This window comes from Myzus persicae, unplaced genomic scaffold (assembly GCF_001856785.1).
Source record: "Myzus persicae strain clone G006 unplaced genomic scaffold, MPER_G0061.0, whole genome shotgun sequence".
In the NCBI taxonomy this organism is placed as follows: Eukaryota; Metazoa; Arthropoda; class Insecta; order Hemiptera; family Aphididae; genus Myzus; species Myzus persicae.
The window spans coordinates 1,152-145,330 of record NW_019100548.1 but is presented as its reverse complement, the minus strand read 5'-3'; the positions used below and the strand labels follow the sequence as shown (position 1 = coordinate 145,330).

Genomic DNA, 144,179 nt, shown 5'->3' with positions numbered 1-144,179 from the left:
TTTACTGGTCGAAACACATACTATGTAATTTAATATATTTTTGTCCAGCTTCCTAACGCACTAATTGGAGAAAGTGCAATACTACCACCATTGCCAAATCCTAAGGAAATTTATTCGATAGTAGACGGACAACACTGTGAACCAATTTTACCGATCCCAAAAGATATTAGACCAACGTTAGCAAAATATAGGTAAGAATAGTATTTAATTACAATAAATTATTTATTTTTAATTTCCTTCTACGATTTACATTTAATATTACTTGTGGTACGGTCGCAATGCCGCATGCTCGACTACAATGTACATTAAATATAAGTACATAAGCGGTTAACTAGATTCTAGGGTGATCACTAAGCGTTCACTCACCTTGGCTATTCCATTAATAATTTATTTATTACAATTTGTATTTTTGAACATATTTTCAAATAATTTTAAGAGTTTTTGGAATTACAAAAGAAAAACAACGAAGACAGTTAAATTTTAATGAACTTGTGTCATATAATTGTTTTTTTAGAATTGAAGTATTATTTTGGGGCCTAAGAGACCTGAAGCGTGTCCATTTGATGACTGTAGACAAACCTCGTGTAGATATTGAGTGCGCCGGCCATATTCTCTATTCGTCTATTATTCAAAATGCACGAAAGAATCCTAATTTCAGTACTCCAGTCAAATTTTTAGAGCTGGTAAGAGTCGTAAATTATTGGAAAGTAACTATAACTGTAATTTCACATTTGCTAGGTTGGTTAAATTGCAATATTATTATTGATGTATTTTATAGGAACTTCCCGAACAAGAGCTTTATCGCCCACCTCTCACAATACGCGCGGTCGATTGTAGGAGTTTTGGCAGGTTTACCTTAGTAGGTACACATCTTATTAACTCAATCCATAGATATATGTATGTACCTACCACAAGGAAGGAAAGAGAAGCACTCGAACGAAATAGATCGTTACAACAACTACAGCGTAAGAATGCGTTATCTTTTTTTACTTTGATTTATACCATATTTTATTATGTTTCATCAATGATAACTGTTCATCGGACGTATGGTGACGATGCTTATTATGAGCAATATCAATAGGGATTATTATTGGAATCCTTGCCGTGCTTACTGTGAGAAAATCAGATGCAATTAAACATAATATGTTTTAATAGTATTATTTCTGAGATCTGCCACCTGCAATAATTTAGTCCCCAAAAAAAGTTATGGAGCAGGTGTGAAAATGTAGGTTTGTTTACTAAACTCGTTTTCTTTCCAAGGCAGTTTCTTGACTCTGTCACATGAATGCACATTGAAATTGTTGATTCCGCCGGGTAAAATTATTATGCATTTGAAATTACCCGACTTACTTACATCTCCAATATATTTATTCTTATTTTCATATACATATAATATATTATTTTACACCGTGTCCATACTTTATACTGTTATAAATATCACATGGTTTAAATTTTCTCCCAATTTTTAAATGTTTAGTTTTATTATTAAACTATCATATTTTGCAATTGTACACAGATATTTATATGCATATAGGTACATGTTTTATAAGTTAGCTACTTAGGTATAATATCATACCATTTTATGGTAATGACTGAAAATATTTATTAGATTTTAAGTATTCTTCACAGCTAAAGCAAATATCTAATTGAGTTTAAACGATTATATCCCAATGTTATATAATATTATACATTTATAGAAATTAATCCAAAAAAAAATCAAACGAACACAAGTCGATTTTCCAAAAGTGAGCAAAATACTAATAATAATAATAATACACAGCCTAATGGAAAGAACAGTACTTCAGACAATAAAGATTCTGTAATCAACATTAGTTACGTAAGTTGTGACTCACGTAACTTAACATGATTTACAACTGTTTATTTTATTAAAGGGTTCTAGTCATTTGACTCAAAAAGATATAAAAACACAAATAAATAGATTAAATCGGAAACAAAGTGTCGAGGAAATAATAGAGCTGAAAAATGACGACAGCCGTGATTGGTGGACAAAATATTTTGCTTCTGTCGAAAGCGCTATTATTGAAGTTTGTACACAGTAAATAGAAAATAAAGTTCATTGTCAATTTAAACAATTCATATTTATCTCAGGAAAACAGAAAAATTGCATATGGAGACACTAACGGGTTATTACCGATACAAATGGAACCTACCCAAATTGAAGTGAAACCGCCTAAAAAAAGTTCAAAAGCCTCACGTTTTGTAGCAAAACTAAGTCCAAAAAAATTTCAAAGAAAACGGGAAGTTACTAAAATTGCTACTATGAAGGTAAACTATATACTTGTACTTAATAGATTCAATCTATGCAATCGTATTAAATTAATATATAACGGGTTACTATTCAAATTAAATAGATATATTCAAACGAACTTGAGGCACAGCCCGAATTCAATGGTTTTCGAGAATGGTTATTACCATTTGATTTGTACCGGGGTAAAAAGACAGGTGATGATGTTGAAGATGAGGCTCGAATAGTGGGAACATTTAAAGTAATATGCATAAAATAATTTGGTTACAACATTGTCATCAACATCGATTTTAATGAATTTCAGGGTTCAATAAAAGTATACAAATGGCCTTTACCGAAAGACATCGAAGATCACACTATAATGGGCTTTGATCCACAGTATGGATTTTTTCAAGGCTTACCTTCAAATGATCCAATCCATGTGTTAGTTAGAGTGTACATTGTAAAAGCTAATGATCTCCATCCTATGGACATCAATGGAAAAGCTGATCCATATGTTGTATTGCAATTAGGCTCAAAAAAAATTAGTGACAAAGATAATTACATTTCAAAACAGCTCAATCCGGTTTTTGGAAAGTATGTTTTACTTAAATATAAAAAATATTAAAAGACGTTAAATATACATAAAATATATTGTATATTTCTATTTATTAAATTGTATTAGATGTTTTGAAATCGAAGCGACATTCCCACAAGACTCCATGTTAACTGTCCAAATACTAGATTGGGATCTATTGGGATCAGATGATTTAATAGGGGAGACTAGAATAGACTTAGAAAATCGATTTTATAGTAGACATAGAGCGACCTGTGGTATTCCTAAAACATATGAATTGTAAGTAGGGTGAAATTATTTTTGTCTGAACTTAAGTATAAATATTTGTTTATATATTTTGTTCAATCATTTAGATCGGGGTACAATCGGTGGAGAGATTCAATGAAACCCACACAAATATTAGCAAAATTATGCAAAGAGGCTAAATTAGACCCACCAGTTTATTTAAACGGAACGGTTAAAATTGGTACTAAAACATTTTGTCTTCAAAATAATATTGATGATACAATCGAATGGTATTGTGCTAAAGGCAAGTGAAATATCTACCATATTGAATAAAATACAATTTATTACAAAGGTTTAATAAGTGTTGTTTTAGGTACGGAAGAACACATGGCGTTAGCCGTCTTGCATAACTGGCACGAAATACCTCGAAGAGGTTGCCATCTTGTACCCGAGCATATTGAGACTAGGCCCCTGTTTATTGCAGACAAAGCGGGAATCGAAAGAGTAAATAGAAATAAAAATTTTCCGATGAAAGAAAAACCTGTACGGTGAACTGTAACAATAATTACAATGGTTGTGTATTAGGGCAAACTAGAAATGTGGGTGGACATGTTCCCGATGGATATGCCACTGCCAGGTCCAGCGTTAGACATATCTCCAAGGAAACCAAAATCATACCAATTGCGAGTGATCATTTGGAACACGGACGACGTAGTGTTAGAAGACGACGCATTTTTCACGGGCGAAAAAATGAGTGACATCTACGTAAAAGGGTGATTGCGATTGTCATAGACAATATAGTGATGATAGTTGATAAATAATTGGTATAAATAAATAACAATTATGATATATATTAACAACTACTGTACGCAGGTGGTTGAAGGGCCCGGACGACTGTCAGAGTACAGACATACATTACAGGTCATTGACAGGAGAGGGAAACTTTAATTGGAGATTTCTATTTCCGTTCGACTATTTAGTGGCAGAAGAAAAAATCGTCATATCGAAAAAAGAATCGCTGTTCTCGTGGGATGAAACGGAGAGTAAAATACCAGCTAGGCTCGAGCTTCAAGTGTGGGATGCAGATCATTTTTCAGCTGACGATTTTTTGGGTAAATGTGATACCTGATAGTTTTGGTATGATTGCAGACAATTAATGCATTTCAGGGCTCAGAAATACTGACATTAAAATATTTAATTATGATTGTTTTAAATGACTTTAAAACATTAAAGTAGGTAAGCATTATAATAAAAGGCACCAACAATAATTAGTCAAAAGTGTAAAACTTTTTATGTTGACACTAGGCATTTATTAACTGTAAAACTAAATATTAGAATGCTGGCTAAAGTGTACTATACCGCGCTCCTTACGAATTTCAAAACATTTAAAAAAACGTCTTTTTCAACGTTAATTTGGAGACTGTTTGAACTTTTTTGCAAAAACCATTATCAGAGAAGTTATGAGAAAAATGGCGATGGTGTGTTTGTGAAACAGGATTCAATACCCAATATCATATTTTTTGTGGTATTTTTCAAAGTAATTTTTCGAGATTCACTCGATGTAGTTTTTCATAACACATCGAGTTATATTTTTAGCTTGCGGAACGTAGTGTGCAAATGCCAAACACACGGTCTTTTTACTGTAAAATGTACTTTACTTCAAACCCAAATTTGTTGAAGTTTTTTATGATAACTTCATTAATAATGGTTTCAGCAAAAAATGGTATCAAATAGTTTAAAAATCAATGTTGAAAAAAAAAACAATTTAAGATTCGTGATGGGCTTGGTGAAGTTTATTTGTTCTCATTGTTTGTTATAAAAATACATCTATTATACTTACAAACTAAAAGTTATAAATTACGTAAAACAGTACGAGAAATTCTACATTAAAAAAATTGCATTAATAACCTCAGTTTACTTCATGGAAGTTAGAAACAAGTATGACCTACTCAAACTATTCTAAACAAAGACAAAAATAATGTGCAAGTTTTACAAGTTCCAGTATTTTATCCGTGACAAATGGAAAAATGTTCCTCCATTCAAACCAGTTCAATTTTTAGGAGCCTTAACGTTGGACTTGAACAATTTTCCACGAGGTGCCAAATCTTCAAAGTTGTGCACGTTGGAAATGCTCAAGTCGGATGGATCAGTTCCGATGGTTAATATATTCAAGCAAAAACGCGTTAAAGGCTGGTGGCCGTTTTATGTGAAAAAAGAAAACGAGGAAATGGAATTGACGGTTTGTAAACCATTGTCGTATAGCAATGTAATATTATTGTATTTTTCGGGACACTCGATTTTACAGGGTAAGGTTGAGGCTGAGTTACACTTGCTTACCACCGACGAAGCGGAAAAGATTCCTGCGGGTATTGGACGCAATGAACCAGATCCATTAGATAAACCCAAGTAAAATATAAATTTTGATTGAAATTCTTAAAATTTACATCATGTACGGTTTAGTATTAAATGGTAATTATTTTATTTTTGCAGCCGACCAGACGCTTCATTTATGTGGTTCCTAAATCCATTTAAATCTATACGTTACATAATTTGGCACAATTATAAATGGAAAATTTTGAAGGGGATCATCTTACTGGCTATATTCCTCATGATAATACTGTTTTTCTATTCCATTCCCGGTTATTCAGTTAAAAAAATGTTAGGAGCCTAATCGTGTTTTGTTTTTTTTTTTAAACTAAGCCAATTATTTGAGTATAATATACGTATACTTTTAATTTTCCATCGTAATTTTTATTTTATATATCAGTTCCATAACTATTTAATATTCTGAAAATAGATGCGATTAGATTATCAGTAGGTATTATAAAGGAAATCTATCAGGATAACCATTTTTCTCATCATTTGTTTATACATTATCATTCTCGAAGTAATCATCCAAGTCCTTCCAAAAGTCTGTGTTCACAAAAATAGCATCCTAAAATCACAATATGTTCAATCATAACATTATACAAGACGTAATCGTGTAATTTCAATTTCCTGTTTATTTTTGATACGACTCACGTCATATAGGAATTGATCGAAATATAGTTAATACCATAATTGTATAAATAAAAAGGCTAAAATGATAAATTTAATCACATTTCTACGAATGCCTCATTATTTTTAATAAAACATACAATAATTATTATCACCAATGGAAATAATAACTGTAAGTTGTATTTTAATATTAAGATAAGACAACAGCAATAATATATCATAATTGATTATATATTTTATTTTATTAAATAGTATACAATTTAAAATAATAAACATTGTGATCATTGGTTCTTCTTGCAGAATGTTCGTTACAAATAATTGAATAAGCAAAATAGCTTAAATATTATTGTTGAATATTTTTTTGGTTTTATAAATGTTTATATTTTATGGAATATTATACAGAAATGAAATCTGAAACATTTTTTGAACGGTCATTTATCTAAAAAACATTAAAAATACAGATAAATAAAATTAAAATAATAAATATATTATGATATTAGAGAAACTTAAAATAGTAGACAATTAGGTACCTGAATAAATAAAACAATTATATGAATTGTACATACAACTAGAAAAATATAATATCACACTACACAAATCCAACAAAATAATTTTACTATTATTTATTTTAAAATTCTATCCTTTAATTAATAGTTTTATTGATTCTGATGGAAGAAAATTATTTAAGAAATCAATTTATTGTAAAATATTAAGTATGACAATAATATTTGTATGTAAAACATTTTTTAGAATATCTTATTTATCTTAATATTATTAGTAATCAATACTGTTTGTGGTTATTTATTTATTTTTATTTATACACCTACTCTATAGTTAATAGATAATAAAATTGTTTTAATATAATACAGAGTATAATTATTACCATAACTTATGTAGTCCATGGTAAGTCGTTTCTTAGGATATATAATATTTATGATTAAAATGTTACTATAGATTGATTAAGTAGGTGCCTAGGGACAGCTACATTTTTGACACATACTAATTGTTTTTTTATAATTTTTGTTTCGGTTTTAAATACTTTAAATGATTTTAACTTTTGTAGGCGTATAAGCTTTAGTAAATCAATAATTTAAAACCTTGTAGGTTTAAATTTTAAAAAAAAAGTTGTTTAGTTCTTTATAAAGACAACATCACACAATATATTGTTACAAGAAATCGTCCGTGTTTGTTTAAAAAACAAAGGCTTTTAAATTATGTTTCTATATACCTACCTATTATGTTATTAATATTAATTGTAACTTCTACTATTACGTTGTTATTCAATAAGAATATTATCGAATCAAAATCAAGAGCATCGAACATTTTATTTTTAAATGTAAATAATTTATACAATATATTGTATTTAGTAAAAGCAAAAAAATAACTTGTAAAACTTGTAAACGGAATTAGTAGATTGTAAAATATAAAACTATTCATAATTATTATTGGAGCTCAATGGTGTTTAATAATATCCTACATCTGAATATCACTAGGAAATAGTAATGCACTTTTAATAGGTATGATTAGTGATATTGTATATTATATAATGCCTAAATGGTACATAATATATTATGTTCACAATTATTTCACATGTTCCAGATGTCCATTGTAGACATGGAACTTTTTACCATTGTGTAGGTAGTACCTACTTGTGTCATAATTATTATCTTCTATACACAATGAAATATAGGTAATAATAACCAGTAACTATTAATCACCTATACACTCATCGTACATTAATAATAACAAAAAAAAAACCACTTGTTAAATTTAAAAAAATGTTTAAATAAAATGGTAAATACATTGTTTTTGGTACTTCAGCGATTTACAGATTACTGACTCGTCATTTATGTGGCATTCGGTGAATTGGCTTAGGTTAACAGAACACAGGACGGACACATAATAGATATTGCAGTTATAGCCAGCAGTCGTGTTCAAATCGAAAATTAGCGACCATTACCCACTCGTTATTACTGAGTTCAATTTTTATTATTTAAATACTTACCAAAAACTCTTAAAGTTTTCAAAATTCAGATTTCTTCATTCCAATTACCGTAATTACTTGATACAAAATCAAAAAAATAATTATATACAATATTATGTTTGAAAAACCACATTTATCGTATAAAAATATTTACTGGTATCGTAAGTGTTATGAAAGTTTATTTTGTTTTCTTTAATAATTGTCACTCAGGTATATTTATGTTTGAGTTCGTATTTATTTTGTTAGTAGCCCGTAGGTATAGATTCTTATTAAATTGAGCTAAAGCAAAATATAATCTTAGAATATAATTATGGTATTCTAACTAAAACTAAAATATTGAATAAGCTTTTGGTACCAATTCAATCAAAAATAGAATGATCATAATACTATATACTCTTCTACGTGTTTTGTTAACATCATTATTGACTGGACAGTATACGCAGTGCACTATATTTATATAATGTCGTAAGCGTAAAACAAACATGCCGAAAATTACAATCGAAATATTATATTATTTTATATTTATGATGTTTTAATGGTAAATAATATTATACATCAATACATTCATACGGCTCTTGGCTGAAATTAACAACGGCTGGTAACTATGAGCAATAGTTCGTCTGACGTTGTTATTCAAATAAAAAAACAATATTGTTATACACTCATATTGCTTTTAGGCAATTGATGCCATACCAGTATATAATTTTATTTTAACGATTTTGAGATCGTTTGAGGAACGGTGAAAAATTCTCGAAATATTATCATGACAGACTACGCTCAAGAATTTACCGAAATGACAGAGGTCGCTAAAACTATGATACCTCTGATGCGGGACATGGATGGTAATATTTTATAATATTCTATAGTTGTGGCTCGGCTCTTATGTTATATTAACACTTCTTAAATTATTACTATAATTAGTAATTACTATAGAACGCATTTAAATATAGATTAAAATATCATTATGCTCATTGTTGTTTTTCCCGAACTGATTCCGATACTGTTTTCGCGTTTCAAACGTATAACGCCACGTCGGACTTAACCAACTTGTAACCATTTCGTTTTCACTCTGCAGACAGGGCCATCACCGAAAAGTGGATCGCTAGAGCAAAGTCTCTACAGAGCAGAGACGTGAACGTGTTGAAACACCGGAACAATTTCATGAAATATTTCATGGGGGTCGTCAGGAAGACGATCGCCGAGACCGGTCAGTCTCCGACGTGCTGTAACTGGGGAGTAAGTGCCAGAAACACCGTAGACAAGAGGGTGATGAGGGGACGAGTGGATGAGTGATGGATTTATCATAGATAGCGATATTATTACCTGTGAAATATTTTGAGAGCAATAATGTTACTATTACTTCGCTTTTGAAAAAATACGCTGCAGGGTTTTGGTAGATCAAACAAAAAATAATAAAGACTTTCTCGTAACCTTTTTTTTTTTATACTTTATTCCCATAGAAAGTAGGTATCTACAAAATAGTATGAACGATTACCTATATTTAATCTAAAATCATTTTCTTTTTTATAAGGCGCATTATAAAACCAATCAATTATACCTTTCGTGGTATAGATATTTTCTCCATAATATTATAAGTATCTTAGATACTTTAAGTGAAAACTCACAGTTATGTAAAACATTCAGTTTAAGTAAAATAATTAAATTTTACATAATTAAATGAACCGTTTTGAAACTATTTATGCCAATTCACCTATAATATTATATATTAACGATCGTAAGTACATACCTCTTTGTTTATCTAATATACAAATTTTATTTAGAAACCTGAGCCCGGACCTTTCGATAAGCCAATGCCTCCACCAAAACCTCTCCCATATCAATGCCATTGGACACCAGACAAACGGACCTACGTGGCCATTCAACCGCTACCAAACCGAGGTGCTATGGTGTACATGGCCGTGGCCGAAAAACCGGAGCTAGGATGGGATTTCCCCAAAAAAGAAACATAATAGTTATATTAAGTGTCTGTAACATAAAACTAATATAACATACAAAATGCACTATAGCTGGTATCTAATACACTTTGTGCGGAATAATATTATTAATATTATACCCAAACAAATTAAAGTAAAATATGTTTCTATTTATTTTTCTTATATGAGATGCTTGGAATTTTTAAGTTTACAAGCAATTAATGAAAAGATAACAACGATTTCTACTCATTCACAATTACGTGCATGCATTAAAAATTTGGAAATTGCTATTCACAACAATCTCTCGAAAAGAGATACCAATAACTTATGATGGACACATTTTCTTGTAACAAAATGTACACATTTAAGTATAAAAAAAGGTGAATATTTACCGAAATTGGTCTGATAGTCTTGATACGTCATTGGAAAAATGACTGATTAGGTGATACCCATAAAAACTGAATCAATTGTTTTCACTATATCTATCTTAACAAATAAATACATAATATGTATTATGTTTAGCAAAAAAAAAAAAATCGGTACTCTGTTCCCTATCCAAAACTAAATTTCTTCTAATAGCCTAGTTTATCGATTAATTTTAAATAAAAAATCATATATTTTGTAGAATGTGCACTAATTAATTGCATTTGTCATGAAGTAAATATAAACTAACATCGGTTTTTAAAAAACAAATTGGACAAATAAAATATGTAATAATATCGTAACATTGACAAGTGCTTGCTAGAGCATAAGAGCTTCAGAGTAAATCAATTATAATGTTCAAGCACACTAATTGCACTCATTTATTTTTCGTTTAACAAAAATGAATAGATACAATTTTTACAGAAAAATAGTACAATAAGCAATTATGATAACATGATTAAAGTGACGAAAATAACTGATTTGAAAAATAATTCAGCATTTCCTCCTGACTTATTGCCGTTATCCGTTAGCTTGAAATATAAATTAATAACGTTAATTAACTTTTCACGTCATGTTAAATTATAAGATACATAATAAGTTGCCTATACAATGCTCCTTAGAAATTGACTGACTGAAGTCTGAAACCGGCACGCTCACAAGGCATATTATATTAAAAGTAAAAACTCAAAATAAATCATAAACATTTGAAAATGATATCGAACAGGGCAACTGTATAGATTTTTACTTCAACGCTAAGTCAGCCGAATGTATAACGACTGCTGAAGTAAATTTTTTTAACAAATCACATGTATGACAAATAATGATTTAAATGCTATCTAAATAATTGTGGTAATAATAACGTACCCTTAAATTACCATTGGTATGATCATAATATCTTGAAGTACTATTTACTTCAAATCTATAACTAAAATAGATTGACGTATGCGATGAAAGAGTTAATAATTTCATATCTGTATGGGACTCACGAGTCTCCTAAAATATTCATTGACCACAAACTCACTGTCGTTTAGCACTATTCAATATTTGTTTTATTTCGATTTTTATGCTACATCCAACAATGGTGTGAGTAAATATTATAACCATGTTATCGACGTAGAGCCAAACTCTTGAAGGAAAATACTTATAACTAAGATTTTCAAGTACATATAATTTAAAATATATATGATTATAAATTATGATATGTTCTTATTCTATTTCCAATGATACATTTTGCAAATGAATAAATAAATAAACAAATAAATCTGGAATATCTGTCTACTGTTGATAGTCATAATATATAAGAGAGTTTTTAAAATGCTAAACTCAAATTTTCTTTTAAAGAATCATAATTTTTGGAAATATTTATTTTTACATAACATAAAGACATGACAAAACCATATTTTTTATCGTATACATTTTTAAATGACATAATACCATATATTATTATTTTGTATGGTTTGTTAATTATAACTACTTATAACTAATTTTTATTTAAAATTTACATGAACTGAGTAATAGACCAACATTTCACGAAGTATTCAAATACCACTCCCACTATCTGATCCACCTAAACTTCAAACAATTATAGCTACTTAACCACTCGTTTTAAATTCTCAAAAAAATATTTACTTAGAAGTATGATATTCAGAAAATACTATAATGATTTCCATTGGAAATAGTAAAATACTTTAAAAAAACATACCTGGCCTGCAAAACCATATAAATAATAATTGATTTCTTTTTCTAATTGTCTTCAAATAGTTTTTTTTAAATGTCCAAAAACATTAATTCTATATTCTCTAAAAATCACCAAGTTATATTATATAATACAAAATGGTTATTTTATAGGTATTAATATCATGTTGATAGTTCATCTCAACTAGTAACTTCTAAACTAATACGAAGGTATTTAGATTGTTATATTGTTATTACAACAATGTTTCGTAATATAGGTACTAATTGCATGTATAAATTATATAAACCGTTGTTTATGCAAAAAAAAAAATTATATTTATTGTTAAACAGTTTGTTTATTGGATATTATAATATGAGTTTCATTTATGTGTTTAACAGAAACGAGTAGGTAGTACCTTTAATCACAATATTGAAATGTCTATATAGTCCACACTGGCCACTCTAGGACATGTGCTCTTTTAAAGTGATACAATATAATACCTAAAAAGGCTCATTGTTCAGTATTTATAATTAAGAACGTATACAGCTATATAATTATTATAACACTTGTCTTTATTTTTGTTTGAAAACAAAGTATATAAGTACTATTTTTAATTAGCTTATAAAGCAAAAATGACTAGATATTTTACTTATTGTTACAATAAAAACATTAATTTAAAAAAAAAAAAATGAAAAATAGCGATTACATAAATCACTGGAAGATCATACTCGTAAATATCGTTATTTGCACTTATAAAGTGTAAATATTTGATTTGTGTTTAACTGTGCTTATTATAAGCACATGATAAAAAAAAAAAAATAATAATAAAAACCAATTTTCAAACCAAAAGCGGCAGACTTGAACATGTATACATATTATAAAAGTGTAGTTGTGTCGGCCGGGCTGCTGCTGAGAGACGGATGGTGGTGGTGTAGTTTACTTAATATTATAATATATAATAATATTACATACTTATAGATAGGTATTATCGTTGCACAGGTTTCGGATTTCAATCACGACGACTAATAAGAACACGGTTGAAGTCGTACATAGCACACAATCATAATAACAATAAAATGTGTTCCGTATCAGCTATAATCGCCGAACTCGGCAACATCAAAATAAAAACAATTATGCTGAACACCTAAAGTATTATTATAAAATATCAGTTACATTTCGTACCACATGATATGAACATAAAACTGTATGAGCGTAAATTGCAACAAATCGTCGATTACTCTCAGTCCGTGGTCGAAACTAGCTGCGTTAGTTCGAAACGATAATACCTATACACGCATGTATTACAATAGATTGCGGTCCCACACAGACACGTGTTGTATATTATTATTATTATCGTAATTTCAAAAAAAAACAAAAAACAAAAAACCATAATACTACTGTGGATATAATATTATAATAATATATTGACCGGTTTCCCTTCACAGTATAATCGCTTCGCAAAAATATAATATCGTCAGTGGACGATATTATGGTATAGTTATAGTGGTCTGCGGTTGAGATTTTCAACGTTAGTGACTCTATATTGGTACTAACTCGAACTTTATATTGAAGTACCTTCCGTCGTAGTAGGTATTATAACAATAGTATATGCAAACAGGTGGTGATAAAAATCCGGACTATAATATTAGTCGACGCGAAAATTCAGCCGTTTTCGCGCAACATCGCCGGTGACTGATGCAATGCCATGCGACTTAACGAGGCCTTCAATATTCGCACGTTATAATATTATTAAACACAGCCGCATACTTATTTTGTATTTTCTAAAAAGTGATAAAATCCGTGGACCGTCGAGTGGAGGAGAGCCGGCGTGACGTCGCGATATAATATAATCGTATGATATCATTGATCGTACGATCGCCGTCCGACATGTCTTGTGATTTTTATTTCCTCGACGAGTCGTCGAGTCCCAGGACAACAATAATAATAGATGTGTGGACCGCAGCAGCAATCTACCGACACAATGTCATCTGCGATTTGGTTTGGAATCGAATTCACACTGTTGAGTGGTTATTACGATTCGTAAAATATAATATATTGCGTTCGCGTGTTGTTCGTGAGTTTCATCGGATTCGTGACACAATTTGACGACGAGGTCGGGAGTAGGTGATGAGATTATCTTCGACCAATCCATTTTTGTAGCTATCAAAATGCACTGAAAAGTAAAAACAAAATCAAATACCGTACTTTACAGCGCTGCATCTTAAAATGTGGTTACACATTTTTGAATACTTTTAACAACAATTGAAACAAATATGTATACATAGGTATTTTACGAATGAAGGTCACTCGGAGGGAAATATTCCCATAGGAATATAATAAACATTTTAAACATTTGACACGCGCAATAAGGGTACCGTCTATAATCAAAGACTAATTGTATCGTTACAATACTACTTCTATCGAAATTCTACATTAAATGTCTGTACATATTGCTCATAGTTTCTATGACTCACCACTCTAAATTTAACCGTGAATTTGTTCCACAGGTAGGTTCATCAAAAACATAGATCAAATGATTTAATGTGAAGCATATAGAAACTACGAGCAGTGTCCTACAATTAACTTTTTTTTCATATACTTTTAGGAGTATCGTATACAAACTTCTTTTTTCCAAACAAGTGAATAGTTCCTGACATATTATTAAACTTGATGTATCTATGCCCTATAGATACTACGGATAATATAGGTAGTAGTATGTTGTGTATGCTAAAAATTAATAGGTTTAAGGTATATAAATACCTTGGTCTGTAATTGGGTATTTATAAATTATAACTATAAAATACATCAACACTTTTTAATTTGCGAACATTTTCAGAGTACGTATTATATAATAAATAATTATGTAGTTACAACTGACTACACATCACAACTAGTTTCTATTTTATATAAAACCGTTATTAAAGAACTTTATCCTCAGTACGTATAGACTTAAATGACTGAGACAATAAGAGAATTTTAATTTGAGCGCATCAAAACTTTGTACACAAAGCATGTGCTGTAATATTTACAAGTAACAGAAGAATTTTTCATTCGCGATTTGGTACAGAAGATCGTATCGGCCACAGGGCACTCCTTTAACTGTTTAAAGACGGTACCAACTTGGAAATAATTTTGAATAATGTTCTAGTATATAATACCCACCTACCTAGACTTCAAAATTCCCAAAAAACCTGAACAAAAATAAATATATAAAACGAGACGAAGTGAACATCTATGTTATATGCGTATACATATTCACTTGTGTATGTGACTCAAACTTACTTCAACCTTCGTAGTGATTATACAGTTTTGAGTTTTTTCACACACGTCTACGTCACCTTACAGTTACAGAATAATAGAAAAATAACGTATGGTACAGTGTACTCACGTGTTATTCCGGGTAAAATTTGCGGAACGGGTTCATCTATGGCTAGTCTTTCTTCTCTGGTCACAGTCTCCGGTGCACAGCACACCACTGGCATTTTTCCTTTAAAACTGCAAATGGTCGGATACTTGACGTTGTCCCTAATGTCCTGAATGGCCGTCTTACAGTCGTCCAATACTTTGCACACGTGAGTTTTTCCCGAAATTAAACTTTTCTTGCAGACTTCCTCTACCAGAAACAAAAAAATGTTTTCGATAAAAATATATTATATTAATAACGTATACATATATTTTAACAAGTGTTGTCAAAATTATTATTAAAACTGCGATTTTCCAATATAACTTTCTTCGGCGACACTCGAATAACTCTGACAAAATAGAATATAACATAATATAATATTACAATGATTGTGCATTTCCTGTCCGCATTTAATAACACCATTAGAGTGGTATTCAAAGTATTTGAACTGAGAAGATGAGCACCTACATACTTCTCAATACTAGTAATAATAAATTCAACTGCGCACACAAACCTTTGATAATTTTCAACGTAGTTTGTCTAAGATGATGGACGGATTTTAATTTTGAGTTCAAGCCTTCATTTTTTACCACATTTTTACGGTTGGTACAACTTACGCAATATATAATAATACGGATTAAACTATTTCATGTTGTAACCAGTTTTAAATCGGTACTTATTTAGGATTTTGTGTTTTGTTGAGCTGCATTTAAGTGCCGAGTGCAATCGCAGTGCATCCATACATAATATTTTATTATGAACCACTGAGATATTTTGTGGTTTTTTTTTAGTATAACGCGCAGACAAAAAAAAAGTAACAACAACTAGAACACAAAGAGGAAATCGTTATTCCACACACGTGTTTTTTTTTTTTTGTTAGTTAAAAACAACAATATTCAATGCCACCGTGTATAATAAACTCCAGTTGTTTGAGAAATATAAAAATAATTGTCGATAATTATACAAAAAACCAAATATATTATTATATCGCTTCCACGATATCACTCAAGTTTCATTACTTACACACTTTTTGTATAGTATTTATAGTAAGATAAATGCCTACGGGATTGTTATTATTGACTTTTTTTTATTATTGAACGACTTTTTTTGTTGACATTTGACCGTAGTTTGTACCGGACAAATGCATCGACGCCAACGACATGTGTTGTATTCACGTCAACGGCATAGCATATAGTTACAGAATTTTATTATTTTAGAGTGCGAATTGCAGAATGATTCATTTTGCGATGAAAATGTGGTCATATATTTATATTATTATTACGTGACATTGTAGTCATTCCACAACACTGTAAGTTTTTTTTTTTTTTTTGTTTATAATATAATTACGACAAAATAATTATTGTAGTTGAGAAGTGGTTACAAAACGAGTTTCCTCGTGACTATACACAGTATTATATAGTGACATAGCTCAGCCACACATTCAATTTTATGCGTACCTATCCACACGTTAATCTGTTTTCTTATAAACTACACACTTCCAGTTTTTTTCCATTTTTCATTGAACTTGATAGTTGAACGTTGTACAACGACCTTGAATATTAAATTACACTTATTTTATTGAGTAGTCTACATACGAAGCGTATATTTATATATACTAGAAATACATAAATTAAAATCGTTGTACACCGATTCGTGTGGTAAGGATTTTCACATAAATTATTATAGTCTTAGAAATTATAATGGTTAGATAATAATCACTGAATTTGTTTTAAATAAATTTGAATTTGTTTCAAGCTCGACTAGGACAATTATTAAAGCTCTATATTATTACACACTCGGATTGAGTATTGCAAATATCATTATAAGTGTGTGAACAAGGTAATAAATGATTGTAATTATATCAAAATCACTCAAATTGTAATAATTACAATGTATATACAAACAAAAGTCATAACTCGCTTAAGTATATTTATTGTATTACAGTATTTATTGACATTGAATGATTATAAATTGTATGTAGACACAAATAATTGAATCTGACAATGAGTTTCTTTCTTGTTATAAAGTAAATTCTATTTATTATGTGTTTGTTTCAGTTTTCGTTTTTAATATCCCCATGCAATATAATAATAATCAGATTTGCTTTGAAAATAACGAATATATTATAATGGTTATTAGTGTGCAATTACTATAATTAGTATGCATATTCTAATGAAAATAACACACTCGAACCATATGTACCGAACGTGTATATAATAATATTATTATCTCACAAAAGATCTAGGTACAACAAGTTTTCGGTGAGCAATATTTTATGCAAAATGATGTGGTTATAATGAAATTATACCTACAATTTGATCAAAATCGTTATTTCTGTCGAACACACTCGAGGATAATAAAAAATAATGTTCAAGTGTGTAATTAAAATTATTTTCGTTCACACGAGAATTCATTAATCATGAATTCAAAATACATAAAAATAGCTTTTTCGAATAAGCAAACAAAACATAATTTTTTCATTAGATATTAATCATTTTAATAATAAGTAATTCACTGAAAATTCTCATAATTAAGGTTAATATTACCAAAAAAAAAATCTATTTTTAATTTTGATTATAATTTATAATATATTATAATAATAATTATAAATTGTATTATTTACTCGTAGTAAAATTTCAATTCAATGAATCTTGTTTTTACAATAATGATTTATTAGTTAAAATGCAAAATAAACACTTAAACCCAATTCAATATGCAAAATCAAGAAAAAATTTTAAGGTTAATACTAATTAAAAATATTTATATTTATTTTAAAATTAATAATAATTCAGACTTCTGATATAACTTATTTAATATGGAATGATTATTCATACTTCTATAATTTATAGATTGATTACAAAAAAGTGTAATGAAATTGCATTATTTTATGGTGTCTTCAAATTGTTTTAATTTTATCAACGAACTAGTATTTTAGATTCTGATCAGAGCGATGAATGTATTAATTTTCCAATGATGTGTGTTTTTTAGCTTTTAATTTTTTTGTATCTGTCATCAGGTTTTGAGATAGTAAAAGTGATTCGATTTTCTTCAACAGTATCTTTTTTAGTTGGAAATTGAATCTAGGTGGGGGGTCAAAAATAAAAAAATCTCGATAGTTTTCAAAAGAGGCAACAAAAACAAATAAAAAATTAAGGAAAAACGACGGTTTTTGATAAAATCGATTTTGGTTTTTTTATGTAACTCTAAAAAAATATTGTAGTTATATGAAATTTTCACTTTATGTTTAAAGTCAAGTTTTCTATACTCCATAAGATTTTCAAAATATTTTAACTAGTATTAAACTCTTTACAGGCATTTGAAAATTTGATAATTATTTGTATTTTTTTTTTAACTTATGTAGATAAAAAATGTTTAGGTCTGTTAAAAACCTTGAAAATTGAATACAAGTCATATATTTACAATATCAGTTGAAAAATATTAAAAATACATAGGCATAATTTTATAAATGAAATTTTTTTTAATTTTCAACTTATATAGTTGAGGGTTGAAAATGTAAGAAAAGTTCCACTCAAGTTGGTTATTCTGTTACCAGAAAATCTAAAAAATATAAGCACAGGAGGTTTTTTATGTTCAAATGTGGACGAAATTACTTATTAAATAACCAAGAATAAAGATGTATATTATATTGTTGTAAATTAAAAATATTATTCGTGGGTACTTTTAAAGTATATTACTATATATTATACAATCAATGACTTTTCAAATGTATTTTATTTTTGGCAAACATGAATTTAATCTACTACGTTGTACTAATGGGTACTAGTAAAATAAATTACTTTAATCACAATAATATCATCGAATATACTAAATAATTAAGTAATATTAAAGACTGGCAGACCGTCTTCTCTCAGAATCGTTTTTGGTACACAATATAATATCATTGAATTCAAATTTAACATCATCCATTACTGTGACCCACTTGTAACCTACTTTACAGCAGAGGGACATCCACTTACCAGTTTTTTTACTGATAAATATGAAATATAATTATTGAGTAATTAGTTATTCTATAAAATGTTTTTCATTTTGCTTCAATTCAATAAAACCCAAATTCAATTTGTTTATGTTTTGTCGATTAAAAAAATAATAACCCGTATGGTATAACTGTCTACCCAGCTATAAATGACAGGAAAATAGATTATCTGTGATACATGAAGTTTCATGGTGATTATTTTATAAACATCTAGTAATAATTATATATAATATTATAATATACCTAGCTTTTAATGATATATTCTGATTTCTGAAATCCGGTTTAATTTTATCCGTTCGATGACCCATTTCTATATTCTAACAAATTTAATTTCTATTAAAAGATTTAAATATATTTTATTTCCGGTGCATTTTGACTACTATAGTGTTGTCTTGTGAATTGTGATAGGTCAAATCAAAAAACCAACCCAATAAATCTGGACGATCCGAATATTTCAGTGAATCCAGTTAAGAATTTGATTAAAATCCGGGTATTTGTGATAATTCGAATATTTAGATTTCATGCCCACCGCTTATAACTTATTGGATATATTTACGGTGTATTATCAGCATGATCGTTATTTTTTTAATAATTAAAACAAAAATATACTTCTTTTAAGTTACATAATAAAGCAATACGTAGTTAAGTGCTCACAATAAGTCAATACAAGCAATTTCGCATTTTCAAAGTAATTTATTTCGACTACTCTCGATAGCGGACAATGCAATGTTGCGTACACGTGTGCATATTATGTTCAACGACTAAAATTATAATTACCTATAATAGTAATAATATGACGGGTTTTACTTACTTTCGTCCAACCACAATATGTCGGGTGGAGTGAACGTCGACGAAGAGGCCAATGCAACGAGAAGAGCATAGCAGAAAATGTATGAGACGTACATACCTAACAATTACTATATTGCAGCTCCGCGTTGGACGACACTAAATGAACGAATGAGAACCAACGTTACCAGGTATATTGTAAGCACCGCGAGATCGGGAAAACTCCGGAGAAACAAAAACCGGTTCCGACATAATTTTATGCGCGGCGCACACGATTTAGAGTTTCCGATTGGGTTTTCGTGCACCTAAATCGCGTTTACTACTCGTTTACTGCTGTGATAATGAAACACACCTAATGTAATAGTTCAACAGGTAGGTAGGTAATTACTCGATTAATTACGATGTCCAGGAGCGAGGAATGTATCATTTTTATTTTGGTTTCTGTGCGGAACGATTTGATATTACGATAATTTGTGTGTTTGTGTTCACTACACCATTTTGTAGCAGTTAAAATGTTTAGGTTTTCAACTTAGTCACTGATTTCCGGTAGAAAATTGAGACTTTAGGTATGATGAAAAGAAAAAATTAAAAATAAACAGGTAGGCAGTAGAAGAAAAAATCAATTTTGTTTTTTTGTTGTAATTCAAGAGCGCATTAGTGAATAACAGACTTGAATTGTCCACTTAATATTTATATGACCATTTTTTAGGCATGGTATAAATTTCAAAATATTTTAGCACTTATGCATGGTATTTTTGAACTTTGACATGTTAAATTTTTAGTTTTTTTTTGTGCTTTAGTACCTTATGACAAAACTATTTTAATGTTTAAATTGTTACGAAATTCTTGAACCTAACAGTTCTAATTAGGGTTTAAATTATACAGCTATATTTTAGTAATAGTTTATTATATAAATAATAATATTATTTAAATTTTAAATAATTACAATGTAATACACGCTATTGATTTTTGGTAAAACATTTTTCAACTTCGTATTATTATATTGGTAATTGAAAAATAAATTACTAATAGTAATTTAAAATTATCTTTAGAAATATATAGGCTTAAAGATCCGATCGTAATCATATTTCGTAAACATTGGATAATGATGTATTATTGAAATCAAATTTAACACACCAATTACAGTCAATGTAAAAAAAGTACGAGTACGCTCGAAAATCGACAAAAATTTTGATATGAGATGCCATAGATGGTCAACAAAAAATATTGAAGCCATGATCGTAGTATAATATAGTGAGTATATGGTGACAATACAAATGAAAAATCGAAAATTACAACTTTTTTTTAATATCGCACCTATCCAACCTATCCACGTGCCTCCAATTGTTATCACCTCCCGTGACTTTATACGTTCAAGGCCATGTAGGCGTCTATAGGATAATTTTACTTTACGATGTACGAGTGCTTAATACAATTATTACAAAGAAATTCTATTATACATGTACCTACATAAATGAAAAAATTGTACGGTTTTAAATTCGGTATCTTTGTAGTTATTGCACACGGATCAATCAAAAACTCGATACCTATAACCGAATCTTTGGCACTCCGATGCGTATATACGTCCCAATTCTTAATTAATTTTCACAACACAATAAATTGTCTTTCGAATGTTTGTTAAAATAGAACAACGCGTGCCTACCTACATATTGTATAAATATTATATTTTATGTGTAAAGAAAAATAATCAATTAATCAATTCGTTTTTAATTTCGTCGTGGTACAATGGACAAAGATCTAAAGAATGTATAGGTAGTAAGAGAATCAACGATGGTTATGGGTACTTCAATTTTGTATGGCTCTGATACAGCCATCAACGACATGATTATTATAGCTTATAGGTGATAACTATCTAATTTTATCCATTAACTAATTTCTAAAGTCACTTAACATTGTTTAGAATAAGAAATTCACTCTAGTGATATGATTTAAACAGTTATTATTGATTACATTTCACTTTCATATTTTTAGACATTTTATATTTTTACCAAACTGTAATTTGTTTTGAGTTTCAACAGTACTTCTAATTCTTCAATATTTTTCTATAATATATATTTTTTTAAATATTTAATGAGGATATATATTTATATTTATAATTATTGTTGGAAAATCAAGACATTTTGTGTTTTGTGGCAATTTTATTGTTTAATTTTAATTTAGAAAATATATAATATAAAATATGTTCTTAAATGAGTAGAGGCACGCATAATATTACGAAAGAAATATAAGCATAACAATTTTTAAACAGCTGTGATGACACACGATACAATGATATACATTTTATTTAATGTTTACTATACAAATATTTTTTTGAACAACTGTTATATGTGTTTAAGTAAAATGTTTATTGATAAACAATTGGTGTTCAGTTAAAATTAAATGTTCAATACAGAAACATGCATGCATTATTATTAATTTATTATGGTGTTTCTTTATATTTCATCATTAAATAGCTTATGCTTAATTACAAAAATATGTTGCGATTTACAATTATTTATGGTTATAAAGTTTAACCGGGTTCACAGTAATAGGCTATATGTTAAAAGCAATAATTTAATTCAACATTTCAGATAATACATCTTATTAGTTAATACCTACACATAACTATAAATATTTTTAAAATGATACAAATAATATTCACTATTCAACAAAATTATGTTATTTACCATAGTTTTTAAGATTATTTTGATAAACCTAACATTTGGATTTTAAATCCAGCGTTGTAAATATATAAACTACCAGGCAAATGCGTGGTTATTTATTGTTAAAATAACTATTGTGATAAAGAATGAAGCAAATAGAAATAGTGAATAGGTACATTTCAAAAGTGAAATCATCCCTTAAAAAACCAATTTTGATCAGCTTGTAGAGGTTAGATCTACATTTTTTTGATGGTGGCTTAAAATTGTTTAGGGAAAGTTATTTATAATTTATTGCTTTCTCATTAGAAAGTGACAAAAATTATAATTTTAAAGCACCAATACTTTCGATAAAATTGCTATTCATTCCTTTTATTTCTTTCACCATAAATATAAATCATGACCACACAAGTATAGGTACAATTTTAATTCATCATGCGAGTATAATATGTACTCGATAAACTCATAATCAATAACTTATTCATAAAAATAATTAATTTAAATGTACTTTAAACTTTAAATGCTTGATAAGTAGAGTAAGACATAAAGGATTTCAACATTGTTTTAAATTGATTGAGCATGCATCAATATCTTTATAATACCAATATTAAAATTGTATAAAATATAGTTATTGGAAATTCTGTAAGCCGCATAAAAAAGTAAATTAAAATAGTCAAAATTATTACTGTTTTCTAAATTCACAAATAGATTATACAGGCTATGAAGTCTGCCTTAAGTCAAGTACACATCTTAATTATCATAAGCTCCCCCCCCTCCACCCCATTCCCCCCTGACGCACTCTGCTCTACCTATATGGAAATAAATTGACAATACAAACCTAAAAAAGGATAAATGTAAAAACCAATTAATTTTAAAATTTGACATTTAATAGCAAATGCCCATACTCAGTGGCTAGTGGCTACTAATAAGCAAATAAATTCAGAGTGAATGAGTCAAGTGCGTAGGTAGATTTAGTCAATTTATAGATATCATGCAATACTCATAAGTTATGACAGATTAACAGTTATGAGTTATGGCATTTTATGTTCAAGTATTATTGAATAAAAGCATGGATATTATGGCAAACGTCTCAAATGTGTTTTTAACTATTTTATTTATGTATTCAATAAGATTGCGTTATTAAATATTGCTAAATGCATGACGTATTGTGTCTTTCTTAGACATATTGGGTTGTTATTAAAGTTAATTTACAGTCATTAATAAAGCGAATTATTATAGAATATTATAGAACTTGTAAAATAGAATTTAAACTGTGCTCGAAATTAAGAGTTTCAAAAATATTTTTCATTTTAAAACAAGCGTTATTATATTAGTTTGAAAAAATGAATTATTATAGTGAAACTCACAATATTAAAATATAAATATAAGAAAACTATTCGTTTGGACACCTAACTAATGATATTATTCTCTAATAAATAAATAAACTGTAATCTGTTGTAATTATCTAGTAAGTTGTAGATTTTTGCTTATTTTACAAGTGTGTTTTACAGAGAACACAATATGCGTGTATGTCGAGGTAATAAAGCCAAAATAAAATAAAATAAAAATAATGTACAATACAATTATTGAAAATGTATGATTTTTTTTTCTCTCAAAAATATGAATTAAGTATGATAAACATAGGCTTTAATAATATTCTAAGGCTAAGGTGTTTTATATTTTTAATTATTTAATTAAGTTTATCGTTTTTAGTAAAATCCGTGTGGGTAGGCATACGTGAAATGGTGTGGCCTACATTACTTCGCCTTGCCAATGGATTTAAGAATTTATTATACATACTATTTTAATTAGTAACCTCGATTTGATTTTCCATGTTTTGAAAATATTTGGCTATACAGTGTACACATTACACTTAGACATAAAGTGCATAGAAATAAAACACATTGCGCAACATTAAGTAAGTACTACCTACTTATACATGCTTATAATAGGTACTTTTCAGTTATGCAAATTAACATAAAATTCTTCTTCGTGAGATTGTGTAATTTAAATCTAGGGGAGCTTCATTTACGAAGAGTATACAGCTTTGTTTGAATAAAACTATCTAAGGGGAAACATTTAAAAAATATTTTATTCTGATGTTATATTTTACTTCACAACACGACTTTCCACATAATATAGAGACTTACCATCCAAAATAAAACTGGTTTTCGGAATACGATTGCTAATAATTACGAGCGATATGTTTGGGCATTAGCCAATTCATTTGGTCTATTATGGGATATTCTAACCTTCCACCTGGTCAACAGATAATTGTATGTAAGGCATTTGCCTTTTTGGGTACATATGTGCCCGATGCAAGCACGACCGTCAGATTTTTAGCGACGATATAATAACACTTTAATCGTCTGAAACATTCGTCATTCACGTATCATTGAATTACGATAAAAGCATACTATTTCGTTTAATCACTAAATGTTTCTGTATACTATACAATTGTTCCTTAGATTTGTGCCTTAAATCATCTCTTCAAAAAATAGCACGTTTTAAAATTTAAAGACAATCTATTTAAGGTATTACGCTAATACCAGTATTTTGTATGTATTATATATGTTACCATACAAAACTATATATATATCATAATTAGATATCTAGGTGTTAAACACAATATTTCATAAATCATGTTAAGTGTATAAATATTAATTTTTTTAATGGATTTAATGGTTGTCTTTATATAATTATTATTATTAGGTAGTATAAGAACATTTAATAGGTTTCTAGGTTTATTCGAAAAAAATAACATGTTAATAACCAAAAATGTATGGGAATTGAGAAACCATTTAAGTACTTATGGGTATTTAAACATTCACCGATAGGTGATAATAAGTGGTTACAATATGACGTGGGCTTTTAAATGGTGTCCCCAAATAGATGTCATACGTACTTATATGTATAATATTTATTATTTTAGTTTATAAATTACATTTACTACGACTATGAATAAGATGGTTCTTCTTCCACGACCTTGATAGGTGGACAGAATTTTGGAATTGCAAAAATAATAAATAAAATACTTGTGAAAACTTACTTATAATTAATGATCGACAAGTGTCATTTATATGTACTTAAGGGAGGTACCTATTTTGAAAATATTAACCATCATAATTTTATAAATAAACTATCAAAATTATTTCTGTGAGGAATTAAGAAGAAAATGTGTTTATACCTAATAGATGTATGAACAAATATGGAAACATGATGAATAATTCAATGAATTATATTTTTCAAAGTGTATTCGTCAAATTAATGTACTTGGCCATTGTTTACAGTCATTAAGTTTGATTTGTGTGTACACACACTGCAGGTATATTAATTTTATATTATTGTAAGACCCAAAACATTTTCTTATTGCTGTTGTGTATGGGTACCAACAGTTTCTCGTCTACTCCAATGTCTCATTGCGCCGTCTGTATTGTATCATTGGTTTGTTAAAATAATTTCCATAATAAAAAAGATAAAAGTTCTCTATTTCTGTACTACACGAAGTTACTTAAATTATCTAAAAATTTGACATTACTTTAGTTTATTCGATGATACTTGGTCACACAGTTTGTTTTTTCCCAATGTTATATCCAGCGAGTAGTAGGGAGGAATATGATAGTATAATTTTCAGCAAAAATATAAATTTTAATCAAACAATAGTTTAAAACAAAAATACACATCCCGATCATTATTTATGTAGGGTATCCAAGTACCTATAATATTTTAGTAATTTTTTTTATTATATTACTTTTAAATTTAAAGCGTATAGTTCATAATTTAATTTTAATTATTGTAGGTACATGAAAAAAGTCCGGGTTAAGTGAGGAATACTGATGTAACTGCAGATCAAGGTCATCTTTTATTTCGTTCTTATTGTACTTAATGTAAGTACACGTTTTTTGTTTCGTTTTTTGAGCAGCATGTTAGAGAGATTTTTCATTCTAGGAGATAAGAAAGAGGTGGTAATAATAGGCTGACGTAGCCATTAAGTGAGTATATTTAAGGCTTGGTATGGTAGAAACCAGAAAACATGATTTCGATCGGTTTTTCCTTATGAGTTTGGATAACTTTTTATAATAAATTATAATTTTGTTAAACTAACGTTAAGCATATTCTTTTTTATTCTTGCATGAAAAATAGATTATTCATCAATATTCAATACATATTAATAATTAAGAAGATTCAACCTTGGTCGTGTAAAATGTCCTATGAAATTTTACCAATTATCTTAGTAATCGGGTAAAACTTTTAAAAACATATTTGAATTCTTAATGAAGTTTACTATGGAAAAAGAGTTAATTTTCACTTTTTCTTGGAATTAAACTTTTAAATCCTTAAAAATTATATTTTTAAGTTGTAGGTAATAATATTGAATTAAACAATATGAGATCATTGAAAAATGTAATCAAGTCGATTTCTAGTAAACTTCGTGTCGAATTCATAAACTGTATCGGAAGACTAGTCTATAGTTGATACGATATTTGCAAACGATTGAGACTTTTAGACGAAAACAAAATATTTTTGTAAATAGCACTTTATTATTGACACTTTATTGTGCACGTCCGAGAGCACTGTGGTATTCTTTAACACGACACAGTCACAGAATACTTACTACGCAAACATTAATATTAAACTACACGCGCTCACATGCCCAGAAAATTGCCGATATCGAACTCTTTAAAAACGATCGGAATCGAGTAAAATAAAAAATAAATTACCAGGAAAATATGAACGCACAGAAATAATTATAATACTTTGAGATTGAGAGATGACTAATACAGAAATCTTGCTTGTGACGGATCACGGGTCACGGGCGAGCATGGCTCGTGGACTTCCCCCCCCCTCCACCTCGATAAATCGCCGCTGCTTTTAAGTACGTGAAGACCACGCCGCCGCCGCCGGTCGATTCTAAGCAACGCGAGTTGTTTGAATGTATTTTTTTTATACGTTTTATCGCGGTTTAAGTATGAATATTATTTTGCAGAAACGTTTATATTTCTGCGTGACACTTTGATCGTCTTGGAAATTATACATAGGTACGACCACCATGATATCGATTAACATTTTTTTCGTAATCCGAAGAATTTTTTATTTCGAGTCCGTTGATTAATGGTTAGTTCGTTTTACTCCGCAAAGAGATCACGGCTAAGAAAATGTCGAACCATTTGGGACGAATAAAATTTCTGGTTATTCCAACATCCAGCTGCAGTAAAATGTATAGATCATACTTTCATTGGTACTTAGCCCTGTGTGGCTGCCGCAGTGTCACGACCCAAAGATGTAAACGGGTTTTACTTTGTTACGAAAAAATAATAAAGAATTTAGTGAAACAAGTACTTACGCATAAAATATATGGATAAAAAGAAAATATTATAAAAAAGCAGGCATGATCGCAAGTCAAATTTCATTCAGTATTATGCCAAAACCATAAAAAGATAATATTCAAATTATAACCACCGTAATACCTACTGTGTAGTAAACATGATTAATAATAAACATTAGTGTCACCCGCGACTATGCAATAATTATTATTTTTACTTTATAGTCTTCTTTCTCGCTCCGTTTTTTTTATACAATTATCTTTAGTGGTTTTTTGTTGATATTTTACTTTTTATTTTAAGTTCATATGTGACGAAATCCAAAAGTACAAAAACAAAAATAAATTTCACAATAAATTTGATGACATACTGTAATTAACAATGACAGGTATTTTATAAGACACATTCCACTTAAACTACGCACTTGTTCTGCCCTGGTTTAAGTGGATATTGAGCTTACAATCACTGAGCTTCTGTTAACTGTGAGCGTAAGTATAGTCATACAGGAGCCAAAGAGGTTCAGGGCCGATGGACTGTGCCAAGTCGACTTTTACGACGCTATTCCACTGTAAGATGATAGCTCACCAGACAAAGTACTGGCAAAACCACACGGATAAGGTCGGCTGGTTTACAATTTATCTGTACATTTACTGATACAGATTAAGAAAGCACCTTTCCAACGAGGCCTACCTCACGTACTCCCAACTGAATTTATTCGTTTTGATCGTCAAAATGCAGCTCATATCGAAAATGTACTTCCAATATTGTGCTTATAACTAATATTGTAATATTGTCTCTAAACATTGTGTAAGTGTTTTGCTGTATAGGGTGGCAGTATAATAAATTTGTGATAAACATTTCCCGCCCATTCGTGGCTTTTGAGCGGGGAAAAAAAGAAGAAAAAAAATGTGTTTTCTTGAGTTTTTATGATTGCGTTACGTTTGAGAGACTTAACTACAAATAAATCCTATTAACGTAATATGATTTAACGTACCTACATCGCACACCTACCGTTTCGTATTCGAAATAATAATTAATGGTTATAATAAGAAACATCATTGTGTTTCTTATTTTAAGTGTAGAAACACTAAAAGTCATTTTAATGATTTATGTCGAATTAAACATTTTCATAAAATATGCGCAATAATATTTAGACAGGATTTAATTTAAGTTTTATGGAAAATAAATAAATTTATTTTAAGTACGTTTTGAAACAACACAATGACGTTTTGGTAATATGGTTGAAATTGTACGATACGTAGGTACTTCATTATTTAAAAAAACTACACATGGATATTTTAATGCGAGTATAAAGTAAGTACGTGTTTTTATTTAAGCTTGTTAAAAATGCTGGTTATATTATTAGCGTAAATTAATACGAATTTGCATTACTTTAAATGCAGAGCGAAGTGATACATATTATAATATTATATTTCTTATATTTATTTTTAATTATGTGTCCGTAGTAATCCATAACCTTTTTGTCTAGTGAAAATGCTTCAATTTTTAATTCTAAAGGTGGCTAAAAATGCCTTACACTTTTATTGTGTGTCTTGGCTACTGTAGCCTTGTGTAGCCAAATTCCGATGCTTAGCTTATTGTTTTTTACATTATATTGTCGTCCCCAAGACCTTTATCGATTATAGTATTGAATTATTACAAATACTTTTTTTCGTAATATATTTGGGACATGATCTGTCCATCGCACATGATTTCAACAGACCGAAATGAAAGTCCAATAAAATTAAAATGGAGTTAATATACAACTTTCATAATAGATAAATCATAAATACATATTATTATGTTATAATTTTTTTGTGTTCATTGTCTACGTTAGAGTGAATACAGCTCACAGAGGACTATATAATATTACTAACTAACACATAAGCAATCACGTAGAAACATAAAATTGTTATTTGTCATGTATAGCAATGTAAATCTATTTGGTAACTGACATCGATATTTGCATACAATACAGCTATAGTACTATCGTATAGGAATAAATAAGAAATTGGTATTTACAATAATTTATATATAAGTTAGTAAGATAGTATAATATTTTTTTACCTGGATACAATTTATCATATTTTAGGTACCTAATACTAATAATTTTTATATCGTTTTCAATAATAATATTTTTGTAGGTATTATTGGACCTTAAAATGTCTTAATTTTTTAATTACCACCTACGCTAATAGTTTTTAGAAAAAAAAACAGATTTTATACTTTGGTTTGATAATATATTATTTTTTTACTTGAATATAATTGATCCAATTATATATAATTGTAATAATAACTATTGTAAAGTTTTAAATAATAATAATTTTTAGAAATACTGAACCTTGAAATATTTTACTTTTTCTGTTAATATAACAATAAATTATTAATGAATCGTTAACAATTGATATCATAAGATATCAACAACAAATATTATTATATAAAGCTATACAGCATATATCAGAAAATTGTTTTATGCGTTAATAACATTACAACTGATTATACGTCTTAATAACTATACTTAATTACTGTTTTTTCAAAACATATTAAGTAGGAAAAAAATTATAAACCCAATGAAAATAAATATTTCAAGATATTCGTCACAATTCATAAAATTTTAACTTTCGATTTTAAATCATTATGATTTATGACTAATGTACAATTATCCGATGAATAACATTACACTATTTAACATTAATTCTTTACAAAAACATTTAAATTTATTTTCATGACAATAATATTTAGTATTTACGCACTGTTAGTTTTAATTTGATAGAAATGAATACTTTTTACATTTTATTATTATATTGATGCAAATAAGCTTGAACAATGATATACAAATGACGTCAATTATTTGGACCAGAAAATTATTTAAAAAAGATAAACAACCCTGTTAACAATATTAATTTAACTAATAAATGCTTCTAACAAATAGTCGTACGTGTTTAAGTTTTTCTTTTAACATACTTTCTTATTGCTTTTTATTTTACACAAATTGTAAAACTCAATATGACAATAAAAATCAATTTTAAATAATAAATAAATTATTTATACACAAGACAGATGTCAAGATATGATATGTTATCAATATGAATAATTAATTTTTTTTTTTTTTTATTAGCTATTAGTATACAACTATGACAGCTCGACCATTACAGAGAGGTATTAAATATTTAGAATAATGAACTGAATGATAAATTAGAATTTGAAATATATACAATGAATGAAATATATAACAATGTTTAAAATATTATCATACATTATTGTATTAACCAGCTCAACAAAAGTATTGTTAAAAATATTTAGTGAAAGAATGAAGATAAAATTTAGTAAAAACATCAGGTAAACCCAATATATATAAGATAAATATAAATATATATGAAGATAGTCTGGTAAAATAATATTGTTAAAATGTATGACCATCGAGTAGTATCCTCAACTCCTCCTCCCCTCCTCCCCCGATGGCCGCCTATATGAACCTTTCAAAGTTAACTACTAAATGCGGTGTGAGTTATATTATGACAAAGAAATCATGTTAAGTGATTTTCAATGACGGTATTATAATATAGAGGTGTAAAATCAATAAGTTTAAATTTATTTTATTATTTCAGCATAACTCAATTATAATACAATAATAATAATAAGAGCTGATACGTATACTAATTGAGCCAAGTTCTTATCTGGTATACGAAGTTCCTATAGATAAGTAAAATAATAATGTATAAAACTTCTTATACAGTTAAAAAGTTCACTTCATTTTCTAGACATACAATAGTATTGATTAATTTACTTTATCAACATTAACACCAAAGTTGCCTTAAATATTTATATTTATAAATATCGACTTTTTATAATTTGATTAATACACATATTAATCTCATCAAGGTCATTAACTATTTTACTAATTGGTTTTTTACATGCTGTTTGTATATTAATTGATAATTTAAACTAAATTTATATTATTACATCATTAGTATTATTAGACTGATTTCCACATAAACGTTGTATTAGAAATACGAGTTTTAGACTCCTTACATAATTTCAAAAATTGTTGAGTATAGTTATTTGGAGAACTTCTTGAACTAATTAATGTTGCATTATGTGGTAATTAATATATGTCTAAAAATGGGCACCTAATATATTTTTTATCATTTCACCATTTGTCATTTCCAAGCCCTTGAAATTATCTTTCCATCTAGAGGTATGTCCTACCTCACCACTAGCAAGAACTTACAAAATCCTTAAGTTTGATACGTACATGTCAAATTGTCTGGTTTCTTTATCGTAAATCAATCGTCTAATAAAGAAATTTAGAGTAAAAATTAATTTTTAGCAGTGGTCAATTTGAACTTTTTCGATGTCAAATTCAGTTGCACTCTGGCAGGGTTACTTTTTGTAGGTACTAGAAGATTTTGAAGGTTGTCCAATCAATGTCCAACAATTGACAAAATAAATTTGTTTGTATAACTCGTTAACGAATAGTATTGTGTCAGTATTGTATATCATATATTTTATAATTCAATGATTTCAGCAAAACTCTTTATAGAAGACATCAGTAATGTTTGGTTTATTATAATGTATACACAGAAACTCGTGTACTAGCTCGGAAAGATGTGTAGGTTTTAAATATTTTTTTTTACTTTTAAAAACTTCTTTTCAAACGACAAATTTCGGGTATTATTGAGTACATTGGCACTGAGTATCTCGTTTGATCTACGATCTACTGTTGAACCATTCCGTGAACGTCCCACTTACAAAATATGGCCATGAAAAAATATACCTTCACTTCGAAGATCTACGCCACTTACTTTTTTATTTTTTTTATTTTTTAGTCTTGTGCCGTTCCTAACCAGCTGTGGATTAATAATCCAAATTGGCATTATCGGGGGCCAATTTTTAATGCCAGATTATGTGGAGATAGTCCTGAATGAGTTGAGTTAATTAAGATATTCAATCGGATAGTGGATGACTTCAGCCATTTTTATAGACAGTACTGTATCTATATATTTATATGTTTTATCTTCAGTGGTAATTGTTTGTGAAACTGGCAAACTGCTACATTGATTTCCTCTTTGGATACTATAGCATGAGTTCATGAACCCAATCAGTATTTTTTCAATTAGGTGTTCATAATATCTAAATAAAAATTATCAATCGATTGATGGTCAGTTTGGATACAAGTTCCCCAACTATTGATAGAATTAACATAACCATTTTCAGAAGTAGATCCGCCATCATCAATTGTAAGCAGAGCATGTGCAAATGCTTCTAAATATTGGTAGGTATAGAACTCCAACTCGTATATTAAATAGTTTTTATATGCCTCCAAACTTTTGATTTTTGTGTACACAACTTTTATAATATTTGTGTTTCTTCGGGTAAAACTGGTAACGTTTGCAAGAAATAGCCAATAAATAATGTTACATTACCCATAGTTTTTTAAAATGATATTTTAGGCTTCTAATGATTCTGTAAATGTCATCTGTATATGACACTTAAGAGCCATCCTAAATTATTCATCCCATAGATTCATCTCATTTAAGATGCTTGTTCTAGAACTTTGCCAATGATAAAATATAGTTAGTAAGATCATATCAAAAGTATTATAAGATAATAAGATTGCGCTCTTTTCTTCTCATGGTCCATGAAGCATACAAAACGTTGAGCAGACAATACATTAAGAAGTAGTTTGAATGAATAATGTTCCGTCCTACCATCACATAATAGAAGAGTCGCAGCCTGATGATTCGACTGCAATAAAGCGTTTTTTTCTTCTGATATTCGCTGAAATTAATGAAGTGACAACGTTTTTCCAGTTTCCCCCAAGGTGCACATACAGAATAATTATTACATCTGTTATTCTCAACACTGCATATAATAATAGCATCGTATATTATTCGTTGAGTATAATAGTATTTATACAATTTTGTAAAAAAACAATTGTAATCAAATTCATCGTGATCCATTCAGTTGATTTTAAGTTAAATCCGGACGATCACATCTGCAAAGAATTTTATATATTAGTACCCTTATAGATACTATTGAATATTATCAAATTGATTTGCAATATTATCTCGGTGATTACGCTTTGGAGCATTAACTCAAAAGTTCAATAATCATGATACTCATGTTACCTAAAATATTTACACATTTTATTTTATTTAGATCATCATGGTAAATCTTCAAGAATATTTATAGTTTGGTTATTAATAATATACTGTACGACTCACATCCACGTCGTAAAGCTAAGTAAAAAGAAAATTATGAAGTGTGAACAATAGCATCTATGTAAGTACATATATTTAGGTAATTATCAGAATTCGTATTTATCCAGAGTAATTTAAAATCACCATAGTGGCTTAGTCCAATAAAACTTAGATTACAATTCACACGAGCTTAATAAAAAAAATCAAGACTCGGGATGTCACTGTTTTGAATATTTTTAAATTGGCAATGTTTACAAAATAAGAAGTACGAATTAATCATAATTATGAAAACGTAAACAATTCCACGTGGGAGGTGGTCGTAAGTTAATATTGGCCATCTTCTGAAAATAGCCCAGCAATTATTCACGTGGAGGTGAACGCCTTTCGTTTATAATGCATTTAAACGACACGACGAGAATATATTAAGGTATACACAACTGCGTATGTAAACATAAACAAGGTGATATCAGAATAAAAATATTTCAGGTAAAAAACTAAACATAATTAGCAATGTCAATTTTAAATAAATACATTTCAACACTTTTTTTAATATGTCTTAAACGAATTTTACTACAGTTAAAAATAACAGCATTTATAAAAAATATCTAAAATATGTACAAACATTTAGCTACCTCTTTAAATGCTTGTGATGCGATATGTACATAATTTATCAACCAGCAATATGTGTTAGGTATACTATTATGTGGTAGCAACTTATATAACACATTCGATACTTAAATACTTTTGATGCCATTTCAGAGTTGGGTAAACAATTTTGATTAAAGTTTTTTTTTCTTTTATCATGTAAATATTAATCATTTTTATAAATACACATTGATTTAGTTTCATCACCATAAATTATCATAATAATATATAACTTTACAATGTACTAATAATTAAATATGATATATTTATGGTAACCTATTATTGTAGAATTAGTAAAATAAAGATAAACAAAATAAAATAGTTGCATTTTTAATTAATGTGAATGTTAATGTCGACATATAGGTAGGTACCTAACTATAGTTGATTCATGGTAGGTACAATTATGTTTATCTTAACACTAACATAATCTTAATCCTATAGTATTCAATACAGTTGTTTAAAACCATCAATTTTAAATTGTATATTAATTTATTATGAACTTTAATCGTCAGTTAGCTAATCATAGATGACACGTGTAGTTGAATAATACATAAGCCCTCTCCTAGTGGAAAATCGTATAATTATGGAACCAAAAAATAGGTAATTACCTTATAAACTATATGAAAATAATGTAAGAAACCTTGAACTGAAGCTAATTTATTTTCCTCCACCCATTCAATTTTGTATAGCAAACATTAGTACCAAACAGAATTTCATATTCGATATTATATACCTCAAAACCTATAATATGACTATAATACTCATTACTCATAAGAACGATTTTAAATATACCTACAACTAGAGACAGAGGAAAAGAATTTATATTGAATTTCATTTTTTTCTATGAACCGTTTTTGTTGTATGCATTATAGGTTATATTAATAATCGATAGAAGAATTGCTCCTACCAAATTGTAGTATATTTACTCTCTTGTTTTATTAATTCATAATTTATTAAAAAGTACTTACTAATTTAGTAAATTCGTAAATGCGACTGGGCGACTGACTTTACTAACCATAAATAAATAAAAAAAGAACATTACACAAATTTAAAATATATTAATTTTATAATACCAACGAAATATTCATCCTCATTTTATTTGTAAAAATTTAATGTAAATGCTAATGAATTTTGGCAAAGCTCACTCACTGGTACTATTGGTACCTGCTATACTACACAAATGGTAATATTATCATTATGTATTTATGAATTAATTGTTTGTCAAACATTTAAACTTTTAAAATTGTAATGATTTTATTATTGTTACTATAAATTAAACTTAATCTACGCACATTTATATTTTTATAGATAAAAATTAATTGAACAGAGTTAAAAATCCACGTCTACGATTTATGTAGTAACTATTGGTCGTTTTAAGTTATTGAAACAGTGCATGGTCATATGCAGAATTTATCCAAACCATACATAATGTTAGGCCACTTCCCCAACTTCCTGTTCGCAGATAGAACAATAGTGTTCAGTCATGTTTATTCAAGCACGACTGAGTAAAAAAAGAAATTGTTTGAGAAAATAAAAAAATGACAACCTGTTCTACTCAATATCATACATTTCTTTTGACTAAAAAAAAAACAATAATACTTACAATAAATGATAATACTGCAGTTATTCGGAGATACATAAATCAAAATATTAAATTTAGAGATACATGAATCAAAATATGAATAGAACAAATTTGTACGACTTAACAATAGAATCTATATTCTCGCAAATCAATAATAATAGAAGCACTGTGGCATTCACTAGATTGCAGCACAACTAAGCGGTCCCTTTGACCTTAACATAACCGAAGAAGTAGTATTGAATGGTTATACCAGGTTATATGAAAAATTAAGTTATTACCTAGACAATATGCACACTAACAATATTTAATTATCAAACTTTATTCACAGCAGACAGTTTTATTAGCTACGTCACTGAACACTTTCCAGCCGAAGTCCGGTTCTTTGGGATCGTTTCCAATAGAGTATGAACATCTATCGTTGTTGTTTTTTTTTTTTTGTTAAACCACATTCCAAAATAATCATCTTAGATTCCATGTAGTTTCGTAAGATAGCTTGTACATACATTTAAAATATGATATTATACATGAACATCATTATAATTTTATAACATAGCTGAGTATCTAACTATAGCTGGAAAATTGGATCGTCTATAAAATAGGTCTGGAGAAAATCTTGATTCAAACGATCATCAATTTATCGACTTACAACTATTTTATTTTTTGATCGACAAACTATAATTTTACTACTGATATCATAACATTGTACTCTAGAAAACTTTTATCCGTCATAAACAAATAATTTCATATACTAGGTGTCTAATATAATATAGATTATAGAGTCTTCGTCGAACACTCATTTGTACATTTAAATAATCGTAATGGTACATTATGGTACCCAAATAATATATGAAATATAATAGTTTCTACTTTTCGTGTGCAAACATGTTATACGAATGTGTGTTTGCGTGTACTTGTATATTTGTATTTTGTGCGTTCCGAGTTAATATTTCATCTTAAGCGACCGTGTTCAAAAATTATAATACAGCTCAAATTGTTTGAAACTCAGTATAGAATGTAAGCGTTGAGGTCCGTGCATAGGTGTGTGCAAAAACAAAGTAGAATAACAGGTTATAATATTTTTATACTTACAATGCAATGGTTCCCAAATTTATGACGTCAAACCCAGTGTGTTCAAGTTGGTTCAACATCGACGACCAACATAACTTTTCTAAATTATTAAAAAAAATTCTAACGAAACAAAAATGTAAGTAACTGAAAATCAATAATTTACCAAACATAATAGTTTAATTGAGTTCTAAGCTTCTACCTGCTACGGGTTGTATGTTTAATTTTTGTTTTTAAATACTACGTTACAATATCATTTAATTCGATGTTTTTGGTGACCAAAAGTTGTATTATGCTAGTGAATTCGATGAGTAATTAAAAAAAATGATATCCACTAAAGGAATATAGGATACTATCCATAGACGATTATAGTATATAATAATGTACTATGCATTAGTGCACTACCTGCGTATGTGCACATTATAAGCTGTCTATAGATATACAATATTTATTATTCATCGAAAATAACAATTATTAAAACAAAATATAAACAAATCAACCTCATCGAAATGAAATGTTTTGCACATTCACAACGTATCCTAGATTCATTACACTATGATTCATACTTAATTACTTAAAGTACCTACAAAATAAAGTTTGAATATCACTTTTTATTCCAAACAATTTTCGAACCCCAGAGGAACTTACAAAAAAATACAGATAGTTTAATTTGATTCGTATAATATAAATATAGGTAGTATTATCGTAATCAATGGTTAGTTAATTGATTATTTTAATTAACGAAAATAATCAATTAACGAATAGAGCCAAAATCATCTATCACTTTGAAACAAACAACTGAGATAATTCATTAATAAATCAATAAGTTAATAAAAATCATGAGCTTACACCACTGTCTACGACCCACTTGTGTCGTAGGTCGCGACCCATGATTTGGAAATTCCCGCCTAGGGCACGGAATGACAGAAACGTGTTTTTTTCTGAAATCCTGACAAAGTACCAAAGATCGCCAGTAAAGTGTAATAGCAAAGCGTAAATAATGCAAAGCATTAATATCGCGTGTTCCGATATTATTTTAATTTATAACATCGTGAAAGATTTAATGCCTACCTAGTACCTACAGTGATGGCAAATAGAGTAATAAACTAATATCATGAAGGTACATAATTATCGAGAATCTTCAAAACCATGTGTGCCCGGGGCCGTTTTTAGGGGAGGGGGCATGTTACAGGGCTGATGCCTGTGGTTCTAAACGAGTAATCAATTGAGAACCGTGGGAAATATTATTCACTTTTGACATATTATCGACACGATTTTATGAATATTGGTGTCACCTGCAATCACCTCGGTTAGCCAACAGTTTTTTTATAATTCCGTAGGTGCTCCGATGCCCAAATTTCCACGTCCAACGCGAAACAAAAACCCACTCTTTTTCATAAGGCAGCAATACAATACTTTAATTAATCATAAATTCATAACGCATCATCGTTTTTACTATTACTATTTTCAATAATAAGTCTTACATATTTTGATTAAAATAAGATGGATTCTTTGAAACGAAATAAAAATGAACAATTTCCAGTATCAAATATTAATACTATGCAATAAAAAAAAAAATGGATTTTATGCACTTGACACCATACATCAATACAGATCATTTTTCGTATAAAACAAACCTTGAAAAACACTTAAGAAAACCGCTTACTCCGTGTAAACAATAAACGTAGTAGCAGGTATTATGTGAAATAAACGTCTCAACCAGTTCTGTAGAATTTCGCCTAGAATCTATTAGTTACTAATCATAATACTATTCTACTAGTCTTAATTTGCATGAGTGTTGGGTGCTCGTATTGGTGTGAGTCTTTTAGCACAATTCAGTAGGTTAGATACAAGTACATAGTCATGCATCTATCTATAGTTATCAAAATATTTAAAAGATTGACCATGACATTCATACAAAACCTGTGTATAATATTATAGGCTAATGATATATTGCGTTGGTCATCTACTATGTCTGTCATATGTTTTTTTGAAATCAAAAATAACTACCCGTAAATCTAAGACGATTATTTGTGTGTATAGATATTGAAACGGATGAATTTGTGCAACTGAAATAAAAAGCAAAAGCTAATCATAGAAATTATAAATGCGTTTAACCTATAAGGACAGATGTTTATTATTTGTCATTTTACGTGTTACACATATTTTATTGGAGCCGCACAATAGGGATAGCTTCGCCGTTTAAATTTATGTGAAAACGATCAAACATTAAGGCTAGGTAGTGCAATTACACTACAAACATTATAAACACATTGATATGTAATAGATTAATCGAGAATTTGGTAAAAGGTAAACCATAATTTAATGTTGCAATATTTCGATAGTTTTTTTTTTTTTAATTAATTGAAAATTCTGAAAATCCGCACAGTTTGACTAATCTGAGTTTGATTTTAAATGTGCAACAGAACACTTTTTAGCGTTTTATTAATGCTTACAAAACCGTTTTCTGAAAAACATAGAATTCGGGTTTAACGTAAACATACATTTGTAATCGTCGTAGAACTTATACTTCGTAATCATTAATAATTCACGGGTGTTTTCTGTAACACTTTAGTTGTAATTATTCAAGGATCATGTAGTGAGTAGTGACTGTTTGATCAAGGTTGCGGAACGATCGCTAATAAAATAATATTATATTCTGTAAAAGACCAAATACCTTGTCACCTGGAAACCCGTTTTTATATATTTATATATTATTATTATTATTATTATTATTATTGTATAGGTACTTGCGTCCTACATAACATATTATATACATGTGTGATAAGCATAAGTACGAGCATGAGTTTTAATTTCATATTATGTGGTAAATATAAAAATGTTGAAAACTGGTATAGAATAGGATGCTCCTTTGTACGTATTATATTACTTAACTAAAAGAAAATAATAATACAGTTTTAAAAATAAAATAATTTGCTTTTTGGACTGTATTGGTTCGTTTATACCGAATAAAAACAAAACGGTGGTTGTTTTACCGCGCACCCATCTGACAATAGCACTAAAAAAAACTTTCGGTCCATTATATTGTTAAAGGCATTTATTTAACGGGTTTGTTTACATTCATGGATGGACAACGACTCACTCAACGTGCTTATATCATAACTGCCTCCCCAAATTCCGCGTATTCCTTCGATAGCCATTAAAATCTTTCCACACGCACCCCTCACATTGAGAAAGTTTACTCTGCCGGGCCACCCCTAGACACAAAATTCCAGCTCTTGAATTTCGAATGTGCGGAGTCAAGTATATAATCTTGTCAAAATTATCGGCCACACCGGCAACGGGGTCAACCGCAGAAAGTCCATCTGTACCTCCGAGCTAATAATTATTGTCAGTTTATTTCTACACTACGATACTATAATAAGAGTATTTATATATATATATTGGTGGTATGTAAGTATATATATGGTGAAATGGAGGAGGATAGATACCGCGGGGGGCCGAGTATGGGTGACCACTGACCATCTATTGGGAATTATTTACCAAAAATTTTCACGGCAATTATAAATCGTGTTCATTTTTTTGTGTACATTTTTTCTACTCCATAAATAACTGTGTTATACATCATTATTATTACCATCAAAACCATACTTTTATCATGGTAACGTTGCGGTATAAAATAGAAAAAAGTTCTTTCTCGTGTTGTAGAAGCAGCCATTTATTATAGAGCATATATTGCAAATCGAAGCTAAATCAAAATAAGAATGAATAATTTTTAAATTATGTATAAATTAAATAATTATGTGTAGACATTTAGTTCTCATTATCGAGACTGGTAGATTTTAAAAATTATTAGGTTTTAATATATTAATGCTAATATAAATAAAACTATAATTTTAAAAATGATCACTGCAGACATAAATTATAAACGTAGTTATTATCATTGATGGATATTATTTGAAATGTATTTGAAAAAAAAACGTTTAAAAAAATATTATAGATTTCGATTTAAATGATATTTTTTAAAAAACAGTTTTTTAACAATTTGAAATACAAAAACGGGAAAGTATACCTCGTCACTGAGTAGGTCACTATAACATAATAGATGAGTTGAATTTGAATTCAACGATAAATCATTGCATAAAAAACTACTTTGTACAGAGATGATCTGTCAGCCAATACAACAAAGTAGATATATATATACATTGCAATTAAAACAATTTAAATTTCAAATTAAAATTATTAATACTTTAGATAGAATTAATTTTGGCCGATAACATAATATTGCATTAAAAATAATAGTATAATTATATATATATTTATAATAAAATTGACGTTTTACACATTTTTAATTGCAAAATAATTTGTATGGCTTAGTGATTTTGATGAATTTTGTGAAAATATTAACTGCAGAAATGCATGCCTTTGTATCTTTAATATTTTTAAATAATTATAATGAATATAACTTATTATGAGGAACCTTGTATTAAGTCTCCAAAGTTTTCGACTTTTTCAAGAGTTGTATTGAAAAAAAAACTAAAAAACAATGGATAAAGTTTTCATAGAAAAAACGTTCAAAAATTTTGAAATTTTAAAATATATATAAAAATTATAATATTGACATTTAGAAAATATTTCTAAAATCATTTGTTTTTTAGTTACACAAAACAGACAAAATTATTTTTATCAAAAAACGGATTTAGAGTAGATTTTTTCAAGAACGCAGTCACTATTCATGACGTGATCTACATACAAAAGTAGATTAACTTTTTTTAAACTGAGTTAAGTTGATATTTTTTTCCGTATTAACTTTTAACTTATTGACTTATTGAGTTAAATTCATGAATTGTTAACTGTTAACTTTTAACTTCGTGATCTGTCATTAAATAAAAACTGTTAACAAACTTATAATAGTATGTACAATATGCTGAAACATTTTAATTTTTAATAAATAAAAAAAAAAAACTTTTAACTTATCGATCTAGTGTTCTCTTAACTTAACTTAATTTGAGTTAATTATTTTCATTAGTGCTTTGTTAATTTCTTATAATTGAACAATGTAATGTGTATAAAATATAAATTATACAACTATCATTACAACTGTAGATTGACACATGATAATTATAAACCATTATATAAAATGGTATGGAATTAAATAATTAAATAAAAACCAAATTTTCTGTGTAATTAGGGAAAATACGTAATAACTAGGAAGTAGTTAGAAAATAACGCTCCTCAAAATCTTAAAATAACATTAGCCCAATAAAATAATTTCTATTAACTCACCTTAACAGAGTTCTCACTTCTAGATTTACCCTTTTCAAATTCCATTAAGTTTTTAATTAGATAAATGTGTCGTAAAACTACTTTTTGTATAACTTTTTACAAGATTGTGTACGCAAATTAATATACACTCATGTATACTTTGTTGTAGATCTCAGCGCTCCACGGTATAATGTTTGTTTAGTATAAATATAATATAATTTTACAAATTGATTTTTTTATTTTTATAACTACTAGGAGTTTACATAACTTTAGACACTAAACTGTTATTTTAAATGTGTGTCTCGAAAATCAAACATTTAGTTTACAGAGTTATTCACCAAGGATTCTCAACTTTGTAAAAATACGAAAAGACCATAATAGTTTTAAATTCTTGAGATTTTTTGTACTACTTATGGACATTTCTGTAGAAATACAAACTTCTGTGTTTCAAATGAGATTCCCATTTTCTACAGTAAATTATTTGAAGGATAGTTTCTTGAAAATGTTAAAATATCAAAATCAAAATTTGTTCAAATAATTGTTGAGTTGTTTAACTTGGCTATCGTGATTTGGTAAATGTCATTGATTATTCATCTATCAACGTTTGTAGTTTGTAAAATTGGTACAAGTTTAATAAATTAATAAATACTAGATACAATATTACATTTATTTTACATCTTTGTAAAACTATTTTTAAGGACTATTATTCTTTGTACAAATATTTTAATAACTGAGAAAGTAACCGTTTAAATTTTGATGGGCACACCACATAGATTAATCTAGGTAAAATAGTGAAAATGTAGAATAATAATTTATAACGATTTATTTATTTTAAAACAATATCTGTTAAACTGTATTTTTTATATAAAAAAATTAAATTATATAAACATAAAAACACTACAGTTATTACTTATTATTAAACCTACTCCTAAAATGTAAATGAGTTATGTAACAAATACACATCAACTGGTGTGCAGCTCAGACTGAACACCATCGTCCGTGTAAAATGCATTTTGAGTGGGGGAATCACCAATTGTAATAACTAGGGCAGAGGACTTGGAGCTCTAAAAAATCACCAAATATGCACTAAAATGTACGAAATATACATAAAAAATATGAATTTTAAAATTATTATGCATTTATAATTCATTAAAAATATGCATTAAAAAATAAGATTATTTGTATGAATATATTTTTAGAAATTTTGATGTCTGCGACTGACGTCCCTGTGGCCCGTGTTGACAATATCTTATGCAGAGAACAATATATTCTGTACATAAATAAAATTAATAGCCGGAAAATAAATCTATAATCGGCGATCCTCGAGAAGTGTCTTGAGGAAAAACATGCGTGTGGGAACAGTGGACTACCATATTATATGATCAAAATCTACAATAATTTTTAATTCAACATTATTTTGGTTGTATATTAAACATTTAAATTAAATAAAAACTTAAAAAATATTGATAAAATAATAAATCTCGAAATATGCATTTATATGCAAAATATAATTTCAAAACTAGCCTTGTTTCAGCATGAAACGTATTTATTTTTTACTATTTTTGTGATCGTGCGAGACAAATTTGCAAATGCTACAAGTCCTCTGTCCTAGTGATAACTATGTGATCTTGGTATGCAGCTTCTACTGCACACTCGTCAGACGGTCGCAAGCAAAAGCACACAAACAGTAAAAGATATCAACGCACCGCGGGCCTCGCCGCATTGGCTTCAATTCGTAGACTTCAACGTTTTTCTATTTTTTTACTAATACTGTCCCGATTAATATATTATTTCATTTCACCAAATTAAATTATGTTGGTTGTCAGTTGCCAGTGGTAGTGATTATATTGTGTACTGCAGTTTTATTATTTGCTTTACCCAGGCCATTATTTTATTATTTCTGTATTTTAATCATGAAGTCGGTTGAATATTTTTTGGAAAAAAAGTTCTCTTTACATACTCTATATATGAAAAAACAGTATAAAAATATTAGGAAGTACCTGGAATAATTATTGGCAATAACATAACATGTATTATAATATTTGAATATTATTAAAATATAATATATTTTAACTATTATATATTTTTGTTATTTACTTATCAGCTACCGTAGGTAACTTAAATCAGTGTAAATGGAAGTGTGTTACAAATAACTTGAAATTTGTGTAATTATTTATATAATTTTATTATGACCTAGGGAATTTTAATTAATAAATAATAATTTACGTGACCAAAAAAGTTGAGATTAAAAAAAGAGAAACTAAAATCAAATAGGATAAAACGTTTTTGGTTTTTATCATTTAAATATTCAATTTTGTCAAAATTTAAATTAGATATATCAACAAAAAAAAGAATTATTCACATGTATATTATTTGATATTTTTAATTGCTTTTAAGACAACTTATGATAAATCTTATATTAGACCTTATTTTAAATAGTACGATGTAGCATTAAATAAAATGTTACAACAATAATAGTTCTCGATTGTATATTTTTGATAATTTTTAATTGCTTATTAAAATGTATCAAAATAATGTTCTTTTAAATAGTGGTTTGGTTCAAGTACTTTTCATTTGTATTTTTCAATCACAACAAAATAACAAATTAAAAATAGTCTTGAAAATAAATTGCGAAATTTTAAACTTGAACATCCAATCTCATCCACAGTATTGAACATTTAAAGTTTTAAAAACTTAAAATACTCATAAAAAAATTATAGTAACTTAAGAATCAACATTTTTTTAGATCTATTAAGATAAACTTATGAGAAATATACACATAAAAAAGACAAAATGTGAGGGTTTATAGACTAAAAAAAAAAACTTGACATCACGCATCACTAAGATTCTTACTTAGTAATATGCTATCAGACCAGTAGACCACATATACTCATGGAGTCATTTTTTTTCGTTCAAATATAATATAATAATTATTAATATTCTTAACATAATTTTATTAATTACCAAGTGTTTATTATTACATAACAATTTTTTTTACTCTTCATTGGAGTACCTATATTAGTTTTTACATACTGATTAATTAATTTTTAATTTGTATGTGTTATATACAAATAAATAATATTATTATTGACAATTTTTTTGATTGAACGATAATTAGTAAAAGATAGCAATGCTTAATGGAGTATGGACAATTAACAAAAATAATTTATAGTTCTATTAAAGGAGCACACAACACAAATAAAAAAATTCTTTAAATTTTTTTTAAATGTTAATTTATTGTAGTTATGGTTGTATGAAATGATTTTGTAAAGATACGATGTAAAAAAAAATATTACTTTAAGAGATATTAAGAGATGTAGAATAACCGCGTGACGTCATTGGGCCGGACTCATCGTAATTGCCTATCTTATACGTGTAAAAGTTCCTTGCTTCACACAACGATTTTCTTTTTAAAATTTAATTGACGTATAAATGTGTGGTTTTATGTGTTTAAGAATCAGAATTTCAATATGATGTTAAGTTTTTTAAATATTAAAAATCTTAAAAGAGACATTTTGGTTAAACCGCACGTCATGGCGAGGAGTTCGAAAAACGGGTCCGCCGTTTAACCAAAATGTCTGTTTTAAGATTTTTAATACTTAAAAAACTAAACGTCATATTGAAATTCTGATTCTTGCATTGTCTTAAACATATAAAACCACACATTTATACGTCAATTAAATTTTAAAAAGAAAATGTTTAGGTTGATAAATCGTTGTGTGAAGCGAGGAACTTTTACACATATAAGATAGGCAATTACGATGACTCCGGCCCAGTGACGTCACGCGTCTTTTTTCAATTGCTCATAACTTTTTGAATAATGTGAGTAGAAACGTAAAACCCATACCATTATCCTTAGAATTGAACATTCTTTCAAATAAAAAAAACTTATTTTTGTGTTGTGTGCTCCTTTAAAGATAGATCGAAGTAAATAATTACCCAGCTTAGGCGCCAAAGCTTAAAATTCATTGGTAAATAGTACTTGTGATACCACAGTTATAATATCGGTTACGTGACCGCTGCAGAGTATGTCTATTATTCCGATGCGTCAAAGAAAAATATCCCAAAGCATTTTCACAATTACTACTAAATAAACCTTCATACTTTGTCATAATTATAGACGATTTGAATTTGTGTCCATAAAACAATCCAAATATTTGGCATAAGGTAAAATGTGATTTCACGAAATGGAAGGCTGTGGAAATAAAACCCTCTCCACAGCCCAGACTGATTATGCCAGTCGTGGTGGTGACCTAATCAGTAATAATTGACTTTGTGTTTTCTTATAATTTATTATAAGTTTCTAAGAATTGAAATAAGGAGGAATTCCCCCTACAAAATAATGTAATCTAACTGGCTACGTGCCTCGAGGGCTCGATCCTATTTATTTATAAAGTAAACATTATTAGTGGATAATTGCTATCTGTGTATTATAGTTAATTACTATTTTGAATAATAGCAGCTGTTATTACGCCGATTGAATTTATTTTCTGAATTTATTATAGTTGTTTATATAACACTAGTTAAGTAATAGTGACAAAAATATTGTATAAATTTGCAGAAACCTTTTAACCAATTTTGTTAAATTTACTATTTATATTTGGTATTGTAATTTGTAATAAGCAAAGCTATTAACTTATTAATTAAGTCGTACAAATAGTCGAACACATCAAAAAATACCATCGATATTCCGTATCTGAATATGAAAATTAAACTGAAATATAAATAACAAAAAAAAATTCTGATAACACAATATGCACATCATAATTTTCAGGTTTCTATCATATTGACATATTGTCCCATATTATAATATAAATTATAGAGTAATAGACTATAGGCGTAATAATATATGGCATAATTCAATCGGGCTCAGTCATAGAATTCGATTTCAAGCTTTTCAATCGAATGTTTACGTATTATCGGTGACCCACTTTTGTCAGTATGGAACGAATTAATTTAGTAACTTTACGATGATATCCGAATTAAAATAATCTGCAAAATGGCTATTGCCATGTACAAAAGGTACATAAATTTCACCAGCCTTCCCCCCCCCCCCAAGTATAATTTTTGAAAATTTTTTTTTGCCAAACATTAGTGTGCCATTAGTGTGAATTTGTGCGACTATAACCAGAATTTCTGTGACACTCGTAGTATACCCGGAAAAATCGTTTTTCCATTTTGAGCATTTCCCCAGCCCCCCTCATAGAAAAAATTACAATTTTCTTTTGACCAAAGGCAAATCCTGTCTTCTAAGCATCCAGAACACTCTCGATTAAACGTAATTGACAAAGATATGATAATACGTAGCATGTATAGGACTGAAAATGTATATTTAATCATTTAAATGCGACTCCTACAGAGAGTATTCCAACAAGTAACTTCGTAGTATTTTTATAATTGTTCATAAATGTACTTATTATGCACACAAATGGTATAGAGCAACAGTTACCAAACTGTTTTTCAATTGTGTCCTTTTTCGGATTAAATTTAACCACGGCGCCCTATCTCGAAAAATAAAGATACATGAAAAACAATTATTCTCATTGATAATCAGCTTCGATTCAATCAGTCCTAATCGGAATACACGAAATAAGTTTTTTTTTAGAATATTATTTTATAGTATATAGTGTAAAATAAAGGTACATTCAATAAACGCTTTATCTAAAATAAAATTAAAAAAAACAGATCTAATTAATAAACAAAAACTCAGAGTTACATTTTATAATAAATATTGCAAAAAATTATATAGTAAGTCTTGTGGCCTTTTTTATATTATTCTGATACATACAAATTTAAAAACATATAATTAAGCACTTGTATAAAAAAATGGTCTTAAATATAGCATTCATTGTTTTCTAAAAACCAGCAATAATATATAAATAAAATTGAAAACATTCAAATCTAAGAGGGTCACCAGTGTTTGTTCATCAATAAATAAATTATCAGTCAAATTCACCAAATCGGAAATTGATTCTATCGTTGATACATCTATACACCTAAATCTCTTGAATTTCAAACATCAATCCAAAACGTTTATCCGACTACCTGCATGTAAAATTATTTAATAACTATAGAAGGATATAAAAAAAAAAATTAGTAACCAATAACCATGACGTATAACCCTTCAGTCTTCAGCAGTAATTACTGATCCGTAATGATTTTAATGATATTGAATACAATTTTAATACAGGTTTGTTTTAATTTAATATCCATGCGACGTAATTTAATTAAATTTATCAACATTGACGAAATCAAATCATTGCTGTACTTTTTTATTTTTGCGTGTGTGGCCTTATCGCGTAATATTTACACATTCAAACCCCGTAGGTCGTGATAATAATACTTATTTCCTAAATTATATCATTAATTTTCATAATCTATATTATAGCTATAACTGATATTAAATTAGTGCGCCGTGGCTACTATGTTATTTAGAAACCATAAAATAATTGGATTACCATAATTTTTAATGGCAGGTAGGTTCACCGTGGCGGTGAGTTTAATGACTAATGAATATAATACAGACTATACAACCTGAATATTGATCATATTCTCTAGACTTCAATTTATTATGTACACGTCATATTTCAATTTGTTTGTTCAAAATTGCAAATTAATTTTCCCGATCAAAATATTTCACAGAAAGAAAGTGTAGTATTACACATTATAATAATACATCTGGTTAGATAATTTTAATTTATAAGTCATAAATTATATAATTAAAAAGCATTACCGTCGTTGATCGAACTAGATTACATATGCCATAATGCCACATAATATACATACATCAGGATTATATTTTATTTTTTCAAAGTTCGACTCATACATGAAATTATTTCCATAGGTCCCTAATATATTTTCCTAATACTCTTTCAATTGGGCCTAACCTGGGCTTTACAGCATTTATAGATATTTAATTATTGAATATACACTCTGAAGACACATTAGGTACCCTGTTATTTGTATTTTTGGCATTTTAAATAAATATTTTGTATATATAGTATAGGATTATTATGTATTTACAATACCGAAACACTGGTTATTATAAGTTCCACCATCTTAGAACTTGGTTACATTAATATTTTGTGACAAGAGTTGGTTATCATTGAAAAATATGGACCACGTCCGCAAACATACATGTATTATGTTCTTTACTAACAATGTTATACATTTGTTTTAATTACATGTACCTCTCAAATGTCAATAATATTATGTGATAGGCAGTCCATAATTCTTCCTCTTTTTTTTTATGGCACGGCCATGCGGAGGCCGATGAGAACTGTTTGCACACCGCTTGACCCCAACGAGTCTAGGACAAAATCCCGCCAGCAATATTCCGCCGGACGAAATCCCGCCGCCTAAATCGCGTTTGGACAAAATCCCGTCGGACGGCATCCCGCTCGGACGAAATACCGCAAAAAGTTCATTGAATTGTTTTGTATAAATTTGTGAGAATAGTGGCCGGGAAGAGGAGAATGTTCCGTCAGCATACCAATGATCACAAGTTGTGAGGAGTTCTAAATTTTCTTTGGTAGAAAAAATCAGTAATCGTTGAGGATCTTCCTTTCCACTGTCATAGAACATAAACGGTTTTTTCCCCGCTGTCAGTAAGTATTTTTCCGGTATTATTAAGTCTTCTAGGGAAGATGGATTAGAGAGGGAAGTTTCTAAGCATACCCTATATCGCCGTACATTGCGTTTTAAAGAACTGATACTGGGTAATACACTAGAAATTCCAGGTGTAATATCTTGGCAAACATTTGCGACTACAGTATGAGTTGATAATCCTACATCCATAGATAACTGTTTCAATTTAGAAAAAATTCGATTACCACTAATTTTGGCTGGATCAGGTGGGTGGGAATGCACATTCATAACTTTCGTAATTTCTTCACCATTAGTGTGGACTCTCGCGCGACACATAACATTTTTGCTTTCCACGCATTTCCATATTGTTTTATCATTTTTTGGTGGTTTCTGTAGACTGATTTATTAATTTGATGTTACGAATGTCAGAAGTATACTAATATCGTAAATTCGGAGATAAAGTACAATAGATCGTACACGCGCGTCAGTTAATTGCGTATATATATTATATATATATACCTATATGGCTATACCGTATACGGATTTCCTAATTATCGTTCAAGCGATAAGCGATAACGCATTACCAGTTCCGCATATATATTATGATATACTTTTATAAATAACAACAATAACCAATACAGATCAGCAGTAGACAACTTTTGAAACAGTTTAACGAATTACGTTATAATGAATTTACGTACAATACGTTTTTTTGCGGGATTTTACCCGGCGGGATTTCGTTCGGGCGGGATTTTGTCCAGACGTGATTTTGGTGGCGGCATTTCGTCAGGCGGGATTTTGGTTGCGGGATTTTGTCCGAACACCGACCCCAACTATTATTTTTTTCCTAAATTCAAACCAATTGACTTAATCAACAAATCTCAATAGAAGACGTGTACCCGTGTGGTTTCTATATTATGTATCCCATATTATCATATTTTTTAAACGATTGTCGTATGTACAATGTACATGTTACAACACAAAGGTACCTGCTCTAATTTGTGCCGGGATCTTATGGAGTTTTTAGTGAAATTAAGTATTATTGATTGACACGTGATACTTTCGATATGAGCACACGGCAATTATTATCGAAAAACGTATAATAAAAGTCTGCTCTCGATCAATACATAATACCTATTATAGTATGTTATGTATAGTTTCATAATTATTATTGTTTCGACCCGACGTCGTCGAGTAATTGATTATCGTGGACATAGAAAACCTCGTTACCTACCCACCTACCGCGTACCGATATTACAGTTATTAAATTATTAATGCACCGTGTACAGTGCTGTACACACAGTATAATATAATGTACAAAAATTATTATGGGCAATCATAATGTATAACATACTCGGATATTGGCGGTGTAATATTATTGTTGTTGTTATTATTATTATTATTATTATTGTTATTATGATACGCGGTACCTATACATCGGTGGCTTCGTCATCGCTCTACAAATAACAGCATATCTCATGTCTAGATAATAATCCCATTAGCAATTATTATTATTATTATTATAACGTGTTATTACTCATGTGTATTATTATTCGCCTGCACGACGACCTGCAGTCTCTTTCGTGTGTAACTTTTTTTCTTGTGATTTCCGATTCAGCGTTTTTCGCACAGGTCGCCATGTGGGTCAATATAAATTATACACAATATATACATTAGACCTAGATATTGGTGGGTACCTGCTGTACCGTGATATTATCGTATGGGTATAAGTACGTACCTATCTACTCTGATATTAGCACGCTGATATCATATCCGCCATTAAAACGAAATATCGGACGCTGATTTAAGAAAAATAATACACAAGTGTTGTTGGGCTTGATAATAATATAACACTATGCACGAACAAATATTATGTGGTTGCATAAACTCGGTGGGTACTGGTACCAATATAATATAGTATAAAATAATATGATATAGCGCCGGTTATTATATTATGACGTGTGTTGACATATTATTATAATATCGTCATTATGTTATATAAACCGATAAAAGTGGTACAATATGTGGGTGCCTACATGATATTATGAAGCCGCATTGCACTTTTGTATTCCGTTCGAAAAAATTATATTTATAATAATATAATAATATAATATTGCGTATTAGGTTATTATAATATATTATTATGTATAGGTATGCTGTCTCCAACGCGGAGAATTAAACGCCGGCCAACTATGAGTAATGCGAATTTTTTAAAATTATTATAAAGTGTAACATAAAAAATAAATAGTAATGTCACTGAGTACTAAATATGTATTGTACAATGGTTGGTAATGCGTAAAAATAGATCTAACTCGAAAAAAAAAAAATAGATTGAGATCTAAGTAATAAAAATAATTCTGTACGACAATCGACTACTACAGCAACTACCGTACTGTCCGGTGTTGATATGCCGACGAATTTATTATACATTTATTACTAAATCTTCACAATTTCACAATATTATCATTAGGCTCGAGGGGTATGCCGTAGGCGACATGGGCCCAAGCGTGGAGCGACACTTTAGTAGGGAGGTGACATTTTCGAAACAGTTATGATATTGTATTATTTTATGGGGAGGGGCAAAATTTGATTTCGGCTGGTGCACTACTTTCGCTTCAGCCGGCCCTGATTCGTTGCTTCGTGGTAAAATTATATTTTATTTTCCATACACGATTCCTATAAAAATAAGTAAACATTATTGAGTCGATCGTATGAATTTACTCTGACTGTGTTTAGTACAAATTATACAGTGTCGGTGTTCATCTAAACTACGAGAAAAGTAAAAGGATTATATTATAGCTACTGTGGAACCAATAATTATAAAACGAACAACATTTTTAATTATAATAATATTAAACAATTTTATTAGACGATTTTCATATAAATGAAGATTGACGGAACAGATAAAGAGGAACGTACGTGGTGGTAATAGAAATAAAACAATAATATTACAGAAATGAAAAGTATGAATTTGGATATGTGTCTAAACATTTAAGTATTATCTCAAAATGTATAATAAAAATTAAATATAATAAAATTATCAATAAAATAAAAATAAAAAATAATAATAATAAAATAAACGACTACACAGAGTTCATCTAAAAATACACTAAATAATATTTATATATTATGCTAAATATTATGTATATTATTATATACGGCACATTTTTTTAAATATATTTACAAAATAAATACATTTTTACATTTTTATCCTCATGCTTTCCGTATTGACCAAACATCGTTATGTCATCGTAAGTACGTACTAAGATGCGTCTTAAAGTGAACAGAAAATAATAAAATAGTAGTGAATTTGAGCCTAACTAAAACACGACAATATTTTATCGAAGATTCCTAACACGTTTTTTTTTCTTTTTTAGCCTTTTTTTCTAACACAAATGTTTAATACAATCTAATTTTTATATTTTTATTTTATTATATACATTTTTTTCGTGACATTCGACAATTTTTTTCCCCTCAAACGGCGTTGACGACCGGTAGCGGTGGAATGACGGTGACCTTTGGTTTGATTAACATTTGCGCTTTCTTCAGCGTGTAATCCCATCCTCTCCAGCGGAACCACACGATACCTAAGACAACAACACAAAACGCATTATATTTCACGCACCTTGGTTTGGGCACAATATCATTATTATTATTATAAGTTTTTTCTTAATCTGTTAAATAAAAAAAGCTCTACACAACGCGATATGGTCACACTCGCTCGTATATTATGTACATATTATTATGTTATTATGTGTGCGAAGGAAAAAAAAGAATGCGTCGCCGACAATATTATAATTTTTTCACGATTAACATTTTATTTACAACTAGGAAGCAACCGGATGCCTATTCATTATGCCATCGATGTTGTAAGCGTAATTTTTTTTATCTGATCGCAATATTTATTATTATAATATCATCTTTATAACGGTTATGATTAATAATTCCAGACCAGTGATTACATTGGGGGTTGTGTGTGTGTGTGTGTGTGTGTGTGTGTGTGTGTACACTTAGCTATAGTGTATGTACCTACGCCTAGCTACTTTCGTCGTAGATATTATACTTTCTTAATTAATGAATATTACAAACTCTTATTTTTACAGTGTTGGTCTTAACTTTTAATCGTGTGTAGGAAATGGCTCTAATTAATCATATTTCCACGCTTGTAAATCTCGGCTGTACACAAATGTAAACAACTACCGTACTATAAAGTATATTTACAGAATAACGGGAAATGCAATTTATTAGAACTATTGTTCTTATAATTATTTTAAATATCATAATGTATAATATTAAGAGTGTGCATACTCGAAAGTACTTTAGATAACGTGTAACTATAATATGCATAACTGTCCATTATTATTTATTACGTCTGCACTCGGTGCACATATAGAAATATCGAGAGAAGATAAGCTTTGTGGTTAGGTACCTTCATCACTGATACAATAAATTTATATTACTGACATTATTATTAATTGAAAAAAGTAAGCTGCTACCGCTTTTCGACCCTTAAATGAGAATAAAAATAATTACAATTTTTACAACTGACGGTTTTTCGTTTCGGTCCCCCCAATAAATCCAAGAATATTATCTACCCGGACGGTTCAAAATCGATGGACAACTTTACAATTTTACAAATTTACAATTTTACAAAGCATCTGCAGCACGTCGCTCATTCGTCGTTTAATTCGAAAACGTAATCTATTTGATGGACGTGTAAATGTGGTTGAAAAAAAAACATTTTTTTTTTTTATTGGAGCTCGTCTCAAGGTACCAATCTGGTTGTACTTGCTAACGCTTTCATTGGGTGTACAAATGTGTAACAGGTATAGAACTAACGAGTATGTGAACTGCGAGTACCCATATGTGAATTCGAATAATGAAGAGCTTTAATTAATTTGTAGTTTTGAATTTGATCGTTGCAAAGAGATATTTTTAATCCGACGTGATGTTATTTTAGCTACGTTGGTTCGTGGTTATTAAGCTGCCTATATCTTCCCCTTTTTTGTTTACCTTGTCTGGCTGTCAAATCTTGTGGATCATTTAAATACAATCCGTTGAGTCCTCTGCCACAAGACTTCCACCACCAGCCTCCTTTTAACATCGATGCACAATTCAAGCTCGATCTATCGTTGTCTCTGTAGAGAAATAAAGTAATAAAACAAACCGCGGTTTAGGTACAGATGATTAATAACAATATTATGTAGTCACAAACCTGTTGTACGTAGAGAACGGACTGTTGTTGCTTCCGTACCACGGGTCATTCAGTGAATCTCCGGCGTTGCCCTCATATCCATCAATCTCTAACTTTTAGTATTCAGATTCCGAGTAAATTTTGAAATGTGAATATTGAGCGTACCTGTAAACATTAAAAAAACCGGAAGGCATTAATTTAGCACACGATGTAACTAACCGATTGGAATTATTAATATTTAACTTTTATTGTGTGTAGCAAAATTACATAATTTAAAACAAACCAAAAAACCATTTGATTAAACTGTAAAATTTTCGAATTCGACGATATTGATAATTTATTAAAAACGTTTTTATGTATTTATACATTTTAACAATAATTAATGGTTCATAGTTCATAGTGGAAAATAATAGCACGCAATAGTGCTAGTACAATAATTTCGTCTGTAGGAAGCCTTGTAAAGTTTAGAAAAAAACTAAGTATTACCTCCTATTTCCTTCAAAATCTTCCAATTCAATTCTTAACATATATTCATCGTTACTGGTCAGCATGTAAATGTTTTCGTTGCCCATCCAAAATTCTTTAGTAGGGTCACCAAATCCATTTTTATAATCGGTCCAGTCCCTATTGAAATTCTCACGTATCGGATCTCCAATATCATCTCTTCTTTGTATAACCTAAAATTGAATTATAAATATAAAATAAAGAATTTCTATTAAATTAATAGAAGCTAATAACTAAAAATGTATTATAAAATAGTTAGAATTAAAAATTAAAGAATAAACCTAGTATATTTTCATGTAAACAATAATAATACAACATAATTTTTTAAACTATATAAACACTACAATTTTTGAAGGTATGAATCATATAATATTGTATTTATTTTATTTTTCAACCACGTGACGGGTTGTGAAACCCAAGACATATTATGGCAAGTTCAAGTAATTGTTCAATATCATAAGTTAATATGGTTGTATAAATATTATATTATTCAATAAATTGATTTGAATGTCATTTAGTAGTTAGTATCTATGGAGCTGCTTAATTTTGTTGTCGCTTCATAAATATAAATACAAATCAAGTTTATACATATTTTTTTTACAAGTCGTTAGAGAACAAGTGGTTGTTTAGAGATCCATTACAACTTAAAAGTATCCAGATAACGCAATCATGTTCTTATTTCATTGAAATAGTTAGTAGAAAGGAAAAACTTGAACATTTTTCTATTTCCTGACATATAACAAAACCATATTATTGTGGTTACCTATTTGGTTAACAACCGTGCAGAGAGGATTTGATACCTACACATCTCGAGGTTCTGACAAAATTCATAGTTATATTAATTCGTAGATCTTGTAGTTCTATGATTTACGATTTTGTAGAACTGTAATTCTAACGTGTCAGATTTTTGACGTTAATTTTATAATTGGTTGTTTTAAGCGTGCGCTAGAACTCGAGCATTCACGCGAATGCGCTATAGCTACGCAATAACATAAATTGCATATTTAAGACCAATAATACAGACTAGATGAGCGTTCATTGGTCGTAAGCATTTGACGCGTGAACTGATTTATTATACTTTCTCGATTATATATTATTTATACACACTTTGAAGTAAAAAAATAAAATGTTTAAATACAAATTTTGATTTATTACACTCTATACCTATATAGGTACTGCTACGGTCTGTACACTATATAGCATATTCGTGGTGCATAATATAATAAGGAAAAATCAATTTACCCTACTATCCGTATTTTGACGATTATTTATAAACAATTATAAACTTATTTAATATTTATAACACGTAGACCGTAATTCGATGTTTCAAGGAAATTGCATATGCTTTTGAAGAAAAAAAAACTGTTATTTCGTCCAAATTATAATAACTCGTATAATATAATATGATATACGCGTACACGAAAATAGGTGAAATATGCAAGGCGATTGTGTAGTACATATATAATGTAATTATATTATGTAGGTACTTGAAATTAAATTAGCTGTAATTTGTCGGACGTAGTAATACCATGCAACTATAATAATAATAAAATAATGTAATCAGATTTACGATGTATTATTACCCACTAAATAAATTATTCCAATAAATAAAATATGTATAATTACGCGCACATATCATGAATAATATATATATATATATAATACTACATCGCGCCCTGTTGCCAATGTCATTAATATTATAATTTATAATGATTGATATTATGCATACGCACAATACAGGGTGATTATTTTGTCGCTAAACAGTCGTTTTCTCGGCAAATTTATGTGTTTTTGAAAATATTTTTCTTGAACAATTTTTAAATCACAATAACGTTTTTGAAGAAAATATTATTGGGATTAAATTGTATATTATGGTCACAAATATTAGTTAAACTATGGATGAGTAGTCCCTCTCATACTCTCACAGGGATTCATGGCGCAAAATATTGATGTAACAATATGATATCAAAAACCATTTAGAATAATATTTATTTATTTATTAATATTAGAATAAGTAAACAATATATTATGTAATCAATTAAATCATGCTTAAGTCTATTGGACCTTGTTTTCGACGGGTCTTTCACCAATAAAAAAAATACATAATAATATATAGTATTATACTCTGCTTGTTCACTCTGTAAAATTCTCAGGTATAGCTCTTAATATAAGTTATGACATTTTTCCTCTGTTTAAGAGGACGTTGTATCCTCATGTGTTTTCTCCATCTTACAAGTGTGTAACATGGCAAATTTTACGATCAGCACATCACGTTTAGTTCCGTTGGTTAAAAAAGTAGAGTGAATTGACCTCTTATAATATTTAAAGTTACGATTATTATCTTAGGAACGTCATGGGCTTTTTATTGTATTTTAAAGTGATCTTTGAGTATTTTAAGGTATACAAACAATTTACAGTTTTAAAATACACATAACTCGGCTTAAAATTAAAATATAATAAAAAAAACCCCAAGAGATAACAATCTTAACTTAAAATTTTATACGAGGTCAATTCACTCTAATTTTTAAACTAACAGAGCTAAACGTGATCTTCTGAGCGTAAAATTTGCTGTGTTACGCACTTGTAAGACTGAAGCAACCCATGCGGGTATAACGTCCTATTAACCGGCAGCAGACGAGGCTCTGTGTGAACAATACTACTCTACTGCAGCCATAGTTTATTGGTGTGCAAATTCTGCAAAAATAGCGTGATACAAACAGACAACAGTATACGTCATGGAACACAAAATCTGGCGATTGCAGATTGTGCCGTATCGCCTTAAATATAAGTTATGACTTGGGTAAAAATGTTTTATGACCTTAAAAACTCATTCGGTTATGCCCGAAAAGCGTCGAAGTATATGTCTTTACGTTTACAATAACCAACAATCAACTATCAAGAATAATAAAATGGTTTTAAAAATTGTACCTACCCATTAGTTCAAAAAATGCAATATGTTTTTTATAATAACTAATGATTTTTAATAATGTTATATACTTATGAGTTATGACTTATGACTCACTAAAATGTATACCTACAATTTATGAAATATGATAACCAAGTGGTTACTTAAAAATGCGAAAAAAATGTAACATTTATTGATTTGACCGATTCAACGTCATACAAGACGGATTTATAACATGGTCCGTTTTGTACACTACAAAAACCAAAAAATATGTAAAAGTCACGAACATCAACACTAAGTATTACAGCTCTAATGAGCACTATAGTTGTTATTGTACTGGTTTGAAGTTTGATTTTTACGGATCGAAAGTCTCAGAAAAATAACTCGGGTTAGAAATTTCTCGGAATTTCAAATTAAAAAATGTCTGTCGTCGTTTTAAAATTACAAAAAAAAACCACATATTTACCGACAAAATGTCTGTTCACAGTGGTATATTTACAGACGTCGTGACCACGACTGTGAGGACGACCCGTTGGTCGCCGATCTGTCGGTCGTTACAAATGTAATGACAACAACACACGGAGCGTCGTTAAACTTCGCGTCCGTGACCGCCGCGGCCGACATGTCGCGGTCTCTTACCGCAAATGGCCATACGACGACCGACGACGAGACACGAAGGTTGTCTTTTGTCTGCCGGCCGGCGATATATCGAGCGCCGCCGCCGTTATTGTCTCACGTCGTAGATTAGGGATAATTACGGAGCAATTAAATAACGACGAACGGCCGTATGCAGTCGCGGGTACCACCTATTTATCTATATATTATATTATTATATTCGCACAACGAGCCGTTTAAAATATACCCACAACGGCAAGGTCTCCGGCGGCGGCGTGGAAGTAAGTAGGTATAACTCAACAACAATAATAACAATAACATAAACGACGGCGAAAAGCACAATAGTATATATCAAGCGTTATAATATATAGAGGTATACCACTATACCGCATAGTACTATACAGCTGGTACCTGGTTAAATAGTGTGTGTCGTGTCGATCTACATTTATTTTATTTTTCTTCGGGTTTTTTATTATTATTTTTTTTTTCACCTCCGCTCGCAACTTTCACGCTGCCGCCCGAACACTTTACAAGACGTGTTGTTGTACGAGCGCTGACCGAGGAGGCCTTGGACGACCACGACGCGACTATGACGACGGGTGTAATATAACAATCGTGTGTTCGAGTTAAAGTCTCCAAACGGAGACTTGCGCTCGCGTTACATCACATTTTTGTCCGCGGATACCGCGGTCGAGGTTGTCCGAAAAATTATATATTATAATGAGAAAATATTATTATTATACGCGTGTCGTCCGCTTCAATATATAGTAATATCATAGTCGTGTAGGACTTCAGCTGAGCTATTATTACCTACACGACGTCATAGTAATAGTAATTTTAGGTACTCTAACGTTATCACTGCGCCGCCGCCATGCGCAACAATCAAATAGACTACGGTGACAACGATGCACGCTCGTGCTCGATTATAATATACTGTTGTTGTGTGTTGTTGTTGTTATTATTATTGTTTGCGTATATGCGAGTGTTTCGTTAATGTCTTATAATATTATAATATTATTTTGTACATGAACGCCCTCTGGGGGGGGGGGTGGGGACAGCGTTGTGTCAAGACTTACCGTCCAACCTCCGTCCGCAATCTCCTGTTCGCAGAACACCTTCAGGTACCAGTAGGCCGTACCCCGGATTTGCAAATAGTACACGCCAGATTGCTTCATGCCCGCGTTCAAGAGGTCCAGACACGAAAAACCCTATAAAAACAAAAAACAGAGATTAAATTAATGAATAATAACATTATAATATCTTCATAAATTGTATATATTATGATCGATATCAACGAAACTTGGTCGCAGCTTGCGATTATTGCAAATACAATGATATAATCGTATATCGAACTTAAATCGTCGACCATGTTCGCATAATATAATTTTATAATAATATGCATATGGTAATATTATGGTCGCTATATAGTCGGCATATACCGCCATGTGTACTAATTATAAAACAAATACAATAATTATATAGACATTTATGAAATAACAAATTTAATTACTACTTTATACTTAACACAAAATTATGCAACACACGGCTTATATAATATTTCCTTATTTGTACAATACGTTTTGAATTTAGAAAAAAAAATAATAATGTTAAACCATCGGTCGAATTCGTGTTAATGGCACGCAAAGTTTTTTGAAAATTTTAATCCTCAAAATGCACACGTGCAGCGCACTCGCATGATGAATATAAAAAACGTAATTATTGTTTCTTGACAATTCGTATGGTGGCGTGTTCAAGGAGAAAACGGTTCATTATTTTAAGGATTGAGATACAACACATAATATGTGTACCAGCTCAAACGTCGACCTTACATATAATAATCCATCCGTTTAATATAATTTAAGTCAACGTTTTATTTTCCGAGAGAGTTTACCTGTCAAATTAACATAATCCATTACATCGATCAATTAACCGATGCCTGGTAGATAATCGAAAATATTAGGTATTCGTCGTTACGCTATTATATATATATATACGTATTATGTTACGGCGGTTATAAAATACTCGCCGGCCAGCAGCAGGCCGTATAATAATATTATTACGTCCATAATTTATATATCATATCATATTATTATATTAGTATTCTTTCACTATTGACTTTTGATCGTTTTCTCGTCGATATATAAACAATAATATTTTTTTATGCAACGATCTCGCCGGATTTCAACGCACATACACTCCCATCATACCCTATACATAGCGACAATAATTAGAGCAGTGGAGGCAGTGGAGCGTTTATCAGCTTTTAAAACTGTACACACGATAGCCCTGTGCGATGTCTCGACATTCAGCTGTGTATTATAATACCTATACCAACTATTCCCGGGGCGGCGTCGGATCGGTAGACTGCGGCGAGTAAAAGCTGCGCCGGCAGAAATGTAAGGACAGAAAAAAAAAACGTTATTTTATCGTTTACCTGTGTATGACTTGTTGGTAGGTGCGTTAAAAAAGCGAGTACTGCGCGTTTTTTTATCGTCGCTGAATGGATCATATCTGTAACGATCTATAAAAAAATCCCGTTTGCCGATTGTGATCGATGTAACGCTCGATCTAATAGGCATAATATATCATTATATATATTTCATATTATTATTATTATCTCGCGTACACCTCTCAATACCGCGTGATAATAATATTGCACACCAATACTGCAGGTGCATAATAATAATATAACACTACAGGTCGCACACGGTTTTGTTGTCTCGGTCGGTCGAGCCATTTTCAGCGCTCTTATACCTATATAATATTCCATATATTGTCCCATAATACGAATCGTGTTCTAATATGCACACCGTCGTCGCCATTACATTATATTATATAACTTCAGATGACCCGTCCCTCTTTTGGACTCATATCATATATTATGCGGTGTCGTATATATATATATATATATATATAGGTACAGGTGTATACGAGTAACGAGTAAACGGAATGGGAATCAGAGCAAATTCTAAGTCTCCGGCCTTCGGTGATTTCGTACGCGTTCCCACGGCGCCCGTTTTCAATTATGTGCACACACGTGATATTGGAAATTATATACTTAATGATATGTATAATATGAGTGTGTAGGTTTATAATAATAATTGTGAGTTTCTCACGGGCGGTGGAGTTTTGTTTTTCTTATTTGTTTCTAAATATATTAATAATTTGGCTTTTCAATGGCAAAACCCGTTTCGGACGAGTCCTGTTGCACTTTCAACATTTCGATTGTCTCTTGTCGTTATTGTTATTATATTTTAATAACAAAATGTGTCTGTAACACAATCTACACAGGAGGTATCCATTTGTACGTTCAACCTCCAAATGCGCGAGTGTGACGGCACGAGGATCGGGGACTTTGATATAGAAAATGAAATGAACGCCGATTATTGAAAATATCATAGATAAATTATTATAATATAGGGCCGCCTACCTATGTATAATATATTAAAGGAAACGACAAACTGATTGTTATTTTTCCTTGAACGTATCTACACGCAGGTCAAGATAAAATTATTATTTTGCGCCGTTCTATATTGTTTTGTTTTTTTTGTATATTTTTCGCCATTATTAATGGTTAAAAAACACTTTTATGCAATTCGTCCCGGTTCATTGCTCATTTTATTTAAAGATCGTGACTCCCGTTCGACTGTTATTTTGTTGGTTCTTATTGATTTGTTATTATTATTATCTAGTCGTTTTTTAACAATAATAAAATAATTGTTTATTATTTGAACAACAAAATTGAGGAAACTCAAAATTTTATAATAAATTAATTGTAAAAAAACAAAAAAAAATGAATGATTTATCAATTATTTAAGTCACGAATTTAAAAATCAATAACGATCCTTTCAAATGTTCAGACATTTCAAACGCATTTTATCGAGTTATAAATCATAATATTTAGGGTAGATATATAGGGTAACACGTGGTCAAATAAAATATGTGAAATAATTAAATGTAGTAAAAACATTTATGCATTCATATATCTACTCGAATGACAGTTAGTACAGGTATTTGTTTTGTAGGTATCTACAACTACCTTTATATTATGAAAATAAACCTATACTGGACAGCAATTGTCGATTGAATTTACAGGGGTTAGATCTCAGAATGTTGAAACTATGAACAGATTTTTTCCTACAAATCAGATTATGATAGTAAATTATTTTGATCGATTATTTTCACCAAGTAGCTCAAGGATCGTTTGTAAGAATTAAAATACAATACAAAATTTAAAACGCACGTATCGCATAACATTATCGTCCCTGTACTTGTTATTATTATGTGGTCGCATATTATTTTAACGTTAGAAAAAACAACAACAATTGCAACGTTGATCTAGTTTTATCAGTGTCTTGTTACTGGTAATATTTTATCTCCGTTTGCCATTAAAAATAATGATACTTGCAGAATGTTTTTCTGAATATTCGTTACCCCTAATTACGTTCACCTATACCGAGAAAACCTTAAAGTATTACGTATATATAGGTAATTCAAATTTGCGAACTCCAAGGTAAGAATAATAACAATCGTTTATCTATTCATGTTGGACCACGGTGTTCGGTCTGCACTTTTCACTACCAGTCTATAATGTAAGTCACACTGTTAAAACGTGCCTGTCAGGTATAGTTTTACCCTCGTTTTCATTTTCACAAGCTCAAGGACTGCATAAAAATTAAAAACAATATCGATACGACTCGGTTAGTAGTTGCATGAACAAGGTTCAGAAAATCCCGAGTTATTTTTACGACATATTATTATAACTGGATGTTATTTTAAAATTATAATTTTCAACTGATTCCTTTATAACATTATAATCTATATATAACTTGTATATATTACATTACGCTATATACTTATACACTGTGAGACTTATAGAGTTGAGTTTATTAGACCCTTCTATACATGCGATCACGATACGCTAAAATTGACATAATTATAAATTTAATACGATTATGATTGCTTTATGTACATAACATAGAGAAACCTGTTCGATGAACAAAATTTAATGAATATAGACTTCAGTAACTTCTTGGGGGGAAACCTATTTTGCGGAAACCGTGTAAATTATAAGTTATAACGGTTGAAGGTTCACACGAAACGGTGCCATTAATAATCACTAATATTAGTTTATGCATTTCAAAAGATTATGTAAAAAAAACCACTCTTCAAGATTGAATGTCTTAATATTTAATAACTAATGATTTTATGAATCACAGAAATCGTAAATTGTTCTCTTTTTAACTATTTATATTTCTAAAAACTGTTTAATGATATCTAAATCCAAAATCGTATATCATTAAAATCGAATAGGTGCATTTTTTGGTCGTCATTTCACTCGAATAATACACCTACAATACTGTAACGTATTCGAAACTGTATCCTAATCGGATTTTTATTTAATGCGTGTGGCTTGTCAAAATCATTATCAATTAATCTGTGTAATTAATGTACGCCTTAATTTGAACCGTTTACAAATAAAGAGATACCTACCTACTAATAAAAAGTTGAATGGTAGCTTGTGAGTTGTGAGCCGAAGAAAATATTACATTATTACCGACTGTCAAGCTTGTGAAATACATTATTTAATACGTCCTGTTAAATTAAACGACGTTTAAAAACTACACGTCACTAAAATCAGATCTGAGATACAATGCTCGGCAACCTATAATTTAAATTCCTGTTAAAGTTTAAAAAGTCTTTTATGCAACAGAGTAAATTTCAAATAATGATTATTATATTATTTTAATCTCTAGGTAAATCTTTTATGCAACGTGCGACACACGCATTTTTAATGAGCGCAGTGTTAAAAAATGGATTAAAATATCGTTTTCTCGTTTGATTCATTATACCTACGTGTAATTCGTATCGCATTACAATGAAATTACGTTCGCGTGTATTTAGTTCAATAAAATGTTATTTGTTTGACCGGTACACAAGTACGGGTCTTATCTGATGATTTCTCTATATTTTTTAACTCAGTTCCGTATATAATCATAATATTATCTAGACTAAATATTGATATATCGTACAACATACCTACATAATATTATACACATGAAAGAGTAAACTAATAAAAATTACCGTTTACACAAACTAATGGCTAATATTAGATATTGTATGGTTCACATGATATATAATGTGGTTAATACGTTATATAGACCATAACTTAAAGGGAAACATTTGAAAAAATACAATTAATTGTGAACATTAAAATATTTAATGTCTATTTATCGATATTATTCAACTGCAAAGCGTAGGTGATTGTGTTACAGTGGTTATAATATCTCATTAAATATTAGACTGCCGTGAAACATGAAAGTTCCTATTAATAATGTGAACTTCGATGTTCTATTTGAAATATTACCTGGAAGTAGTTATTTTAACATTTTCCTCAGTTTGAACAACTCTGTAACTTCCAAGTTCATAGTCATAATATATTATTATAAATATAACGTTTTGAAATCAGGGTCTTAAGCAAAACGACTTAATTTATATCTAGATAAATTTCAAAATAAAAATAAAATATTTAATTTATTGGGATTTAGGAATTTAACGAGTATTTGATTACTGCGTGTTTGTCGTTATCATTAATCAGTTACCACGAACAACCCATTCAAAGTCGAGTTAGACAAACATTGTACAATATTATATCGACGATGCATATTATTATAAATTATGTATAGTTTTTTGAACGTTTGTCGCCTACCGCAATGTTACGAAAAAGAAATATGAAAACTCACTTTGACTTCGCGGTTGAACTGCTCGGTCAAGAAACTGATGTTAGCCGGTGGCGGTTTGTTCTTGACGCTCGGGAACACCACTCCTCTGTTCTTCTGGGGCGCGTTCCTTGACGTCTGAAACGACAGTTGGACGTCCGGGGGCGTGCCAGGCGTAGGGCCGCCGATACCACCGATACCGCCGACACCGCTACCGACACTGGTAGGGGTAGTAAACGACACGGAGGATGAAAGCGTCGTGGACTCGGATTGCAGCTGTTCGTCGTACCGGGAGTAATCGTCGATGGTCGGGTCCAGGCGCAGCATCTCGGCGGGCACGGGCCGCTGGGCCAACGTGACCACGTCGTCCTCTTGCTTCTTCAGCCTGCGCTCCACCACGTCCAGGTTGGCGATGATCTTGTTGGTGTTCATGCGCAGGTCGTCGTGTATGTCGCTAATGGCCCGCTCTTGGCGTTGGGTCTGCGTCAGCAGTTCGTCGGACTTGGGCACGAGGTCGTCCACCGAGCTCTTGGTGCCGACCACCACGTTCCACACCTCGTCCATTTTCTCACTGACGCTCAGTATCGGGTGCATCTGCCTGACCAGCTGGTCGATTTTGTTGCTCCTCTCCGGCGCCGACGCCGGTGTGGTGGTCGTCGTTTTGTTGCCCGACCGACCGCTACCATGGTGGTGGTTGTTGTTGTTGTGGTTATTGTCCTGTTCGACGATGGCGCCGTGCACATCAGACACCATGCTTATGATCTTGGTTAGCCCGTCCGATACCATGTTTATGTGGAACTGCAGCTTCCTGTCAATGTTGGCAGTGTTGCTCCGGATGTTGTCCATCTGCGTGTTGAGCAACTTGGAGACGTCCAAGTGATGGACGTTCACGGGTTTTTTTTCGCTCGCCTCGGCGTTGATATCGTCGGCGGGTGCCAGGAAGTTGTTGTCCAGCTGACTTTTTAGCCCGACCAACTTGGTGTCAATGTCGCCCACTTTACGGTCCAAAGTCGTCAGTCTGGTCTCGAGGTGGTGGCCGAGGGTACCAGGTTCTTTTTGGAACAGTTTGGTGTCCAGCGACCGCAACTTACCAATCACCGCTTCCGTCTTGTCGATGTTGTTGGTCACTCGTGAATCCAGTTGTTCTACTCGGCGCATGAGGTGCTCCACGGCTTTATCCAAGTTTTCTATTCTCTGGAGTTTCGTCTCTAACGTGGAGACGATCACTTCGAATACATTGAACAAGTATTGCTCCCTGAAACGAAATAATAACACATTTGTAAACGCCATTGAAAATGTACACACTAAAATCAATCCATTTCAAATGAGCAATTCAATATTTCAGTCAAATTATAATATATAGCAAATGACAAAACCGAACTAATGTTTGTTACCTCCACTGTAAAACAAGTACTAAAAATTATTATCACTGTCGAATAATATTACTATGTATTTATGCCTATAACATTTTGGTACATTTTTTAACGTACATAACACATAGTATTAGGTAGTTGCCTACTTCATGATTTCATGTCATGGAAAAAATAATTGTTGAATACAATAATATTATATTATATTCGTTAAAAACAAAAACTCGTACCTATTTCTTTTTGTGGGTATAAAAACACCCATGACAATCACGATAAAAATATATAAACTGTTCCGAACCGTAAGAATTATAGAAGGTATGCGTACGACAGATTTTAAAATATTTTTAAAAGAGAAAATCTCCTTGACACCCAACGGTTCTAGAATGAAAAAAAAAGGTCATCGTATGCCGAGACCTATCGACACCGTAGTACCGACACGTACGTTTGACAATTACACAACACGAATACATTGTGATACCAAAACTGTTTTCGCGTGTGGTTTCCATACGAGGAATAACCCAATTTGTGAGGCCTACTAATGAATACGTACCCTTTGATACGATCACGGCGACACACTTACACACACACACACGCTCACTCACATGTCCAGCTTATATATTTATATTCACATTACACAAACGCACACTGAAATATTAGTATTAGTATTGTACATCGATCTCCGGTGCACGCACGGACTGTGTTATGAATGGACGAGCATGGTAAGCGGTATAATATGTATAAACATAGCAAACCAGTTTTTAATTCGTTACAGTATATATTCCACCAGTTAGATAACGTGGCGACGATTGCACTCGTGCACTTTTTACGACCTGCTGTGATATAATGCGATTTACGTCGTCTTCGGAACCGTAAGCCTATTTATATATAATAATATACGAGAGTACGAAACATTTCATTAAACCGAAAAATGTGATCAATCTTAAAATTACAGAACTGACTCGATCGTTTCATTGACGTTGAAAGATTAAATAAATTGAATCTGGACGAAAGCCCCTAACGTGAATATTACAATCATGTTTTTGTACGCGCATTATTTATATTTTGTTTAATTATAATGATAATACATTGCAAAATAGATTTCATTACATTTTCATGCTGTCGATATTTTCGATAAACGTGAAATTTGATTATTACCATAATTTACATATATCAATCACAAAAGAAATTGTTTTCTACATTTACGAGCACAAGAGCTGAATGGTATATTACAATAACACATAATATAAATACATATTGAAAACTCAAGATTGAAATAATTTAACAAGAATATTTTGATTAAAAGTATTATATTACGAATTACAATATATACAACAAAATATGTAATTTCTAGAGTATAAAATTGTCACCATACCTTAAAAAAAGAAAGTTTCTGAGTAACAAAAGAGAAAATTATAGCAAGGTATGAAATGATTTATAATTTTTTTAAATATTGGTCATTGTTTTATTATGATTTAGGGGACATTTTTAAACTTTTAAAAACTATATACATTTAAATTCATTAACTCGTGCCCTATATTGACGTATTTGTTTATCATGTTGATATTTCTTCTTGTTCTCCGTGATTACATTATTCCAATTATTTTTCATGTAACGAACATCCAAAATAATACGCAAGTGTGTATAATACAATAATATATAGCTTCGTGAAAATTAGATTCAGTATTCTATCAGAATATAAAATTCGTTAAATTATGTTTGATTGTTTCCAAATACAATATAGATATTCCTACAACTTGTGGCATTGAAGTAAAAAATAATTCGTTAACAAGTAGGTATATTACCCATATGTTTATGTTCTGTGATTCGTGTAATGCATTTCGCATATTTCTAACGGCTTCAGCAGGACATGTTCGATTGTTATGGTTATCGATGCCCATAATATATGTTGCGTTTCTAATATAGTGGTTAGATAAGCTACTGAATTTTCGAAACAAAATAACCTTCACCGTTTAATTTTGTTGCGCCCCTCACGTAGATATTGTATTATTCAAACGTCCCTCGAGTAGGTGGATATTTTGTGGAGGTTTTCTATTGTTTTTGTCCGTCTGCAGTTATCCAACTATTTCACAGAAAATCATCTTGTACACTACATAGTAGGTATAGGTACTTTATAAATGACTAAAAGTGTTAAATTGTGTTACTCAAAAAATTCTCTATCGTATATGGTATCTATATAGATAATATATATATTGCATTTGACTCGTTGAGTTTGAATTCCCACAACGCCATTCCGCTCAGTAATACAAATAATTATAATATGGACATTATCATCATTCATCCGTCGACTTTCTTAGCCCGCCACCGTCGTCCGCTGCGGTTCGTAGACCGTAGTTCGACCAATCCCGATTTCATCCGGAAATGCGGTATACTCTCGTATAGTCGTATAGACATGTAGTTGGTACGTGAAACATACGTGTATATAATATAAAGTATAGGTAGTTTATCTGAATTCGTATCTGGCACACACTTTACTACTTCGATACACGTATGTGTACCTGTGTGTATACCTACACGCGTTATATGGGCGTATATGTAGGAACATGATAATAATATTGTTGCCGCCGAACATCTAAAGACTAAAACGCGCACCAGAAACGTAGGCGAAGTCATCTATATATCCAGCGATGATGATAGTAATATATAATATATAGGTACGCACGTGAGTCGGCTGCAATTATAGCACGTGGTGCTGCGGAGTCGTCGCGGCAGGTGACCAGCGCGTTAAAGTCTCCCGGCGGACGCGCGCGCGTGTGCGGTAGATTTCGGCCAAATAAGAGTTCGGACCGGATGGCATAATAGTGCGCAAAACTGGTCTCTCCCCGGGGCGCGCTGCAGTCTTATGGTATAATAATAATAATATACATACCTCCACCCGTGTGTAATAATAATAATACTCGCAGCCCGCGATGGTCGGACCGCGATAAGCCGCGCGAGATACTTATTGCGTGCTGCGGCACACGGTGAATATCGTAACGGATAGGAATATTATATATACATTAGGTGTAGGTATATATATATTATTATATATATTTTATATTATTTAGGTGCATATAATATACCGAGGAAAAAATAATAATAAAATACTAATAATAATAAAACGGTCGTAAATACGAAAACCGACCGCGACTCCACCCGAACTCGTTCCATTATCCACTATACCTATACATACCTACTCGGCTCGCGTGTGTTATTATAATATCTGATGCAATTAATCCGTGTTTACATTGTGATAAATGATAATATTGCTCTCAAATCGCAATATTATAAGCGCAGATAAAGTCGCTCGTGCTGCTGTGCTCGAAGAGTCACCGTTACCGGCCACATTATATACATGTTATCGTCACACTGTCTATATATGTGTTTCATTTTTATTATTTTACAATGCGCTCGGAGACGTTAAATATTAGTGATATAGGACTGATAGCACATTATGCAGAGGAACATTTCAAGACGATATTCTAGCTGTTGCATCAATTTTACATTTATTTTTCCATTACTTAAATCGATTATCGAAGACTCGAGTTACATATTATACAAGTACTTTAATTATTATCAGTTGTACAGTTTATATATTTTATGTTACCAGTTGTCGTAGGTAGGTACTCAGTGCGCGAGTGGCGATAGCACTTAAGTCCACTAACTGAGCACCTGCTTGGAAAATCCTTTTTTTTTTTTACTGATTTGTGCAGACGATTTAGTGGTGTTCGAAAATTGAACAACACAATGAAGTACATGTAACAATGAATAATTTTGGTATTCAAATAATGGCAGTACTGTGGTACCATCGCTGTGGCGTTTTCAGAATTATTTTAATATTTATACGTTTTCACTTTGAAAATTTCGATTAACACATCAGAGTGATGAAATATTATATTAAATATATTCATTTGAGTATTTAACCTCTACGAACCGTGCCACCGTTCATCATAAATATTCCTTAACGAGTGCGGTTACGTGTGTGCATTGTGATACTCTATAGTTTTCTCCCAAGAAGTCACTACCTACCGACCATATTATACAGTTTACATCGTATTTTTATTTCATGTGAATAACGAGTCGACTTTCGTTCAACTATCATCTGAGACATTTTTTTAAACTTTTACCTCGATATATTTATAATTGTTAATTTATATAGTGGCATGAAACAATATGGATTAAGACGTGTTTTGATTTTAATTTTATAAAAACGATTTTAAAACAGGTACTTACGTCGTACTAATACTTTTTTTGTTACTTTATATCATCACGTAAGTGCCTACTATGGATTTAAATATTATTAAAATATTATGATATATGGTACTATTGTTTTCCATATCCTATAAATTTATTATAATGTTCTTTTATAGGTACGACACGGGCATAAATAATTAGATGACGATTTTTTTTCAAAATATGTATATAATCGTGTTGGGTATATTATGTCTGTATAATAATGTAAAGATACATTTTATTTCAAGACTGCGCATATTATACGTGTTTTATTGTTATAACATATTATAACAATGTGTGAAATAATCCAGAATATTTTATTTAAATAATTGTACCCATCATATTATACGAAATCCAAATATTTAATCATACTTTCAACATGAATTGGCCGGACAAATTCATTTCCAAATGTCAATAACCTGTTGTAGTTCAAATTCGTTTTCATTAAAATAATATAAATAATGTTTTTGTTAAGTGGTAGTAAATTATATGGCTACAGTAATTTTAATCGTATGAAACATAGTAAATACATCAGATAATAAAATTTTGTTTGAACTAGTTATAGAATATGTAGTTAAATAAATTTAAAGATTGTGTCATCGTAGGTATCAAATATTATTGCCACATAATCTCAATGTCTCAGCAATAAGACAGTCTATGTAAAATGTATATCAATCACTCCAAGTGAAGTACATAGGTAATACTAAAAAAAATTCATGCATTTGTAAAGTATAAAAACACTTAACTATATACACATATTTATTTGTGCAATTAAATGTTTGTCCAGTTATTTTAATCCTTTATATTAAATAAAACTACCAAAACATGTTAGCCTTAATATATTTAAGAGAAAATTGTGTGTACGCCCAAGTACGTTATTTCAAATTTTTTATACAGTCATTATTATTAAATTAAATAAACAAAAAACTTGATTTTTTGTGATTTTACTTTTATTTTATAATTGTATCACATATTGAAGATTAATTGAATACTGGTATTATTATTATTATTATTATTATTATTATTATATACAGTACGAGTTTCAAAATCCATGCAATTTACTCATTTTCGTATTTATATATATATAGAAAAAAGTTTTTATATGTAATTGTACGATACTTAACTCTTATACAAATCATAAATGACCTTAATATACTTTATTTATGAGAATAACAATTTTGAAATATAGGGCAATTGTGAAAATTAATGTTAATTTCAATAACCGTGGGACTGAACTTGTTTTTAATATGTGATATACATCATATATAATATAAATGATTATCATTAATATGCAACTCATAAATTAAGAAATTATCAATGAATATTGTAAATGAAATATTAATTATCAAGGTTATGATCGAGATCAGTAATCACGTACACCATAAAAATAAAATATTTTAACGATAGAAGATAAATGATAAACATAAAAAAACATAATGTACCTCCATTATACTTATTTTTGGAAAATGTGAATAGGTAAGCAATCTGTACATAATAAGTACAGTAGTAAACATTTAAAATATTACAATTACCATTAAGAATGAATGTTTAGAATCTTTTCTAACTGCTTTATTAAGTTAAAAAGTGGTATTTAATTGCGAAATTTTTTATACAACTATCGTTTACTACAAATAAAAAATAGAATAAACACGAGTTAAGCATGTTTTTATTTATATACTTTTTTTTATACATCTTAACTCTAAATTAATTTAATAATATTATAGCTGATAAAAACACAGATAATTAAAAGTATTTAAAAATAATAGCGAAACATAATTGTAATGATAAAATAATGAAGATAATATTGGAATGGTATTAGAATACAAAATATAAAATCAAAGATTAATACTGAACTGGTACAGTAATAAACACGAATTAAAATATTGTATCTACTGGTCACCCATCGCCCTATGATAAAGTGATTTCAAATTGATTTAAGAAGTTACAATACAAAATACTAAGCTGTAAAAAATGTAAAACTAATATTATACTATTTTATTCCTATACATTTATAATCGTGGGTTAACAGGTGTTTTTGGATGTTACCGTTTGGACCTCGACACATTTTGTTTTGGTAGTCATTTCATATGTTCTCTTGTCAGAAGACAATGGTTATAGCCAGTATGTAATGTCTTAAATAACTAATAACATAATCCAACGACGTATATTATGATGATAATTAAAGAACAGAAAAATAAATAATTGTGCGCTGTGGTATTTATTATTATGTGTAATGCTGTGGTAAGGAGTGATAGGAGAAGGTAAAATTAGATCAGAAAGAAATTTCGATAACAATGTATCGTTTAAAGAATTATTGAGTATTTTGATTATTGGAATCAGAGGCAAAGTAGGCACAAGAAGGTTTGGACTGAAGAAGGGAAGTGCTGAAAAGAGAAGGCCGTGTTTTTTTTATTACGAATAATAGATACATTTAATGGTAAGTTTTTCGGCAGCTAAGCATATTATACTAGTAGTTAAAAAAAAATCTGAACCAACTAAAAAGCCAAAATAAAATATGAAAAAATACATATCAATAACAAATTATGTAAAATCATACATTTTTTTTATTATTAAAAATCAGCACTCAAAGGTAATGCTATTTATTTGGACAAATTATAATGGCTTGACAATTACAGTTTACAATATTACACATTATAAGAGTCCGGAGTCTTAAAAGTAAAATACATATTTTATAGATAATTTTTATTAGTTTTGTTTGTGCATTAATGTGTTATGGATAGGCGAAATATGAAGTGCATTTAGCGAGGAATTTATTCAGTCTAAATAATTTAGAACTAAGAAGGCAATCAACAGAAAATTATAGAATCTTAATTTTATCAAACTTTGTTTGAGATGGATAGTGACGAATTGTTATGGTTGTCTTTGGTGGCCGTCATTTTAACTTGAATTCACAGTAACCGGAAGTAACCTCAGTTGGTTGAATAACAGAAGACTTTTGTGCGATATCAATGTAACATTTAACATTAACGCAACCTTGGAAGGAAAACGTTGGTAGGTACATTTTTGTGCGTCAAATTTATTTATATATTTTTTAATAACAATTCATTGTCACATGTGAGTGATTTTATGTTTCAAATCGTAGGTACCATTCACTCGAGAGCTTATAAAAGTTCAAACATTCTCATAAGTATTGCTACCCGCGCTACCCATATTGGTACATGCTCTTTTTCTCCTGCTTTGCAAGTCATACAAACCAGCTGATATTTGCCCTTACTCAGACTGCAATATCCCAGGAAAACCCCCAGGAGGGCTAAAGAAAAAATGTCGTAAAGACTTATCAGTCATCATATGATAAAAATCATCGCGTTAAAAGTATTACTGTTGAGTAATTCCTATTGACTTGTGTTTCGAGTTCGCATAAATTATACCTACTCACGTACGATTATTTTATACTGATTTGCAGATTATATTATATTTCAAATAGATAAATGTCAAAAAAATAATAATAGTAATAATAATAATTAATAATAATAATAATAATAACAATGTTTACATTAGAGAATTTTTAAATACTACATATTATTATGAATTGAAAATACAATACAATATTATATTATAATCTTTCTTTGATAACTCGCACACAAAAAGTCTTTAATCGAAACGTTTGTCCCGTACGAATTCTTCGGACAACTTTCTCCACCCTATCGTATACAACAGATCTCGCACCCTATGTTTGTTTATTACACGAACAAACGGATTAGCTCGTTTGTATACAGTTGTGATTTCATTTACAGATTTGATTAATCTGCTATGAAATCCGGTTAGATTATGTTTTCTTATTATAGATCGTTTGTTCGTACCATATATACACATCGGCGTAAAGTCAGTATTGCTCACTGAGTAACACGATACATGGAAATTATAAATATACATCTTTATATATCTATATAAGTGTGTACGCAACACGTAACGCGTAATGTGTATAAAGCGACACAATAATAGCTATTCGTGTAATCGTGTGAAGCGTTTGTTGTAGTTATTATTTTTCTAACACATATAAGACGAATGCAAACACACGGCCACTGGCAAGTGGGTTTATAGGGTACAAAGATTTTTACTCCATCTATAGCTGCTTATATTGAAATAAAATTGGGTTCACTAAAAATTTGCCAGAAAAACCTATACAATACAGTGATGTCGACTACATCGTCCATATGGTTCGATTGCAGGTACGTAGTATTCGATCGCTTGCACTTATACAAAGACCTGGGCATAAACGAGTTAAAACGTTTAAGTTAAGTTAATTTTAACTTTTTAACTGAACTCTTTAAGATTTCATTTTCATCAACTTAATTTTTAACTTAACTGATTTTTATTGATATATATTTAATAAATAACATAGTTACTTTTAATCAAATCCAATTTCGTTCATTTATAAATAATTAAATAATTAAATTATTATTGATGATATACATTGCATAAACATTTACTTTTTATTATTTTAAACCATATAACTAGCTGTTCTTGAATATTAAAAAAATAACTCAACTTAACTTAATAAGTTAACTATAGTGTTTCAAATAACTTTTAACTTAACTGAGTTTAAAAAAAAATGAACTACTGACTTTAAGCTTTTTAAAATGTTTTCTGTCAATTTAACTTAACTAAGTTAAAAATTATTATTAACTTGCCCAGGCTCGCAGTTATACCTAGGTATGTACGATCAAAGGAATAAATGCGCTATAGGTGTCAATTACCTATGTAATATGTGTTGCAGGACGAAAACGAAAGCGAAACGAACGAAAGTAGAAACTTGCGACGAGAATGACGTTACGATATCATTGCAGGAGCTGCAGGTCGCGATTCAAGGGGATTCGAGAAGAAAAAGTGTAGGCAAATGCAAACCGCGGTTTTATAATAAATAGTAATAATAATAATAATAATAATAATAATAATGCGAACATACGTCTACTGTAGAATAGCTTATAATATATGGGTAGGCACATATAAAACGTTATATTATATGCATAAAAGTACGAGCACGGATACGCGGACAAACATTTTATACGATATTGTTACTGTTGCTTGTTTCCATTTTCCCGTGATAATATATATATCATTTTGATCTCGATCACCGCGAATGGCCCGAGGAACCGACCGCATAACTGCTATGTAGGTATGCCACACCACGCTAGGCGTTGTACTCCAGAGTTTGCGGTGTTTTTTTTTTTTTTTTGAAAATGACGAAGAAAGTAGAATAAAATATCGCCACGAACGAGGTGAAAATAACTGAAATGCGGGGCAATAAATTACGGAGTTTTGACTTTTGCAGGGTACGGCTGAATTTGGAAGTCAGCGCACCACGTTCAAACAAAAATAAAAACATTATTCTTGTAATAGTATGTCTGGAGGGGTCGAACGCCGGAAGCGTCTTTCTCTAGTTCGTTATCACGTCATCATCGCGTATCATCGCGTCATCGCGTCCATTAAAACGACCTTAGGACAATGTAATCTCGTAATTACTATTGATTTTCATGGAGACATCTTCATTTTATTTTTCAATTATTACATTCGTGTCCGTTTTTATTATCACGTTGCGTACAAAGTTTAAGGGCATCCGTGACTTGGGCTATAAAATCCATGTTATATATTATTATTATTATTATATGAGTGTGTACCTACCTACTATCAGTAGTTGTTTATTTCATTAAAAGTTTCTATACATTAAATTCTCACTCGCATTCCTCGAGTTATCTTAAATAATTATACACGACTTCTCTGTTTGGATAGCACACAGTCTATTAAATCACTCAAATTATACCTAGGTAATAACATTATACTAAAGGCCTTGCGAATAGGGCACGAGGCAAACTCCGAGACCAGAATATTCACACGGTATTTTCTAAAAAAAAAATTTTCGCACTAAAACACACACTTCGTCATTTTACAACTACAAAAAGTAACACTGTTTTTTAAATAATTTACAAGATAATGTGTGCACAGTTAATATTAAATAAAAACCAATCATATTTAATTAAAGAGTATTTTTAGTTTATAACTTATGATGTCCTCTATAGTTTATTAGACACACGCAATATATTTCACATGATGTTTCACCAGGTACGTAGGTAGGTACTTACAAACAATAGAAACCAGTTACAATAATATATTAAAAACACATTTTTTATAGTACGAGAAATACGTATGATGCTATATAGGTCATTTTGTAAGTTAAACTATAGACGCAACAATTTCAATAAATTTAATTTTACTGTTTCTAATTAATTTCAACAAAACTCTATATTAAACTATAAAACAGAAAGGTGCTATCTCTAAACTTCAACAAGTAAAAATGTGATAAATATAACCTTACAGGTTAAATAATAGGTATGTGCATATATATATATATATATATATAAGATTTAATATTAAACAAGTAAAACTACTTAGTAATGTTTATCTCATTATAATTCAATATGTAAAGAATGAAGTTTTGACATATTTCTCGCTGTCTTTCTTAATTAAATATATTTTATTTAACTACTAGAAAGTATATTTTATTGGTAGGTATAATTCAATGAATGATGGGGCTGAATAGAAAAGAACATCGTTTTTAAAAAAAAGTGAATATTTTAATCTTGTTGGTCCATAACGGTAACGGTGTAGCTACAATATAATATGTATAGTATTTTATGTTTCTATATATACATTTTAAAAAACTAATGTGAATGATGTACCAGCTACCAAAATAAATGTATTTTATTCATACAAATAAAACTGGTTGAATAAAAGAAATTTAAATAAACACATTAATCAAAACTAATATTTGAAAAATTATAAATAAGTATAAAATTGAATTATTTTATAGAATATAGCATAAAAACATTATGAGTTCAAATAACAATCAAATATTGCACAAAAAGGTGTTAAAAAATGAACGGAGATTATTTTGTGTATGACCATTTACCAATTATACATTGATCCTGCAGAAAAGACAATATTGTGATGATTTATAAGTCAGCGTCAAATCTCGGTATAGAAACCGGCAATTATTCAAGATCGAAGAAGATGTTATTAAAATATTATGTACCCAGACTTTATTGATTCGCCATGATAAGTAAATACCTAAAAGAGGCAAAATATAGCTAGGTATAAAATTCTCAATATTATGGTAATAAATGGTTTCCGGTCACAGTCGGGTATAAAAACGAATCCTAGATATCTGAGTAGATTGCCAATATCTACGATCGAAGATTCAACTTTTTATGCGAGTCTTTGTATTTTTTTCATTATTTCATACTCGCACCTCCGACAGTGTTTGACGATCGTTGAGCACAGCCTTCGGTTCGTATTACGAGTCTGGCGAAGTCGAAAAATAATTTTACCGCGTTCTAATCGTTTCGCCCTAACTCAGCTGGTGAAATAAGCACGTACAAGACGTGAGTTCGACTCAATATCAGAATGATATGATGTCAAACGGATTACTACGAAGACTTGGCTCGGCATATAATCGAATGCGTTTCGATGGAGCGTAAATGTTTGCTTCAAAACAAACACGATGAGGAGTGTTGAGTAGGTTTCGCATATAATCATGTTGACATCGTCCGCCCACGCAGTGACATATATTGTCATTACAATTATTATAATTATCATGACGATAGTATTATGTAGGTACCTGTCAAGTATATATTGTGATCGTTTAGGAAGATTTCGTAAACGTTCGGGGCGTCCGTGAGAACCATCCGCTTTGCAGCAGGAAGGACACTGCAACGGTTGTATTATAGTGTCGTTCGAAGTGTCGTTAATATAATATTATTATTATTATTATCATTATTATTATTATGATTAAGGACGACCTCCGAGAGTAATGATAATAAGGCACCGTAAACCATGTGAGACGATCGCCGGACATGCGATGGAGAATTCGTCATATCGTAATGAAACGTTATTTATTTTACAGCGATCTTCTGCCTAGATTATTTCCGTGGTGACATCGCCTTTATACCCACATTATGTGGGCACCCTTATTTCGGAGACCAGTGGGTGGGTGTCTTTTGCTCGTCCGTGACCAGTGTGAGTCATTTGCTCACCCGTGACGAGTGCGACACACCGTAAACAATGCGGACGACGATAATTTGGTTGCAATTAATAATGTCACAAGCTAATTATTGTATACGTTCCTATATTGAGTTACTATTCTATTGCGCAAAATAATATTAAATGCACCTGTAATAAATGAACAATTTTGAAATATTTTGCTACGACGTTATCACAATATTATTATTATTAAACCGTCTCTGAGGGGCGACGGTGGGCAGCAGCAGCAGCAGCAGCAGCGTCCGTCGACAATGATGATTATAACAATAATATTATATTGATTTAGCCATTTGTGGGTACCTAAATCGCATTAAATTTTTTTCTTCGAAAGCGCGTGTGCCCCGTCGAATAATATGCAGATTTATGCGTGCTATCGCGTGTTATTTTGTTTCCAATAAGAAATAGCAGCCGGTTTTTTTTGCCGTTTGGCGTGCAAATCCAGATCGTTTTCTTCAACGCGGTGCATAATATTATTAGGTCGATAAACGCTTTATTACATGGTAAAGCAATAATATTATATTAATATAATAATAAATTATGCATACTGTGCACACTGTACGCGTTCGTTTGCCAAATTTGCCCACACGAAACGCCGGAAATCCGTAAAAGCTTTCGCGGCCATCAAACGAATCAAACCCGCGACTATGTAGTGGTGTCGATATGGTCGTGGTAGAACGTCGTCGTTATTCGATTCGATTTTCCGCTGACTTTATAAAAAATATAGGCACATTACCTACACGAAGGTCACCTATGAGTTAATGACATACATTTTTCTAGTATTTCATCAACTCGCTCATAAACGTCTTAAGTTTAAAGAAGATTTGTATAATATATACATAGGTATCCAACAGAATATTTTCGTAGGTTCTAATTTCTATTTTTAACACACTTCCACACGATAATATACTATACAGATAAGGTACACCGACGACGCGCGACGGTCTATGACGCGAGTATCTACATAAAGAAGTCGTAATCGTTTATATGTGCGACATTTCTAATTTTCAGAAATCTGCAGATCAAAAAAATCCGTCTCGCGTCGTGCGAATATAATAGTCTTAACGATTTAGGACGTGAATACTGTTTTACTAGAATATTGCCTACCCATATAGTATATTGTTTAGAAACGGCTCGAGTTGAGTCTCGAGGTGCTCACTCGAGATTTATGACTGAGTAGTACAACACAAATAAAATAATATATTATTAAATATATATATATATATATTACTTAGCGGAACGGAAAAATCAAAATTTTATCAATACAATGATAATATATTAATATTATATATTATGTTTATAATATAACAAGTCAGGAAAGGTCACTCTGCGAGAGTGCTAAATTCCGGATTTCAAACTCATTTTAATACAGCGCAATAAGCTATACCATTCCATATAATACGATTTAAAAATAATTATTCTGCCTTTTTATATTTTGGTATCTATTTTTCAATATTAGCTACTATGAATCTATATTAAATACTCGCGTCTTACTACTGTAGTCTATTGGATAGTATCGATTTACTTTGAACAGAACCACGGTTATACAATCTCCATACAAACAATCGCAACCATAGTACAAAACGAATAAGAAATATGATCGAAACGGTAAGCGTTTTCGTAATAATTTCTCATTCATCTTACTACCACCGTAACTATATATCCACGACTAACGAAACGACAAGACAAATTAGTGTTCTAAACTTAAGTACATCTAATAATATACGGTCGGGTGTGCCCACCCTGCGTCGGTCGATCGGGCGACTAACGATTTTATCGACAATTAAACCAATACGGCGGCGGCGGCCAAATGCCAATAAATGCGTAGCCCCACAGGCCGATTTCCGGTGATTCGCCATAATAATATCATACGGACTACATGCTTTCGCAGTGCCGATAAATCACTAATGGGTTTGGCATCACGATTTATTCCACGTTAATTAGAGAGCCGTGCGAGCGCCATGAAGGATTCCGCAAAACACGCTTCGGGTCGCGGCTTGTTCAAATAAACGAAATCTACTAAATCACCCGCGACGGAGCACTCGATCTTTGCTTTTTTTTACACACACACATCACATTTTTTATTTATCCGCGGCCCCACAACATTGCCAGATGTCTCGTCTATTATAATGATAATATAATTTACGAGCTTTCAAACACTGCCAAACTGACGCGTCCGTATAGTATAATAATAATAATAATAATATTATGTAGTCCATATCCATATGTATATAGTAATATCTACCAAGCGTCTGCAGCTACAAACGTGTGCGTAGAAACAAATCACGAAAAATTTAACATCATAGGTAACGAACATTTGAGCACGTTTTTGAAGGGTGGCTGATGGTGCTGTCAATAAACGATCGTTGCTGCGCAAAAGAGTTTGTAGTTCCAGATTTCTATATTGATTTTTTTTTCCTAAAGGATTATCGCTTGCAGTAGTATCGGAAAACATCGGTGGCTGTAAAATGTTATCAGCTACTTATGTTACGAACACCGACATAGTAATAAAATGTTATAATAGCAATAGACAAAAAAACGTTGTCGATCAACAGGTAATCGCTGACTGCAGATATGGGACAGGTTTATTTTTATTAATTTTATACAAATCCGACTGCCCGAGCATCTAAAAATAACAGTTAACAACAAAAAGAGACATGTCCATGACATATTTTTTGTCACGACTAAAAAATTATAAAAAGTATAGGTACATATCCCATTTCTGCAGTTACCGATATATATTGCAGATGTACATTTCTGAAACCCCTGAAAATACAACATTGTAGAACTATTTTTTCTCATCAAATATATAGTTTTAAATTTAAAATATTTTTCTTGTTCTTGTTCGCTAAATGTTAGAAGTTTATCGCCCTGAAATCTGCTGTAGGTACCTACTACCTATGTCCTAAGTGAATACTAAATGACAGTAAATTTATGAACTCCTGTAGTATAAAATAGTTAGATCTATAATATATAACACAAGGTGATTCTTTAGAACTCGTTTTCTAGAAAAGTATTACCGTACTTTTTAGGAAATATTGTTTTTATATATTTTGAAGTCATAAAAAACAACATCTTTAAAAACATATACATATTTTACTTATTAACGTCATCGTTTTTTTTTGAGATTATTCTACTTTTTTATGAATAAGTAGAATATTTTACTGAAAATAATTTCAATATACAAAACCCAATTTTGAACAAGTATCGGAGTATAGTTATAAGTTATATTTATTTAAAGTTTAGATGTGCGCAGTACCACTGTGCCCTCCACACCACTCTAAAGTCGTTGGATACAATGACTTCTTATTCAATCAGAATTTATATTGTGAAAATGTACACATCATCAAAGGGGACATGTTTTCATCCTCTTTATAAATCAGGCCTTGGCGCCCATCGATATTTTATCCTACGATTGTGCATTTATTTAAATTCTGATTTTTGTAATTTATTAGTAGATGTATACTTATAATATAAGAATTAAAAACCCTTTTTTTTTACTACTTCTTAATTTTTTTTTTAATTTAGTAATTTACTGTGGACTAACTCATTTTTTTCTAATGTTTTACTGTACACTGTTAGGCAGACGATTTCTTTGGAAACGTTATGTTTCTAAATCGAAATTCGAAAGAGTAGTTTCTGAGTTGGTACCTAACATAGTTTTGATGACCTCAAAAAAATAATACATTTAGGTAAAGACGACGTGGGAGCTGTACCTATGCATAAAACATCTATGTAGTGCTTACTAGTACAGTAAAGTACTTATATAATATTATACTTTGTTATACTCCGACATTGTTTACAAACTATAAAATTATAATAGATTGATTATTATATAGTAATTTTCAAATAATTATTATAAGGACTATTATTGTCCTCGCGCATAGTGCACGAAGCTTATTACTCTGCAGAAGACAGAAACCACTTGTTAACAATAATTACATACTGTCAATCCGAGTATCTATAGAAATAATGTCTTTCAGTGAGTACTGAGTAGGTACCTACGTTAAAAAAAAAACTATAATTTCAATATACGCGCGATCGAAGAAAATAATGTGCGATTGGTGAATCTTCAATTTGCTCACACGTACCCCTACTATACATACACTCAATAATAGCTGTAGTACACACGATATCGAGTGTGTGCAGATTCGTGTTCTTCAGAGTACTGTGTAATAATCGTATTTTATTCCCTCCACTTCCGGGTAACCGCCGTGACCGCGAAAACAATACCAACCGTGGTCGTCTTCATTGGCCATCGTGCCGAATACGCTTCTGCAGCTGACGATGTGTTCCTCCATCAGCGGTCTTCTCGTGACGTCTACCGCGCTCGTTTCCGCCGATCAGACGGGCCCCGCAGACTCCGCGCAGTACACGATCGGCATCGGCGGCGGCAGGTTCAAGGTCTGGTCGTGACTTGGCGTGGGCGCAGTATTTTATATTATTATATTATTAATATTATTCACGATGAATCTGCAAATTAACCGCACGCCGCCGCCGATTCGCCAATATTTCCGTCGGCGACTCGGCTTTACGTGAGAAGCTTATATTCCAATTATTTATTATATTATTTTTATTATTTATATTGTACATACGGCGCACATCACGCGGCCAGGATGTTTTTTATATACTGCCATCATCGCGCATATTATCATCGATATTATAATAAACGTATGCCATATTGTTCGGTTCGTTTATACAATTACAGAGGTGCCTATTATATCTATTCATTATTATACACAGGTCGTAGGTAGGTGTATATATATATATATAGGCATTATTATAATATGTGGTATACCTAGGCTGGTATATATAGATAGGTTAGGTTAGGTACGTCCACAATCTTTGTCGTCGTCGGGTGGTTCGCATACATTATATTACTATTATATTATGTCCCGTGCTGCCGTGGTTTTTGCGTTATTATTAACATTCTGTCGGCGGACAGTCTGCAGACATGGCGCACGTTGGGCCGTATCGGTCACGAACCACGAATTCGCAACCATCGAGTACCTTATACCGAGTATAATATCATAAGTAATTATTTATTGTAATTTATTTTAACCATTTATTTATACATGTGTGTAGGTGTGTATATATTATAGGTAGGTATGTTGTGCGTGTGCATTTCAAACATCTACAACAAAACTATTTAATTATTTTCCAAGCCGTATAAACGATTTAGCGGCGCTGATTTTTTTCAAATCGAACCTATATATAATAATGCGCTAGTTGCATATTATTATCATTATACCTACCGCGTTGAAAATCGATTCCAAAGTCACTACTATTAAAAGTAGGTATTCAAATTTACAGTTGAATAATCAATAAGCCATAAAACATAAACACGACAATTTTACTTTGAGATTTTGTGATAACGAGTGTCGACTTTGATGACAAACGATGACTTTTGTCCGGCCGTACCAAACTCACAGTCAATAAAAACATTTTTGGCCCGCGATGACTCCGTGGACACGTTGAACGAAAATTCAAATTCTCAACCGTTTCTCGACGGTAAACGGCATTATAATTACATACCTAGTATGTGATATCACGCTGTATATTATATAAACTATATAATGTTAGCGTAACGTCATAATAATTAAATTTAATAACGAAAGTACACTTATTTCGACGCAAAAAAATCGATGGTAGATAACATTCCTTCGTTTTATTACGGGGTTTAAAAACTCAAAACGTGGGCTGCATATTCTTTGAAAACCATCGAGCACGCCAGCTGCGGTAGTCCACTATATCTACCTACAACTTTATTACCCGAGTTTTAACTTTTAAGTGTCTATACGTGGCCACACGTACTGTTTTCAGAGTGTTTAAAGTGAGCAGTGTAAATATTACGACTACCTCGTTTCAGTCGTTTCGCTAATGTGTCATCGCGAGACACAAAGTATTTTTACCACAAAAAAACGCATGGCGGTCGCGGTGGTATTTACCTAACGTCGATAATAATACGAAACAGGTTTGTAAAATAAAACAACTTTAGGTTTTTTTAGGTTAAAAAGCATTCCTTTTGTTAGTAATTGATTACACGATAGGTATTCATACCTATTAGTAGGTCGTAGTTAAAACTACTAATTATTCTGATGGGAAACTCAACTACTGCAGCAGTTGGTGACGGTTAAAAATAACCAGATTTTCAATTATATGAGCAAATTATAGCTATTTCTAGGTATTTCATGCATAGCATATAGTATTTACTATTTACATTTCTTTAATATACATTTTTAGACTCGTTCTTTCGTTAATTATTCCTAAAAATAAGGAATTTAAGTATTTGACACTAATTATTCCAATATTTCATCATCCTCAGTTAAGAATTACTACCAGGCATATGTACACCTAAAATGTCACCATCAAATACAAAATCCAGAAGTACGATTATATATCCATTTTATATTTATGTATATTATTATATAGTATCTTACTACACGATAAACACATCACCAAAATATTAAAGTGAAAATAAAAAAATGAATTAATAAAATTGCATCTAATATTCATAAGCAAAACGAACGTCAAAATAGAATATATTAAGTGATTTTAGTAATTATGTTATTATATACCTACCTATCTATCAGATGAATGTCAAACAAATACAATCAACGATTTTCTAAAATTAATTAAAATAATATAATATGCGAAGAAAAATAGTTGGTCCAAAAATGTTAACTTACTGTAAAATTATACCCCATATATTATATCCTCTGACATAAATATAAAATGTGGACAGCCTTTTTAAATAGTTAACAATATACAGAGAAAAAGTTCGGTTATTGAATTATATCAGTGTGTTGATTATAAATACAATAAGTCATAAAAAAGTAGTAATTTTTTTTTAGCTTCTAAAATTGAAAATCTTATTGAAATTCAGAAACATAAAAAACATAATACACCTGCTAACTATAATTTAAAAATAATACTATATTATGTATCTTTTAAACGAGATACTATTGTATTACTTGTATTTTATATTATTATGAATAAATGGACCACATATAACTAAGTATAAGATTTTTTACCTACTCCACTTCTGTAAGCTAAATACAGTTTATACCCTAGACGTAAAAAAAGGGGGCCCGGAGATTTAGTCCTGCTAAAAGTCTCCATTAAAATCCATTAATTAACATAACTTAATCATTTAACTGAGGTAAACTTTACGTTTTATGTTGAGCTAAAGTTGTGCATACTTTAGGTCCCCCAAATGTAATATTTTTGCATACAATATGCATTATACGGTTTACGAATGGTTTTTCGACCTTCGGTTCCTCCCTAAAAGGATGTCTCTATAGAATAGACGTCTTCATTATACATGCTGAACAAACTAGGTGTAAAACAAGTATCTAGTACAAGTGTCTTGTGTTTTGATTTCATAATTTATTGTTATTTTTATTCTCATATAGTGACCGTAAACATTGTGCGTATGATTTTCAAAAAGTGAAAGTACTGAATAGACACTGTGCAATTTAAAATGTATACAAAATTATAGTAGATTAAAGTATTTTCGACCAAATAAATTAACCTCGAATGCAGTATTAGTGAATTGTTCAATCGATATTTTATTCGTACGGTTTAAAAATATTGTTATAAAAACGATGATGTTACGTACTATTATACGCTATAATAATTTTCTTTGGGCAAACCTAGTTTTAAATTTATAGTGTATTATAATTGCGCTCTCGCGTAAGTCCCTTCGGCTTTCGTTTATCGGCGTTTTAAAGGAGTGTACTCTACCTGTTAACGAAATTCGTTCAATAGTGGTTCGAATACGACTTTTCCCACTTCAATAAATATTATGAATAAGCATAATTTTGTAATAATGTTCAATCCTGTAAGGTAAAGCAAGTTTTTTGAAATGTGTAAATTATATTTTACTGACAAGATTAGCAGACTATTATAACTGGTTTTTTTTTAATTAGACGTTGTAAAACTGTAACAAATATGTAAGACTATAAGAGTAAAGCACTTATTATATAGCTTACAATTTTATATTAAAAATAATATAATGATGGATAGCATTATTATGTTGCATTATCAACAATATGTTAAGTATAGGCCAATAATGTAATGAGATGATGATAAATGAATGAAAAAATAAAAAATAAACTAAAACTCGCTTCCAATTACATTTTAAATTAAATAGATGAGGAGGTGTTGTTAAAATAAAATATTATGAGTATTGTCAAATAGGTGAGTTAGAAATGTATAGGTATCTATGTTAAAATATATTAGTAATAACCATCATTCAAATGACATTGTAATAATAACGAAATTGATTAACTGCGAATTGTGATTCGCGGTCACTTGAATTATGGTAAATGTGAAAAAAAAATAGTAGCACTATTCGATTGCTATCAATACCAAACAAACAAAATTGAAAGGAACACTATTCTATTTGAGAAACACGGTTAACTCAATAAAATATTTAAACCTCTGTACTTAACTATAACTATCTACATCACATAACATATTATTTGTATATTTGTATTCGAATAAATAATGTATATTATGATCACCTTATATCATGTTTAGTCTTATTCTACTTATAACAATAAAAAAAAAATAGTGTCTTAAGTAAATAAAAAAAGTACAAAATTAATTTATGTTTATTACTTCATTATATATTTATAGTCTTACCGTTTTTATTAAACATTTAAGACCCTCATAAAATTATAAAATAAATACATATATATTATCCTTATATGATGCAATAAAAATGTTATTAAATTTCTATTTTTAACATATTATTATATCATAGATCGGTGATAAACTACAATAATTGTTACTTCAAGATTTCCTTGTTATCCTTGTCTTGATAAATATGGTATTAAAAGCCGTTGGAACTTCATCGAAAGCGATCACAATAAGTAAGTGGTATTTTATTTACTTTCCAGTATGCATAACAAGTACAAATAGCACTTTTACAAAATATTTCTAACGAAACCCTACAATTTAAAGTGGTGATTGTAATAAAATTAAAATTATCTATTTTTCGTGACTACGGTCGACTGAGTAGTTATTTGACTTGTGCATTGACTGTCTTTAGTTCGGAATCGGATAAATCTCTCAATACATTGTGTATGTGTGTGTGTGCGTATAGAACTGTAGAGTCATGTGTATCAGATATACATTTGTTTTAATTTGAATTTGAATTTGAATATGTATTTCAGTTGGCGTATAACAGAAAATCGGTTTTAGTAGATCGCGTTAAAATCTCTCACATAAATCTGTAACAATATCGTCGAAATTGCAGGGCTATATATACTTAAACGTTATTATTAAACTATATGCTTTCACTCGGGTTTAACGATATTACATTGTGCGCGCGTTGCCAATAACGGACACGTTGACCCGTTGTCTTCATAAACATTATGTATCAATTAGTAATCGGTTCGTAATACCAATATATACGAAGGAGGTGCGTGCACCGAGCGCAATAGAAGAATGCAGTCAGTCGCAGGCATCCGAGCGTTTCCGCTCCGGCGTGCTTGCAAAGAAACTTGGTGGTGAGAAAGCATCCGGATCTACTGGTTTTGTAATCGCGATTTCATTACGCAATTCCTCTGACACCAGAGCACCATTTTTTTTTTCGTGTATCCTAATATATATATATATATGCGATATGGCCGTCGCGAAACTGCGTGAAATATAGGAGGTCGAGGAACCCGCTGGTGAATATTCGTCAAAGCCGAAAATCAAAACGATCCGTTACATCGAATAAAAACAAATGTACCAAATACATTTATTTTTAATTTTCGTCTTTCTAAACTCGTAAGAAATAATAGTATAATATAGAAGATACTCATGGCTATAGTTTACTCGAAAATTAAAACCGACGGAACAACGAACATACGAACAAAATATACGAATACAAATGCTCATTAATCATGATCGAAACTTTTATATACTCCAAGACACCATCGATCATACACCGATTATAATAATAATATATTCTCATCTCCGTTGCGTGCAACAAGTGTGCAGTAAACTATACCTGTTGATGGTGTGTCTTTCGACATTAATCACTATATGGGTACCTATGCAGATGTGTGAGGCACGTTCGTTGGATATATAGATGTGTGTATATATATATATATATAAAGTATACATGTGTAAATGTTTTATGCGATCGCAGTACACAGTTCATCACAGCAATTGTACAACAGCTGACTAGTGCAGACTCAATCAAATAAAAAAGATTATTGATTCCTGTAAGTATATATATTATATAATTTCGTTTATAGGGTTTGCCGACTTCCTGCAATCGTCTTTATTACATATATGATCGGTCCACTTTGATCGGTTCGTCGTCGGAATATGATATGCGAACGGGACGAACAATATTCTACGTTAATGGCTTTCGTGCCCGTTCGTATATAATAATACATATACGCATATACCTAATATTTATAGACGAATCGGCGGAATAAAAGCGGTTTTTGTACTCTACACTAATTTATCGTTATAGGTACCTCCCACAGATATAACCGTAAACGTCAGTCGTGAAAATACGTTTAGCATTGAATAATGCACAATCGGAATAATTATTTACAACAATAATAAAAACGTATACACATTACGACGTCTTCTCGCCCGGCAGAGCTGCACAGAGAGAGAAAGCCCATAATGCGCGCGTAATATAATGTAATACACACCGCACGCGTAAAATATACAAACTACCTACCTATATATTATTATTATTATTATTATATTAAAAGCACGGTGATATCATATTATATGGTAAATGACATATGCCTCTATATATGATATTATAAATTATAATAAATAACATAATACGGCGATATTGTAATAAGACGTATGGCACACGACATATTATTATTATTAACCGCGATGTGCTTGAAACGATCTCGAGAGTTAATAATTACGAAGTGCGTGAGTATATATATATATATCGTACAGCACATATTATATGTTAAAATAAAAAATAAATAGTTATAGTAATATGTAATTATTGACCAATAATATAATAATTTGTGCTAGCAGCTAACCAGCGCACAGCCAAATGGGTCGGGTCGGTCGTTTTTTTGTGAATTTTTCGTGCGAAACGCTACGTACGATTATACTTTATAATAATAATATAATATAGTGGCGGCCGTTATCAAATCCGCCGGACAGGTTAATCATCGGTCGTATTAATAACGCTCGTGTGACCCTTCCGAAAACGCAATCGCGCCACCAGCTGTACCTCTGCAGCATAAAATATATAGGTATGTATATATATACCTACTTAAATATTATTATTATATCATAATTATATCATATTATTATACAGTTCACAACGGCCGCTGTATGATTGACGTTTTATCATGTGTTTTTCTCGTTTCTTTATTTTTCGTTCTCCTCTCGACCGCGAATCGTGACCCATACGCGTTATATTATTATGAAAGTGTCCGCCGCCGTCGTCGTGACCGAAGACTCCTAGTAAACTACACCACCGCGGCCAACTCGCTGCGATACTATTATTATTATTATTATTATTTGTATTATAATTATTATAACTTTACGCGTGCGTCGTCTCCGGGTCTCGAGGGGAGCAGGGAAACGCGTATAATATTGTCATTTCGACCGCTAAACAAACAACGAGTGACCAGAGTAACACGAGTACGAGCATCACACCTATGATGGTAGATAGTATGAGAGTTCACTGGGTTTCTAAAGAGAACACTCGAGTTCTGCGCACTTTTTACCCCTCCCACCGATCGTTACCCTGCGTCATTATGTGGGAGATGCGCGCTGCCGGACGGTGTGTTCTTTTTTGGAGCGGAGTATATTATAATATAGGTACCTGCGTGTAAATTATTATGGGCACATGTAAGCTCCATCACGAGTACCTTTTTTAGGGCATACTCAGCCAGCAAAAAAAAAAAACAGGTGAAGTTGGATTCATGCACACTCCGCCAGTGAATACAAAATAAGTAAAATCGAGTTTATGTAAAGTCCGCCAGTGAAGAAAATCAAGTATAAATTTAATATATATTATGTATACATTTTTTTTTTTTTTTAATCATAATGTTTATAATAATTATCGTCCACATTAAATAATCATCAAGCGGAATATCCCAACAGATAAACAAAACTTAGTAAAAATAATAATTGTCCTATGACAAATCATACAAATCGTATGTGTATTATCATAGTAAATAATTTTAATAATCATAAAATATGTACCTAGTCACCCATATCATAATATGTTATGTTATAATATTTTGAACTGTAAACTTAAATGTTGTGATACAATTTGTAGGTATTCAACTTTGTAGTCTAATATAAATCCATTATTATAACTATTTATAGCGTTTTCTAACACTATCATTGTTTTTTTCATTTTGAATTTTTGAGCTTATTTAGTTGAGACATATTATTAAGTTGTACATATTATAAGCAAGCACTCGACACTGGCGGAGTTTCTATATACACATTACGGGTACAGCGAAATTAAAATGGTGGAGCTTACATTAGACCTTTTCATTACCTTTTTATCTAACCGGTATTCTGGCGGAGTTTACAATCGCCAGTTATTATCATGTATGCAATCGAGTTGTTTTAAATGTGGATAATTGTAATGAGATTACGTGAAATGATCGCAGGACTCCGACGAGAGTGGTAATCAGCGTTATTCGTTTGAACGGCCAGACGTATGATAATTATAATAGCATCCATATATATATACACATTATGACTATAATAATATAGGTAGTCTAGAAGTATAATAATATATTATATCGTGTCTGATGACTAGGACTTGATCGACATTATGTCGTTGCTTGTTATGTACCTAATTGTGACTAAGTGATCAAATATTTTAATGGCGATTATCTATCACGATAATATCGTACATGCAGGGCAGTAAGTACTATTGCAAACGTTTTGCAGGATGCATTATTTCGTACCTCAATATATTATTAATACTCCGTAGCCCAAAAATGTTCAGAAAATGTATATGCATAAATTTTAAATCACTATTCTGTTGTATTAGTTATAGAACTCTTCGCCATTTATAGCTGGTTTCATTTATGTAGGAAATTAAACAGCCATTTTGCCGCTGCTATAGGTAATCCGTATTCATTATCTCAATCAGAGGGATGTTTACGCAGGTATTTAGCGCCAGTTATTTATAAATTGGCACCCTCGAAATTAGTACTGATAACACAATGTATACCATTCAGCATGAGAAACAAAATGTAATTTAAAAAAAAAAAAGAAAGCTGTAAAAAAGAATTGAGTTGATTCTATTTATGTTTTATAATTAGTTATTTGATCGTGAACGAAGTACCTACGCCTACGAATACGAGTTAGACTTCGAACATAATTAATTTGTTTGGATTATGAGTTATAACGATAGACAGATTTGTTTAAAATAAATATATCATTCAACTCAATGTTCTTATTTTATTGAATATCGTGTCATATTAATAAGAAGTGGCAAAAACAAACGAAGCGTAGCCCTTTGCAGCTTTATACAGTATAGGTATACTTTATATTTTAGCACCCTTTGATGTTTGATTCTACTTTAAGTCTTTAACCCTTGTCCGTGTCAAAGCTAAAAGAACATTTTGTCTTACCGTCATACCAGCGTATAGGTGTTTATCGACTTGAGAGTATATTTATATACGAGAGACTTGAACTCACCTGAAACAAAATAAAAACAAATCTGTAAGTATAAACCATTTATACCTATATGGAAATAAACAAGAATAATAAATTAGTTTGTTTAGAAATCGACAGGTCTTAGTGTCTTAAGCATCACAGTTTTATCGTTTTAATAATAACTATTACAATGCTCTAGCCATTTATTAAAATAACAATACTATTCATATTTAAAAAATTGTATTGAGCACAAAAAGTCGAGATCGAAAAACATATATTTTTAAATGATTTATATAATGACATTGAAGGATATTCAAATACACATAATTAGTGTTTGTGTCGAGATGGCATTCATTATAGGTATGTATCATCTCATATTAGATAATGGTAAGATATATGTGCAGATTCGGGATGAGCGATGGCCACGGACAGTATATACTATATAGTAACCAATTACCAAGGTCTTTCCGTTCGGTGTTCATAGTCAAACAGAAAACGTGCAACACAAAACAAGTAAATATAAGCCCTGCCCCACACAGGTCATCATGATTCAAAGAAAATTTTATGAGTTGGAGTTGTACCTATAGTACATATTTATATTATAGTCTCGGTGGTTTATTCGTTGGTCTCGACGATACCTGGCGAGAGTACTAGAATATAAATTAATTGTTCACACTCTTAAGGTAGTCGGTAAACATATTTCTAAACTACTAAACAGTCAGGTTAGTTAGATTAGGTACATTTAGTATGTTCTAGTCTTGTAATAATTTTAAAGTCGGTGATTTATATAATAATTTCATCGTTGCAGATAATTACATTTTAGACGAGTTTTCGATATAATTGAATTGCATTATCGATTCAATTTAATTCGAATTGCAGACAAATAACTAATAGTCGACAATTATCACCATGTTTAAATCCAATCATAATTAATATGCATAATAAAATACGATATCTTATGCGTGAACTATTTATTTTATGTTTATCACGTATACCTTGTAACGCTCACTTCTGAAAATAAATTAAAATATTTATTTGATATTTATTCATACTGACACATTCAATGATTCACTCTTGGGAGTATGTTAATATTATTTATGTTAATTTTTAAGTGTAGGTACTTTTCAATATAATTATTGTGAGAACTATATTATATTTTAATGGCAAAGAAATGTGTGTGTGTGTGATCGAATGTCAAACTCGTTCAGTGTATTTCGATATTTTTTACTTCTTTGCACAAATCATTAATATTATGTAATTTGATTATAATTTGTTTGTATCAAATAAGTAAGCCGCACTCCCCTGTTCATATTATATTTTCGTATTAAACCGAATGGTTAATCAACGTGTGAATTTGAATCTCGAAATCCGATCTGAATCAGTCAAACAATTATTATTGCACCGCTCGACGCTGTTTCAGAGTTATAAATATTATTGCAGTACCTGCTTGTATGTAGCCTGTGCTACGGGTAATAATAATAATATAAATGGTATTTAATGTATGACACGTGTATGTATACGGTATAGAGTGATGTGCGCACATTTTTTTATTTTAGTGTCAATAGATGACGTGTTTATGATCAAATTGTTGAACACAGAGTAAACCGGGTCGCGAATACCAAACGAATTGAATTTTTAACCATCAATAGAGTAGGTAGGTAGTAGGTGTACGATGTGAATAAAATACACAATATGCCAATATTTGTCGTCCGGCTTTGTCATACGAGTCGATGATATTTTTATGTAGGCGCCAACTTGAACTCTGTCGATTCTGATTTTGGCTAGACGTCAACAATAATGTAAACCGACTAATAATAATAATAATAATAGTAATAATAAAATATTTCGATGAGTCTATAGCTGCAGTGTATTAAGTATCAAATGCACAACATTATATTATTGTCTCCGTGTCCGTTATTGCCATTCGCTGCGCAGCTACAGGTAGGTACGAATAGAACATCGAGAACGTGAAAAAAGACGCTGCAACGTCGCGCGTACTATATTATATTATATTATATTTTTTTATTATTATTATAACAGTAACGGAAAACAAAACAAACGACGACCAACGTGACCGACTGGCCGACAGTAGAAAAAAGAAAAGGACACGAGGAAAATGGGTTGGTAAGGCGTCGAAAATGCGCAAGTACCTATATACACTAGGTATGATAATAATGGCATAAATATTGTACGCGGCGGCGTCAGCGTTCGGTACCTATATACCACCTGTACGGTAATATTACACGCTCGCCCAAAACTGCAGTTGTCCGAGCGGGGGAGGGGAAACGAATATAATAAATGCACTTAACAATGACCCGGTTAAATGTTGCAATGCATTTATGTCGTGGCGTGCGTGTGCAGGTATATTGCTCGCAGACGTGAACGAAACACGATGATTGCTGATCGATACATTTTTTTTTTCGATCCTTTTAATTTTTCCGTCCGGGTGATCCCGCGTACGGCGGCGGGGCGCCAGAAAGACGCAACCCGTTATTATACGATCACGATTCGGTTGTTATACAACGTACCACATGTATGCGGTGAGTGTGTGTGTGTGTGTGTGTGTGCGTGTGTGCGTGTGTAGTAAGTACGTACCGCAGCAGTGTACGTTATTCGCAGGCCAAAAAGTACATTACGCTAGAGAGTGTGAGACAGAACGAGAGAATATAAATAATATGATACGTCGTGAAATATAAAAAAAAAATGCGTACCGATACGCGGGCGCAGACATACACGGTGAGAGGTGTACTCATTCACTAGGTCAAGGTTGTGAGTACTACGTATAGTCGTTGTGTACCGGTATATAGATATGTACGATGATAATAATAACAAAGATAATATAATAATAATAATATGTATCATTATTCGTTTATGTAATGATACGGCCCAGATGGGAGAAATGTAACATTTCTTTTTCGCCAACCACTGCCAGGTTAACCCCTGGTTGAACTTTAATCGAAGTCACGAGCCAACTTCACTTCCTTATTACACTATAATAATAATAATATGCAGTGAATAATATACCATTATTATAGGTGTACAATATGTTAACTGCTTCGCCGGTGGACTGTGTCCCGCCGACTGAGCAAAATCGTTTATTTTGGACGGCACTCCACAACCGGTTTCCGCAGCGGATCGATATACGTTCGAAATTTGTATTTTCTCAAGCTAGCTGGGCGTACAATATTTCGGTGCGGGTGGTATATGCTTTCGGATTCTAAGCCTAGCCTACCTTTAATATTGGTCCATCAAAATGCAAGACCACAAGTCCTTTAAGAGATTACGTCATCACCTAAAGGTAGGTTGGTACTGTTGGTTTTGTGTGGTTCGACGGATTTTGGAAAACACTTTTTTTTCGACATTAAGAAAGTTCAATGCACAACGGTACATGTATACCACATGCACGGAAAATCGAATACAGACCGTATTTTCGAGAATATTTGAGAAACTGCACTAGTTGTAAACTGGTAACCCCTTTATAAATCAAAATATTGAAAATGTTCGGATCGACAGAGCGAAAGTCATGATCATTTTTAATTAAATCTAACTAATTGACTGCTTTTTGAAATATGTAATTTCAAACCAATAACCACGATGTAAAGTCTCTACATCATGAATTAATTATTATCTATCTCTAATCAGTAATCACAAATAATATTGTTTATCTGCGTCTCGTTTCTGTACAACGTGTGGAATACTTTCTATGCTCGTCTGTCGTGATTTTCGTTGCTATGATCATTGATCAGATCAAATAATTGAATATGACACATATAGGTAGTTAACATAATATTTCCACGATATTTGTATATAGATTGCATTCTATGGATATGTATAATAGTATATATTGTAAGCCGATTGATTATTACATTATTTGAATTTGATTTTCTATTTACTCATTATTGGTCATGTTATTCCTTTGAATACATAGCATTATATGTATCCTCCTGCTAATATTTTTCATGTGTTGTTTGGTTTTCAACAATTTGTTCCTCTCGATTTGAAAATATTTAATTTTATCAGACGTTGGTCAGGTTACCAGTGGCTGTATTTATTTTGGACTTATAAACTGTATATGTATTCATTGACTTATTATAAAATATATTTTATAGAAATCCAGACATGATCGTATAAGTACAATAGTCGATTGTGCTTTTCTTCACTTGTTTACAACTATTTAAAAACGACTTTTAATATATTCGTAAATAATACAATTGACGATTTCTCTACAAATTTAACGCTTGAATTATTTTCTAAAATCTCTAATTAAACCAACAAAATATGTTGATTCAAATTCACTAAGTTTCTTTATGGACGTATATCGAATCGATTTCGATGCTCTTCACTGAAATGCTTTTGAACTGGAGTTGATATTCCAAATAAGGGTTTGCAGACTGCAGAGTATTTCTACGAAACAAAGCCATACTTATACAGAACGTAAATGTAACGAGACGGTCAAGACGTATTGGATGATTAACTGAAATGCATTTATTAAAAGTCAATCGCGTGGTATCCGATGTAGTACGATAATGATTTATGGTGAAATAAATTATTATTCTGTTAAGAGTTCTCATAGAATATGTTCGCATTAAGTTTAATATGCAATAATGTCAACGTATCTATCTATTTTAAAATATGGACCAAGGGCTGTAAACTGTATAAATAAGTAATAACATGCAGAGAAAGCTTATGTGCGTGGGTAGAAATTACAAAAACACAAGAAACTATAATAATAATATATTAGTTCCAATTATCAATTATGATGATAAATTATCCATGGTGAATATTATTTGATTCAATTACTTCATTTACGTACCTGATTAATTTAAAAAGTTAAACCAATGTTGATTTTTTTTATAAAAATTCTAAGTTCTAAAATAATATATTATTATATACATATAATCCATAAAAACATTTTTTACCTGATATACCTGAGGTTTTTATAATGCATTAAAATATGCTTTGAAAAAATTGTTATAGGTACATGCCTATTGTGTAAAATATAATTTAACATAATATATATAACACATTTTTCAGAGCATTTAATCAATATTACACAATTCAAACAAGCTCTTTATAGTATCATAGAAATCCATTATTATATAATCAGATTTTTAAATTTTACCGTAAGACATATATTATTTGTTTTACCATATATCATACGGGTCAAGCCTCAGACCCAATTACAATACAATATTAATATGTTAATGTATTTATTATTCAGAATGTTATAATGTCCTAATAATTAGTGTTTCACAAGTCGTTACAGTTTGTTCGCGCTAAATCTAACGATGTGGCAAAATTATATGTTTATTGTTCTTGCGCTCTTACGTAGGTATTGGTACGTCAGCCCATAGCTACACTTCAAAAACGATTCCCATGAACTATTCGGAACTAGCTGCGCCTGCAACATTCGATTTTTTCCTAACCAAATTGTGTGAAAATTAAAACGATTTGACGAGCAATATATTGCGATATATGGGTATAATATTATACCTACATTAGTACATAATAAATTATGTTTACGGTATTGTTTATGAATTCAAAGTTCAAACGTTCCATAACTCTGTGAACTAGTTTTATTATTATTTTGTTTTTGTTTTTTTTTTACAGTAAACGTCATACAGTGAAGTATGATTACATTACGTATTTTATCGCCGATTCGATGGTATTAAAATAATATGACGGGTTGTACCGATTCTCGGCAAAATAAAAATGCATCGGGCATATTTTGACCTCGTCGAGAAACACGATTTGGCGCCATGCACGCATAATTTTTCGGAACTGGTTTTTGGGCGAAACGTGCTCAATTAGCGCGTTTTTTCGCTATATATAACGTTTACGCTTGTTGTTGATTTTTTTTTTTTTGCTCGAGAAGTGTACAGACAATTTAATACAGAACCATGTGAATCGTTTTAAAAGACATAATAATTATTCGAGAAAACATCCTATAGAGATAACCCGTTTCGAAAGAATGAAAAGCCACGAGTTCTCTGTGTGGCGTTTTAATTGCCCCCAAACGGTTTATGGACAGATATTTTGTACAGTGCAACCTTCTCGCGTGTGCGTACGCCGCCGTACCATTATAATAAGGTGCCTAGGTAAGGATATAATAATGATTTATACATATTATACAGTCGGCGATGTGTGCGATTTATTATTCTTATATACTTTTTTTTTTATTGTTCTTTTTTTCCACCGAGCGCTCTGTAATTAAAACATAGTGTATAGGTATCACACGCGATTGTATATACCTGTATACATATATGAGATGGAAACAACGGTAATAATATAATATAATAACACTGCCACTCGGTTGGTGTGATGTGTAAAAACTAAAAATTCACACCGCTTAGAAAGCAAATTACAATGATTGTTTCGTTTTGAGATTATAATTATTATTATGCACGCCATGATGAATGAGACGCGTAGTTTGCCCTTTTAACGGCTGGCGTTGATGGGTATACGACGATTGCGGCGTGCGCACGAAACAAAATCAAACAGGTAGGCAACAGGTAGGTATAGTGCACACCTCGTCGGTGATATTTAATACAATATTATCGTTGTAACATTTCCTGTCGGTGGAATTTTTATTTTTCATTTTACTCGACTCAAAAATTCGAAAAAGTAAATAAAAAAATAAAATCGTGCCCGAGTCCTCGGGAGACGCGTGTACGAAGCGTACGGTGTATATGCACGGTCGCGTATAATATATTTTGAAAACGGTATTTATAAAAAAAAAAAATAATAATAAAAATTGCGAACCGGTCACGTTGCAGCCACTGCTCCGCAATCGAATACATATCCACATGTACCCACATCTATACCCAATATTATATATACTGTTCATAATTATATATATATTAAACACAATATATAACATCGTGACACTAACCTACGCAAATGTACAGACAGCTATTGGTCCTTCCGAACGGCGACATATAACGAACTCCCATTGTTGTATTATATAACGGCTATTTATTATTTTGCAAAGATTTTTTTTTGCGATTATTATTACTATTATTGTTCAAAAAAAAAAAAAATAATAATAACACTGACCCGTACTAAACTGTACACTCAATCGATCTATATATATTTGCATATTATATTTACACACACACACCAATATATACATATTATAATATATGTATTATTATAGTGTTATATTATTCAAATATCGCACGCAGTTGTCCTCGTGTCAACCCCTGCGGCCGTGTAATATTAAATATTATTATTATATGCGTGCCGCCGCCCTAACCGAATACACCGCGTACATTGCGTTATAATATATAATATTAAGGTGCCTATAGTCCAAAAAGTTCATTACACCGAACCGTTTAAAATTATTACATTTCAAACGTCGTACGACAGATTCTGAACGGTCCAGCCGCGTTTCATGACTTTTTAACATTTCCCCATTGGCACGAATGGCGAAAATTTAATACTGTGCATAATAATAATAATAATAACGTGTATGTACATTGTATGCGCGCGGATAGCAATTTAAAAATAAAATAAAAAAGTGTAATATCTGTTTCGAAATATTCGCAAAAGGTCAACTCGACGTACGGAGAAGTAGATTTAAAACTTTATCAATACCTATGTAGGTATATTTTATAATGTTATACGCACGCATTACGTAACGCCATTCGAATTATTTCATATTATTATTATGTATCATGTGCACCGCACATATATCATAATAATGAAATCGGAGAGCAGAATATACTCTATACGAATTTATAATATTCGAATTCATTCATTTCGTTATACATAATATCAACTATATTAAGCAGTCATTGCTTGATAAGCGTTCACCCCTTCCCTAGTCGTCCGCTCTAGCCTTGTCCATATTTATTAATACGTCACATTATGCGTATATAATAATCTATATCGTATACATGTGCGTATATTATATCGAAATGTGATTTTATCACGCTCGTAATAAATTAAAACGAATTTATTTACCGGTAGAACCGGGTTTTAAATGTTTCCTATATTATATTATTGTTTTGTTGTAGACTTATATATTATTATGGATGTATGCATTAATCACGAGAGGAAGGAAAAAAAGATTTTTCACACGAGTATACAAATATACAGTAATTACGATCATTTACATATTTATAGCGGTGGTTAATATTATTAATCTCTATGTGTTCCTAATAACACACTTCCCGGCGACTTCATACACACGCGTTATTTTTTCAACATACGCACTAATAATCGCCCCATCATTATATCATCGAGGAAGAATATTGCGCACAATGTGGGTCATCCGTATTTGCATACTAATTCCGATTTATATATGTGTACATGATATATACAAACGAATTTCGAGAGAACATACCATTTAATAACATTATGTGTGTGTATATAATCGAGCGGAGATCACTATCTCTCAAATAAAACGAACTATATATATTATGATATACGGTTTACGATACGTGTTTTGAATGAAAAAAATACACATGATATTATTATGTGTGTACGGGATAGATTATTATACAATAAACGCAATGTCATTATGTATGTATAAATACGTGAAAACAAATATATAATCATGTAGACGAAATATTGTAATGTTGTCAAAAATCTCACTAGGTACGTCTAGTCTTTCAGAGGGAATCAAACGGTGGGCAGATGATAGCGTATATAATACATACCTGCACGACTAAATAGATAGGTATTATCAGAGTAGTAATAGTTTTTTTCAATACGCGTATCTCCTTCATCTCCGGTCCATGTCGTAGTTTTCCACTTCTTATTGATTGATTTTTGTTTATGATTTACAACCAATAAGAAGTTTTGCTCCGAGATATAGGTGAAGTAAAGAGCTGGGGATGCGTATCGATAAAAACTGGAATGATACCTATTTACTCTGTCATGTTTCATATACATTTTACATACACATATTATATACACCCATATATACATATTATATATATTATGTTACGCGTACCTACTTGTAGCACTATAGGTTCCGAGTCATGTTTATACTATAAGAATATAGAAAATAATATTATTTCAATCAGCCGGGTACATTATTACGTCGCAGCAGACAGAAATATAGTAATGATATATTTCCCTGCAGAGACTCCTGTGTAGACGCATATACTATACAGAGGTGGTAGGTATATAGATGCCTGCATACCCATTGTACCTATGCATAATAAAATATAAGTCATAATAGTATAATATTCATGGCGGCGGTGGTCATTCCACAGGTAGCCGTCATGAGATATACCTTAATAGCAATGAATTTATTTTTTCCGACACGAAATCATTCGGTAACGGCTGAGCGCGATATGGATATAAGTGCTTGGTCATTTATATGGTCCCGAAATCAAATGGAACTCATGATGGATACGCGTTCGACGCATACTATACACCTATATATATATAAATTATAAGAGCTCAGTCACGGCTTGTTTGCAGACACGCACGCACTCGTATACTTAAATATTATAATAGAATACTGTAAGGTGCCCGCCGCATATCCTTTATGCTTTACGATATTGTATAATACTATTACAAGTGGATAAGCGGATTTATCGTGTCGGACACTAAAATCATAATTCAGTATACACTTCCTCGTAATCTGAGACATGACCTAGCTTTATCGTTTTTACGTCATATATAATTTTAGTAGGTAGGTGGCTGGCTTACCTATATAACTACTGCGAATTCATGATAACACAGTAACAAGCGAATTTCTTTTACTGCCTCCTTCAGATTTTAATCGATTTCTATGTATACCTACATGGCCGCATAACAGTCCAGGACTGCTCCTACAACGTGCGGTTGTTTTGTTTTCGTTCATCGTAATATTCCTACTACGGCAGTAATTGTTTATATATTTTTTTTTTTACCTCGTTTGGTGTTTTGACATGGGTGACACCTAACAATGTGTGTTTTGCATGTAAAACGCAACGGCGACCGTCGAAAAACCGCGCCCGCAATTAAATAACATTGTGATAACAGTATGAGATACCTACGACTTTCTACAGTGGAAAATGCCAATTAAATAGGTATCTCTGAGGAACAAAAATAGCAATTGATATTAATCTTCCGCCATATTTACATCGAAACACTTCCCATAACGGCTCGCCGACATTTATACTCAGCCCGCAGGACTCTCGAGGCCCTCCTAAACGGGATCAACGTCAGACTGTCGATCATAATATTATTATTATTATTATTATTATTATTACTACTACTACCTATTTTTTTCTTTTTTGTGAGTGTCTGAAACTGTATAATTTATACGGACGCAGCCGTCGTATATATAAGAGCAAATAACATACCTATTATTCCAACAGTGGCCAATTAATTGAAACTTAATAATATGGTTCGTTTATTTTCATAGACAAATATGAGTCAACGCCAGTCACCCACAGCGAAACCATAAGAAACCGTAAAACGCGTAATTGAATATAAAAATATTATGTCAGTGAATATGCCCGTGCATAACACACACACACACACACACACACACACACACACACAAGTAGTTTAATGTAAGTACCTAATGCAATAAAGAGAATAAAAATCGTAATTTGTGTACAGTGATAAATCTAAAATGATTGCATATCTTAATTAATTAATAAGCACCATGCATATTTTATAGTTTATACATAATATCTGAAGAATAATTATGTTTTTAATATACAATTACTTGTTTTTACCTGATAAGTAATTTTATAAATAAAAAAAAAAACAAGGATCTTTTCAAGTAGATTAATGTGTTAAATTATGCACTGATAGCCCGTCGGAAATATTGAGTAATGTTATTAATCAATAATCATACATACCAACATCAAATTTGGTATTCAAAACTTTTAACTAAAATTATATGAAAAAAAATGATCTTATGTATTAATAGTATTAACATATTTATTCGAGTACATTCACTTTCTCTGACTTTAAAAACTGTAATTGTATTTATTTTATTCGTTGTTTTAATCTAATATAATTAGTAAGAAAATATTCGGAAACCTTGCCTACAGCCAATAACCTTCTCTGGAAACGGGAACTATGCATTTAGTCGAAGGAATTCTTTTAAACAATATAGGTAAGTATTAACAATAATAATAATATAATGGTAATAATAAATAAGATACTCAATACGAGTATTTATGAAAATGTGAATAATTATATTGTCACAGCACTTTGTGCATAACATATAATACATACAACATAATATCAATACATACACCAAAACATCCTACACAATATTATTTCACATAACAAAAAAAAAATTGAAGTCTATGTATTATATTATTACTTATCTTGTGTTCATTAAAATCTGTAATTAACTTCGACACTTTATAGGGAAAAAAAATTTAAAACCGGTATCGGAACTTTAGAATCAAATGTTTTAAATATATAACTAATTAAATATGTTTATTCTTTATATTATCTTCAATCTTTAAGACTACCTACCTAATAAATATATTACATCTATAATATGTTACAATATAATTTAGGTTTTGATGGTTAAATCAAATGTGAATTTAAACGTTATCTTACTATATAAATATAATGTACTTATATATATATTTTTTTTTTATTCTTAAATTAGGTAGTAAATTATATAAATGCAAAACAAAACAAAACAGTATGTTAAAAGACACGATTTTAAGATGTATTCATAATTTACACGTGTTGATTAATATCTCAAGAATTTGAATTAGAAATTACGTATATAAATTTTTCAAATATTTTACTATATTGAAATTAAGTTAGAAATATTATACAGAAATATAATAATAAAATAAAAAAATAAAAAACAATACCACCGTGTTAAATTGTCAAATTATGGACTCGAGAATTTGCATTTTCTATGATAAATATTAAATCCTTATATTATTATACAACTCGGATCCACTATATATCAATTTATTGTAATCCTCTAACGATCTACGAATGTTTTAATAATTATAGAACAATATTATGATGACACGCGTACGCGTTAGCTTATTATCCATATTAGTAGAGTTATACACTTAATTATAACCACTAATCACCAATATTATATCATAATGTGCCATACGTAATTAATGGTGTAAGAAATAAAATATAATTAGCGTATGAAAGCATTTAGTATCTATTTGAAACTCGGAATAATAAAACCGAGTCTTCTTATCGCCAAGAAAATGTTCTACGAAATGTGTGTAAGTATATGCAACCCTGCAAGACCACCAATTATACAGATTTAATAACATGTCATTTTATCTGGTTTTAGAATGTATTGCTATTTTTATTTTTTTTTTTTACATAAGTATATAGACCGAATAATCTGCCAATAGCGTAATACGCAAGCGTTTTACATTCAATCATCTGAACACATTCATGTTCATATAGGTAGCTAAATAGCTTACAGTCAAACACTTCTCCGAGCTCGTTCGACTTACGTGACCGCATTGTAAGCCCACAGTAAGTTTCAATGTGCGTTTATCCGCCAAAATACCTGCAATTATTGCTGTCGTGCACTATGTTTAAACTTTAAATATCATAATATTCGCAGATGTTATAAAATTGTATTGTGCACAAATTGCATTAAAATCATGCGGTTGATATAATATGGGCGATATGGCGCGGCGCATGTTATAATCCAAAAACAAATTTCTATTTTCTTTGATTGTAATCCGCAGACCGTTATTGGACGTCCAAACGCGATACCAAAATAATATACGAGCGAGTGTACACACCCAGTGAAATAGAATATTATCATTACATAATGATTGAAAAACTGCGGTCAAAGACACGCGATTATTATTTCCGTAGAGATTTTAATTAAATAAAAAGTACGTATACGGTTCGGGAGAGAAAAAATTCAAAAACACGTATCTCGATATGCGCGTGATTGACAGACCGACGACGTGAACAAATCGGCTGCGGAGAGCTGTTAAGCAGCCAAACGAATGTTTAGCGAAATCATCATCGTAGATTTTTCTCAGTCGAAACTCTGTGATAATATGTGCGAACACTCTATAAATTCTTAGGGTTTTTCCAATTCGAGTCAAGTCAACGAGTGTTAAAATTTACTCTCGAGAACTATAATTGCGGCGAGTGTTTGCGGGTGTTCACAGTACTAACTGGGACAATATAACGAGTACCGAGTAATTCGGTAATTTCTAAGTGAAATCCTGATATATATATAGCCGATTTTTCATATTATTCTTATGGTATTTAATATTTGGCGCTGTGCATCATCTCGAATGCGCTTTCGGCGTAAACATCCACGGCGGCGTCCGGAGAATGCGCCGAGCTCGAGTATACATAATATTAAATTTTGTTTCGTATAAAAGTATATACTATAACTATCATGTACTACGTACCTATACCATATATATATATATATATATAATTTGTATGCGACTATGTGTGTAAATATAATATAAACACATACGTATACATAATGCTGCAGCGATGTATACGTATATAATGTATAATAATATTATTATGTATCCCGAAGCCGAATGAGTTGTGCCGTTGTCCCCGGGGCGGTTACCTTATACAGAGACTACCGTACTCGAGTTTAATGGACCCGCAGATTGCAGCAATCGATTACGAACATTTTTTTTTCCGCCAAAATGATGAGAACTAACGTGGGCACTGGGCACACCGCCACCACCGTCGCCGCCGCAGAGCAGAGCAGCGGCGGCGGCGGCAGAGTGAAAGGTGCGCGCGTCTATGTATTATTTCCCACACTATTACGGAAAGGAAAAAAAAATAATAAATATAATACGAGTAAATAAAAACGTTTTCCAGACGTTTTGCGTTTTAATATTATACGCGCGCGAAATGTAAAACGGCATTACGACGACGATTCCAATGAAATATAATGAATATACGTATAGACGTATTTATCATTACAGGAATACGTGCATATTTTGTCCGTGTATGCAAATGCCCGCACTGTGCCTCGGAGACCCTTGCCTGTATTAAAAGTGGATGGAAAGAATAGGATAAAAAAAACGAGTAGAAACCCGAGGGCGAACCCGTCGCTGTCGCGGTCGTCGTCGTCGTCGTCGTCGTCGTCGTCGTCGTCGTCACCGCCGGTGCACGCAACGCATAAATACGCGATCGGTCGCGTGCAAAAACGTGTGCGGTGGACAACGGCGGCGGCGGCGGCGGCGGCGGACCCGCAGAGAGCGTTTTATGTCATATTATTAATGTACCTACCACGGTATAATATTAAAACATGCGGTGTTATGCAAACCCGACGAATTGCGGCGATTAATCGTCGAAACGCGTGCGCCGGACTTTTGTGAGAGAATTTTTTTCCGGGCGACCGTCCCTCCAGAACACACCTGTTGACGATGCTCCGATTTCATAACGAATATGGACCACATTGGTGCCATAAAAAACCGTAGGGAATGGTTTTTGCGTATTGGCGCGAACTCGCAAGCCAAACGGGTTCGCGAGAAAAAGTGAAGTGAAGAGGAAAAAAAAAAAAGTAAAAACCATACGCACTGGACAATTTGTGTTGAAAATCGCGAATAGCGTCGTCGTCGCCGTCGTATTATAAAATATTTCTACTGCAGCTAATGATAAAAATGATATATTATAATAATAATAATATTATAATATATGGGCGTGTGTGCATATAAACTCATTCAGGAAAGTTTATGCTCTGGTAAATAATAATATAATATATAATACGTGTATAGATGGTAATATTGTCCCGCGAAAAACCTATAACGTTTTATTAAAACCGCGGTTATTTCTCTGTAAAAAAAAAAAACCTGTGGTCGGCGTGTGTGTACAATATAATATTATATTATGCTATTATGTGTATCACAGGCAAGGATAACGTCATTTTTCCTGTTCGAAATTCAAACTCTGCTTTACGCAACGGCACTTTCAAATGTTTTAAGAAAAAAAATTGTACACGGTTATCGTCTCTATACGAAGGACGCACGCAATGATCTACGATTATAATATAATATAAACTAGATTTCATTTAAAACTATATTATTGTGCATACGCAACATGATATTATAGACCAATATTATAGAAGAAACAGAATCAAAACTTCACCAAAACTTGTCAATCACTGTTTATTATATTTATTTTATCATTATTGAAATATTATGGCAACTGCAGCCTAGTATAATGTTACTTCCTATTTCATAATGTTATTATGACTTTATTACTGATGTCTGATTCATTTTTAATCACAATAGCTATAAAATAGTTTTTTTTTTTTTTTAAATTAATCAACACAATACATATAGAACGTATTATAGTATCTTATACTCTATCTTATGTATTCTTATCTCGCGTTGTTTAAAAAAATATTTACAATCTAAATGTTCACCGATGTATAATTCGAAACATTTTCGTTTGTTTTTTTGTTTTTTTGATTACATGTAAATAGTGCCGACAGTTAAAATTCACATATTTCACGCAAACGAAACTCGTGGTTTTCGAGGAAACAAACCAGACTAGCATAATATATATGTTTGTTTATAAATGAGAATAGTTTTTGTAATTTTTCTACACTGAGAAGTTCGTGTAATTTTTGGATAATTTCGTACACCGGGTAGCACAATGCAAGAAAAGCAGGTAAGTAAATGAATATAATATATAATATTATTATGCTCAACGGTTTAAGATTATATATAATAATTGGAACACTTCTCACGAGATAATTTTTCTATAGTTTTCTTTTATGTTTTTCTATACTTTTATTACCGACTCGTATTATAATAATAATATCATTTTCTAAAACAATGTTTAAGCTTTACATATACTCATCCATAGACGTAAATCAAGCCTAAACATCGGCAAGGTATTATATACTTTCACATCTGACACATGAATATATTATAATGTGCAGACATTATAATAAGTAATAACGCTAAGTAAAAAATCCAGTACAAAACACAAATCCGTGAGAATAGCAAAGAATGAACTTATCAAAATCCGTAGCATATTAGTGGGTATATATTATATCGAATGACTTTCGTATGCGTAAGAAAAAAATTACATGTGAAACGTGAAAGGTTATTTAATTTAATATTGACGTTCGACACTCGAAACTTTAACTAATAATGATTCTTGTGTTCGATTATTTTTACATATTTTATTCCATTAAATCTGACATGTCGTTGTATAGACTTTCGTATGCTTCACTCCATACACTATAATATCATTATCGTGTGCCGTAAGACCCAAAACTCCGTTTTATTTCCAATATGTACAACATCGAGTCCTGCTGTCAATATTTTAAAGTTAGAATGACTTATCCTGCTGTACAACAGTAACGCGTAAGTCGTAACAAGTTTTGTTTTTTGAATGACTTCAATTATTGATAATTTATACCACGCACAACATATTCCAGAAAGACTTGTTTTTTTTTCTTATACTAACTGAAATATGAATTCATTTCGTGTTCACAAAATACGTTTAATTCAATTTCCATGCTCAGAGATCGATACATATTATTTTTTTCAAGATTCAAATTACACATTTCAGAGGTCGGACAACCCTTTAAATACTTAATTGGCTATTAGGTATAGTAATAGCAAGTACAAAATGTTACTATCGTCTATGACTCTATGTAGACTAAATTCGATGAAACGTACACTAACATCCAATATGTCTTGTGTTCTGTACCTATAAGTATATGCTGCGGTATCACAATATTATATTATCATTAACAAAACCTTTCATAAAAAAAAGTATAGTGTAGGTACGTACCTACATGGGTAATATTATACATTGATAATCGAAATCCTTGCAAAGCGAAATGCCCAATGGCCAAATGGACGTTAAAAGGGAAAATCTAATAACCAAGCTGACGTATATGGATTATTTGTTTGTTTGTTGTGTGTTTTTTTTTTTTTTGTTCTTTTTACTTTTTATACCTAATAAAAGAATTAACGGCGTTATTTAAAAACCGGAAATTACCTGCACAGTATATTATATCTATTTGGTTCACGCGGTGATTGTTTTCTCTTAGATAATATCATTGATTAATTATTTTTTTCGCGTATTCTCATTGTACGCCTGATTACGAACGATGTTTTTAAATTCTGCGTCAATTTCTCTTTAAACGATTAGTTTATATATATAATAGGTGTAAACAAAACATATAAATACTACTCGTCAATATTTAATTAACAGTTCACTTTAACTTTGTTATTTATATTGTTAGTGATACGATTTATTTTTAACCGTTCGGTAAATGAACACTTCCCTGCACTGTAGGTATAGGTATGATAAAAAAAAAAGGTATATGATATATAGGTATAGGACAGGTAGTAGGTAGATAACCTATTACCTATACCTAAATATTACTACTATTATCATAAATTAAGTAAATGTATACACAGAGAAAGGTGATGACGAATAATTCGACGCATAAGGTTTTCAACAAATAATTCAAACTAATTATTAATGTTCAGCGGCGGAGACTATATAATATTATGTGTGGTGATGTATACCTAACCTAATAATAATAATAATACGTATTATACCTACTATTATAATACGCGTATGTATGGCCGATAATCGATTGGACATTATTTATGAGATATACAACACCCGCGTTACATTATATTCGAGAAATCGTTTATCTTCACCGGGATTTATTCGTTTAGCGCGTTTTCGCGCAACACCGGTGCCTCGCTTAATATATTATTATTATTATTATATGCACCTATCGCGGAGCACACTGAGTTCCGACAAACGGACCATAATATATTATTATATATACACGTTGTTTTTTTACACACACATATATATCATATATTATTAGGTGGTATGTATAGGTTTACATATCGATATAATATTATACAAACTCACTTCTGACGTACGGTAGCGCCGCCGCAAATCGCTATCGGCCTCGTATATACGAGGATTATAATAATAATAATAATAATAATAATAGATCGAATAATGATACACACACGTGAAAAACCGTGACCCCCGCCGGAAGGACCGGCGAAACGAATAATAATGGTAAAACGAGGTCTCCGAAGGCAGAGAGATAGAATGAGTGCGTGTGGGGAACATGATGGGTGATCGTTACACATATAGGTAGGTACTACTATGGCTGGCAGTCGTCGAGCGTTGGGAAAACAAAATATGTCGGCCGGGGGGAAACGGGTAAAAAAAAAGGTTTTTCGATAAATCGTAATATTATATTTATATTCTCGTCGAGCCCCGGGGCAGTGGTGACAACGGAGGCGGCGGATCGGTGCTGCAGAATACCTATATACGTCGACTGCAGGTGCCCGTGAGCCTTGAACGATTTTTACCCAGATATTATAAAAAATAAATCTCGATTAAAACGTTAAACAGCACGCGTAGGAAATATCATGTAGGTATATTATTATCAAGTTACTGTAAAACGCGTGCGCCGACAAAATCGATCGGAAAAAAAAAACGTGAAAACCGTGAAACTCGGCACGCCACACGTAAACGCGCACGCGCCGATACGGTTTTGATGGTACAGCTGTGTAAAATTAATACGAAATAACATGTAATTTGCCCAATAGAATAAATTATAATCTAAAGAATCATTTTTTGGTCCAAAATCCGAACCACCGTTTTCCACGCAGTCGCTGCGGCTGCAGCGGTATAGCCTTGTCACGTCGGCCTGCAGACGGAGTTTCCGCCAATCGTTCGCCGCGGAAGAGACCATCCCCCAGCTCCGGAAGCAGAGACCATCGTCCTCCGGAAGTGGCAAAAAAACCGTTTTCGGGCGATTGGGGTGGGAGACTCGCGAGACAGTCGTCATCGTCACACAGACAGCGATGTCTCCGCAGGTCTCTTCGACCGCGGTGAAAGCGTATAGCGGCGGCGGCGCGATCGTTTGATATTTCGCGTTGCTCCGAGCAGCGACCGGCGTGTGCGCAAGACCGCTGCCGCCGAGTAGGTAGGTAGGTAGGTAGGTATTATAGGTACCTATATTTATATATATATACATAGTTTACGTGTGTGTGTGCGCATATAATATATATCTATATATAGTATATACACAATGTCTATGTGTGCATATAATAATATATTATATATTGTGTATATTATATTATTATATTATATTATATATAGGTGTACTCGACGAGATATACGACGTCCGACGGGTGTGGCCGCGTCGCGTGTGCGAGCGTTACAGTAAAAACCGACCCTATAGTTTTGACGTTATGTAAGCGTTTTGTATGGTACACATTATTGTGCACACACACACATAAAACGATTTGCGTGTGTGTATAAGTGCCTGGATGTATAAGTATACTATGTAAGAATCCCGCAGTGGACATGAAACGAAAAGTGTTCTGGATTCGAATTTGTAGTTGTCTATATTATCGTATTGTCTCATATTATTTTCACACAATCGTACAGTAGTATATTGTTGTATTATTGCCTAAGACGTGTGTTCCGGGATCGAAAAAAGTTTAATCCACGGTCTAAAAATTAACATATGAAAAATAAATAGTTCTAATCATACGGTCAAGAATCCGTAGGTCCAATGCGGAAACGGAGTTGCACTGCGCAACAGGTATACCTATACATACCTACACATTTGAGAGCGTTTTATTCAGAACGAAAATATTCTATCATGCCGCATCCTTCCGACACCGAAATGTATTCATCGGATTAGTCGGATTGCTGTTATTCGTGTGAAAATATCATAGGCAGTGGAAAATATTATTTCATACAAAATGATACTGGTGTATTAGAACTTCAAACTTGATTAATCATACGCGTCAAGTCCAAACGAATTGTATTATATAATATGCATGTACATATTTTTTCAGAACTGGTAAACCTATACACGTGTTCACTAACCCCTTTTTATAGTTTCAAGACCCGTACTCCTCCAACTCTTATTACTTTTCTTCTTCTTCTTCTTCTTCTTCTTCTTCCTCCTGTTCGTCATCCACTGCAACCATAAAGCCGCAATCGGACCGCGGTAATTGGTGGTCGACTGTATTCACACGTCACTCGACTTGTCACATCACGACGCGTATACCTGCCCCCTCCCCCCGAAGACGCCACTTCATCGCGCCGGGTGCATAAGTGGCGGCACACACATAATACATATAGGCATACCGCAGAAGTACAATAAAGGTATACATCTACTATGTATATATATGTATTACATTATACACTTGTGTTACATACATATGCATATCAAAGTATAATGGTAAGTCTCTTCCCGACAAACGCATACCACAGTGGTCTTCGCCGCCGCCACGGCGAAAAAATGAGACTACACCTATTCACGTATATTATAAGACACACGTAATCATAAACGTTAAATTAATTATTATTACACGAGCCGCCGGCTGTCCGAATATCGTGTACACGATAAACTGCAGTAATATACAATGTAATATAATATATGTATAACGTCTAAAAATCCACACGCGCGCGCGTTTTATTTATTATTTTATTTCACACAGAAAATCTGACAGCGAGTCATATCCGTTATAGGTACATGTATAGTAGTCGTCACCGGGCAGACACTGCAAACCCCAGTCAAATAGCACACACGTTTTGTTTTTTAATTACAAACACTTAAGGCTTTTATTGAAAAACTATTATTAGATTTTTAATAGAATATTTCGACTGCCGCAATACTATTATCATCACGTTTCTCAGACGATGTACGGTTTATCCTGTCGGTCACCGGGGCTTGTGGTATAATATTATATGTTCTTAGTGCACCTGTATTATTAATAATAATTAATAACCATCTTACTTCGCAGTGAATAAAATCTAGAAAATATTTTTTTTTCTTCTTCACTTCGACACGATTTTACGATGTTATGACTACGTTTTGGTGTCTAAATCCAGTTTTCTCGGTTTAATTTGAATATTTTAAGTGTACACGCTGACACCTTTGAAATGACGCCAATTTAACGCTACAAAATATTGTTAATGTATATTATAATAATATATGTAAATCGAATATACATGGCTGAATCAATTTGATAAACCGTTTTAGAAATCATAATATTGCCCAACAGATGCTTACGGAAGTCGGAAATAGAGATCAACTCGATCCAATGCATCACGTTTGATCAACTTATTACCCAACAATAAAGTGCCACATTTTTGCATGCATTTTAAAAATGTGAATCCGCTCGAGTGTCATGTGCGAGATTTGTGGTTGCCGCTTAAGAGGCAGTCACAGTAGAAAAAAAATCGACCATAAAAAACATGTTTTTTTGTTTCCAATAGTACTCGGGTTAGTACTCAGGTAACGACGCACAAAAATACCACAGGAACCAAACGCGTTGAAACGATTCGCAAATAAGTTGGAATAATTTCATTATTTCATATACCACCTATATTTACAGACGTATACGTACAAAACCACAGTCAATTAAATGGAAATGATAAAAATGATTCGAATAACTTGAAACATTTCACTCTATTGAATATATTATGTTTCGGAACCAGGTCAATTATTGAAATTAAATAAAGTAAAACGATTTCCATTATTGCTATCAAAATATTCGGAAGTACCTACTACAATTTAATTTATTTTAAAATACTGTTGTATTCATAAGACAAAATATTGACAAACATTAAAGATGATATCTATATCAGCTATCTTTATAACCAAGATCGCATAGAAAAAAATTAAACATGTTTTCTAATTTCAAATGTTAAGCTGATTCTTTTATGATAAGTCTCAAATGTAGAAACAAGTAAATTTCGTAATTTTATTAGGTAATCATATCGATTTAAATTTAAAGCCGGACATAATCAGTTGTGACTATTCTTGTAATTTTCTAAATTAGGTGAGTAAGTAATTTCATGAAGTGCAGTGCAATAATATAATATATAATAGAGATGCTTATCACAAACGAGTTTGTAATTTGAAATTAAAACGACGATTACTGAGAAATGTAAAACTTTGTTTTTGTGTCGGTATTTGGTGCTAATTGGACACCGATCATCTCCGGGGTTTATTTCACATTTTTTTTAAAATAAGTTATCGTAATTCGTAAACGATCAGTAAAATCTACGACTAGGCAGTTCATTAGAAAACATGTTATCGATCCTACACGCTGTCGAAATTAATTTGTAAACTGTCAAAGAGAAGTTTTATCTCATATATCATATTATGAACTACATTTTAATTGTTGAATGATATTCTATCACACAACCACTTATCAAATGATTGGTCAACTTTCCGGGTCACTTATACATTGGGTATCTAACTCATTTGTAAATTTTAAACATTTTATTTTTCGATCCGCGTTTGGTACGTATATTATAACCGTAATACATTCAAAACGTCTATATAATATAATATGAGATTAAAAAATATACAGATTTTTTTTTTTTAATAATGTCATCAGTAAACTAGACACATCAAATTTGAATTGTTTTCAAACTGTAGACTAGTTTAGTCAATGATTTATTACTTTGATTTTCTACACAAATAACAAACAAATTTATTAACTCCACGCCCGAAAAATTGTCAAGAAAGTGGAAGTATGAACCTATATAGCTAATAATAATAATAAAATGAGCAAATTATTAGAAAATTATGAACATATTTTTATAATGAACGCTGTAAATGAAATTCACTTTAAAATCTTCAGTTCGTTAGTAAACAAACTATATGTACCTATTATATTATAGTTGTTAAGGTAAAGACTCGGTATAGTTATTATTCTATTATATTATTCATGTATAGTTGTACAAATAAAATAAAGTTTTGAAAATAATTTAGAGAAATCAACGAAAATATTACAAAAGTTACTTGTAGGTATTCCATTCAAATTTAAATTACTTATCAATTATAGGTACCTAGGTTAAAATTTGTTGTGAAAAATTAATTAATAAAATCATAATATTTTAAAATTAAATACATTGTTACCTAAACAATTATTATTTTTGTTCTTATATTAAACTATATGATAGATAATATCGTTGATCGTCGTAACGGTCCACGATTAGTATATCATTATGGTAGTACGGCACCTATATACATAATTCATAAATAATAATAGTAAGTATACCGAATCGGACAGATCGGTGTATATAAATGAACATTATACGCGTATTATTGCCATGAATATAATATATATCCATAGAGAAAATCATATTTTAAATGCTAATCTAAAATATGAACTTAATACGTATCTTACTCGCCCATATTATAATATACCGCCACAATAAATCTCGGTTCTGTAGGGTTATAAAAGAAAATGTACTATAGTCTTGTACTTTTCAGGTATTGGTATATATAGTTAATATTAATATACCAGCTAGCAATATAATATTATGATAATGCGCGGATTATAGTTCGGTTAAATTGTGTATAGAACACGTGTTTACAACATCTATTATACGCGTTAATAGCAACAGTTTAAAAATTACAAGTCATACCGTTATTATATACATAAACATATAATAATATTATATATATATAAATATATATATATAATACTTATGCACCGTAATTCGTAACACAATGTGGCGAGACTTGGCGCTCTTAAATCGCCGAAATGTCGCTTTAAGGAATATTGCCCTTTAAAGGTGTCGCGGGACAATATTTCCACACAGATAGTCATTGTTTATATTATGGCGAGACGAAATGACTTCCTGTTCTACTTTTGCGCCGGTGACGAGTAACGATACGAATCCGATCGGCGAGGCGATCACGGTATGCGCACGCGCGCGAGCGTGGAAACCCGATCGTCTGCAGCCCGGAGAAACGCCCCGCGGTTTCTTGACTCTTCTCGCCGCCGCGGGTGCGGTGCGGGTGAGCAGAGAGACCTTCCGAGGTAAGACCCGTGGTGGGTATGCCCCTTTTTATCATAGCGTGTGTTCGAAAATGTAAAAATAATTATTTTGTGGTTCTTCGACCGAACTATTTTTGAGAAGACGCTACACTGACATTAATAATAATCGTTTTCTCCGTCTGACAAATGCGTCGTAAAATACCAAATTTACGATCAGCGGATCACGTTTAGCTTCTGTAATTTAAAAATTAGAGTGAATCGACCTATTACGAAACTCGATAGAAGTAAACTTGAGTACATTATTGTCTGTGTTTGTACGTAGGTTTGTTATGTGTGTTAGTTCAGTTTTCAAGAGAGTTATGGGCATTTTTAATTTACGTTTTACAATAAAATATACCCGAAACTTGCTAAAGAAATTTAACCATTTTAAAATAGCCACTAAAAACACAGCGGTAATGTTCTTATCATTCAAGGTTCATCATTCATCGGTTCACTTTTTTTTTTATACTGACGAAGCTTAAAAAGGTGCTATACTTACTGCTATATTATGCGCTTACGCACTTGCATAGGACGGATACAGTAAAAAATTCCCGTGTAGCGTCCTCTAGAGGTATTTTTGTGGACCATATTTTCACCTGACGCATAATATTACAAACACATAATATTATTTACCTTTTATATTTAACCTACGATCCGTCGTATTAGCGCATAAGCTGTATGGTCATTGTACCTAGGTAATACCTACATTCTTAACTCTACGAAAATGTGTGGCTACGATTTTTTTGTAATATTTCATGTTTTATTTTTAAAGTCATAAATATTTCTGTTTTAAAAAGCTGAGATTTAATATACTTCCTTTCCAGAAGAGAAGGTTAGGTTAGGTTATTCTAACCTAACCTAACCATTTAAATACTGGATACTGCAGCTCCGCGTTAGCGCGTGGACACAAAAGGCACTTTTCCAAAGGGCTAGGGGCCTACGCAACTCTTGATGCAGGCCCACAACTAACCCACAGTAACCGCAAAGTTGTGTTCCGCGCGCTCTCCGCAGCCCCGCAGCTGACGACTGACAATAATTGTGACGACGATTCACGTACGACTGCATTATGAGCGATGGTCGATAGGTACTCTCGCACATACATAGCGATCATATATTGCACAATATAATATATATACACTACCTTTATATTATGATATTATAGGTACATCTCGCAGGAGCGGTGGCCGTCAAGACGCATTATGTGCACCGGTGTGTGATTAGCACGTGTAATGGCCGTCATAAACGGATACACCCACAAGAGTGCGAGCTCTTATCTGTAATAACAATCGTAAACACGTTCGTTCCGCGAGAGCGTTTAGGACATATATATATATATAATACACGCGTAGGTATATATACAACCAATTGATCGAGCCAGACGGATCGCCGCTTATATATATATAATATATATATACCTACTGCAGACGTATAATATCATATATACCTAATAATAAATACACTAGCACACACACACACACGTTTCACTACACGGGTGGCATTATGTGATTAGATAGTACGATCGTCGAACGGAGAAAAAAAAAATCAAAAAACAATATTTACATTAGGACGACCGAATTCCTACAGCCTGCGGGGGTGCAAGGATTTGCGCGGAGCACAATTTTTTGTTATTTTTTTTTTTAACAATCATAACAATAACGCGTAATAATATTTAATATAATAATATCGCCGGGCCGGCTGAAAAAACACTCGGCGCATTGTATTCGTGGCGTTGTTATTATATTGACGTAAAACCGTACGGATAGTATAATAATATATTGTATATATTAGGTATATATTATTATTATTATTATTATTATACTTTCACAATGTCGCGTCTCGCCGCCACCGCAGCGGCTATACTATATAATATAACATTATACCTATACGGTTATACACAATAATAATAATAATAATAATATATAAAAGACACATCGGCCGACCGAATTGTATATATGCGCCGTAGCAAGTCGGTCGATATTATAATAACGGAGCTATCGATACGTCGTCGGCAAATAAGGGTTATGCGCCAGCGATTTGCCCGGATTAGCATAATATAATAATGGGTCGAATGCGACTACTCGGCGGCATGTAGATATGTATATATAAGCACGACGGGTACTGCGCGATCCGCACTCTTGCGAATATTATTTCTTTTCTCCCAATTTTTTTTTCCTCTCCCATCGAAAAGGTCACGCCGTGGCGTTCGCATATATGCCTACGATATATTGTAGGTATATCATATCGTGTGCCGCGTATTATTATATTATTACTGTGCGCAGTGTACATGTATTATATGTATCGCCATCCCGCATTTTCATTTACATGCACCGACATGTACGGCGAGGATTATAATACAGCACACACATGCCTACACGCGTATATTGTTACACACACATATACGGTGTAAGCGGTAAATAGCATATTATTATAACAACGAGACTTGTCCGAACGATCATTGTTGTGCTTTGAGGTTCAACGAACCACCGCTGCGACGGCGGCGGCCCGAGGCGCCTAACCGGTTGGGAAAACGTCGCGCGCGCGACGGAAACGACGACGGTCGTGAAAAACGGATTAATATAATAGCAGCCGTCGTTTTATGATTGATGCATTATTTCAACACGTTTATACGCGAAAATTGTTTCTACAACACACACACACACACACACATTATAGTATGATAATAATATTAAGTATTAACGCGGTCACGTTCGGACGAAATGCCACGCTACTATAATATTATGCACTATACGTATATGCATCACGCCGCAGCGCAATATCGCGACCGTTTTTTTTTTTACATTTAATACGTCGCGAATCGTATCGCTTTTTGCCTAAAGTTACCCAACAACTACCGATGGCGACTTGAACGTATTTGCATAAGAAGAAATTATATTTAAATACATCGGGGTCGTGCCTGTTGAATTTAACGCACGCGAAATCCGCTCCGACCGTTCGAAAATGACCCGCGACGTACCTACATTATAATATTATATTCTTACTACTGCACTGGTGCTGGGTGCACCACTTACGCGTAATTATTGTGTCTCAAACGAAACGAATTCGTGTGAGACTATATATTATAATACCTATAATAGGTCCGCTGTGTTATTATCGGTTTTTTTTTTTGAAATTTTTTTTCATATGACAATCACGATGCAATCCACGAGAATAATATTATACTATATTGCTATATTCGATACGTCCGTCATAAATCGAGTGTGGTTTTTTTTTTTTTTACAAAAAAATTAATGGCATTTCTCGAATTTGTATTTAACGGCTTGTGTAATAAATACGTTCGTAGCACGACGGTATTAATATCGTAACAATATTACACGTAAATTAGAAAAAAACGAAATGCATATTTATTCCGATCACGCGCGAGTTAAGCAAACGTTTGACGAAGCGACCGCGATGATGATGGGTTCCCGCGGCTACTCTCGTATACATATAAATAGGTACCTACCTGTTTTTACCCTATCTAGATGTCATATTATATTATATGCCTATTTTTCGGATTACGAAACGCGAGCGGATTCCGGTCACAGAGGCGTCGGTAATATAATAAAATTGCAAAAATCGCTCTATATTACACGTTGGAAAGTAGTTCGGCCTCACCGAACGACTTGCGGGGCCATCGATATTTTCTTGAGTAAAAGTCATACAATGCCGTTTTTTCCTAGACTATACGATCACACACTATAATGTAATAATAATATATTATATACATTTATACATTCATACGCATAATTTAACTAGGTATGCCTATAACAGCTGACCTTCGATTTTTCGACTGGAAAAATGTTATGGTTTGTAAAAATGCGTATTTAACGTAGGTATTCATGGCAGTTTATCGCCATCGCGTTTTGTTTAAACATCCACTGTGATCTTATTCCCTTCACTGCCTGCAATAGCTTCAAGACATGTTAGGCTGATGATCGACATTTATTAATTTTAATAAGGTGTGAAATGTGAATAGTGATTAATGATTATATAATATAAAATATGTATTATACGCGTTATTACACTATAAGAACTTTTTTAGATACCTACTTTTATTTAATATAACGATATACCATCATCCATACTTGTATAATAGTGTTTGCACTAATATATACAACGACAGTATTCGAGCAATCGATATGATCCAAATTGTGATATAAAACTATTGCGAAGATATACTACAGGGGCGTATAATAATTAAACATTTTGAGACGATTCGTTTTATCGCTTATTGTTAATATACCGTACATACAGATAGTTTGAACGAATGACGAAACGATTGCGACGGGACAGACATACCTATATATGATAAATGTTCATGACACCGTCTTTAAGTTTTATATTATCTACCTACACACATATAATATTATAAGGATTTAGCGTACCTATTATTTAGTCTGCGTGTTTTCGGCGCAAATTAATACAGCGTGATTGGTATTGTACATATATTATTATAATATCGTACGCGTCGTGGGAAAAGCCGAAACGAACTCCTTCAGGAGTCCGCTGTGTCGGCAATAGCTGATAGAGACATCTCGCACACAAACGTGCCGGTCCGCGAGCGCAGGAGGAGAGGACGAGGATGGGGCCAAGTATATCATTCGCTGCGGCAGCTCGGTATAACATAATATATATATTAATGTACACATAGACGCAGTAGGTACTATTATAGTAGTATATCATAGTAAGTAGTAGTAGTAGTGCCTACTTAATATTATTATTATTATTATTAGGTACTATTATAGTAGTATATCATAGTAAGTAGTAGTAGTAGTGCCTACTTAATATTATTATTATTATTATTATATTATACGCGAATGTCGAAATGATTTATATAATTTTCTAGTGCACTTGAACGCTGATAATTCGAATTCGTGATCGCGGCCGACTAATTTACATATTCGCGGCACATTTTAAGCGTTTAGGTGTATTATGCGCGGGACCCCGTAGGAATAGGAAAAAAAAACCAAAAGACATGCAACGCGTAGTCCTTTTGAGCGCCGCGGTCGGTGTGTGTGTGTGTGTGTGTGTGAGTGTTTGTGTCTGTTTGTGAGTGTGTGTGTGTGTGTGTGTGCAGTGTGTGTGCACAACCGCTCTGGCTGCTGCTGCTGCTGCTGCTGCATATCTATATGTGTATATTATTATACTTGTAGTATTATATACACGGGTATGCGTATATAATAAAGGACCCGCGATTACGCAACCCTTCGATCCGAAATGCGCAGATAGAAAGTGGAAGATAAATTATGTATTGGACAATGGTCAATTTCCTTTTACAGACGCCTAGCTAGCTAGCTTGTGTGTATACGATTGTGTCATTATAATTACACATAGATTTAATTTCAAATGTGTCAGCCCCCTAGGTGTGTATATCAATGACAACATTCGTCTTTTTTTTATTTTGTGTCGCACGCACTACAATATGTATATGTATACGCACATCGCCGTATATACACGTAGGTATACCTACATAATATTGTATAGATTGTGGATCGCGAGCAAAGTCGCTCGAGTAAAACGGTACGTTCCCATTTCGTGTCCATTCCAGTCGATTTACTTGAAAAACTACAGACCGCGGGTAATTAATATCGTATTAGTTTGTTCTCGGGCCCTGTGTAATATTATATTAATGTTACTAACTAATAAACTGTCCACAAACGATTATTGTGTACCTACTCGTTCCGTTTTTGTTTCAACCTCCGGCCAAACAATACGCCACACGAAATCGTGTTAATCTCACATTTTCGGACAACTCGTGGAGAATTTCGAAACAATGGCCGAATGTATTTTTATTACGTATACGATTCTCAACGAATTATATTTTGGCACAGAAACATTCTTAAGAATATCCGAACCTAGCCATACTACATTATAATGGTGATAATAAGTAGATTGGGGTCTTTTTTTCGTTATTTCACGTCGTCTACATAATGGATTATAGGACAATTAATAATAATAGTTATGAAACGTAACCATACCGTTCCATTTGAATGATATTTCATTTTTTTTTTCGTCTTACGTCATAGGTGTGTTTTGAATTTTTATACTAACAATCTAACGTGTTTATTAAAATATTATAGCACCTAATCAGTAATCACCATAGGTATATAACCTTATATACATGGTTTACGTGAAATACAGCAGTGTAATTATTTACACTAATTTGCCCCAAATAATTTTAATTTATATTCCAATCATTTTAGAGTATTTTAACTATTTTTGTAGGTATATACATAAATAATGTTTTATTATGTTATATACCTATGCTTTAATATTATTATTGTAGAACTATTCAACATCTGCTTTATCAGCAAATTCAATTTGTGACCATCCACAGCGTAAATTCTCATATCTTATTTCAATTAACATTTCGTACTTTTGTGTGGTCCAAAAATGTTCAGAATAATACATTCATACGTATACCATGCGCCTAATGTCGTCTATATATACTAAGGCCACCCAGTATACTTTCATAAGAACTTGAAATTGTACACGAAAACTAATTTTTTCTTCAACATGACTTGAGATATTTGCAATGAAAAAATACATCAGTATATATACATAAACATAATATTATATTTATTAATGAATGGTTGACCTCTAAAAGCTCGCCGCATTAAATTAAAAGTAAGTACTCACATATACGACTTAACAGAAAAATAATCCATATGTATTGATACACATATATAATTAAATATTTTTAATGCTGCATTTTTATTGCAATTAATATATTGTGATCTAATACTGTCTTTGCAAAGTAAAAGGTACAAGGTGTTATGATCATTGATCTGGACCGGTTTCAAAATAATATATGCCATCTAACAAGTACCTAACATTAGATAAATTGCTATGTAATTATTTATCACTTCTAATCTAATAAGTAATAACGCACAGATATAAATAAATTCCTATTAACCCTTAGATAACCGATATGCCATACTATATTAATGTCATACAATTGATTTAGTGAACTTTTTAATTGACCTAAATCATTTCATTACAAAATAATAAATATCAAACATATTTAACTTGGTCGAAACTAGTTTTCTTTTTATCTTACTCGTCAATCACCCGGTGGTGATTTATGGGTGGTTTTGAAGGGAGCTATATTGTGACTTTGTTAATCTCTATTTTAATATGTAAATATTAAATATAATCATTTTTGGCAATGAGTAACAGTAAGTATTACAAAAGTTTTAAAATATAACATAAATACAATTTAGGTACGCTTGGACATGCAGTCTTCAACAAGACGTTTGTCAAATTCACCCACCAACTACACTGAATTTTCCTCGAAATTGTAACTGTGATAATCGAACTCGAATGTCAATAGTAGGGTAAACATTTTTGTTAATATGTATATAACGCTTATATTTAGGGTGAATGAATAGATATCCGATGAGCCAATCGGCGTGTACGACTTAACTAAAATTTATGATTTTAGAAGGTCATACACTTTATAACACAAAGCTTTCATTTCACAATCTAAAGTTTGTTGTTATGTTTTTTTCATGAATAACTTAACATATAATATTATTTGAAATAAATACGTAGGTACGGTCGTTTAAGTCTCCGTGAATTTCAACACCATAATATAATTATACTATTATAATTATTAAAATAGATGGCTTGGACAGCGCTCAAAGTATAAGGTTTTAATTTTTAAATTTATAAACATTTAGTGTTTGTAATAGGATGAAATAATACTTAAATGAGTATGCATATCAGTAAGTTATGGACCCGCAGATCCTGTGTCTTTTTTGCATTCATTGTAGATAAACGGGTACGCTCCGGATGAGAATATTAAAATGCGTAATTGAAAATTCAATACAAAAACCCAGGGTTGTTTTAATTATCCTTAAGTCACTTTGCAATCCTAGGCGGGTCTCATAAATTATTCAATGTTATACCAGGAAATTTGACAATATTATTCGCTGTAAACGCCTCCACGTGTGACTGTCAACAACGCAAAACGACATTAACGATGACGACTGAACGCGAAGAGAGGTCAATATCATGTATTGTTATAAGTAAAAGTTCGTATGAATGGTATATAATCTCGTTGTTATAAAGACTAATATAACGGTCATTATATATTGGTTTACGTGATATATATCTCACGATTAGATTATGAGTATTATTCTTTATCATTGTATACCTATATATTATATTCGTCACAACATTAAACATGTATTATTATTATAATAATTTTTGAAAAAAAATAACTAAAGTACCTATACATCATGCAGCGGTCATAAATGATTTACTCTCCGCGGTGAAATCTGTGTAAGGCTTATGTTTAAAAAATTATATAATATTATATTGACTGTACATAATGTTATTTTTAGTTTGTTCGAAAATATGACAATACGAATAACTCCGTTCCCAAATACCTATTTTATGCGTACCTACACATAAACATGTACCTATATAAAACCTATAAACGTAGGTATATACCTATATATATATATATATACACACCTTCATACATACACGCATAAATGTACATAATATATAATATATATATTTGTGTATATTCTGCAGCATCCCTCCTATTACAATCGCTGCTGCTCTATTGTATACTTATATATACATGAACTCGCACCGGGCGAGGATGAGATCCGTAGGCTATTTAACTCGTCAAATAAATATCATATTGTCGACACGTCGCATACACTATAATATTGTTATATTTTATTATTCGGCAGTGCGCGCTTGTGACGTCCGAGAAATCCGGATGACAGCGCTCCATTGTGACGGAGAAGAGGAGTTTTGGAAGTTTCACACCTCGGCCGCGCGTGGACCCGAAGAAGAACCAAACAAGCCCACACCGTGCGCGCCCGGCTTATATACATATTATGAATGTCTAATAATGTGAACAAAATAATCTTCACCACACACACACACACACACACACACACACACACACATGCGGTGTGTGTGTGTGTTAAATGTTAATACACTTTCGACAATGTGCGGACACGATAATTATCGTAAGGCGGCTGCAAGCTGTCAATCCGGCACAAGGCCAAGTTATCTCGTTTTGAATGATTGTATGGTCCATATATAATAATCCAGGTGATAAAAAAAAATGCATGGGTTTGTTGACCTGAAAACTTCGCAACAATGCCGTACGGTACATTTTGTCCGATAACGTTTTTTTTCGTTTAAAAAATTGATCTACATTTTCCACAGAGTTATCCTTGAAAATCGATATAATATAACGTTTAAAATAAAAAATAAAAACTCAACAACCATACGCTAATGCAATACGATGGCAATTACTATGGAACAATATCCAGCCCGTGGGCTACCACCATTATAATATTATGCTGTTGCCAAAATTTCGAAATTCGTGTTCTTATTTAATCGATCGTCCGCGGCGATGATACAATAATAACAACTATTATTTTTTTTATCTGACGAGGGCCGAATAGTAGATCGTTGAAATTTGCAAGAGCATAAGAAATAACTCTCATAATTTTATAGTCATATTGTATACGAGTATTTATACAAACAGATGACTGGAAAAAGAACGAAACAATCAAATAAGAATATTAAAAATTAAAATTAATGTTCAAATTAAATTTAGCATAATAAGAATAAGTTTTTAATATGTAATGTATTTAATGCTACTATGTGTATAATTTACTGTTTTTTTATATTGTAGTTGATAGGTATATTTAATTAATTGATTTGTTTGAAACAATTTCATATGTAAACAGCGTGTCAAATAGAAATATCAAATAAATAAATTTATTCAATTATACAAGTAGAAAAGTATAGATATTATAAGTGGGTACATCAAAATAAAGTTATAAATTTAAAATCTAAACGTCAGTAAACACCACTATAAAGCAATGAATTATTGATATGAATCTACAAAACTAGTTTTTGAGAAATGCAATAGTGTTTGAAAAGTAAATTTGCATGTAGGATCACTATTGCTGTTTACCTTCTAAAAATTTAAGTAAAAGTTCATAAAAGTCATTAATAATTACGTTGTGTGTTAGTGGTGCGTTACATAATGATTGGAAATATTAAAAAATGATAAATTGATAATATCAATTTAATTTATTTTTGCTAAAGAATTCCTACGTTACGACGATATTATAAACCACACGTCTAGTTCTATGCCGTTTAGAAACAAAATAAATATATGTACCTCCTAAACTGATTTTTTTATGGTTTTAAATTTTAATTAAATTTTTTTCAATGACATTATTGAATTAAGCATTTCACAAACTTATTTTCAGCAAAACTTTCTTCTTTAATATTCATGAATTTTCCGATGCGGAAAAACGAATCCATTTAAAACGAAACGAACGTGTTTAATTTGCCAATATTAAAATACACTATCCGATCAAACTGAATAATAATTTTGACTCGGCGTTGTGTAATTCATAACAAAATATAATATTCTGAACGTTTACTGTTAAATTATACGAAAACAGATTAATGTGTATACATATCATTATATTATTATAGTGCACTCGCGGCAAACGCACAACCGACCGAAATGCACATTATTACCTATATGTATATCATTATCACACTTGTTGCTGCACTATACTGCAGATACATTGCTACGATAACAATAATCGGTTATTAAAAGACATAAACAAAAATCCAGGTCGGCGTGGGTTTCCGCGTGCGGCTGCCAATTACGAAAATGCAACAACCTCGTTCTACCCGTCATTCGTCAAGCTGCAGTTTCCTAGATTCACGATTAAAAAATTATACACTTAGTTTGCCGTTGCAATCCCATCGGAAATTTTTGCGCCGCGCACATAATATAATAATATGTAATAATGCGAATATTATTATATCGTTACAGTCGCTTATGGAATGGTCGTTTTCGTTTTTAGCGCGCACGCCGTGGCACGTAATATTATAGTATAATTTCACACGTATTCGTATACTATGTACATGCCTAGTAATATAGCTGGTATTCTATATACTAGCATCGGTCACTATTATATTATACAGGGTGATTGGCCAAGTATGTTCACCGATTTTTTCATACCATTTAATGAGATGAGTTCCTGTGTTCAAATGAGAACCAATAACATTTTTTATCGTTAAAGTTTTACAAATTGTTAACAAATTGCTTACACATTCCAAATAAAAACCCGAACGAATATAGTTTCTATATAGGTTGTTAAAATGTGTACACTAAGGACGATAATAGAGCTTTGAATATAAGTTTACAAAAATATAAAATATATGAAGTGATGATGGTTAATCTAGTACTAAATAGATTCAGACAATGTTAATAAATCTGCAGTATAAATTACTATATTATACCTATAATTTGTCCAAATGATCATATAGTTCCCTGAGCTATATCCTGTACATCTCCCAAACCTATTCATCGTGGATAAATATATTATGTCCTCGGTGCACACAACTAAATAACTCGAATACAACTCGTTAAGGGTTTCGTTTTAGTTGCGCAAGCATTTTCAAAGAGTCGTCTGCTCGAAAATTTACAGAAAAAACAAACGGTGATTCAAATCGAAGACGTCTTGTATTGGCGCACAATTCCGCCACAGTCGAAAAATCAGAACTCTGATAAATCCGAAATTATTAAAATATGAAAACATTTGGGGCATGCACTCGACGAATAATCACCCTGTATATGGGCGTAATATAACATTATCACGGACCCCGATGACCGTTTGTGGCAAGCGCCTCAGGTCAAATCTACTCCTGATCGGGTCGTACATCTCACTGCACATGTGTAATAAGGTGGATGGGCGGCATTCGCGGGAGTTTGGCCTCAGCAAGGACGCGTAGGATTTCATTTTTCTCCTCTTATTTTGCGCTCGTCCTTGGCGTCGTCGCCGTAGCCGCCTCCGTCATGTCAGCGCGCAGGCACGTCGCAGAAGTGAACCTTTCTACGCGGGACCCGACGCCAGGAGAATAACATCGAGATCGTCGCTCCTAAGTACCTATAATATGTGTAATGCCATATATATATACGATATTGTGCAGGTGCACAATATTACGGCAACGCCGCGGGTCGTTATGCGATATTGATAAATAATATTGTGTACAATAATTACTAACTAAATATTATATTTTATTGTTATAATTATTATTACGAATTAAACTGCACTGATCGACGTCGTTGACGCTTGACACGGTCGCTGCGGTGGATTGGAGGTGCGTGGATAATAACAGTGTGTAATAACGATAATTATCATTGTTACTATGCATTATTATATACATATATATAATATATATACTACCGATTGTGTTCGAAAAAAAAACGAAATAATAATAATAATAATGACCATAAAGCTTCGCCAACCGCGGTTACCACGCTCCGCGTTGCACGACAATCGTGTGCGACTGTATACATAATGTGAAGCCCGGCGCAAAAGAGGCGGAACAACCCCGCCGGGAAACACGCGCCGCTCCGATCCGATCGACGCAGGTGCGGGATTTCGCGAAACGCGATCTATCGTAAATCAAAAAACACGAATAAATGTACACACGCACACACACACATACACACACTGTCCCTTCCTGTGGGTATTATACATAAATTATGAGTTCGCGTGTCCGATGGACTCGGCACGCGCAACTTCGGTAAACGCGTACCTATTAAAATTAAAATAATATAATTGTCGGTACCTGCCTATATAATATAATGTGCATATCGCATAATAAGTCTATCTTGGCCCGCGTCGATGTATCGAATGTTGTACGTACCTACTGCAGTTTATTATTATTATACATTAGGTATAGGTTTATTATAATAAAAATAGTGTTACGAATTTTTACGACCGTGTTGCGTAACGGAAAGCCGCAGCACATGCAGTCGTATTATACCGACGTATATTATTGTATTACATAAATCGCATATTATCGTCCGACGAATGATGATCGACAGGTAGATCGCGGTGGGTGCGAAAGAAATATTCGAAATCCCTTGAAAATGTCTATGGTCTTTGAAAAATAACTCAATAATTTAAATTAAAACTAACCTTGTCGTTCAGTCAATTTTTGTTCAGAGCCCATTGTAAGAGGCGAAAATAACTTAAAAACTCTGTCGATCCTAATCTGGCGTTGAAAACACCTGCTGTCGCTGTTCAAATAAAAGTTATAAATAAATAATTATGATGTGGAAATTATCTAAAAAATAATGTGTGTTTTTGTATTCCTCGCCTCATCCTTCAGAAAACCGCATGTCAATCCCAGGTCGCTGGACCGAAGCATTTCATGTTACATTTAAAAGGAAACACACTGCTGTAAATAGGCGATATAGTGTTATCCAGCTGTACCCATACCTATATATTTATATAGACACAATACACAAGGATATGATATTATATGGATGGCTATACAGCTAGACGCTCCTAAAACGCTTGAAATTATCGATTTTATTGTTTCCGCCGATAACTAGCACGACTATACCCAATGTATATATTTACATTTCTTTTTTATTATTATATCGATCAGGCAACTAAAGCTATTTGATGGGGGGGAGGCTGTGTGGTTAGTTCGAAACACGTGTGTGTGTGGGGCGAGGATTTGTCACCAAGGCCCGAGTGGTCACCCATCCGGGAACTATAGTGACACCGGCCGATACTTGCACTCTTCATAACACGTTTTGAGACAACCACCGGGCCACACCGGGCCACCAATTTATGGATTATCATCATGTGTATGGCGCGTCGGATCGCATCGATTCAATAATAATCATTAATTCATTATAATTCTTATTACTATTGTTGTTGCATTGTAATGGCGCCTCCGAATAATGCAACCGTTTTGTCTTATCGTATGGAAATCTCGAACAGCGACTATTGCGCGGCTGTGTATATAATCTGAGGTACGCCCATTTCACCGAGAGGTCACTACATGTACCTGGGTACCTGCTCAAGTGCGGGGTGTTAATACGATCGAGAAAACCAATTTTTCACACCGCGTAATTTCCATCTGCCAGGTGAGAATTTATTTTAACCACCAATTTGTTAACTACATAATCTTTATAACATACCATTATTGGAGATAAAAAAAAATAATAAAACTTTAATGCCATACAACCGGTATAATTAATCATCATGCTCGTATGACCCATATTGATTTGTTTATGCGATAAGCTGCAATGTCAGTGATGATATTTTTACACGTTTTGTTTGGACCGTAGTACGTAGTACGGTATGTATGTATTTTTTTTTTTCTTAACACTTGATTGAAAATATAGTGGAATAATTAGATACTTCGGGTACACGCCACATTAAATAAATTTGAAAAATATGAAAATTACAATGAACATACTAGCAACATAATCTATAATTTATTTCATTAACACTAATTTATATTAAGTTTATCTCCTGTGCAGACGTAACAAACGTGTATAAGATCTGCAGTACGAATAAATTAAGACGCTGATATGAAGCAATATGTAAAACTTTTATGAGCTTATTAGTTATTATAAAGTGAATAATTATTGTAATATAAAAAATATTCCAATTTTATCAGTGTTACTCAAACACAACATATTACAATGTTATAAACATTTTTTTTTCTTTGATTAAAAAAATCGATAGAAATTTCAAACATATGGTATCAATTTTTTTTTGATAGGTTTTAATATCCCTGAAGCTATATGTGAACACAACTGCAGTATGCTGTACGAATATTAGCTCAATGTTTGAATATATTACTCAAAGTATAAATGGCGTTAAATGTTAGTGGTAAAGCCAAAAAACAAACAAAAAAATAAACTTACATCTAATCAAAACTAATGTTTGTACAAAAAGAAGCGTTTAATGCAATCAATCGATTAGCGATAAGCTAGGAATTCTATTAATATTGTATATTATTGTCTTCGAAATAAGCGCATCGTAAGAATGCTGAGGCTTTAAATTTTTAAGGCCGATTAAAAAAACCTTCATCTGAGATAGTATTGTCTTCCACAAAATGTAAATGAAATATTGCACCATACACCTTTTTCCATCGTTTAAAAATAGGTATTCAATATTCATAGAAAAATTGAGCCATCTTTGGCATAATAAATTACGAAAAAAATGTCTTAAAATTTAAAACATATTGTGCAACATAGGATTAGAATCAAAAAATAAAATAGCAGATTTTTATCAATTATTATTATTATTATTTAATATCTTTTATTTTAGAAGGCTGTGAAGTAAATTTACTATGATTATAATATCGTTTAAACAGGTCAATATTCAAACATACGACATGAAAAAATTTTAATTTTATTGGCTCGTTAATAGTTTAGAATATTTTTATAAATCATAAATAAGCTTTTTTCACGAACATTTTTGCCCCCCCCCCCCCCTTCAATTTGTTTGCACGGAAAATTTTACAAAATATCCAACCTTCGTGAGTACTTAACTATTGTATATAGAATGTAAACCCATAGCCTTATAATTATTATAACTGTATTATAGGTTATAGGCACACGATAACATTTTTAAAATAAAACAGCGGGCTTCGATGTATAATAATAATAATTGTCGGTCACCTACTCACCTACAAACGGTCGTGTCCGATAGATATTTATCAGTTATCCTAGAAAGTGTTTGCCTATAGATCGTATTGTTATTATCGGCCGTATACTTAAATATATATTGCGTTTATTATTAGGTATATAAATATAATAACATTATTATAGATATTACAGACCATAGCAATATAAAATACGGGCTCGTTCACGTTGCACCAATGGCCAATATTATTATGATTTGTTAATATAAATATTGTTATATTTTTTTTTTCACTAATTTTCATTGTTTAATAGGTATAAGACGTGTACAGCAGGCAATAATTCACAAAACGAATATAATATAAATCATTAAAAATACGTTTCTGCTGTCGGACACAACGAGCACGTCACGAAATCATTGCGAAACACTGATCCCGTCGAAATAATCTCATTATTACCGCCGAACGAGGTTAATAATTTACAGTTTCGCGGGCACTACATATACACATCTGCAGCAGCAGCGGTCAGAAATATTATTTAAAGGTTATAATTGTTTTTCGTACTTATTTTTTTTTCCATTCCTCCCGTATTATTGTAAAGAAGGTTCATTGCGTCACGACGATAGCGTTATTAATTATTATTATGTATTAAATGTGAGCCCGTGTCGCGGTGATTTATACAACGAATATTGTCGTCGTCGTCGTCGTGTCCGACCCCAGCTATAACTATTAAGACAACGATAATATTGTGACGTTTACAATAATTTACTCGGTCAAAAGTAAATATCACAACTAGGTACCTGCCTATTATACACATTAGTCAATATCAACGGCCGCACGTTTAGAATAATATGATTTGTGATTTGTCTCCGCGGCAGTGACCATATTAGCACGTCACCTTTCTGTTTCGTTGACCTTGGTATAATATTCGAATACAATATCCTATCGTGTAATAATATTCAAACGAGTTTTTTATTATTATTATTATTATTATTATTACTATTTACTCATCTCGTCCGTCCGTCCGTCCTTAATATAATATAAATATACATACATATTGTGTGCATCTTCACGCATTGTTATTCTATGCAAAACATGACATATGAATGTGTGTACACATCATATATGTATACCTTTTTTTTCCCAGTGACCGTCCTAATATAACCATTTCATACTTCGGTCACGTACATTGACACTCTCTATTTTTTTTTCGTGTGTACACTGTCCCCGCAATATTGTAACAGAGCATTTTAAGAGTACAATATAATATAATATCATACACTTTATTTGGATACAGGATACTATTATATAGAAAGCGTCTATTTGCTGTAATAAACTTTACGATCGTATATTGTTAAATTATCTAATCGAAAAGTAAATATGCTAACACTTTATGGATACGTCTTGGTCGTTACAAAAACATAAAAGTATCGCTAATTTACAAGCGTAGGTATATATAATAATAAATTATTTGAAAACTAAAAGTCACATAAGTACACACTACACAGTACTATAATAATATTATAATCATGATTAATATATATTGTATGTTATCTAGACCCGTGTTTTTAGTCGTTACTCGTTAAACACCAATCAAAAGTATTTTTTTTTATTTCAATACGGTTTTATTCGATTGCCTTACTATTTGGATGAATGCTACAAAAAAATGTGTTCAAAGAAATCATATTTTGTATGTTGATTTGATTAATTTTGGTTTGAACCGATGACGGAACTTTGTGGGAATAATAATTATCGTTCGATTTGATTTTTTTTTTTATATAGATATTTATACTTTCCATTTTAGCTATTGTTACTTAAATGTTTATTGTGTTTGTCCGTCGTAAATAGTAAAACCCGAGTATTATGTGTATAGTGTATGATGTATACTTGCAGATTCAATATATATCGGTCATTATAATGTGTGAGGTCATTATGACTAGGAACAGGAAGATAATAATGTTATATTATATTATATTATTATTTCCTTCTATCATTTTATAAAAGTGCGGGTATTGCACACCATTAGGTTTTAATGGGTAACGGCATTCGGTCGAACACACAAAGCACCCGTAAACCCCTTCCACTAAAAAGTATTTTTCAGTTTGATTAATTGTGATTTAAAAACTCACGATTGAGACCCGATTACTTGCAGCAGCTGCAGAAGACAATATTACCTAACAGGTCTCTGACGCATAATGGTTTGATTTTTATTTCCCATTCTCTCACTCCCATAGATTGGTTCGCATTAAAATTATACAAAAATAACCGACCCAACAGAGTAAGTAACGTATTTGAGAATAAAAGATAAATAGGTCGCAGGATATATGAGTGCGAGGAGTGTCATAACGAATAAGAATGGCAACGCCCCCATAACTCATCGGTGATTAGATAGTGGCTAACACGTCAGTTCTGACAAAAATCATGTACGTAATCCGTTTACCAATAAAATCAAATAAAAAAGTTCACTATGTGAATGAAACCAAATTGAGATATCAATTGATTAAAAAATTAAAAATACTTTTGAGGCCTTTTGAAATTTTTTTTTATCAACCATTCATTAAATATAATATACTTTTGAAACGAAGGTGAAAGATTTCTTTGATATTTAATACATCAAAAAATTAACAATTGCGTAGTTACAAGACTAAAAAAACGAAGTTGTGAAATTGTGTACCTACCTACCTATTATACGGTTATTTTCAACTTTTAATTTTATTTTTGAGATAATTATCAGTAATTATAAGTATACACCTATATTATACTCGGACTAATATTATTTAACTAGAAATCAATTTTGTCAGTCAATTATTACAATAGACTCATGCACGGTATACTGTGTATACTATGTTTTGAGAACAAATTACAGTTGATCTGCAGTATCGATGTAATTTTGTTTATTTTTTATCGAAAATCCAAGGTTCTCTTGTCATCGTCCTCGACAAATAATTTTACTTCCCCAATGATTGATTATTATTATAAGAAGTTGTAATGTAAACTGTTTTTATTTTTTTTATTGGTAGTTAGTTATTAGATCTGGGTCATTGATGTAAATAAATACGTTTTGATAATTGAACCTAAATCTAGTTTTGATGTTTGTATCATATAACTATAATAACCTTTTCAATCACTCGAGAAATTGCAATGTTAAGCCATAGACATTATTTTTGTTAAATAAAATCTAACTTTAAAAACCGTAATCGCATAAAACAAAATGAATATAGCACTCTGCAAGTGTATACACCTGCGAGATTAGAAAATATATACTTAGCTATTATGTGAATGTGAAAATCATAATTTGTAGGAACTAGGATGTACCTGCGCTGTACAGTTACAAAACCGAGCCAAAATATAATAATAAGGCGTATAATAGTAAGCAACTATAATATTATAATATTATATATACATATATATATATACATGTATGTGCCAAACAGTTTTTCGTCAATCTCTCGGAGCGATATACCGTTTGAACTCGAATTATACTACTACATTATGACGTCCGATGGATAATTATTAATTATTACTATGACCGACACCAGTGATTTCCTCTTCAAAATTATTTTTTATCGAACGACGCGCCGTACGATTACTTCACGTCTGGCAGCCGAATCAGTCTGCAGTAAATGATTACAAACCGTCCCGAGATAAAAAGTCCGGTCGCACTACTCCGCACACATCAATCGTATGTAATAATAATCCATATTACGAATATTATAATGGTATTATATATACAAGTGTTACGCATTCAACAGTCCGCTGCACAGTTCGATATATAATAAAATATATAATATAATATGTGTGCCGCACACTCCGAAACCGTAATCTATATATTATAATATTATACGTATACGCGCGGCAATCGTATATAGGATTTGAATAATATCACGATGTTATGTAAGCCGGTCGATATACATCTATAACGATGATGATAATAATATGACACGATATATTATCCATAATCGTGTGTGTGCGCTATTAATCGGCACTCTTCTCGCGAGCGCGCCACCGGGTCTCTCTTTTGATCGCCGAGGTGACTTGTCGGACAACTGCACGGCGAGAAATATTACAATATCAACTGGACAATTAAAACGAGACGCTCGCCCGGCACGCACTTCGACACACACTCGCTCACACCAGTATTCCATGATATGTTCGTACTTGTACGTCATATTACATATTATATCGTTATTAATACGACATTATGATATTGTATTACCTACTCTATATATATATTATATTATTACCGAGGTACTAATAATACTTTGGTACGCCTGCAGTGTATATTATAATATTATCATAAAACGTATAACACACAAACGCAGATAGGTAGATCGCGATTAATACATGGCGTGCGCGACGCGTTGCAATATGGATCAAGGCGAAAGGGCCGGAATGGAACGTATTTTACTTATTTCGCACCGCCATGATATATCATTAGGTATATAGGTATTATAGTATGGGGGCACACCGCGAGCGCGTTTAATAATATATATATATATAGGCGTATGTATCGATATACATGTATATACATGGGTATACGTATATAATATTATATAATAATATAATATTATAATACGGCTTCGTCTCCGTATTCGCGCACGTCGATTCGAACCGCCGCCGCCGCCGTGATTTATTATGTTTTAATAACGACCCGACGTAAAACACGGTTCTCCGATGACCCGGTTGAACCCGTGCCAACGGTGTGCGCGTTGTAATGTGTACCGTCGAAGAGCATGTGTTTTGCAAAAACTGGACAGACAGGTAGACGCCAACAGCGATGCCGACGCCGCCGCCGCGTTACGAATGTTACGGTTCCCGCCACCGCGCACTCTTCGATCGTGAATATTATCATCAGGTGGGTACCCCGCCGCCGCCGCCGCCGCAGCCGCCGTCTACCGGTATTATACGTCACATCATTATAATAATATTTGTATCGTGATGCACCTCGATATAATAATATAATATTATAAGGTACATAATAATAATAATAAAAAAAGCGATGTCGTATTAATTTCACGATGCCATAACCGTTTATAAACAACCGCATACCATTATAAAAATTGTTTTTTTTTCCGGTTTCCGATACTGTATGCTCAGTATTATACATTATTATCACGGTATAATGTATAGTACCGACCGCGGCTGTCGAGACCCGATGCCGGCCAGCTACTTTGACTGTTTCAGGACCGCGGTCTTAAAAAGTAATACGGGTATAGTCTTGCTCTTGCACAACACGCGCACGCCGCTAAACGGTCGGAATTCCGACGAGATTCCGGTCGAAAAACGTAACCAGCTAACCCGTAATTAATTTGCCCAATTTAATAATAATTATAATCTTTAATGTAGGTAGGTATACTCTTGTAAACGCTCTACGTAGAAAGTAAAATTTGCTAGCTTAAAAATTTGACACTGATGTTTATTACTTACACTACAATAATAGGTGTACCTAAGACAAATGATACAATTTTCACAATTTTTAATGCATTATAAAAACCAATACATTTTTAAAAGTAAGTCGATACTATCCGTTTAAAGGGGAGAGCCGAAATAAATATTTGGGTTCAATAAATAATTCGGGCAAACGCAAAAATATGTGTAGGATACAAGATATCCATTTGTTTTTATTTATTACTAAATTAATATTTGAGGAGGCCCAGTTAATCTAGAAATCGGCATTTGGTTAATACAATTTTCTAATTTATCACTTGGCTTTCACCAACAATCGGGCTAATGTAATAAAAATAAAATTAAAATGTACGTATTACATGTGTATCATCTTGTTTTACCATTTTCTCATTCACCATATAATACTACGGCAACCGGTTAAACAGGTCGTAGAGAGAGGTTAGATACATTCAAAAAATTTTTTTTGGAAAAATGACTAATGACCCAGCATCTGAGGTATCAAAACGAGACTTAATTTATTAAATTTGTATCATTACAATTTTTCTGTGGCAATTAAATATTATAATTTATATTAAATATGCATATTTTATATTTTTTTTAATCTTAAGAAAATTATTTTTTTATTGTACTGCGTGTTGGCCCCAAATAAAATGTTTAGTACAATATATTTGGTTTGATAATGATTTTAGCCTATACATTATTATAAGTAGGTACCTAAGTAAGTTCAACAGTTCCAATAACTAAAATAAATTAACGATGTCCGCGGGCTAATTAATTATGACTTTTGGCTATCAATATAATTGGTAATATATCGTGTATAATATTATACAATTCTAAGAATCGAAGAGCATGATATTCATTTTTTACACACCATATACGGAAAACTGTGAATGTGTACCTGCTACTGCATTAGTGTAGTGAGGTTAAGAGGGAAATAATACAGTAAGAATTTATTCTCTGAGTGTTATTCAAAGTAAATAATCAAAATCTAAAATGAAAGAATAAAAAATTTCCTCGAGGTATTATGAATTACATTTTAAAAGAATATAATAATAACATCTGTGAAAATATCTGCAATTGTTCAAACAAAACCTAAATAAATACCTATTAAATTTATTTATGGATTTCTTTTTCAGTCAGTACCTAATGATTTTCCATGCATCCATGTGAATTACAAAAGAGAGCCAAACTGTTCGCTTAAAAGTTCAGTTGACGTCAGATAATTAATGAAATGGTTCGTGCCCGGTGGGCGTACTTTAATTAACACAGGTGGCATTTAAAACTAGAAGGGAACAATGATCAACAAGCTAATAGTGAAAGGTTAAATATATTTAATTTTTAAAAGTGTTTTTGAAACGGATTTTCGAAATCATAAACGTATTTGTTGGGTTTGACAAATTGTTAATAGCTTCTACATAACCACGCGGTTATCATCATTTCATAACATAATAAATAATACGGCAATATAATAATATCGTTCTATGTAGATATATAGATGATGATACTTGAATTCACGCCCATACCTTATACTGCGTAAATACACGGATTCGAGTCAAATCAAATAATATTTATTTACTCTGATTTATATTCTATAGTCACGCAATCATTTTAGTCAAAATCCAAATAATCTATTCGAAACGTACACAATATTATATAATACTAAAATAATAACAGACAAAATAAATCGTCTTTAATAGCTATAATTTATACGCTGTTTACCGAACTATTATTACGGATTATTCGGCCCAAACAGTTAGTAACAGTGACATAGTGTTTAGCTTTAGACTGATCGGATGTTTAAAAAAAACATGCCCTTGGGCAAATCGAGTGAAATAAATAAAAATCATAGTTTTCGCGCCGACGACGAATGTCCTACGTCTTTGGCTCGGAGGCTCTAAAATGACCGCTGCCTCATTACCCAACGAAACCTGTAACCATATGGCTTTGCGCGATTCATTAAAATATTCTTTAGAATGGATCGGCTATTATATTATTAGGTACGTCACTTTATAGTAACACACAATTACCGCGTGCCACACGAACAATATCTGTTTTCGGAAACCAGTTGAACTAAGGGATTACATTATCCCATATCATTATCCATTATCATTATAGAAAATGTGTTTAAAATCAATTTTCAATTCTTGATCCTTACAATATTAGTGTACGTGTACCTTATATACGAATTCGGCCGGTACGTTCAACTATACATAAGCTATTATACATATATATGTGTATATAGTGTGTGTATATATATATATATATATATTATATATGTATAAATATATATATACTATATCAGGGATGGCCTACAGGTCAGTCACGACATCCCTTTCTAGACTTATTTTCAAAAATCAAATAAATCATTATTTTTTGTAATTTTGTTATGTAAAACTTTGCAATTAAAGGCCATTATTACTTAATAAATAATAATATTCTAAATAAAAGAAATAAAATAATTGTAACACGCATGTATATAAACTATATTTTTGTTTATTGACAACCTGTTTTGGTTTTTTGGTCGATCCAGACAACTTAGAAAAACTTAGAGGTCGATAACAAGTCTATTAAAGTTGGCCACCCCTTCTATTTTTCCACTATATTGTCATCTATGTAGAAGATCCTGCAGTAGTATTCTTTTAAAAATAAGAAAAACGACTAACGTGTTCATTTGACACATGTAATATTTCTTGTTTTGGTTTATATATATCGTCGGAACACGTGAATAATGTTTATTAAAATTAAGTGTTAAAAAACATGAGCGCCACTAAAGGAAGCATATTATAATAAAATAAACAAAACCAGTTCATAAAATGAATAGGTAGTATTTATTTATAAATAGGGTGTTTCATTAATAAGCGTTTATCGTTAATCTTTTAACTTATAACACTGTGTGATACGGTTATTTTTAATATTCTGACTTGAAGTTTTGGGAACACAATTTCCATTTTACAACAAAAATTTGAATTTATTTATAACAAAATTTAATTTATTCATTATTATTTAATAATAATAAGACCCTACATAAATAAAAATTCGAAACTGTATACAATTTCAAATCTAGAAGAACATAATTTTTTATGTTACTTTATGATCATAATTCATTACAATGTATCAAAAAAGTAAACTTTAATGTAATAATGTATAACATTTCAGAAATATTAAAATTGTCTATGGGTATCATTTTAATAAAATAAAACAATAAAATATTATGTTCAATTTATATACTAAATCCCTATTATTTTTATTTATAAAATATATTATAAAACGTACTATATTCAATAAAATTTAAATTTAGATAAATTTAAATCAATGACTTGTTACAAAATAATGGCATATTAAGGTAAAGGGTTAAACCATCCTAATAGACCTAACAAAAAAATTGCATAAAAACCTAATTCAACCTGTTTTTAAACTATATTTTTTAATTTGATGAAGTGTATAATAGTATAATATGCTTTGCTTTTACTGTATACAAGAGAATAAGACATCGAATGAAATTTCAAAGTTATAAGGTTTCTTTAAATGAAATTTGTCCAATATTAATTTTATTCTTATAATGTATTAATGGATACCTACATCGAATCAAAATTATACCTTATAATACGTGTAACGTGTTTAAAAAATAAGCAAACACCGTTCGGATCTCGTAACTTTTGCTACTACATACTCGCATATGTAGCAGTGTGTAATAATAATAAACCTATATTGTCCACTGTCCGCCATAATAGAGCACGAAGGAGTTTTGGCGTATGCTATAGGAAATATTTTAAGATACATAGCTCAATACTACAGGAATCAAATTTTTTCACACGCCCTTGTGGGTGGTCGGGTGGGTGGGTGTTGCGCGCGTTTAAGTCTCCAAATAGACGGTTGTCGCATAGTCAACACGATTTAATTACTTATTACAGCATATATTTTTAAGTTGCATGTCTGACTCACCTTGCTCTGAGTCGCTCAGATCTCGTCTGGTTCCGGGCAGTGGTTTGATTGGAAGCTGAGCTGCTGGTCGAGAACGACGTAAACCCGGCGGCAGCGGCCGCGGCAGCGTTGGCGGCCGACGCTGTCGATGTGGACGTGGTCGTCGTCGTGGTCGTCATCGTCGGCGACGACGCCACAGACGCCGGAAAGACGACTCCTCCAGCTGAAGTCCTGTTGGCGGCAGGGCCGCCGGCGACTACACCGCCGGACCGGACGTGCACAGTCACCGGTAGCGGGCCGGAAGTGCGAACCGCCCTGTAACCGGACACGGCCGGCACGGCGGTCAGCAACGAGCACGCGGCTGCTGCCAACAGCAGTGCCGTCGTTATCGCGCTCATCGTCGTCGTTGGTGGTGGTTGTGGAGGTGGTGTTGGAGGTACGGTTGGTGGCGATCACCGAGGGTCCTAGGCGGATGCGTCGCCCGACGCATGCATGTCGAAAAAAAACCACGCGAAAAAATCCAAACCAATAATTTCCCGGGCGACGAATATGATAAAAAATATTTTTTAATGAACCTTATTCTAACGGGGTAAGAACTCGAATTCCCGAGGGAAACGACGACGACGACGACAACGACGACGAATCGAACGCAACAATCACGAAAAGCGCGAGCGAAACTTGAAAAATTCCAAAAACCAAATTTTATTTATTAATTTATTACTGTTATAATATTTAATTAAAATATTATATTAAATTGTTTTCACCGTTTTTATATGATGATATTATTAATATTATATAGCACTGTGTTATATTAAATATATACGTTATCGGCGCACGATAACACGCGGCGGCGGATCGATGATAAGTGGCCGGCGTGCGTTCGTTCGCCAGTGTTGCACAGTGTTATTGCAGGTGTGTGCGCGTGTGTGTGTCCGCGCGCGTGTTTGTGTGCGTGTGTGCGTGCATGTGGATATATATTGTGTATGACGATTGTCCGGCGTGCGACTGACGGGTGCCCTCACGCGCGGACCGCACGCACACACGCGCCCGGGCCGCCGACTATAAGCGCGCCGCCAGTGGATATACGGTTTTACTTTCACTGTGCAGCGTCAAATAATATTATTATTATTGTCGTGGTGGTGTGTGCCGCCGCGGCCGCCGTTGCGCACGCACAGAGACCGATCGATCGCGTACAATATATACGATATGATATTATTATTAGGTATATCGGTTATTATAGGTGTTTGTCGTTTTCCGCCAAATAAAACGCACACGACAAATCATATGTCAATCACGAGATTCGGCGGTCGAGGTTTTTTTTTAAATATGTTTTTGGGCCGGCTACAACTCTTTTTTCGATTCCCACGAGACCGAAAATCGGAACGCATAAAACCTCCCCCGAAAACATATTCATAATTCTCGGAATACCGAGAACCATGTTTTTTGCTAATCTGTACTCAATAATATAATGCACTTAGTATAGTTATTCGCAATGTCTATATACGCGTACCTACCCACTAAACAGCTGATCCAGCACAGCTTTGCAGTGACACATAATAATAATGCGAGTAAATTATTACCTTGTGGTCTTAAGTGCTCAATGTACACTACACGTCAAGCGGGTGGTTTTGACCAAATACGAGAATAAATTATAAATGATATCCAAATATAATGACTATTTTATTTCCTATAACCAATAGACAACTCTATACAAACAAACAAATATTCGTTTTTCGTAGCCACCTTATTCTTTAAAATTAAATATTTATTTTGTCTTTGGATGCACTTCCCAGGGTATAGAATTACAATTACACACAAAGTAGTTAGGGTCATGTACTTTACTATAGAGATATTTAGAAGCTACTTATCATAATATGT

At 31.6% G+C, this 144,179-nt stretch overlaps 4 protein-coding genes across 6 annotated transcripts in view; 2 read left to right on the top strand and 2 right to left on the bottom strand.

Moving 5' to 3' along the window:
* The window catches only part of LOC111032162 (otoferlin-like), a 142,488-nt gene extending 136,293 nt beyond the window's left edge, over nt 1-6,195 (top strand). For all 3 annotated transcript variants that reach the window (XM_022312409.1, XM_022312398.1, XM_022312404.1), the window contains exons 22-37: nt 49-191; nt 515-683; nt 779-965; nt 1,698-1,837; nt 1,893-2,045; nt 2,110-2,286; nt 2,373-2,507; nt 2,571-2,842; nt 2,931-3,101; nt 3,176-3,351; nt 3,421-3,551; nt 3,633-3,820; nt 3,921-4,159; nt 5,108-5,286; nt 5,353-5,453; nt 5,538-6,195. In XM_022312409.1, the coding sequence (XP_022168101.1) occupies nt 49-191; nt 515-683; nt 779-965; nt 1,698-1,837; nt 1,893-2,045; nt 2,110-2,286; nt 2,373-2,507; nt 2,571-2,842; nt 2,931-3,101; nt 3,176-3,351; nt 3,421-3,551; nt 3,633-3,820; nt 3,921-4,159; nt 5,108-5,286; nt 5,353-5,453; nt 5,538-5,718 (2,742 nt within the window). In that variant the 3' untranslated portion in view covers nt 5,719-6,195. The remainder of the gene's footprint in view (nt 1-48; nt 192-514; nt 684-778; nt 966-1,697; nt 1,838-1,892; nt 2,046-2,109; nt 2,287-2,372; nt 2,508-2,570; nt 2,843-2,930; nt 3,102-3,175; nt 3,352-3,420; nt 3,552-3,632; nt 3,821-3,920; nt 4,160-5,107; nt 5,287-5,352; nt 5,454-5,537) is intronic.
* Nucleotides 6,196-8,270: 2,075 nt separating this feature from the next.
* Nucleotides 8,271-10,070, top strand: LOC111032314. Its single transcript, XM_022312591.1, has 3 exons — nt 8,271-8,870; nt 9,104-9,264; nt 9,810-10,070. Exons 1-3 carry the CDS (start codon nt 8,792-8,794, stop codon nt 9,996-9,998), a joined length of 429 nt encoding a protein of 142 aa, XP_022168283.1. The 5' UTR covers nt 8,271-8,791; the 3' UTR covers nt 9,999-10,070.
* Nucleotides 10,071-12,609: 2,539 nt separating this feature from the next.
* On the bottom strand, nt 12,610-20,428 carry LOC111032233 (proclotting enzyme-like). Its single transcript, XM_022312504.1, has 3 exons — nt 20,269-20,428; nt 15,449-15,673; nt 12,610-14,233 (listed from the first exon to the last, which is right to left on the bottom strand). The coding sequence occupies exons 1-3, from the start codon at nt 20,360-20,362 to the stop codon at nt 14,142-14,144; spliced, it is 411 nt and encodes a 136-aa protein (XP_022168196.1). The 5' UTR covers nt 20,363-20,428; the 3' UTR covers nt 12,610-14,141.
* A 33,608-nt stretch (nt 20,429-54,036) lies between these two features.
* On the bottom strand, nt 54,037-143,316 carry LOC111032152 (probable protein phosphatase DDB_G0282105). The gene is made up of 7 exons (XM_022312387.1): nt 142,323-143,316; nt 66,494-67,724; nt 60,827-60,958; nt 56,213-56,403; nt 55,748-55,891; nt 55,546-55,670; nt 54,037-54,119 (listed from the first exon to the last, which is right to left on the bottom strand). The coding sequence occupies exons 1-5, from the start codon at nt 142,697-142,699 to the stop codon at nt 55,843-55,845; spliced, it is 1,980 nt and encodes a 659-aa protein (XP_022168079.1). The 5' UTR covers nt 142,700-143,316; the 3' UTR covers nt 54,037-54,119; nt 55,546-55,670; nt 55,748-55,842.
* Between the last annotated feature and the right edge of the window lie 863 nt (nt 143,317-144,179).

Bases quoted from the DNA above. Each gene is read 5' to 3' on its own strand.
- LOC111032152 (XM_022312387.1), bottom strand. From the start codon at position 142,699: ATGAGCGCGATAACGACGGCACTGCTGTTGGCAGCAGCCGCGTGCTCG. The intron at 67,725-142,322 runs GTGAGTCAGACA...ATTTCGTTTCAG, and splicing joins TCTGAGCGACTCAGAGCAAG to GGAGCAATACTTGTTCAATG. The intron at 60,959-66,493 runs GTGAGTTTTCAT...TTGTTTTTATAG, and splicing joins AGTTCAACCGCGAAGTCAAA to GGTTTTTCGTGTCTGGACCT.
- LOC111032314 (XM_022312591.1), top strand. From the start codon at position 8,792: ATGACAGACTACGCTCAAGAATTTACCGAAATGACAGAGGTCGCTAAA. The intron at 8,871-9,103 runs GTAATATTTTAT...TTCACTCTGCAG, and splicing joins TCTGATGCGGGACATGGATG to ACAGGGCCATCACCGAAAAG. The intron at 9,265-9,809 runs GTAAGTGCCAGA...AATTTTATTTAG, and splicing joins CGACGTGCTGTAACTGGGGA to AAACCTGAGCCCGGACCTTT.
- LOC111032233 (XM_022312504.1), bottom strand. From the start codon at position 20,362: ATGTACGTCTCATACATTTTCTGCTATGCTCTTCTCGTTGCATTGGCC. The intron at 15,674-20,268 runs GTAAGTAAAACC...TGTTTCTGGTAG, and splicing joins CATATTGTGGTTGGACGAAA to AGGAAGTCTGCAAGAAAAGT. The intron at 14,234-15,448 runs GTGAGTACACTG...TTTACTTTTCAG, and splicing joins AATTTTACCCGGAATAACAC to TGCATTTTGATAGCTACAAA.